This window comes from Tyto alba, unplaced genomic scaffold (genome assembly GCF_018691265.1).
Source record: "Tyto alba isolate M040663 unplaced genomic scaffold, T.alba_DEE_v4.0 Super-Scaffold_13, whole genome shotgun sequence".
Lineage (NCBI taxonomy): Eukaryota > Metazoa > Chordata > Aves > Strigiformes > Tytonidae > Tyto > Tyto alba.
Window position 1 is genome coordinate 11,642,987 of NW_024881275.1, and position 144,179 is coordinate 11,787,165.

Below are 144,179 nucleotides of genomic sequence, written 5' to 3' on the forward strand. Positions count from 1 at the left end.
TCCAAGTGGCACAGGGGGATGGGGATAGGGGTTGCAGCCAGTTCATCACCTGTCATCTCTGCTGCTCCTTCCTCCTCTGGGTGGAGGCCTCCTCACACTCTTCCCCTGCTCCAGTGTGGCATCCCTCCCATGGGAGATAGTCCTCCACAAACTTCTTCCAACATGAGTCTCTACCACAAGCTGCAGCTCTTCATGAACTGCCGCAGCATGGGTCCCTCCTGCAGGCTGCAGTCCTCCTAGAAAGAGACTGCTCCAGTGCGGGCTTCCCTCAGAGTCCTGGACTTCTTTGGGTGCAGCCACCTGCTCTGGTGTGGGCTCCATCAGTAACCTCCACAGGTGGCAGGGGCACAGTCTGCCCTCACACCACCACCTGCAGGGGAGTGTCTGCTCTGGCACACCTCCCTCACCTCTTTTTTTCTTCAGCTGACCTCAGTGTTTGCATAGGTATTTCCCCCCCTCTTCATTCTCTCAGGTTCCCCTTCTTAAATGTTATCACAGAGGTGCATCCACCATCGCTGATGGGCTCAGCCTTGGCCAGAGGTGGGTCTGACTTGGAGCCAGGGGAGCTTCCAGCAGCTTCTTACAGAAGCCACCTCTGTGACCCCTCCCCCCCCACCAAAACCCCACCACACACAAACCCAACACAACTGCATTCACCTTGGACCTGGCATGTTACCTCCTCTTTGCTTGATGCTCACCAGGCTGTTAGTAGGACCTGCTGCAGTCACCACTCTGCTCTGCTCACCTGCCTTGGGTGCCATGGGACTGCACCCTGCTGCTGAGGCCACAGCCTGCCTTGCCTCGTGGCTGCTCTCCTCTTACCTTCTTCTGGGAGAAGGCAAGCCTCCTCTTGCTGCTACCTGACTATCCCATGGAAAAGAGACTTGGCTTCCTAAGAGAATCCCACTTGTCCTTACAATTTGAACAGCATCTTCTGCCTCTGGAAGCCTTCCTTCATAAGAGTCCTTGAATGCTTCTCTGCTCTGCCACATCCAGTAACTTTAAATAGGTTTGTAAATGGTGGCAGTGTGTAACTCACCTCAGCATAATAAAAATGCAGTGAGAAACAATGGATAATTTTCATTGACCATTTCCGGGGCTGTTTTATGAATTAGACTGAGAACATGACACAATTTTAAATGCACCCTCAAAACAGGTTCCAGATTAGCAATGTATTACACACACACCCAGGATTCATACTGATTGGATCCTGGGAGAAGGGTAATGAAAAGGTCTAAGAATTAAATCTTTGCTGTCGTACTCAGTGGATGGATACTAGTAATGTTTTGGGGTTTTTTTTTTGTTGCTTTTTTTTTTTTTTTTTCTCTCACAGAGTGAAATGTATCTCAGAACAGCCAGACACAACAAGGAGGGTTTGGACCTTCTTATCAGCAATGAAAAACAGCTATCCAGGGAGGCAAAAAAGCAAGTCCTGATCTTACTCAGTGCCTGTATTCTGTCTCCTTCCCCTCTGCTCTGTGATTTAAAGGGCCGCCTCTGAGCTTAAACCTGGATTTGGAGTGACATTCTGAGTTTCTTCTGAACTGTCCAATGCCTGATATTTACTTTAAAACCAGATTTTATTTACCTCACCGGGGGTTGATATGTTCACAATTTTACATATCCTGGCAGTTCTATTTACTTGCACAAATTTTGCAGCATAATTTTACATCCCATGTTTGCTAGATCTTGCTTCAAAGTTTACTTTATGCTTTGATATCAACTTAAACGTTAGTATCAACAGGCACAGATAAAATATATTTCAATTTCTGCCATTCCTAAATATCACACATTAGCACTCTTTACATCCAAACTGCCAAAGCCTTTTACTGTTCTCACCTGATCTTTTGCCACCTTCTGTGACTTGGATCTTTGCAAAGTAACTATAGATAGTCACAGCCCTGGACTGAGTTAATGCAATGCACTCCACTTTAGGCTATAGATACCAGGTTAGCTACATTGTTTCCATCACTGATTATCTAGTTAGTTCATTATGTTAGCAATTCCACTAGAGAGAGAGACACAAATATTAACTTGTTCCCTTTTGTCAACAAATTCTGTTTAGGTTTATTGTGGTCTTATAATCATTCGGCATTGAATTCAAGAGATGAATCCTAACCTTGAATGGTAGCCAAGTCCTAAGTACAATAACATTTTCCCCATGTGAGGATATTTCAGACTCTGTAGTGAAGCTGCTGTAACTAAATTCCTTAGTAGTAACCTAATGTATGACTATTGCAATAGTACATATATCTTAACACATTCACACACTTACTAGCTGAACAGAAATTTGTCGAGTTTATCTGTCAGGAAAAAAACATGAATAAATAGCTGCTCTTGAACTGTGGCCACATAGTGATTTCAGTCTGAATTAAACTTAGCATTTTGTTAAACACAGCTTTTAGTAGCCTAGTAAAACAATATCTCCCTTTTCTTCACTGTCAGCAAAATTCTGCCAAGATTCTGCACCCAGTTTCTGCAATGCATCAGGCCCCTGTGTGAAAGACACAGAATGGTAAATTGCATGTCTACCTGTCACTTTGAGTGGCTCATTCAAAGGAATTGGTTTGCTCAGAGGAAGTGTCTTGTTCAGTTCCTCTCCAGAAGCAACAGCAGAGTCAAAGATGCAAGTTGTATTGCTGAGCCAGGGTGCAGTGGGCAGTCTCATGGAGAGTCCATACCCCACCAGGAGCTGCCAGCCATAGCAGTGCGTGGTAAGGCAGGCAGGGGTTGGACATGGAAACCTGTGGCTGCTCTCTCCAGACGTCTGTTCTGCCCCCCTACTGGAAATCGCTGTCCCCAGACCAGCTGGACTAACCCCAACAAAAAGGTGGAGGAGCAGGTTACTTTTTAAAATCTGGTTTGTGTAATGACCTTACAAGTAGTTGGGTCAGAACAGCTGAGAAGCTGGCAAGTTGCAGTAAAGTGTAAGGTTTAATTAGGACTGTTACTTCCTGAGCTATGGTTGCTAGTGAAGGCCTTCTGTTGTCATGTTGGAGCAAAGCTGAATGTCCCAGCTGAGGACAACCCTGGTAAGGAATCTCTGTTTTTTTGGTTTTCGGTTTTTTTTTTTTTTTTTTTTTTTTTTTTTTCCCCCAGGAAACTAAACAAATAAGTTCCCACTAGAAGTTGTATTGTATTGCATTCCCAGAAACATAGCACATCTGACTATGTACACATAACATTTTACAAAGAACTGAGAAGTTTTAACAGAAAAATTACATGAAAGACAACAATGTATCAAATTATTCTGAGTAAATAGGAGATAAATAAAATGGAGAATAGCATATTTTCCCATTAAATTCAAAGCAGTTTAGAAGACATTTTAGCTTCCAAATACTAATGACTTTTTTTTTAAAATAATTTTTAAAACCATATGGTAATGAGTTTGTTGCAATGAATTAGCACTCACACAGGAATTACTTGATATGCCTGGATGGCAAAAATAAGAAGCAATTGTAACAAAGATGTCTAAACTATTGATTTATTGCGATGGCAGTACAATTTGGAAGATAGTCATGAAAGCTGACAATTCACAGTACTCACATATATTGTTTAAAATGACTTAACAGTAGATGTTGGGGAAAAGATGAAAAGTCATATTTCTTTACTTGTTAACCTGGCAAGAAAAGAGCAAAGGTGGTTTTAAATTGTTCACTGAAAAGTTTGAACATAATCTTTCTCAAATTTCTTTCCCTGAGTTTCATAATAAGTATAATTTCTGTCTTATAGAATTGCAAACTAAAACACAGAATGGTAAGTAGTCATGCCAGATCAGACCCAGTGAAGAAATGCAGAGGTCTGAGATTGAGGGTTCTACATTCCCTCTTGGTATTGAATCAGTGTACACAGAATGTTGCATTCTGATTACAGCACATGGTAACAATATGACTTCAGGACTACATACTGATTTTGTGGCAAGCATTAAGAACTGACTGAATCAGAATGGAGAAAGTATTCTCAGTGTTGAGAATCTATTAAAAGTTTTTTTCTGTGGTAAACAGATTGGCTAAATTCCAAAACAGATTTGTACAACAGGTTTGACAGAACAAAACCTCAAAACATAAAACCAGACCAGGTTTGGTGTTTTGTTTTGTTTTGTTTTGTGGGTTTGTTTTGTTTTTAATATAATACAGGAAAGTATTAGTAATATGGACAATAGGAACATCAATAAGATATGAATGAGAATAATATGGTAGGTGTTAGTTTCTTTAAACCTGATATGAATAACCTCAAAGACAAGTAATTTTCAATAAAATGTTGCATTGCTGAAGACAAATAAACAATCTGTTTAGAATAGATCACACTGACTGATTTTGTCTGTCTTATCATATTTGTATGCTAAGTAGGCTAATTATTGTGCACCCAGGGCCTGATGCTGTAATTGGCTCTGCGCATACAGACCTCTGTTCTTGCTTGAAGTTCTACTGAATTAAATTACACCATATACCTCTTTAAAGTAAACGAGACCATCATTCAGTTTATATGTTCTTATAAAAGAAGCAGCTGAAACACAGCATTCAACCCAATCACACCTAGTTTATAGACAGTACAACTCCACCGACTTCCTGAAAGTTGCAAGAAACATGAATTTAACATGGATCAAGAAGAATGCAATTTAAAGAAATTGGAAAAGGAGAGAAAGAGACACACTGAATCAGGGAACCAAGGAGAGAATAAAAGAATGAGTAAAATAAGTGGACCAATTAAAAAGAAAAACAAACAAACAATCACACTAAAATTGCCACAGTGAAGGTAGGAATAAAATTCTTAGAGCCCAAGTTTGCTTGCTAGAAGTGTTTTCTCATGCATTGCCTTTATCTATCTCTCCTCCTTTCACTTATTCCCTCACAGGAAGGCAATGTTTACATTTTTCTTCCTTTCTGTAGTTCTCTGCATGTGTTAGCAAGCAGCTTGCAGGCCCTATCACAAAGGATTTATTTATTTTTCTATCATAACAATCTATCAAAATTTCTATTAGTTTTGTGAACTGTAGTTGAAAATTAATTTAAAAGCGTTCTTCAACAGCAGCACAGTCTAGATTATTGGTGAAACTCACTTATTCCTATTTTTATAGTATGCAGACCAATTACAGGAGAATCCTCATAGTATTTTTAAATTACATTATATATTTAGCTTCTAACAAGAAACATGTGTGTGAAAGGGTGAAACTGTAAGATATTTTTCACAATCTGGTCTCTAAAGAAAAGATCTTTCAAAGGATTAAAAATTAATTAATTTTATTTATATATATTAAAATATATAATTACTAACATATGTAATATATAATATATTGAAAATAATGAATATATTAGTATATTCTCATAGGTCTGTGTATATTAGAATATATTTATCATATATAATATATATTTTTATATATATTCTCCCCTCTTTTTATCATCAAAAATGATGCAAATGTAATTGATTTTGAGTCTGGTGAGTATTCATTTTTTTTCAAATGAATACTCACCAAAGTATTTCTAATCTTATCTCAGCTGTCAATATGCTTGGTGGCATTTTTTGATGATGGTGATTTGTCCTCATGGGGGAATAGAAAAGCAAACTTTTAAACACTCCTTTATGCTTAACAAAATCTACTGTTTTCAAAAACTTAATCTTGGAAATTGACCAATTAAATCAAACAATACACTCATAACCTCATTTTTTTCACAGGTGATGATAACCTTGAAACCAAAAACTGATCTAAAGTGGAAACCATATGAAACCACAACTTTCCCATAATCTCCACCTCGGTCTGCAACTTCTGCCAGATTGGAAAATTCAGGCTGAATTTAAAGGATGTATGAGGTTGTGCTATCAAACCACAAAAACTTAGAGTACACAGGGGAAATGAAATTTCCTTCTCTCTATTCGATGCTTTTCTTACCTCCTGCCCTAACAGTCCTAAACTAGAGATACAGCATACAGACACACTTTTTGACTTGGATTAGGGGACCAACCCGGTTGACACATTTCCTAGTTAAAAAAAAAAAGTATTTTTTTAAATGCAGATTAATTCTCCAGTACAGTGTATGGGCTGGCCACACTGGCAGCTGTGATAGCAAAGACAGACCAATATGGTACCATGTTTGGGAGAAAAAAAAAAGGAGAAAAAGGATGAGAGACAGCAGTGTCTTGCTCCTATAGACCTCATAACCTTCAGCTGAAAAAGTTTAATTCTATTTTTAGATAACAGGACTCTCAACTTACAGCCTTTGATCAAACCCAGTCCCCCATTTTGGTGTGTATGTTCCATGAACTCCAAAGCACTCATTTTCCTAGGCACTTCTTGATACAGACAGGAATGAGGCCAAGTACTTGAAGAACTTGCTGCCTACCAGCTTCTTCTTCAGTCATTCCACTTGCTCTCCCTATAGCAGGGCTCGAAAGACTTTCTGTCACATTCAATTAAAATACCCATTGGCAGGTGATAGGACACAGGTGATAGGTATCATGTCAGGAAGTGCTTGCAGTTCACTTGCCAAATATGTTTTAATTACTTGAAGGGAGACAGGATTGGAAATTATAATCCTCAAAAGCCTGTGTGCCAGGCCAAGCCTTGCACCAAGTGAACTCCAGGAGATGAAAATATATAACAAATCCCATTGCTTCCTGTAAAGGATGATTTCATGTACTGTGATTGTATTAGTCACAGAACAAATAAAAATACAAGCCTTTTCCCACTTTTGTCAAAGGTTTCACATTACAAGGGCACCAACCTGCAAATGACTTCTGAAAGCATATGGATTTGTCCCTCTTCTAATATTATCTGATCTTTCTACCTTTTAAGTTTTATTTTCAGGTGATTTTGTGCATCAGTCAAATAAGCAACTGTCACAATCTGCCACACTTAAAATGAAGACAGCTCTTGTACACATTAATCCTTCCTGTTCCAGGCAGGGGTTTAGCAGAGACCAGTGATACCTCTCCCTACCCACTTTCCCCCTCTTACACTCACATGCACATACTTCCCATCATTATCACACTTGTAACTTGCATATCTTGTGAAACACTGGCATCTCACGCTGAATTTTCAACTTGTTTGAACTGAAGCTGCCTCTTCTCCCGTGTTCTTACATGACTCATGTCAAGAGTGATACAAGAAACATCCATACCTCATATTTCTACAGAGACACAATACAAAACGACCTTTATCCCAAACACTGTGGCAGGTCTATATTTCCCCCCGAAGTCTGTCAGAGTCACAGGATGTAGATAATGCCAAAAATTGTCTTGGGACTCTCATCCATTTGATTGAGGCTACACATTTCTTTAATGCCACAGCCCAGAAAAGGAGTTAGTTCAGGGTGGTCCTTAAGGTCCGTACTACATGGGACACAAACTAGAGTAACATATTTCCTTCCAGTGTCATGGCACGCAGATGCCTCATCTGGTAGCTGCCTGGTCTCTCCACAGTACCTCCCACCCCTTGGGCTCCTACCTCTAGGAAACAGGATGCAGAAGCAACTCATTTGATCCTGAACACAGCCACCTCAGGTACATGTCTCTCCTCTGAAAGCCAAGGTGTCAGCCCTGGCCGGGGGGCCACACCACCCCCCCCGGCCGTGGCCGACGCCTCCACCCAGACAGAGCTGCTGAAGGCAGAGGCCGCGGCGCAGGCCTGGGGCTGCAGCGGGCGCCCGGACCCTTCTCCTGGGGCAGGGACGGGTGGCAGAGCTGCCTGCAGAAGCTGTGCCCGGGGGGAGGAACTCCTGCCACGGCTGGCTGGGCGGTGGGAGGTGGAGAGAAGGCTGCGTGGCATCAGGGAGGCTGAGGAGGAGTTGGGGAGATGGTTCCAGGTGCAGTCTGCAGTGGGGCCCCGTGGCCACATGGCCAAAAATTCCCCCACCGGCACACGCAGAAGGGAGCAGGGCCAGTAATGCAGAAGAATGGAAGCTTGTGGCATCAAGGACCTGCAGGTGGAAGAGACTTCCCCCAAAGCCTGAGGTGCCCTTGGATAACAGTTTCACCACTCTGCAGATTGAAGAGGAAAGAGTTGTCACATCAGGAGAGATGCTGAAGCTCAGTGAGGCAGCCCAATCTGCTCCCCACATAACAACCAGTGCAACTAAGGAAAGGCGATGGGTGATAATGGTGGGCGACTCTCTTCTGAGAGGTGCAGAGGCACCATCTGCCAACCTGGTGCACTCTCCAGAGAGGTGTTCTGGGTGCCGGGGGCTTGTGTCAGGGGTGTCATCGAGAGGCTGCTGAGCCTCGTACAGTCCACTGACTGTTATCTGCTGCTGTTGTTTCACAAGGTCACCAGTGATACAACCAGCAGCAGTCTGAGGAGTATCAAGGACTACAGAGCCCTGGGAGCAGTGGTGAGGCACTCTGGAGCACAGGTAGTTTTTTCAACCCTCCCATTCAAAGGGAAGGGGTTTGAAAGGACCAGCTGAATGTGGAAAATCAACAAATGGTTATGGACTGGTGCCACAGCCAGGGCTTCAGCTACTTAGACGACTGGCCTCGCTGGGGGTTGACAGAGGGATTCCAGCCAGAAAGTCAGCTTCATCAGGGACACCGTTTAAATGCCTCCATGCAAATGCACATAGCATGGGGAATGAACACCATGAGGAAGAGAGGTGCACGTGCCTGAACTTATTGGCATCACGGAGATGTGGTGGGATGGCTCCTATGACCGCAGTGTTGGGATGGAAGGATACAGGCTCTTTAGGAAGGACAGGCAGGGGGGGTGAGGAGGGAGGATCACCCGCTATGTCAGTGACCAGCCGGAGTGCATGGAGCTCTGCCTGGGGATGGAGGAGGAGCCAACACAGAACTTATGGGTGAGGATTAAAGGGAAGGCAGGGACAGGAGACATTATAGTGGGGGTCTGCTACAGGCTACCTGACCAGGAAGACGGAGCAGATGAGGCCCTCTATAGACAGGTAGGAGCAGACTCATGTTCACAAACCTGGTCCTCATGGGAGACATGGATTTGATGAATGGACCACTCGGTGGATAAGGAATTGGCTGGAGGGTTGTACTCAAATGTCAGATGTCCAAGTGGAGAGCAGTGCTAGGTGGTATTCCTCAGGGGGCTGTGCTGGGACAAACACTGTCTAACATTTCTGTTGGCAACACGAACTGTGAGATTGAGTGCACCCTCCTCAAGTTTGCTGACAACCCCAAGCTGAGTGTTGCGGTGACACGCTGGAGGGAAGGGATGCCATGCAGAGAGACCTGGACAGGCTGGAGAGGTGGGCCCGTGCCAACCTCATGGAGTTCAACAAGGCCAAGTGCAGGGTCCTGCCCATGGGTCGAGGCAATCCCAAGCACAAATCCAGGCTGGGTGAGGGGTGGATTGAGAGCAGCCCTGCAGAGAAGGACTTGGGGGTACTAATGGATGGAAAACTGACTGTGTGCCAGCAAAGTGCGCTCGCAGCCCAGAAAGCCAACCATGTCCTGGGCTGCATCAAGAGAAGCGTGGCCAGCAGGGCCAGGGAGGGGATTCTCCCCCTCTGTCTCATTGTCATGAGACCCCCCCCCTGCATTGCTATGCTCAGGTCTGGAGCCCCCAACAGCAGAAGGACACGGAACTGCTCGAGTGGGTCCAGAGGAGGCCACGAAGATGTTTGGGGGGGCTGGAGCTGCTCCCTGTGAGGACAGGCTGAGAGAGTTGGGGGGGTTCAGCCTGGAGAGGAGGAGGCTCCGGGGAGACCTTATAGCAGCCTTCCAGTGCTTAAAGGAGGCTAGCGGAAAAATGGGGGGAGACTCTTGATCAGGGAGTGTCGCGATAGGATGAGGGGTAATGGTTGCAGACTGAAAGAATGTAGATTGAGATTAGATGTAAAGATGAAATTCTTCCCTGTCTGGGTGGTGAGGCACTGGCAGAGGGTGCCCGGAGAAGCTGTGGCTGCCCCTCCCCCTGGAAGGGTTCCAGGCCAGGTGGGACGGGGCTGGGAGCAACCCGATTTAGTGGAAAGTGTCCCTGCCCGTGGCAGGCGGGTTGGGGCTAGATGATCTTTAAATTCCTCTCCAACTGAAACCACTCTGTGATTCTGTGTTAGTTACCAGCCAGGGCCGTGCATAACTCAAGCGTCCCATCCAGCTCCGCAGGCCTCACACAAACTTTTCTTGTCCTCTCCCCCTCTCTCCTTCCTGTGGCCCAGTGAATTTACACCTCCCATCACTGGCTGTAACATAACAAGACTTCGCTGTCCGCTGCGATGCGACTTTACAGGGGGCAAGCTACCAGCACCCAGCTCGGGGGAGGCCCACAGCGGTCTCGCCGGGGTCCTCCCAGGCCCGCTGCGGGGCGAGGGCCCACAGGGCGGGAGGGCGCCGAGGCACCTGAGGGACGGCGGGTGCCGGGGCCCCGCCGCCAGCCGCCGGCCCGCCCGCTGCTCCCCACGGCCACGTAACGGGCCGCAAGGGCGGGAGGAGGCGGACACCCACGCCCACACCCACACCCAGAGAAACCGCGGGACTGAGCCACCGGCGCCCCCCCTCAGGGCGCATGAAGGGGCGGGAGGTGGGAGACGTCCCGCTCCTCCGCGCTTCCCGCGGGCTCCCCGCCCCCGGCCGGCCCACCGCTCCCGCTGATTGGTCCAGGGGACGGTAAGTACCTGCCGCCGCTGCGGGGCCCGGGTCGCGGAGGTGGTTTATAACGGCGAGCGGCGGCGCTCTGAGGGCGCCGTCCTGAGAGCAGCGGACTGCCGTGCCCGGAGGTAGGCGGGCGGGGGCCGGGGCCGGGGCCGGGGCCGGGGGAGGTACCCACCGCCCCCGGCGGAGGGAGCAGGGCGAGGGGAAAGGTGGGTGTCGCGGAACCCTCGGGCTCGGGCTGGGGATATCGCCGCGGGCTGCTCCGCCGGGCACACTTGGAAGGAGGGAACCGGCAGCCGTTACTGGCCTGGACCTGAGGGACCCACTGGGAGCGTTCGCGGAGAACTCTGTGGTAACCGGGGCGGGCGGGTTTCTCTTTTTTTGGGGGGGTTCTTTTTCTCCTCATTTTTTGCGCTCCTTTTCTCTCGCGCATCCGCTCACCTCTCTCTCCCCTCTCCCCTTCAGTGGGGTTTGGGGGCGAATATTTCCACACCGATGCTGGTGGCAGACCCTCCTCTCCGGAGGGCTGTGATGTCAGCCGTCCAGCGCTGGGGTGGAAGCGGAGCGTGGGTCCCGGCTGCGGGTGGGGATGCTCTGGGCGCTGCACCGCGGGGCTGAGGCTACTCTCATGGAACAGCCGCGGCCCTGAGGGGTTTGGGGGGGGGGGGGGGGGGGGGGGCGGGCTCTTGCCCCTCGGATGCGGCCTGTCGGCAGGTTTTTAATCTTAGTATAGAGTTACCCTTTTTAATCTGTTGAAAATCTCTTTGACACGCTGCTTTCTCAACAGTGAGTGAGGGTCGTGGTGAGTTTTTGAAGGCTGCAGTTTCACGTGGAAACAGGTTTTGTACCTCAAGTCTGGCAGGTGGTTGTGGTAGAAAAAACGTGGGGGTGCTGCTGTTTGGCATGTCGCTGGTGCCTCATAGATCTGTGTATGTGGAAGTGAATTGACTGACTTCTATTCTGCAAGGTTAATCAATAATCAGAGTGATTATTCATGTAGTCTTAAATGTGTTTTTATAGACTGGACTGAAGGTCTTAAGTACATGGTACATTGTTGGTGATAAAATTTATACACTATGTGGTCCTCAGAAGATAAAATTATTTCTAGCAAGTTTGAAATATTGTGATCCTGTTGTTGGGATAGTATGATGTACACTGACTTTTGTCATACGTTTTGATAAAGTTTCTTAACTTGAAACTAAGTAATAAAACCAGGTTCATTATATGTACTGCCAACTTCTCTTACTACTTTTTAAGTGCAAACGTGATTGCTGGTACTGTTTCCTGTGCCTATTGCTATTCCAAAACCCAGATCCTGGGAAGTTTGACCATGGTGGGTCAACTATCCCAGGAAATTAACTATACCTAATGTTGGTAAAGTACTTTTTTTTTTTTTTTTTTTTCTTTTCACCATAACAATATGCATACATGAAAATGGAAATGATCACTAAAGACATTGCTTCTAACTTCATGCAAAGATGTAGATATTATTAATTTAAAGTGCGTCCTATATCTCTGTGACCTACAGAATCTTAGCTGTTCTTGAAATCAAGGAATTCTGAAACAGAAGACTTTTTTTCTTCCTGATGACTCAAAGCATTGTGGCCAAATTTCTGACTTCCTAATACTATTTTCTTTTTGATTAATCAACATTTATACAAGAGTGTTCTTGTTCATCTGCCTCCTTATAGAGACTCCCACTGCAACAGTGCTAAAAGGCATCAGAGATTTGTATTTGTAAGTTAAATTCAGCTACTTCAGTACTGGATTAAATCTTCAGGTTTAACAAGGCTTCTGAGTTCCAGAAGAAGATGCTTAAACTCTTAGAGACATCAACCATTTGCACATTATTATCTTTAAGTTTCTCACTCACGAGTCTTTTCTGGATTTATATTCTACATAGAGTAGAATTGCATAGCTTACTTTTTCCTGTAGTTTCTTCATCAATATCTGTTTTTAACCCACTTTGAGTTATGTGCTTGTGAAGAATACCTAATGTAAGCTTTGTATGACTGAAGTGATTCCTCCTTATGAGCTTGCTGTTCACTGAGCAAACTTCTTTACTGTTAATATCCAATATAATAAAAAATGGGAATTATTTGTCACAATTAGAAACATGAAAATAACAAAATACAAATCAGTCTCATAATTTCCATACCAGTTGTGAAATTACTGTTTACTTGATGTGGTCTATAGTTAAGAAATCAATCTGCTTAGGTACTCTGTGGAGGAAGATAAGCAGATAAGTATGCTGGGTCCTACCAGGGAGTATTTATGAAGTTTTCTGCCGAACTAATCTTGTGCTAGCTGAAGCACCTCTGGAGGTATTAAGAGATAAGCACAAGTGTGTTTAGGTCAACTTTCTTTTAAAGGATATCCTGATTAAACATAATATTTGTCAAAATGTGAGGATGAGAGTTAGTTATGTAATAAAAGTATGCCTACAGCGGTTCTTTCAAGGTACAGTTTTTAATTCTTTTATTTTTCACTTACTAACTGTTGCACAGAATTGCACTCTTGCCTTTGTTTTTTATTTTTTTTTTTTCTGATTTTGACCATTGTATATAATTTGTACTTTAAATTTCCTTTTGTGCTATACAGTCTTTATGGAAGACTACATCTGAGACTTTTTTTCACCTCCTTTCACCATGTGAAAATAGGGTCAATCTTTTCAGGTCTGTGGATGGTACTTTTACATTACAGTAAGAGGCAGCATTTTTGATACTGTGATGCAGAGAGAAAAGGGTAAAAAAAAAAAAAGTGTTTTGATTGTTCCTGTTGATACCACTCTTCCCTGCTCTTAGTGTTTCCCTGTTAGCTAAAGTTGTTCAAACTCAGGACTGTTGCCAGAAGTGCAGTACCATCCTCGGCAGCACATTTCTGCACCTCCTTCGTGGTGTAGCAATTGTTGTGTGTGAACTGCATAGTAAATTATTCTTCTGCCTTGCAGTTGTTAGTCACTGCAGGTGGAGCTGTGAAAACATGAGTGGGGAATTAGATGATTGTCTCTGCTCACTGCAGCCCTTAGATCAATTTAAATTCTCCAAGAAACCTGTGAAACCTGTGATTGGTCTTCCTGCGAAAACCAACAGAATGAATGTTCATATGATTTGGTTATCTAATTATCTTTGCAATCAACTTTCTTTATCACACTCTACTACAAGTAATTGAACTTGCTGCCATTCTTATTCATTAAAAGACATTGTGGCTTACCGTGGCATTTAAAGACAGGTAGAAGACAGGTCAGGCTTTCTCAGAAGTGAATACCAGAAGCAAAGCAATCAAAATAATGTTTGCCTACTTAGACTTGTGCAAGTGTGCATATTTCACACAAGTCTACAAGTGTATGGTGGAGTCGGTACTCCCTACTAGCATCTTACCATTTAAACAAAGCATTGCTATCTCTTGGGAGGTGGGTTGCATTAATAATGGGAATAAGGATGATTCGGAATCTTACCATGTCTTCTGGTTTGGGATCAGACCATGTGGAAAAATCAGGGACTGGTAACCCTTTTCTTGTCTTTAGGTAGCATGGTAGCTACATGTGCAGTGGCACATGAGAAGGATGTGAAATAACTTCTATATGTAATGAAGAGCAGGCCACTGCATATCTGTTCTACCGCACCTTGCAGTGATTTGGTTAAGAGTTATTGCACTGACTTTTCATTCTTACTAGGTAATTCCTAGAATGCAATAATTCGGAAAAGGCCATAGATGTCTTTGAAGGGAGGATTCAAAGCATATTTTTACACTCGTCCGTAGTGCAAGGTCTGCATTTGAGTGTGTAAACTATTCTTCAACTCTTTGAGATCAACTCCAATATCTTAAAGGTCTTTTCCAACCCAAATGATTCTATGTTTCTATATTCCCTCTGCCTTTTAACCATAACATTTTCTAGACTTGAAACATTTACAGTACTGTTTGGCAGTCAGCATTAAGAGCATGTTGCTACAGTGACCCCAAGAACCACTGCAAATTAAATGAATATAACACCTGAGTATTCTACTGACTTGTAACACTGCCAGGTGACTGAGTTTAATTCATAAATTACAAGTAATGCTTCTTGGATTTGTTAGGCCTTCTTTTTCTACCTAGAGTTCTTTGGCTTGATTAGGATTTTCTTTCTGGTTCCACTTCCATGGATTTTTTTGGTTGTTCATTTTCTCATTTTACTACCCACTATAGTGCATTCATTTCCTTACTTTTTCTTGGTTTGTCAGTTCTCCTGTTTCTGTTTTTCTAGGCTCTCATTTCTCTTTCTTGTTCCTTGTATACAGACAAGCTTTTTGTTCTGACCTTGTGGTACCAGGAAAACTACTCTAGCTTCATGTCTGTTCCTTCCCCTTTGTTTCAGTTACCTGTCCTTTCCCAAAACACAGTCTGAGGTATGTAGTAATTTTTTTGTAATATTATTCAGTGCACCGTACAAGACTGTGGTTGTGGCAGAAGCTGTAGTGCAAAACTTAGTCTGTGGAGAAAACTTCTTGAACTGAAAAGTGATCTGTTCATTTTTGTGTTTTTTTTTTTTTTTAATTTGGTTTCTGTCAGTGCTAGCAAACTTGTTTCTATATAATAGAAGTTGATAGAGGTATAGAAAAGCTTGATCTCCTTAGAAAACTGGTCAGTTTCAGATGAGTACAAGCTGCAGACATTCACAGTCTCTTGGGCTGTTTGGGTTTTTTAACTTATAAATGTTTTGGTTGGTTTGTTTTTTTCCCTCAGTCTTTCTCCTCCAGAAAATGATGTATTTATAGGGAAGGGGTACCAAAGTGTGAGTGAAAGTATGGGTGGCAAAACTACATATAGTCCAGTCTTATAGGTAAACTTAATGCATGAGCTAAAGTAGTGTTTAAAGGAGAAGTCAAAGAGTATAGGCATCATTTCCCGATAAGCAAATTAATCTCTCTAATTCTGTGCACTTTCAGATATATTTTTTTTTCCCCCAGATTAAAACCAGCTATCTGTTGCTTAAGAATCTTAGCTGTTTTAATTGTCATTAGTTTGGAAGTGCTATTTAACTCTGCCACTGAATAAGACTGTATTTATATAATTTAATTTTTTTCTGCACAATCCTGCTTTATCCACTACTACATGCCTTTCAATTTATTGAAATAGAGCTTGTGTATGTACAATGACTTTGTTTTCTAAAATAGAAAACAAATGTATGGAAATAAAATTAATTGCTCTAAAAATGTAAAAGTATCTTGAAAATAACTCTTCATTGCTAAGCCTTATCTGTAGGATCCCTTAACATACTCACTGTAGGGAAATTGGCTTACTAATGGCAATTTTTATCTTATCATCATGTAAAATAAGTCTCTAGTGTATGTGTATATATTTATAGGTGTTTATACACTAATGGGACCTCTGTGTAAATATAAAGATCGTTCAGTCTGTGCTGTGTTCCCCTGTTGCCTCTGCTCTCTGTTGCTTGATTTTGCTTTTATGGTTGCTCTCTGTAGGACTGAGGACTCGACAGTAACAACAGAAATACTGTCCTTGATGTAGAATCATCAAGGAACAAGATTATGTTTCATTAGGAACTTTTTATTTTTGTGAACTTTATTTTGGAGCCATAGGGTTAATATATTTGATATATGAAATTGACATTTTTAGTGTATATTTGTGACAAGCATGGCCTAGCATGCTGTGGACAATGTTCTCTTGGAAGAGCTCTTTATCATGGTACATGGTACTGCTGTTTCAGTGTGTACCTTAAAAGATAGGGAGAGGGACTCATAGAACATGACAAGAAAAAAGCCAGGTCTCAGCAGGATCCGGAGTTTTCAAAATATGAAATACAAAGACTAGATTAAAATTATGTTTTAGACTAGTGAGTGTAAATAACTTGATGTCTAACGAAAGCAATCTAATTTAAAACTAGACTGCTCAAAAGTAGTAATTAATTTAGTTAACAGTATTTTGAAAACACAGGATGAATGGATTTAAATATTAATGGAATTCAGGAGTTGTATTTGCTTCATAAGTTTTTTTTTCTCAGAATCATGTTTCTCCCATAGTTGGTTGTATATTTGTGAGCAAAAGGTTAGGGTTAAAAACTAAAGAAGTCATGCTTAACAGTAAAATTATTTAAGTGTTACTGTTAAACCACTTCACAGTATACTTTGATCAGGAAAAATTATTATTTTGTCAACTGACTTGTGAATTCTATTGAGAGCTGGAAGTAATGAAGACTATTAGAGGATATATTACTGTGAAGTAAAACTAAAGGAAAAACTTCATTTTGTGTGACTGGTGATATTTAGGAGATGGAATAAGAATGGAGAAGAGCTTGTCCATATACTGAAAAGATGGAGCATTCATTTAAACAAAAGATGTAGGCTTTCTAGATACAGGGGAGATTGTAAACCAAAATAGGGGCATATTAGTGCTGTGCTGTCTTCTGTTTCTCCAGTCAGTCTCAGATTACGACTTTGGCCTCATTTATATAATTAGTGTATTAATACTGAAGTTTTAATCTAAAGGATGATTTTTACAGTGGCTAGTTTATTACTAATTGTTCCAACAGATGAAGCAGAATTAGACTGAGGAACAGAGATTATTGCATGAGGAAGTGTCATGCAGTAAGAAACTGATAGGAAACTGCTAAGGAAGTAAGGAGGAAACAAAACACAGATGAGACACAAAGAACAAGAACTGTGGGTATCATAGGTGTGACCATATTTTTCCTGCATACAACTTTACTCTCCTAGAAAATATTAAGTAGTAATTGAATTTTCAGCTTGTGAATAGAAGTATTATACTCTGTTGATCTTGATGAAAGTATTTCATCTATTAGGACAAGAGCTTATTAAAGTAATTTGTGATGCACATCATCATGAAGACTTCTATTACTTTCCAACTACTTGGCTTCAAGTGTCTAATTCTTAGATCTTTAGTCCTAGAGTTATTTGATTGTTTGAGAACATGAATCTTCCCTTCAAAAAGTCAAAGAAGTCTGACTTTCATTGTTGTGGAGAAAAGCCTTAAATGTGAAATTGAAAATCAAATACTTGAAGTGCAAAAAATCCAAAACTTCACTCATGTTTGAGTGTCATGATTAAGTTAGAATGGGAATTTTAATTTTTTTTTTTTTTTTAGACAATTTGAAAGTCTCTGAAAATTTGTAAGTTAAAGTAGTTTAATGCTTTAAACTGAATGATTGGCCAGTTGAGAGACAGATCTTTTTTGGTAGCTTCCTATGAATCCATGATCATTCTTGGATGCATGGGAAGCAAGAATTTTCTTCTCAAAATATTATTTTCTTAAACTGTTACATATTTAGTTTAGAGTCTTGGTTTTTTTTATGATCACTGCCTATAGCTTCCTTCTGTTTCAGCTTACTGAAGTGGCAGCTTTTTCTTTGTGAAGTCAGTTTATTTTTTATATAAATACATGATTTTATTTCCCTATGCTTACCTCTACTTCATTTGAAATCTTTTTATTTTGATATCTATGGCATCGTACTTCACATTAAATCCTCATTTTGGAAGTAGGAGTTGTATCTCTATTGTGAACGTGGTTGGTGGAAGACGGAAGGAATGTAATAGGTGTTTATAGAGTTTATTGCAGAATTAGAAGGTAATGGAAATTTTTACTCTTCTTGTGTCATTTAACTTTTTTTTCGCAATCAGATTCTATAAAAATAAGGTATGCATTAGAAGAGTTCATTTATTTTTAACAACAGTTTTTCACTGGTATAGATTGGAATTGTCATATTTCAAACTGTGCCCTTTTTGGAACGGTAATTCATTTGTTGACATATAGAATCTTGTAGAAAAGTGTAGAAAACTTTAATTTATATGCAGGGAGAAAGGCGCTTAAAAATAATTATTTTCCCTTAAAATTGGGCCCCGCTTTTTGTTGTTCTAGCTATCTCATAATAAAAAGCTATGATCATATTCTTCCTGGTTGTTGACTAAGAAATAATAGTCCAGAAAGGTGACTAGCTATATTCTAGGAAAACAAACAATACGTATTTCAGATGATATATAAGTTTCTCAGAGACTATCCCATTTGTAATGAATTGAACTGTACTGAAGAACTTGTGACTAACAAGGAAGAGAGGAAGAAAATACTGCAGTTGAAAGTTGGGGAAAATAAAAGTAATTTTGTTTACATAGCCTTTTAATTTTTAAAAAGGCTGTTTTTATAGGATTAATTTGTTCTAGAAGTGATACTTTAACATAGTTTTGACAAATGGACATGTTCTAAAGAAACATTTCAGAGTACTAGACTTACCTTCCTGTTTATGACTATATGTGACTCTAAGACTTCAGAAACCTGGAGTTGTTGACTTTCAGATGTTTGCTATACCTCTTTGCTCTGAGTGCAGCATTGAACATACTTGAATTGCAGGACCATTAACATGTATTACTATCTGAAATTTCAAAATCATAGAACAGCTTAAGTAATTTCAAGACATCTGTTGCTGTAGTCTGAATCTGTGTAATATGCCTTATTTAATCAGGTAAATTGACCGTTGTAGATACAGAAGAATAATTTATTTCATTAACCTCTTGAATGCTACCCATTGTAAAGGCTCCTTACTGGACTGGTTACTTGGCATTACAAATTTTACCTATTTCTAAAGAAATGTCTGAAATCAAACTGATTTCCAAGGAACTGGTGTCTAATTCCTACTCAATAAATAAAGGAGAGAATAAACATGAACTAGCTGTAAGTTGCTCTGCTGCTCTTACCATACCTATCACCACTTAATAGTCCCATACAAATGCAGAATTATTCTTGTGAAATGAGAGGTGGGAAATCTTATGGTTTAAGAAAAATCAGTCTTAACATGTTAGGAAGACCTTAATGTGTTTGGAATGATGGGGTGAGTAAGGGAACAAAGGAGGGTGTTCCAGCCCTGGGCTGGTAGCTGTCCTTGTGTTGAATAATTCCACTTACCTACATTTACCACAAGTCTGAAGGAGGAATATTCACCACATAATTGGTACAGTCCTCCTGACACTCAAACAGAACTATGGTGCTGCTTTCTGAGTGTAGCTTTGTGCTGGAAGATGTACTTATCAGTGAAAGTTTAGGCTGCTGTGCTGATTTGTCCTGCATGCCTCTTCACCTTTGAGAGGCTCCACAGTGAACTGGTTTAATCAGCTCACTTGGATTAAGTAATTGTCTCATCTCGGACAGTTGTGCTGTGAAAACTGAAGCAGTAGTGATGGCATAAGAGCAGTGTAAGCTGGCATTCTTGCTGACAGAAGTGCCTGTCAATTGTCTGTAAAATGCAGGCAAAGAAGGATGTCAGGATAGCAAGTGTAGGCAGGATTTGGTTGCTCTGTCTGTTTCTGAGCTGGACTTAAACAGTGAATAACTAAGTAGTAGTCAACTGGAGACTTGTATACAGAGAGAAACTAGGGGCATGGTGGGACTCTCTAGACTCTGTAGAAAGATTCAGTAAGGATTTTGTAACACGCTACCTAGACTACACTAACTTGTGTGGACTTTTTCAGCCCACAAGGCCTTGCCAGCCCTTTTACCAGTGCAGTCTGTAGCAGATCTTTATCACCACATTAAATACTTCATGTTATAAATGATTTAAAAAATACCTTTCATCTCTGTCTGAGAAAGGAGATTGAACAAACAGGCTTCTTGAACTTTATTTCTTTATGGATTCTGTATGAATAGGGGTGGAAGGACACTGAAGCATATGTCATCTCCTTTACTAATGTAGAATATCGCCAACGTATGCACGTTATACTTAAACTTACATGAGAACTGTCATGGTGCCAATTTATCTCTGAATACTTCTAGAATATTTTAGCATTGAATTTGGTTTTGCTTTCAATCAATGACTGAGAAGGCTTATCAGTTACACTGATAGATAAATGATGAGATGCTCAAAAGCATCTTCATAGTGTTCTTGTACTTCAGAAATAATTTGGTCATTCACCTGCAAAAATGGTGGAGTTTCTAGCATCTCCCTTAGGCCACATCCTTCCAGTGGACATGTCATAATGAATAAATATGCTGCAATTGTATGAGTAAGTACATAACTTAGTATTGGTATCAAAAGTTATAAATTGGAATAGTGTTTCAGTCAAATCAAAATCTTATGGTTTTAAGAAACTAAGTTTTGTAATAGGGGTTCTAGACTTAGCATGACTGTGGCAGGCCAATTTTTCTATGATGTCTTGATTTAATGTTTTACTGTGTTTTTTTTGTTGTTGTTTTAAACGTAAGCACAGTTAAAGTATATTAGTTTAAAAATCCTCTTTGTATTAAACTGAAGATATGAAGACAGTTGTACATTTGTAATGATGATTGTTCCCTGTATTGAAAGAGGCTCAAAGCCTTACTAGTCTCTTATTAGACCAAGTAAAACAGTCAACTAGTCGAGCTTGGCATTTAAGAGCTTTTATTGTGTTTTGGCTGCTATGTTACCAGGTTAATGGCTGTCAGTGGAAAAGCAAAATCTAGGGAGCTGTTTTAGGAGATGGTGATAATGACGTACAGGCACGTGTCATGACTGAAGGCTATAATTTTGTGGTATAATTTTTCTGCTGTTGAAGCTGCTTTAGTCCCCTGTCCCGGTGCAGTTCATTTTGTGCTGCAATGAGCTACAGTTTCAATTGTGTGGATACAGGGCAGTTCTACTGAGACTTGTAATACAGATCACTGGTGATCTGAATTGTGTTTCTCTGTGTGTGTGTCTTTTTAACCTGGAATTGCTTCATTGGTTTACAGCTCAAGCCCACAAGCAATATTATTGCTGGGTGAAACTGTAGTAATGAGGTTGGCTAGAAAGGATGAATACTTCTTGAAAAGGTCACATGTATTTTCTTTTGGAATATGCTAGAACTTGTAAGAAAGCTGAATTATCTTTCAGGTTATGATTGATTTATATACTTTCGATATGATCTGTGATAGTAAGTTCTTGTCTTTGTAATTTGTTTCTAAGATCTGTCTGCTCATTAAGGTGTTCTGTTGTAAATCCTCAGTTAGTGGTTTCTGTGGTACCATCTAAGAATTTTGCTCAGAAATCAGTATAAAATTTATCAGTTGCATTTTTGTGTACCAAACTTACAAACTATCTAATGCTGTAAGTTGATGTAGTCAGTAAAAATTTAAGTTGAAAATAAATATTTTTTGTTGTAAATTATAGTATTCCATTTAATATGTATGTCTAACAGTTCATAATCCACAGATTTTTCTCATTTGTAGAATAATACCTCGACAACTTAAACTGATTTGTAAAAATCTTGCCATTACATATTTTCCTTACTTCTGCAAAAACTAAGTACATAGCTTGTCAAAATAGTAGATGGTGGTTTCTGTATTAAGATGTATATTTGAATCCTGAGTTGAATCAACTAAGAGGACTTTTGAAAACAGAAGCTGGAAAATTATTTTTTTTCTGAAAAAGTCTGTTGCAGTTGTTTTTTTAATATCAGTGCATATAAATTTAAATATGAATTAGTGAGAACACATGTTAAGTCCTTGAAATTAACTTATCTGTCAAGATGATAATAGATGTATTTGGGGCCAGGGTTTATAATGAAACCACAAAATAGCTACAAGTTTCCAAAAAAGGCACCTGCTGCCAGACTTGAATGTGCTAAATCTCCAAGTTTTTTCACAGACTTCTTAAAAAATGCAGACTTTTTTCTGTTGAATAAATGCTAAGTTAAACAAGCTAAAAGCCCCTACAACTGGAGTTACAGCAGTAGTGAGTTTTTTCTTCTCCCCTGTAAATAAAAGGAGGGATTGGCTTAATAAAAGTCCATCCTTAGTACTTTCTAACACTCACTAGCTGTGCATATTGTTGCTTTTGTTTAATTAGCAAGATACACATTTTACAATCAAAATATGCTCTTCGGGTGTTCAATACCTAAATGCTGACATACTCCAAGTACTTCTAGTAACAAAAAATTAATACTGATTTTGTATTAGTTACATTCCAGTATCCATCTAAATAGTGTGATATATGTTAGACATCTAGTAACCATTTCATTGACAAAGCTTAATTAATTGAAAATGTGACCATCCAAAGGAGCATAACTTGGGCTATATGACATATGGTGTAGTCCTTTGCTCAGCCGAATGGCTGCTTTTTACATTAGCCTGTATTTTTATTGCAAATGGATTTAATTGGTGGTAACTGAAAACTATTAGAATTGGAATTTATTTAAAATGTTTTTTACATTTTTTTATTTCTTAATGTAAAAATAATTTTGCAGTTTTTGCCACAATTAGATGTTGCATTTAAGTATACAGTAGCATCTTGAGACAGAAGGAAAAGTTGTGTTGTTGGCATTTTTTTCCTGAAAAATATGTTCACATCAGTGGTGGGTAAAGTGTATAGAAGGGGTGATCTTGGGAAGAATAAATTACAGGGATTGTTGTGCTTTTATATCAAGCCCTATCTTTGTAACAGCTTTTACTGGTAATTTTGTCTTTTATTTTTCAGTGCCAACTTGATGAGATTCTTCCTTCCGGTGTCAGTAACAACACTTTCACCATGAGCAATTCTACTCAACAAACAGGTATACATAAAAAAAAGATTTTAAAGATTATCACCGTTCTTCAACAGTGTGTGTTTTCTGTAAATGTATTACTTTTGTATTCTCTACTGCCACCGTGAGCAGCCTCACCAAGCTTTTTTGATCTGGTTCTCTACATATCTGCACAGATTGCTTTTTGGGGAGAAGGTGGGAAATTGGATAAAAATATGCAGGATAAGGAAAGTGGGTCTATTTAAGCAATGTGATGGCTCAGTGTGAAACCATGGCCACATAGTTCTTCAAACATGTTAAACAAATTCTGCCATACAAAGAAATTTATGCTCTGCCCCATTCCATGAGCCAAGAATCATGTAATGGTTTGGGTTGGAAGGGACCTTAAAGATTACCTAGTTCCAACCGCCCTCCGCCATAGGCAGGGACACCTTCCCCAGCCCAGGTTGCTCCCAGCCCCGTCCAACCTGGCCTTGAACCCTTCCAGGGAGGGGGCAGCCACAGCTGCTCTGGGCACCCTCTGCCAGTGCCTCACCACCTGCACAGGGAAGAACTTCTTCCTTATATTTAATCTAGATCTACCCTCTTTCAGTTTAAAACCATTACCCCTCCTCCTATCACTACACCCCCCGATAGAGTCCCTCCCCATCTTTTCTATAGTTCCCTTTAAGCACTGAGGGGCCACTATAAGGTCTCCCTGGAGCCTTCTCCTCTCCAGGCTGAATAACCCCAACTCTCTCAGCCTGTTCCCATAGGGGAGCTTCTCCAGCCCCCTTGATCATTTTAGTGGCCTCCTCTGGCCCCGCTCGAGCAGCTCCATGTCCTTCTGCTGTTGGGGGCCCCCGAGCTGGCCCCAGCACTGCAGGGGGGTCTCCCCAGAGCGGAGCAGAGGGGGAGAATCCCCTCCCTGGCCCTGCTGGCCACGCTTCTCTTGATGCAGCCCAGGACATGGTTGGCTTTCTGTGCTGCGAGCGCACATTGCTGGCACACAGTCAGTTTTCCATCCATTAGTACCCCCAAGTCCTTCTCTGCAGGGCTGCTCTCAATCCACCCCTCACCCAGCCTGGGTTTGTGCTTGGGATTGCCTCGACCCATGGGCAGGACCTTGCACTTGGCCTTGTTGAACTCCATGAGGTTGGCACGGGCCCACCTCTCCAGCCTGTCCAGGTCTCTCTGCATGGCATCCCTTCCCTCCAGTGTGTGGACCACACCACACACCTCAGTGTCGTCAGCAGACTTGCTGAGGGTGCACTTGATCCCACTGTTCATGTCGCCAATGAAGATGTTAAACAGTGCTGGTCCCAGTACTGACCCTTGAGGGATGCCATTCGTCACTGGTCTTCACTTGAACATGGAGCTGTTGACCACAATGCTTTGAGTGCAACCATCTAGCCAATTCCTTATCTATTGAATGGTCCATCCATCAAATCCATGTCTCTCCAATTTAGAGACAGGGATGTCATGTGGGACAGTGTCAAATGCTTTGCACAAGTCCATGTATATGACATCATTTGCTCTTCCCTTATCCATGAATGCTGTAACTGCATCGTAGATAGCCACCAGAGAAAGACACAGTAAGTGTATTTTGTTGTCTGTAGTTTTAGATCAGACAAAAGGTAGAAAGTGAGAGAAACATGGGACTGCTTCCTTTAGTTTATGTGGACTTGAAGCATTAATGGCTCATGGCTGCATAAGTTAACTTTAAGTAAATTGACTAACATGATAGACAATTCTGTTAGCAGTGGTTTCCAAATAGTTGATTTTATAATGGGGCAAGGGATGGACCTCTTGATAAACATCTAAGACTGACTTGCTGTATTTCCAATAGGGAGTAAGGGGAAGAAGAGTCTGAGGAGCTACCTTGAAAATTTTTCTTTTTAATTTCTTTGACTTGCATATGTCAGATTGTTCATATTTCTGCTAATCTAATCAATGTCATATCAAGAGGCTGCTTCTCAGCTTGAAACAGCATTAACTTATCACCAGTAATGTAACAGCTGAAATATGTCTCAGGCCTGTGTAGATGGTATTTTTGTGTGAAGGAACCACCTAGTAAGGAATATAAATTTTTATTGAGTTCAAGTGACTCTTATTAACTATGAGTGTAACCACTGATCCCTCATAGTGATGTCCAGGGTGTCTAATTGATATTAAATTTTAAAATAAGATAGACATGTTGTTCTCCTCATAAATCCAAAACCCCTCTAATTCTCATTGATAATTCTATACTTTATTTGGGGTTTATATGACCTATATTAAGATGCTTCTCTTTACCTAATACCACTGCTTCACCTGCATTGTTTTTTTCACCTGTTGGGTTGCATATCTAAACTGTTTTGGTTTTCTTGATCTGAGGTCACTCACTTGGGAAGTATATCTGTACCAATCATAAATCATGATTGTAACGAACTTCCCTTTGTAACACCAGGCCCCAAATTTCACTTTGCTCACGAGGCATCTCTTAGCTTTGTCTGAAAGCATTTTATGCTTTCACCCAATTGACTATAAAATTCAGAAGAGCTGATCACTTTGGGCATACTTTAAAGAATTGTTGAATCAATTTTGAAATTTAGATGCCAGAATAAAACACGATTATCACTCTGCATCAAAATTAGTATCAAACAATAGCTGGAAAAAGACGCATGGTTTAAAAAATGCTGAGGTCTTTGTACTTGGGATAAAAGGAGTGATAGCATTTATTGATGATTTAGTGACTTAGCTAAAGTTCCACAAAACTTAATATAATTACAACAGCAGAAAAAACACTTTAATAGCATATTTAGGTGAGGTGTTGGTCACTGTTCAGAAGCCAGATCAACTAGAGCTGATATGTTTGCTAATGGGTAGATAGTGAAGTAGGGGCTGCACACTGTATGTACACAGGCTGAAACTGTTCTGGTAAGCAATGACCTTTTTGGCTGAATGCCTGACCTGAAAACTCCTGTAACACTCAGTGAAGATGTAGAGAGAAAATGCTGTGCTTGCCACTTAGCTCCATCTTGTCATCTCTGATAATGATCCAGAATCCAGAATGTATTACTTCTGCAAGAGTCTCTCATCTTAAACAAAAAGCAAAATTCCTGTTAGGTTTTGGCAGGGGTGGGAGCCAAAAAGGCTGTCGTGGTTTGGGCCTGGTTGGCAACCAACCCCCACAGCTGGTCACCCTCCCTTCCCCCTCCCCACCTGGGAATGGGGGAGGGGATTAGAGGGGTGAAGGGAGACTCGCAGGCTGAGATAAGAACAGTTTAATAATGGCAATAAAATGAGAACAATGACGATCATAGGGGGGAAAACAAAAAGAAATATATAAACAGGCAATGTACAGCGTAATTGCTCCCCACCCGCTGAGCAATCCCCAGCCCGTTCCCGGCCAGCGACCCCGAGATACCAAGATCCCGCGATCGCAATCCCGGAAGCGAGCGAGAGAGAGAGAGAGCCCCTTCCCAACCACCCCTCCTCCATGTAGTGAGCATGTGTTCCATGATATGGAATATTTCACTGGCCAATTTGGGTCAGGTGCTATGGCCGTGCTCCCTCCCTGCTCCCTGTGCCCTTGCGCAGGGGCAGGACATGGGGAGTCGGAGAGTCCTTGGAGTCTCGGTAGCAGCTGAAAACATCAGTGTGCTATCAGCATTCTTCTCATACCAAACCCAAAGCTAAATCCAAAACACAGCACTCATCTAGGCCCTGAAAAGGAATATTCACTCTGTTTCAGCCCAAACCAGGATACCTCCTTTCTTTAGTCAACTTCAGTATAGTCAAGGACTTGTCTATTTTGAACCTGAAAAGTAGACTTAAAGAATAGGATGGATCATTAGGCTTTAACAGTAATATATCCTGTCATGGCTTGGTACTAATAGGCATTTAATACATATCTGTTTGTCTTAAAGCCACATCCCCAACAAGTGTGCCACATGTTAATTTTCCAGAATTCACATAGAGAACATGATGCTATTTAAACTTTTTGATGGAAAAATCAATGCGTAACAGACTTTTCTGTTTTGCAGGTGGGGGAGTTAGTTAAGTTGACTTATGAGTGTGCTGTAGTTGGGGCTTAGATCAGCTGATGTTGAGTTTTACAGTCTTCCACTAGCAAAAAACTCCCTCCGAAGATCCTTATACAGAATTACTTGTGTGAACTGCTTCTCAGACTTAAACTGTACTCAAAACCTGCAGCAACATTTGAAACTACTTACTACGCTTATAGATACTTTTTCCTAATCTTTTGTGATTCTCCTTGGAAGGCTGAATATAACACATGAGGTGTTAAGGCTATTTCTCTTGTGGGAGAAAAGCTGTGGCACATGAGTAAAAAAAAATACTGTTTCTTCCTCTAACTGAATATCACTTAAGTTAAACTTCAATACAATTTCCATGAAATATGCTGTCTTCTCTCAGTTTAGAATATTTTTTTCAACAAGTCTCATAAACCTCTAATTTGCTTTAGGAGAATCTCTTACTGGGATCTGTAGCTTGGCTAATGAATTCCATTTTTACTACTTTAAGTTATTACTCCACTGTGATAGCTTCTATAAAAATATGCCTATTCCAGATGTGATGTTCGGCATAAAAGTGCTCTCAAGGACTCAGAGTCATCTCCTTGAAATGCAATCAGTGGTCACTTACCTGTTACAGGATCCAAACAGGCATATGTTAAGAAAAAAAAATACAGTTTGCCAAAGTGGAAATCTTCAGAATCTGTATGGATTTCATGCCTTACCGCTGCCTATTCTTTTCAGAGACTTTTTAACACTTACAATCATGTGGGACAGCAGGCTTTCTTTAATTAAATTTAAAAACCTATTTGAGATACCAACTGAATCTAATTAAGAAACATACTATGTAGGAAGATAAGTTAGTAATAATAAAAGGTTACCTCCCAGTTGCTACTTGCCCATCATATGTGTAATTAACATTTTGTAAGTATGTTACAGGGGCATTTGGGAGGAACTTATTGCCCTCTCTGTCTGTAAGACTTAAAAAACAAAACAAACAAAACCAAAAACCCCAAACAAAACAAGAAAATAAGCAAACAAATCAACCTAAACCAAAACAAACACACTACATGCTCCCCTTGCAGTGGAGATTTGAAATAGCTGAAGGGATCTTAAACTATCCTTTGGCTATAAATGAATTGCCCTTTCTTAGGAATTGAAGAGCTATAGGTGCTGTCTCAGAACTGACATTGACTTAGTTTCTCTCATGTTTTGGTATCTATACTGTGCAATAAGTTTGTCTTGTTTGCTTGTCTGTCATTTTCCCTGAAACATATTAGGTAACCAGAATGAACCTAAGAAATCTAAAAGAGGAAGACCCGTTTCACGTGTCCTTCATATTCGTCAACTTCCAGATGAGGCTACTGAAGATGATGTCATTTCATTAGTCCGCCCTTTTGGCAAAGTAACCAACTTAGTGATGATGAAAGGAAAAAGTCAGGTATGTAATTTTCAATGTTTCAATTATAAGAGCAAGGCCAAAGGTGTGGTTCATGATATGACCCTTTTGGTATTGCATTTGGATGAAATAATTGCAACCGTGTCTAAATATTTAATTGATAGTTCAATATTTTCATATTGTCAAATGTGAAGGGATGTCCTGATATTTATTTTAAGTTTTTAATATACTTCTGGATTAAATAACAATCTAGTTGTTATTAATGTTATTAAACGTTAAATCCAACTTATATAAGAATACATAGATGGTAAAGAACATAGTCACTACTGATGTTGACATATGTCTTAAAATAACCTGCCTGCTTAAATAATCAACATGCATGTTAATTTTTTAGTGTGAAATAAATTTCTTATGTTTTTTTTTTTTAATCCTTTGTGATGTGATAGTGTAGTTCACATCATGAATAAACACTGAAATCGTAAAAACAATTAATTTAATTGAAAAACTGTTTAGAGCACTGAGCTGGGTTAATATAGTCATAGAAACACAGGACAGTTTGGATTGGAAGGGATCTTAAAGACCATCTAGTTCCCACCCCCTGCCCCGGGCAGGGCCCCCTTCCCCCAGCCCAGGGGGCTCCCAGCCCCGTCCAACCTGGCCTTGAACCCTTCCAGGGAGGGGGCACCCACAGCTGCTCTGGGCACCCTGGGCCAGTGCCTCACCCCCCGCACAGGGGAAAATTCCTTCCTTACATCTAATCTCAATCTACTCTCTTTCAGTTTAAAACCATTACCCCTCATCCTATTGCTACACTGCCTGATAAAAAGTCCCTCCCCATCTTTTCTATAGTTCCCTTTAAGCACTGAGGGGCCACTATAAGGTCTCCCTGGAGCCTTCTCCTCTCCAGGCTGAATAACCCCAACTCTCAGCTTGTCCTCACAGGGAGCTGCTCCAGCCCCCCCGATCATTTTAGTGGCCTTCTCTGGACCTGCTCAAGCAGGTCCATGTCCTTCTGCTGTTGGGGGCCCCCGAGCTGGCCCCAGCACTGCAGGGGGGTCTCCCCAGAGCGGAGCAGAGGGGGAGAATCCCCTCCCTGGCCCTGCTGGCCACGCTTCTCTTGATGCAGCCCAGGACATGGTTGGCTTTCTGGGCTGCCAGCACACATTGCTGGCACACAGTCAGTTTTCCATCCATTAGTACCCCCAAGTCCTTCTCTGCAGGGCTGCTCTCAATCCACCCCTCACCCAGCCTGGATTTGTGCTTGGGATTGCCTCGTTCCACGGGCAGGACCCTGCACTTGGCCTTGTTGAACTCCATGAGGTTGGCACGGGCCCACCTCTCCAGCCTGTCCAGGTCTCTCTGCATGGCATCCCTTCCCTCCAGTGTGTCACCGCAACACTCAGCTTGGGGTTGTCAGCAAACTTGAGGAGGGTGCACTCAATCTCACAGTTTGTGTTGCCAACAGAAATGTTAGACAGTGTTTGTTCCAGTAGCAAAGCTTTAGGAGTCACTCATCACTGCTCGCTGCTTGGACATCTGACATGGAGCTGTTGCCCATAAGTCTTGGAGTGTGACCATCCAGCCAATTCCTTATCCACCGAGTGGTCCATTCATCAAATCTGTGTCTCTCCAATTTAGAGACCGGCATGTCGTGAGGGACAGTGTCAAATGCTTTGCACAAACTGATAGATCTTTAATGTCCTGTTTCTACTTCTTCAATCAGTATCTGGGTCTGCTACCTAAGTCATAGTTCTTGGATTCAGGAATCTAATATATTCTTTAGTAGTGCAGTATTTTTAACAGCACTGCTTCCCATACGTCATACTTATTCCACCTCTTCTTTAATGACTTACTGTACTTACAATGTAAAACCTTTTAAGAAATCGCAGAAATTAAATCAAATATCCCCATAAACAAACATGCATAAATGCATTTTAATGCTGAGTAAATCTGTACTGTACATTCATATGATCTTTTTCTAGCAGGAGTTGAATTGGGAATCAGTAGTGCTTTGATGTTTTCTTCTCTCTTGTAAACAAAACAACACTCAAATTCTATGTATTTGTTCCAGGCACTTTTGGAAATGGCTACTGAAGAAGCTGCTACTAATATGGTGGACTCCTATGCTTCTGTTCCGCCTGTCCTCCACAGTCATCCTGTTTATTTTCAGTTTTCCAATTATACAGAACTTAAGTTTATCGATACACCTCATCAGATTGTAAGTATAATATTTCCATTTAACAGGATGGAATTGCACTGGTGGTGTACTCATTTCAGCTAGGATAGAGTTTATTTTCTTCATAGTAGCTTATGACGCTTATACAGGGTCAAGTTCTTTTCTGCTTCTCACACTGCCCTTTCAGTGTGAGTGCACAAGAAGTGGGGAAGGGACACAGCTGGGACAGCTGACCCCAGCTGAGCAAAAGGATATCCCATACCCTATGATGTTGTGCTCAGCAATGAAACCTTGGGGGAAAAGGAGGAAGATGGGTTGTTCGGAGTTATGGCATTTTTCTTCCCAAGTGACTGTTACATGCGATGAAGCCCTGATTTCCTGGAAATGGATAAACCCCTCCCTGCTGACTGGAGGTAACAAAGGAATTCCTTATTTTGCCTTGCTTGCACATGCAGCTTTAGCTTTACCTATTAAACTGTCTGTATCTCAACCAATGAGTTTTCTCACTTTTACCCTTCTGATTCTCTCTCCCATCCTGTTGGGGCAGAGAATTGGAAGTGACAAAGCAGCTCTGCAGGTTACCAGGGTTAAACCACAACATTAAAAAATGTAATGTCTGTAAAAAAAACAGACTACTTTCCACTATACCAATAGTAAAATTCTGATAGATGTTATTTCTGTTGTTATCTAAGCAGTAACTTCTTTCAGACAGAGATGTCTCAAAATCTGTAAAATTACTGTGGAGGAGCTCAAGAATGGTTCATCCTGATGAACAGGAAAGCAAGTGAATGTGGCAGGAGGACTGCTTGGATGAACAAGGTGCTCCTGACTGAACTCAAAAATAAGAGGCATAGAAAAGGCAGAATCATGGACAGGTGTCCCAGAAGGAATACAGAGCATTATCTAAACATGTAGGAATGTGGTTAGGAAAGTCAAAGACCACATGGAGTTGACTCTGGCAGGGAATGTGAACAGCAACAAAAACGGCTCCTCAAAGTGTATTGTCAGCAGAAGGAAGGTTTAGGGAATATGTGGTCCTGCTGTTGAATAGAGCAGGGGCCTATGTGACAAAGGACATAGAAAAGGCTGAAGCAGTGGATGGCTTCTCAGTCTTTAGTGGTTAAGACTTTCCCATGGGAATATCAAGCAACTGAGAATAGTGGGAAAGCCTTGATGAAGGGAGAAGAATCTCATTACGGAATAGTTAAACAAACTGGATAAACAAAAGTGTATGGTCCTAATTAGATGCACTTGTGAGTGCTGAGGAAGCTGGCTGATGTCATTGCAAGGCCACTTTTACAATCTTGGAAAGGTCATGGCAAGTGGAGGAGATTCCTCAGGACTGGAGAAAGCAAATCTCTCTCCTGTCTTAAAGGGCAAGAAAGAGGATCCAGGGAACCACTGGTTGATCAGCCCTACCTAAGTCCCTGTGAAGATGAGTAACTAATCCTGGAAACCACTTCCAAACATTCTAAGGACAAGAAGGTGGTTGGGAAAAGTCAGCATGGGTTTATGAAAAGGAGGTAACATGATGCCCGACCAATGTGATAGCCTTCTACAGTGAGATGGTTTGGTGGTTGAGACTTGACTTTGGTAAGACTTCTGTTTCCCATAACACCCCAATAGACAAACTGATTAAATACAGTCTAGATAAGTAGACTGTGAAGTGATCTGAAAGGCTAAAATGCTTGTGACCAGAGCCATGAAGTCCAGCTGGGGTACAGTCACTAGCGGAGTACGCTAGGGGTTGATACTGTGTCCAGTACTAATTAACATTTTCATTAATGTCATGGATGATGGGATGGAGAACATCCTCAGCAAGTTTGCTGACAACACAGGACTGGGAGGAGCAGTTGAAAATACAGGTGGTTGTGCTGCCATTCAGAGGGACCGTGAAAAGCTGGAGAAACAGACTGACAGGAGGTACCTCATTAAGTTCAATAAGAGGAAATGCCAATTCCTGCAAGTGAGGAGTAACCCCAGGAACCATTGTACACAGGTGTCAACCAGCTGGAAAGCAGTTTGGCAGAGAAGGATCTGGGAGTCTTGGTGGACAACACACATGCCCTTGCAGCTTTTTACTTTATCAGATATGGGTGCTATTGCAAGGGGTCTTATAACCTGCTTGTGTAAGATTTGTATTGTTGGTGCTGCTTCAAGGCCTTGCCAAACTCAAGAATAGCAAATGATCATTTTAAGGTGTTCAAGCTTATTCTTAATAGTGTTATCTTAAATCTAATATGGTTAAATATGGAAAATATTGGTATTTTCACTGATAAAACATCAGTATTATGTGCAACTTCATGCCAAACACCAGAATGAATTACTTCCTTGTATTTTTGAAGTACAAAAAGTTGATTTCTTAAGAATATGAATTGAACATTGCAGGTGACTCATTTAAATTCTAATTTCTAAACAAGGAAGTATTCTTTGCACAACAAGATCAAAGTATACAAACCATCATGTTGTAGTTGAAATCTGTGTGGATTTTTGGATTCCTGGATGAAGTACAGTTGACCTACCATTTAGATACACATATCTTATATAATTTATGTATCATGGTTGTGTTTTCTATAAGAATATTGCAAGTAGTGGTTGGTGCAAAAATCAGTGCTCATTTTTCATTTGTGCTGACACAGAAGTTACTGAAATCTTGACAGTTTGTCAATCTGGTGTTATTTATGTCTCTCCTCATCCAAGATTGGAGGATTGGTTTGTTATCTTCAAAACCAAATAAAATAACAAGATTTTTTTAAGATTGTGGTATATGTAACAGCCTTAGAAAAACTATTCTCATATTTGCGAATAAGATTCCTTGTATCCATTTCTCAGACTATTTTCAACTCATAGCATGACATTTACTTTCTCTTTCTACAGAAAGAACATTGTCTACTTTTTTTCACTTATGACTCTTACATTCGAGATATATTTAAATTTTACAGATCCCAGCAGAACGGCAAACGCTGTTACTGACCTAGTGTCTAGGCTCAGGCCTGAAGTAAAGATTGTTTTTCAGGGTTACATATTTCTGAAACTGGGTAACATCTTTACCATGTGCCATGTTTAGTCCATCTTCCAATTAAATAGTGTTACTGAGACATGACTCTAAGTCACAGCACTACATTTGGGATAGTGAGAGCACAGTGTTCTCAGTGGTTGTCTGAAGACATTTTTGAGGAAAGTCCATCAAAAGCAAATGTAGAGACTTCTAAAGTCCCAATGAGGCAGTCTAGGGAGTGAGATTTGAAGGTGTTTTTTTCAGTTGATAGCTTGGCTCAGAAAAAAGAACAGGGTATGCCCCTTTAAGCATATCCCCATTAAAACTTAGTTCTTGAAGAGAATGAAATCCTAATAAAGTAGAGCAAATAGTTTTTGGTACACTGACTGATTTTTAGTTTATTACAATACTGTCATACTGATTTGATGGAAAATATCTAGAATGATGAAATCTTACTGAAGCAAAGCAGAATTGTGTCTGTATGGCATTACAAAGCAGTAACAGTGACTAAAAAAGCCATTCTGTGAAGTACGATCTGATTTCATTTAGGGGAGGGACAAGGGGAGGAACAGGTATGATTTACCTATTAACGTAGGATTTGAATTGATAATCAGATAAAGGGAACACATTTTTTTAAGTTGCATTTAAAGTGCATTTTACATGCTTTTCTTTCTAAGAGAACTCTGTTTAGAGATGGGTAATTTGTATCTGCATAAGTTAATTGTGGTGTCTGCTGTGTCATGATTTCAGGAAGCCCAAGGTGCATTGCAAGCTGCGAATCCTAGGGAGTCTGGAAACCTGTCTGATACAGGTGCTCGTGGTGCTGAAGCTGCATGTGCTCCAATTTACGGTCCTGTTCTTCGAATCATGATTGACAATGTGTTCTACCCTGTTACTTTAGAAGTGTTGCATCAGGTAATAAGGATTGCTAAAAAAAAAAAAAGGTAGTTAAAATCTGTTCCAATGTTGCCATTGTAAAACCATTTTTTTTCCTAAAGTACCTTGGATCCTTAATCGTTTGATTGAGGACTGTCACTCTAAAATGATTTATTGCAATTTAGAGGTCTAGGCTTGACTCATTTTTTGCACAAAAAAAAAAGTGAAGAAAGCTTCTGAACTCAGCTTTTCATGTTGTCTTTCATTTCTTTTAGCTTCTTGGTTTCTGTGGAAGCAGCCACAGGTGTTATTTCTAATTTATGCCCACATGATTAACTAGTGAAATAGTGATTGTTGTAAACTTGTGGACTAATATTTTAGCATTCTTTCTTCTGAGTAACTTCTGTTGTTTGGATTATATTTTAGGGTTTTATATTCACTTTAATAATGTGATGCAATATACAAATACAGTTGCTTGGGCAAGTGTTTTTTAGAATTGTTCAACAACTGTTAGAATGCTGTTAGAAAGACTGGAATAATGGTGGGCTGTAGCTACAAAAGACATTACCATAGCTCTTGTTAGAGGTTGTGCTGTGCTGTTGAGAACTATAAGTTTAAAAATAATAACTTTATAAGACTATTTCTTTGTGCCTGAAAGGATTTGTTAATACTTTTTTCATATAGTGTAAAGGGTTTCATACTTGAAGCTTTTGTAATTACTATTAAATTAGTACAATAAAAACCACCCCTCAAGTATGAATTTCTTGAATTAATGAGATTTAAAATAATTGGGATGTTTTCACAAGAACCTGCAGTCTTGGACGAAGTTTTTTGCTGCTCTACTAGTATCTCAGAGTTGACTGTTACCAATGCTTTGTTTTTCCTCTTACCTCTTAATATTTCCTCTTTCTCTGTATCTCCCCCCACAATGATACTGATTAACTAGTATAGTAGTTGTCACTTTGATGTAGCAATTTGCCTGATCTAAACTTTTGTTTTTATCTGTTAGTATTATTCACTCATTATTAAGATCATGGAAATATTATCAATTGTTTAGGATTATTAGTGTGCTCAGAATAACCTGAGAACAAACTTCTGTGGTTATGGGAGCTGTACTAGTTTAAGGGTGCAAGAGCAATTCCTTGATCTAATCCTGTGTGGTTTTTTGTTTTGCTGCTTTTGGTTTTCACTAAGCAGGCAATGAAAGAGGAGATTCATGTTAATTTACTTTAATTTACGTTTACTTTGGTGCAGTAGAAATATATTTTTGATCTTTGAATTGCCCAATGACCCTCACTCAACTACTTCCCCAGTAGATCTAGAAAATTAAGCAATGTTTGAAAAGATTACTTACATGGAGTTCTTAACATCTCCTCTAATCAAAGCAGCACTTTATGCCTGATAGCTACAATGTAACATTACTTTGTAAGTGTAGTAAGGCTAATGCTAATGAAACTTTTCACTGGCAAGTATAGCATCATATGGAACATTAGGAGGCAAGCTGTCAGCCAAAGCTTTGACTGTATTTTGTAAGTTATAACTACTTGTCAAGAAGCTAACACTTTTTTTTTTTTCTTTTTACCACAGTTTACCTTAAAATATTTATTATAAGAAATAGAATATTCAGTGTTATCTTTGCAGAAATAAAATTGATATATATATAAGTGGGTTTTAGGTTTAAAACCACATATACATTGAATTTAATTATTTTAAAAGGCTCTATTTAGTCTTGTGGATAAACATGAAAAAGCATATGTTCAGAAGCTGTAATTAGGAATTTCTTAAGAGTAAGTGCTTTATGAGCAGGAAATCAATGGCTAATTTTAAATTGCTGTGAAAAAGATTTCTGTTCTGTCTTCTACCACAAAATGATGACTGCAGCATAAAAAGCTTGTGTCTGAGAGATTGAAAAGTGAGTGCAAAGGGTTAGGACAGTGTGTCTTGTATCCATGATTCTAGGCCTAATAGTCTGGCAAGAGATGTTTGTCTTTATCTCCAGCCTTTCTTTCCATTCTAGTCTTAATACTTGTGTGGAAAGTTCTGCTACCTTGACTTTGCATCAATTCTAACAATTTGTTCTAAAACCCTTAGTACTTCCCAAACTCACCTTTCTTCTTCCACTGTTAATTTGGACAGTTTTTCTGCACTTGCATATATGTCTTAGCCATACTTTTGTCCTCATTCTTTGTGGCTTTGCTTTTGTATAGACACCATCATGTAGTGTCCACACTCATTTTGAGTGTATATATATTTAATTTCAACCTTTTAATTTTTTTCTGTAATGCTTGCATTTACAATAAATCAAACACCATTCAGCTGTAAATCAGAGGGGTAGGTCTCAAACTAGGTCTTCGTCTTTCTTCTTTCCTTTTTTGTCTTCTAGTTTGGACAGTGGGTCTGTGTAATTAATTTGGAGTCACACGAACTCTTTAAGATGTAATTTTGGACACTAAATATAGCTTGAAATAGATATCTTGAATAGATACCTTGAAAGGCAGTTCCCATCTCAACTGGCTTGTGAAAGTCCATTTTTCAAACCTCAGCTTTGATTATCCACAATTTCTCTGGAGACATGGGACAAATGCCTGTTTGGGCTGCCCCCCCCGCTCTTAGTTGAACAGTCATTGCTAAATCTTTAAGGAAATTTTATCCATCTTCCTCATCTTCTGTAGCCTCTTCTTAATTTTTTTTTTTTAATTGAAATGGAATTCTGAGTTCACTCAATTTCTGTTTAGCTCGCACAAAAGAAATGAATTTTCAGAAATTTATATGAAGTATTAAATACTAGTTTGTAGTGTGCGTGAGTTATTCATTGTTTCTGAAAATCAATGTTTTTACCTTCTCAGATTTTCTCTAGATATGGAAATGTCTTGAAAATTGTCATGTTCACTAAGAACAATAATCTCCAAGTTTTGCTCCAGTATGATGATCCAGTTAATGCATTTCATGCCAAAATGGTAAGTGTAGAGTATTCAGCTTGATTCAGTTTGCTTTTTTTTTTTCTGTGTGGTTTTTTTGTTGTTGTTGTTGGGTTTGTTTTTTTTTTCTCCCAGGTAAATGGGGAACATTAGGGATGGCTTGGTCAATAACTTCATGACTTCTCATCATTCTAACACTCTTGCTGCACAGAAATAACTTTGACATCCCTCATTAATTGAAGATATCACTCTATCATCAACTGCAAGCATAAATATGTAGCATATACCCCAAGACCTGCATAATTCTACCAAAACAAAAATTAGAGCTGTCAGTAGTGATGAGCAATGGTAACTGTAGTTGACCAAAGAGACTCTTGCCTTTCAAACTAGATTGAATATTTTCAGTGAGGTTCAATACTAAGAGTAGTGTAGTTAAATGCCCAGAGATTATATGAATGCCACAACTTATTTGTTGAATTCAAGTGATCAATGTTTTCACCTTAAGCTTCTTAATTTGAAATTATCTGTATCCTGATTTTTCAAATGTGCATTCTCAGTAATGAAGAAAAGCTCACCTACCTTAGATGTATTTTCTGTGGTGGGCTAACCTTGTCTGGCTGTCAGATACCTACCGAGCTGCTCTCATTCCCCTTCCTCACAGAACAGGGGGAGAAAATGAGATAAAGAAGCTTGTGGGCTGAGATAAGAACAGGGAGATTGCTCACCATCACAGGTATAACAGACTTGACTCAGGGAAAATTGATTTAATTTATTCCCAATTAAAAATAGAGTTAGGATAGTAAGGAACAAAACCAAAAGTAAAAACATTTTCCCCACACCCTTATTCCTTCTTTCCAGGCTCAGCTTCACACCCAACCTTTCTACCTCCTCCTGATGAGCGACACAGAGGGATGGGGAATGGGGGTTGTAGTCAGTTTGTAACACCTGGTCTCTGCCACTCCTTCCTCCTCACAGTGTTCCCCTGCTCCAGCATGGGTCTTCCCCATGAGACAGTCCTCCACAAACTACTCCAATGTAGGTCATTCCCATGGGCTGCATGTGGGTATTTGCTCCACTGTGGACCTCCATGGACAGCAGGGGGACATCCTGCCTCACCGTGGTGGTCTCCAGGAGAATCTGTTCCAGCTCCTGTATCACCTCCTCCTCCCCTTCCTTCTCTGACCTTGGTGTCTGCAGTGTCGTTTCTCTCCCATTTTTCTCACCCCTCTCTCTCTCAGCTGTTTCCTAGGGCTTTTTACCCTTTCCTAAACATGTTATCACAGAGGTGCCACCAGAGTTCTGAATGGCTCTGCTTTGAGCAGCACTGGATCTGTTTTGGAGCTGGCTGGAACTCACTCTGTTCAGAATAGAGCAGCCCCTGGTCTCTTCCCACTGAGGTGTGGCAGCTCCCCCACTACCAAAACCTTCCTACTTAAACCCAATACATTTTTTTTTTTTTCAAAACAAGTTTGAGTTAGTTTGCTTATAATAGGTATTTTTTTTTCATTTCTAGAAAATATTGTTAATTTCCTCAGTGAGGAGTAATTTGATAATTAAATGTTGAGAGCTGAGACCCCAGAGATTTTTGCAGAAGAGACAGCAGTGTTACAAATCATCAGGTTATAACGCTTTAACTGTGAAGTGTAAAATAAAGACAGAAAATAAAATACTTCACTTACTTGAAACTAAGCCCGAGACACTTTGTATTTCTCTTTAACCTATGTGGTCACCTAAATATCAGTGATTAAATAAATCACTTTGAAAGTTCCATAGAAGGTACACAGAGAAATAGATTCTGGAAAGTATTAAGTGGTATTTAGCATTCAGTTTTTTCAAAGAATTACTGAAAAGCTAAATAGAACTTTTATTCCAAATCTTTATTGAAAGTGACTTCATTCTCTGCTTCAAAATTAAAGGTACAGAATATTTATCTATTGCTACTAGCACTTTAGTCCAGTAAATAAATTCACTATATGTTTTAGAGATTAAGTATATATTGGAAAGTAGTAAAGGTAGTTGGGATTTATCGTGGTTTACCTCCAGCCAGCAAGTAAGCACCACATGGCTGCTTGCTCACTCCTCCCTGCTCCCAGTGGAATGGGGAGGAGAACTGAAAAAAATGTAAAAGTTGTAGGTTGAGATAAGAATAGTTTAATAATTAAATAATAACAATAGTAATAATAATTATCATGAAAAGGAAGATGATAAAAAAGAGAGAGAGAAACTAAAACCCAAGAAAAGACAATGCAGTTGCTCACCACCGACTGCCTGATGCCTGAGCAGTAACCCACCCCCTCCTGGCCAACTCCCCACGGTTTATGTACTGAGCATGGTGTTCGGTGGTATGGAATATCTCTTTGGCTAGCTCAGGTCAGCTGTCCTGGCCATGCTCCCTCCCAGCTTCTTGTACATCAGGCAGAACATGGGAAACTGAAAAATCATTAGCTTAGGATCAGCACTACTTAGCAACAACTAAAGCATCGGTCTGGTGTCAAAATTATTCTCACACTAAATCCACTGTACCAGCTACTAGGAAGAAAATTAACTCTAACCCAGTCAAACCCAGGACAGACTATAGTCTGTTAGAATAGCATATTTTCTCAAAGAATAGTATCAATAATAAATTATACCTTATTAAAGACTTCACAGAAAATATAATTTCAGTCTAAATTATATTAAATAATTATACCAAACCAGTATCTTTTTAGTGTTTTTTTTCCACTTTCATCCATCATGATTTTTTCATGATGTATAGGCAGAAAGTACTACTTTAGTGATCTTTCTAAGCATAGCTGCTCTTAAAAAGATGGATTTTATAGAATCATTCAGGTTGGAAAAGACCCTTAAGATCATCTAGTCTGCCTGTTAACCTAGCATTGCCAAGTCCCACCACTAAACCATGTCCCTAAGTACCACATCAACATGTCTTTTAAATACCTGCAGGGATGGTGAACTCAACCAGTTCCCTGGGCAGCCTGTTCCAATGCTTGATAACCCCTTCTGTGAAGAAATTGTTCCTAATATCCAATCTAAACATCCTCTGGTACAACTTGAGGCTGCTTCCTCTTGTCCTATTGCTTGTTACTTGGAAAAAGAGACTGATACCCACCTTGCCACAACCTCCTTTCAGGTAGTTGTAGAGAGGGACAAGGTCTCCACAGAACCTCCTTTTCTCCAGGCTAACCAATCCCAGTTCCCTCAGCTGTTCCTCATAAGACTTGTGCTCCAGACCCTTCACCAGTTTATCTAAGGGACAATTCCATACAAGAAAAATCACCAAATTAGTATCACTAATAGCATCTGATGTTGTGTGTTGAGTGGGAGACAAGATTAGAAGCACATCTAGAAAGACAAGTCATGCTTAAAGCTATGTTTTATCCATTGGTACAAGGCAATATAGTACTCAATAATTAGGGGACTACAATATTGCTCTACACAGGATGCTTAGGTAAGGATAGTGGCAGTATAATTGTCTGCTTGGTGTTTAAAAGCAGCACCTTAAAAACAGAAGATGAATTTACAGTTTGTTACAATTACATGTTGAAAATAAACTTAGTGGTGACTGCCACTATGTTTCATCTCTGAAAACATAATTATTTTTTTTCAGTGTCTGGATGGCCACAGTATCTACAATGCATGCTGCACCCTACGTATTGATTTCTCCAGGTTAGCTAACCTTACAGTAAGGTACAACAATGAAAAAAGTAGAGATTTCACTCGCATTGACCTTCCTTCTGGCTACAGACGACGACACCTGCAGCCACAGCCATGTATAGCTCCTAATTTAGGTAAGAAACCTTCACTTTTATTGATAAATACACAATGACATCATTATGCTTTTTATGTTGCATTTATGCTCTGGCTTCATATCAGATTTGTAGAAGGGTAAATTTTGCATACATTTCTGTTTGTTAGGTACAGTAAATTTTGTATGGAAATCAGAAAGTCCTATTCAAGACAAATTAATATCTGAAACTGTAACTTGAGGAGTATTCTTGGGCAAATTCAAAATGTTGTCAAAAAGCTGTATTTGTGAAATTATATCATTGGTACAGGTAGTACAATAAATGTTGCACATCAGAATGGTCAATGGCAGTCATCCAAGATTTACACTAGTTGCCTAACACTGCTTGAAAATAAGTGTTTTAAGGGTGTTAGCTCTTATTTGTTGATATGGTAGGATAACTACATGCTGTAACAAAACCATAAGAAACTTAGAAATGTTTTGTAGTTACCTTCTAAAAGATAAAATTTTAGAAATTTTCTTGAATTTTAGAAGTCACTTCCATGATACAGAAGAAATAGTGTCCTAAAGCCACTAGAGAAGCTTTTTGGCATAAATAGTTCAGGGATGCTTATTTAATCAATTTTGATAATAATGCAAATCACCAAAGAGATTAATCTGATGATTTGGCAGAACTACTCAATGCAATTTGAGTGATTTTAGCTGTTGTTCTTTCTCTCTAATGACAATCATTAGCAATAATTCACAGCTTAACACTGTCTCAGTTGTTGAATAGATATCTAAGTGCTATCCAGTTGGTTAGAATAGTAGCAAGATCTGGGGGAGAAGTCCCTTTTTTCCTTTAGTTTTCTATGATAGTTAAGGCAGATACTGGGCTTGTTTTGGGTTCTTCTTTTTTGATAGTTGGCTTTGGTAGCTTAGATTAGGGTAAGAAAGTGAGGTGTAATCAGTACTTCCTTGATCGGTTTTGCTGGTTCCCTTAAAGGCAGGCCTTGGATCTTTACATAATGTACAATCATCTTGATTTTTTTTTTTGAAGATTTGCCATGGAAATATGCTGTTATAGATCTGACACATTCTAATTAGACTTGCACAATTTGAAATGTCAATGAAAGGGGAAAGTACAATTAAAGATAAACTTGCTTATAGGGTAGAGATAACATTATATGCATGCTTTTGGAGGATAATGCATGAATGCTTCTCCATTTCTTTCCTCCTTGCTCTTCCAAGCTTGTAACTGCTTGCAATGTCATCTTCAGTCTGAACACTTACCGTAATAGTCAGAACAGCAGAAGAGCTGGTGTAAAGAAGAATCTGATTTCTGTATCAAAATTTGTTTGTCACAGCGAAGCAGCTGCATAGATATTTTTTTTTTTCTGAAAAAAACAGGTATAGACTGGGAGAAGCATGTTTCTAACCTCCTGGTTAGTAGTAACAGCAAGCATATGTTGCCATAGGCATGCTCTGATAGTCCTTAGTTGCATGACATTAGGAAAAGACGTTGGGACACTTATCAGCACTTACACTTCCTATCTTATTACTTGTGCATGTAGTTTTGATGGAGAATTATAAGATAAAGCAGGTATTTATCACAACGATACATCTATTTTTTCTGTAGACTTGAAGTTGTCTTAATAGCAAAACTGAAATGCTCTTGAAACTTTATTCTTTTTTCCCCCCTTTTTTCTTTACTTTTTGGTGAAAAAGATACTGTGCTACATACAAGCAGATTTTGTGAATGTTATGCTTTTAAAGAGTTCCCTCATCCCGTGAGCATAAGCAGAGATATATGAATTAGCGTGCTTTGCAAGCTAGCTGCTAGCCGCGGAGCAAATTATTTTACACTTAAAAGATGCAACGAAGAATTCCAGATCTTTCTGCATTAGCTCTGTGTGATAATTTTTACATGCCTGATTTTGGTATTAGTGTGCAACATGCAGGTCTTATTTGGCAGAATCAAAGTGCTTTATCTAATTCCTCATTGATGTTTCCATTACCATTCTTGGATTGTGCATAAGCGATTAATACCTATATTGCCAGAACTTGTCAGTGTAATGCACTAGCGCATGTATTTTGAGAACACAATGACTTGCTTTGGTGTGATAAATGTACTCAGTTGTTTGTATGAAAGACCATTTGTTGCTACAGATAAGAGGAGGTGTAATGGGATGCAGTATTCATGAATACTTGATCTGTGGCATCTATTTCATTTGTTGTTTTTGTTATTCATAATGGATACTTTTTATGGTATTGTATCATCCCTGTCAATAACCAATAAATAACCAATGTAGTTATTTTAGTAAATGGTGGAGGTTTTAGTAGTAAAACAGACATATTGCCAAGCTTGCAGGATATATTTGCTGATTTTACATGCCCTATTTAAAAAACTCTAGTGTGCTAGCACATGAAAAAAATCCACAACTCAAGCTCATATCTAACTGCCTTTTAGAACACAAGTTTGTGTGCTGCCCTGAGTAGCATTTAACTCCACATGCTAATGTGAAAATCACTGAACTATCTTAAAGGATGGGACTTGCCATATGTTGATATTCCAAATCTGTTTAATGGTTGTAATTGCCAGGAGAACCATAACACTGGTTATTTATGAAGTAATTTATGAAGCTGGGAAAGTACATTTTCTTAAAAAGCAAAATATGTATACTTTTTGCATCTCAATAGCTAGTAAAATATGGAACCTCAGATTCATTGTAGTTTGTATTATTTAGCCCGTACTGGTTTTAGAAATATGTAGGAAATAGTTGTATCTCACCACTGCAAAACATCTTTTGGTATATTTCCTTCCAGAAAATTCCTAGAATGCATTTCCACTGTGTAAATAAAAATTGTTGAATATTGCACCACAGGTGTTTTGACTTTGACAGATAATAATCTATGCTGTACTTTCCTATTCAAACTTGTCCAAATTACATTTTGCCCTGACTTCATTTTAGAGAGGGACACTGAGGCTAATTGGAATATTTGCTTTCAAAACTGGACTAAAATTGTTTTTGTAAAACCTGAAGTCTTAGGTTTCAATAAGAGTTTTTAACATAAATCTCTTATAAAAGTTGTGATCATGAACAGATATCAGAATAGCAACACTGGAAGCTGACTCTCATTACTGAAATCTCTTCTGCTCTCTCTAGGGACCCAACATAGCCCCTTCCCATTTTATCAAGGGGCTACTGGGTTTACACCAGTTATGGGCTTTCCTCAGGCTTCTGGTAAGTTTCTGTTTTCTAAAATGTGGTGTTTACATTGGTGGCTAGTGGTGTATTTGAATACACTGGAATTCAGAGCAAGTTGTTTTCAAATGTAGTAGTCAGAACAAAATGTTCATTGGAGTCATATCAATTCTCTTCCTCATATTATTCAGTAAAATTACTTTCTGTATTAAAAAACATATGCTCATGTAGTTTATAATTCAATAAGTGCAGAAGCCAAATGCTATGATAAAGATCACCTGCAAGAGAAGAAACTAAGCATCTGTTTTTCTAAGAATTATAAGACTTAAATGACACTCAAAGCTAAAGCAGGAAGTCTCCTCTTTTCTGCTATAAAGTGAGAAATAATAGTCTTCTAGACTCAGTGATCTTTTCCTTTCTAGCACAGGATAAACTTTTGTGCTAAACTATTTTTATTCTTTCTTGAGCTGCAATTTATATCCCCTTTTGGGTCTGTTGGCTAGCTGAATATTTCTTCATCTCTGGAAGTGAGGTGCTTCTTGTGTTGTTGGTCAGATACTAGGAATAACTAAATTCCTTAAAAGCATTTTTAAATTGAATATTGATGTTTTTGCCAGATGTAACCTGCTTTTGTCTTCTAAACACAGGCACCACATCTCCAGTGTCTGGACAGATAGCTATTCCTTGTGATACTGGTGTTCGGGGAACTACTGTTTTACTAGTCAGCAACCTCAACACTGAAGTAAGTTTGGTGGAAGGGATGCAAGTACCAACTTGTCCCAACTGTCAGGATCCTTCTTGTGAAATTACATTAGCTGATGGAATAAGAGAGGAAATCTCTATGATGGTGATATAAAAACAGAATGGCTCTATTCTTTGAGACAGTTTGCAATATTGTTGGGGTTTAAAAACTGCACTCAGCAGTGAAATGCTTCCTAACACAATTTAGTTTAGGAAACATATTTTAGCAGTGTAGCTGGTAATTAGAGAAGAGTCTATGGTCAGACATGAGACATGTTTGAAGAAATAAGCAACACATATTATGTCTAAACTTACTGGCATCTCTCTTAATGACTCCTGTGTGTACTACTTTATCATGAGAGAAGCCAAAGAATTTTTCATTTGTTACAAAACATGAGGAGTTAGAGTAACAGGAGGGAAGAGAAAAGGATATAAAAGATGACAAATCAAGGACTTATCAAAACATTGATAGGATCTCTCTACTTAGAGGAAGATCCTAGATAGGATCTAGTCTAGTTAGAGGAAGAACACAGGTGGTGTACCTTTACTATTGAAATCACTGAAAAAACAATTTTAAAAGTTAATAAAAGCACTTGCTCATTTTTCATAGTACCACACAGATATTTTTTTTAATTTGCTGGCAGTAAAATTGCCAAGGACAACCTGAATAGTTATTTTTATAGCGGAAATGACAGACTGTTCTATAAGCTTACTCAAATATTACAGGTTGATCTGTGTGTAATTAAAGCAATGTAAATGACTTAAAATAAAAATCAAGCTTTACCAAGGCCATTACTTAAAAGACAATTCTACTTGACTGTTGATAAGCAATTTTATTACAGCAATGTAAAATTCTTGTTTGCTTTACACACTCATTAGATTCAATTGACCATAAAACTAATAAAATTAGGAGTTATTGGCAAAATGGAAGTTATTTTCCTATTACTGGGGCTTAAAAAAATCTGTTGACCAGTTCCTTTTAATCTTTAAATAATTGCTATGATACTGTTTTTGTACTAATAGCTGAGTTCCACAGTAAGCATCAAAAGAAACAGCTGCAGAATAGGGCTGTAAGACAAGTCAATTTTTCTTCTATTTGTCAATATGTCTTATCAGTTAATTTCTGATGATTGCTGTGGATGTGCTTTCTGCAGCTGATTATTCAAGATAATTCTCTGAGTCATAAAAGAGTGAGTTTTTTAAGAACAGGCATATGTGAAGCATAGGTCAAAGCTGTTTTTAGGACATTGCTACTTTACTTAATATCAATCATATTGAAGTTGTCATGTAGAACTTTGTGCTGCAGTGCATGATACAACATAAATGCCTTAATGCTCAAGTTCTTAAAAGGTAAAAAATAAGAATGCAAAACAACATTAATTGTTGGAAATACAAATTGTAAATACATTTTCTTGGCAACCGTGTAACACTTCTTCAGTAACGGTTGTCTGAGGCCTGTCACTACTTTTTCTGTGTAGGGAGAATCTGGTTGACCTTATTTCAATTTATAATTTTATAGTTTTAATTTGAACGTTACCTCGTGCCTTTTAAATTAGCTGGTTTTGTCTTCCAAGAAACACTTTTTTACTAGCAATATCACAATCTAACTTCATTAAGGCATTTCCTTTAATAAACTCTGTGCTGAATTAAAATATTTGGCCAGAAGGATAAACTCTAGAAGGACTTAAAATTTAAATGTATAGTAATTGTTCCTTAGTAATAAGTGCTGATGATAAAAGTGTATGGGCTTACACTTAGGCTACAGTATCTTCTGTTTTTAAATAATTTAGGTACACTTGGTACATTTTTCAAATGTGAGTTGAGAAAGAATAGGGCTGGAGAGTGAGTAGTGCTTCTGATGCCCAGGTATTTTTAGTACTCGTTACTGGCAAAACCTTTGCCTCAGTTGAATGAAATTTCACTGAATCATATAATGGTTTGGGTTGGAAGGGACCTTAAAGACCATCTAGTTCCAACCCCCCCTGCCCCGGGCAGGGCCCCCTTCCCCCAGCCCAGGGTGCTCCCAGCCCCGTCCAACCTGGCCTTGAACCCTTCCAGGGAGGGGGCACCCACAGCTGCTCTGGGCACCCTGGGCCAGCACCTCACCCCCCACACAGGGGAAAATTCCTTCCTTACATCTAATCTCAATCTACTCTCTTTCAGTTTAAAACCATTACCCCTCATCCTATTGCTACACTGCCTGATAAAAAGTCCCTCCCCATTTTTCCCCTAGCCCCCTCTAAGCCCTGGGAGGCCGCTCGAAGGGCTCCCCGGAGCCTTCTCTTCCCCAGGCTGAACCCCCCCAGCTCTCTCAGCCCGGCCCCCCAGGGGAGCTGCTCCAGCCCCCCCAGCATCTCCGTGGCCTCCTCTGGCCCCGCTCGAGCAGCTCCGTGTCCTTCTGCTGTTGGGGGCCCCCGAGCTGGCCCCAGCACTGCAGGGGGGTCTCCCCAGAGCGGAGCAGAGGGGGAGAATCCCCTCCCTGGCCCTGCTGCCCCCCCGCTCTGGCTGCAGCCCAGAACACGGGTGGGTTCTGGGCTGCGAGTGCACATTGCCGGCTCACGTCCAGCTTTTCATCCATTAGTACCCCCAAGTCCTTCTCTGCAGGGCTGCTCTCAATGCAAGAAAAATTATTTCTTTCAATATTTAGCTTTATGTTCACGGTTTCTAATTAAACACTATATTTAAATGCTAATTTTTATATGCTTCATATGTAAACAATTAAATGGTATGTGTATCAGTTTATCATGTCATGGTCGCGTACAGAGATGGGGACAATTGAAGACAAAGCAAACATGTTTTGAAGCTACTGTTTTTAGGTTTTTTAGTTGTTGTCTACTGTTTAGAAAATACAAAGGAGTTCTTGAATTCTCTTTCTGTTTCTAGTTTAGCAAATGTCTTTCATTTTTCAGGGAATGAACTGCTAGCTTAGAAAGAATAAGTTCAAATAATTATGCCACTTAAAATATTAATAACTTCTTTGGCATGACAGACTGGCTTGAGTGATGAAAATGCCTGAGATGAAGTGTTATCTTGTTAATATATATTTGCTATGCACATAAGTATTTAAACAATAATGCTATACACTCTAGTTATTGCAGGAATGGCTTTTGGAGAGACAGGTTCATGTATTAGTGTTCATTATCCCTTCCATTCTGTTTACCATGCACTGATGGAATAGATGTCTTTATTCATGGCTTTAAGAATAATATACTCATTTTATCATTTACACAGGCGATCACAACGTATGGACTTTTCATCCTGTTTGGTAAGATATGTTAAATATACCTTGAGAAACTACATTGTTAGCATTCTTTTTATTTATCTGACACATACTGGTTAATGCAAGATCTGTTCTGTCCTTGTTCAGAAAATGCATAAGACAATGCACTGGTTTTAAAATGACAAAAATTTGAGTCACTAGTTGTAGGCCACAGGTACCAAAAAAGACAAAACGGTTTCAATGTCAAAAGATTTTCAGTGTGTTGGATTTCTTTACTATAAAGATTGCATCAGAGGAAACGGTGTACAGAATTGGCACATACATGAGTTGCAGAGGACAATGTTGGCATAGTAATATTTTAATATGGCTCTGAGAGTAATTTAACACTGTTGCACTATTTAAAAGTTGAACATAAACATGGAGTAGTTACGACTTTAGATCCTGTTTTTTTTTTCCCTGATTTTTGACCCTCAGAAAATAATACTTCAAATAATAACTTTAAAGCTCTCCCTCATACTAGTATTCTAACCAACCTGTTTGAGGTGATTATTCTTTGTAACAGTTATGTTAGTCAAAAGACATAGACTTGCCCTTGTGCTGTTTGCAGTAATGGTCTGGACAGATTTCCTTTCTGGATTTCCACAGGACTGTATGGTGATGTGCATCGTGTGAAGATCATGTATACCAGGAAAGAAAATGCTTTGATTCAGATGGCAAATCGAAGGCAAGCTTGCCTAGGTACTGATTTTTAAGGCACAGTTACGATTCAAACTAGTATGAGCATAATATAGTTGAAGAATTTGCCATCTGTCCGTAACAAGCATAAACATATTAAGTCCACCATTGTGATGCTTTACTACATGCAAACTTTTCCTTGTATATACAGATAATGACCTGTTTGCATTCATGTAAACAAATTATTTTCCCACAGTGGTTTAAAAAAATAATCCCATGAATCTCAATCTAGTAAATGTTAGAATTAAAACATCATACCATTTTCCTGTAGTTTATCCTGTATCAAGCTATTAAAGAATAATCAACTGCTCTTCATTGAAGTGCTGTTTTGCATTTTAGTTTCATTTAGACTGGAAGTTATATTACATCCTTGTACTTATTTAAAGTATGTTATGACATAGCCCCCCTGGTACTCATGGAAGTTGCAGTTTTAATTTAGAATGTGAAATCTGACACCAAGTAGAAGACAATATTAGTTACCAAATAATCTTTTTTCTTCCCCCTCCCTTCATTCCTGTTCAAATTTTATTTCCACTGGTTAGCTATCAGATACTTGAATGGACAGATTCTGTATGGAAGGATCATCAGCACTACTTTTTCAAAATACCAGTCAGTTCGACTTCTTCATAGGGGACAAAGGGACTACGGTCTGACGAAGGACTACAGCAGAAGTCATCTATGTCGCTTCAAGAGGCGTGTCTCAAGGAACTTCCAAAGTGTTGTTCCTCCATCAGACACCCTGTATCTTTCTAACATCCCGTGAGTATCTACATCTGTGATCTTCTTGGAAAGATGTTTTTTAGGTTATGTTATTAAGTTATGAATTCTGACATAAGCTTTAAATTTCCTCAGCCTTCTAGTTTTCTGAGAATGTGAGTCATTCTGGTGTGTCATTAATAAGTGAATCCCTAACTGTCACTTTTTTATTGTTAGCAAAGAGGATAACTGATTGAATGCTCATCTTTGAGTTTAATACAGTTTACATTTTGCTTGAGAATGTGTTTCTGGTTTTCACATATTAAGTCCTGTGTTATAAATTTTTGCAGCAATTAAAGAGATGGTTTTTGAGATGATGTACTGGAGTTAATGACATCAAATTTATAATTGTCATCATTATTTAATGTAGATACAGCTTTTAATCATATAATCACTTTTTATAGAATAGTTTTTACAGAATTCAGCCCTCTTACATAGAGGGGAATTTGTTTTTAAAAAAATGTATTAAGAAGCATGTTTTTTAACACTGAAACAATCTTTTTTTTCCTATCTAGAATGTTGTCAATAATGTGTGGAGAGACAGCCAAACATAAGTTTTTACAGACTTCTTTTGTTTGGCAGCTATGCAGGGAGGGAAAAGGGAGAACTATGGAATTTTGTCCAAATAAGAAAAAAGACACTTTAAAATTGTTTTTTTCAGTAAAATAGAAAACTTCCAAAATTGAAAATATGTGAAGAACATTTACAGTAATTACAAGATGAAAGTTATTTTTGAAGGTATTGGTTAAGATATTAAGTAATTTTTATGCAATCTGAATTTAACTGAGGGAGGAATGGGTGAGGATGGAAAGAAGTAAAGTATATCTGAAATATTTTTGCAGCATACTGTGGTGATAAATCTTGGTGTCAAAGCCAAGATGTCTAGGTTAAAGTTTTGACGCAACTTGAGTTGGTGGAGATAGTTTTTGTTGTTCAAATTTAATTTAGAAGCCAGAATTGAGATTTTGATACTATTACAGAACTCTGTACTCTTTTACAAGTTGAGGGGTTTTTTTTGTTTTGTTTGTTTGAAATAGGCTTTCTACTACTGCTGCTGATCTGGAGAAACTTTTTTCAGATACAGGATCTACTGTGAAAGCCTTCAAATTCTTTCCGTAAGTTATCTTGTAAAACCGCTGAGCAAGCTTTCATCCTGGAAGAAGGTTAATTGTGTTTTATGGAAATTCCATGTGTGTATATCTATAGGCACAAGCTGTACAGCTATAACAATTTTTATAATTCTAATCTTAAAATGTTAAAAGGGATACTTGTTAGAATAATCAAATTAAAAATATTCAGCTGTTTAACAAATTCCACATGTGTTCAAAATAACATAAGTTTAAGGAAAGCAAATACTTTTTTAAAAAAATACAAGCTGTATGTAAAGCATCATGTAAAAGATGACAATGAATCTGCTCTAGCATTCAGTAAGGTTGCTCAACAGCACTATCTTAGCATGATCATACCTGCTATAATAATGCTGTATACGTGGACAATACAAATGTTTTTTTAGAGGTCTTCAAGCCTTATTTTGACCCTGTTTTTTGAAGTTCAGTGTAATGGAAGAAGGGCATGGCTGTAGGCCATTTATCTGCAAAAATCTATAAAGTTGTTATCTCTTCATTTTAAGAGATACATAATTAGTTCTGATTCTTTCACTGTAGAAGTGTTCAGTATGTGTAATGTGTCTGAAATAATACTTGTGTTACTTTCCTGTGACTAGGACAATGGGTATTTGGATTAATGATCGTTTTTATTTTACTTCAGGAGAGATTGCAGGATGGCTCTTATCCAGCTGGCCTCTGTGGAAGAAGCAATTCATGCTCTCATTAAGTGTCAATATCATGACTTTGGACAAAACCATCACCTCAGAATTTCCTTCTCAAAATGTAGAATCTGACTCTTCTGTTTACTTTCTTTTTAAGAATTTATCACAATTTCAGTAAAATGTTCAAATAGAAGCTGAAACAGCTGTGACCAACTCTATCAAAAGAAAAAGCTCATTCATACACAAATAATTAAGTGATGACCTTTTCTGATTTTTCTGCCAGTATATGATCAAATTTTAATAGAAAGATTCTTCTGTGAAATTGCCTTAGCAACAATATATATCATGAAATTTCCTACCTGAAATTATATTTTGAGGACATCCTCTTAGCTTTTGTTCAAAATCAGCCTTACAAAGCATTTTACAAAGAGTATTTCTAACAAAATGTTAAATCTACTTTGCACAGATGAAACACTAATTCGAATGTGAAATAGTGCCTGGGTTTCTTGAAAAAAAGCAAGCACAGACTCAGAGTGTCTTCTAAATAGTATTTATATTACCAGGGTGTGTGTTCATACCTTGGAAAATATTTACAAATAACTTCTAAAAAACCAAAAGGCTGTGCTGTTCATATGGTTTAAATTATTAGAGAAAAACCAGTGCCTTATTTCTGTGGAGAGATATTTGACAAATAAAAGGTATTTCATAAGGTTCTTCAAGATGTGGTATGAGAGACTTATCTTGACTTAACCATGGAGTTGAAGTTTGATGTCTTCTTACTCTGATGTTGTACTTCAGGCAAAATAAGACAAAAAAATATTAATGATTTAAAACAATTTTTTTACATTTCTTTCAAGAACAAAATGTTTACAACCTTACGGAAAATATTCAGGTCTATGATGGTTTGACAAATCCTTAAGAACCTATTTTTGCTAAAGTCCTCTAAGGGAAAAAAATTGTATGTCAAGAGGTTTTTGTGCCACTATAATGTCTAACGCTTAAATTACTGTGTATTTCCTTGACTTCTTAGTATGTGCCTTACTATGTGCTTATGGTACAACATCATAGGAGTTTTGTCTGAACTATCTTGAAAAATATGGTGTGGGTTTTATGAAAATTCTCTTATTTTGAAGTATCAGGGAAAACATTTCTGAAAATACTGTTTTCTTCATTGAGTAATACTGTGAGTTCTAGTCTCATGTGCTTTGGAATAGAGGTGGGAATAAGGTTTAACTCATTGTATAATTGTGTAGGAATTCTTTGAATTTTCTGGTTGCAATTGTCTAGTACCAGTACTTGGCTTAAAAAAATTTCAAACTCAGAAAAGTGCACTAAAAATAAACCAGCATATGAAAATCAAACAGCAAATTCACTCCAGTCTCCAGTCTTCATTTAACTTTTTGAGAGATATTTGCTCTATCAGAATATTCTCTTTTGGGTTCCTGCATATTTTTCTCTCAGTATTAAGTTTCAAATAATAATGAAGTATCACTCTTTCATTTTTAAGTGTGAAAAAATGTTCAGTACTGAATGTCCATTTGGAGAATGAGCTGAGATGCAGTTTGCTTTGGTGGTGTTTGGCTCCATCTTCTCTATACTGTGGCCTTAAGTCGTTAAAGATACGTTAATAATTTCTTTAATATAGGTTCTTAATTTTTGTTTAAATAATTTGTGAAGTACCTGTAATGTGCATAGTGTAACCTGAAACTTGTATTCTAGTAGTTATATCCTGAGTACAGGTACTGAAAATGGTTGAGCATAGAGGGTTCTGCCTGTGTATATGTCAAGTCTGTAAATCAGCTCTGGGTTACCTGTAGCTCCATTTTTTTTTTTTCTTGATGGATGCACACTTTGTTCGAACCAACAACCCAGCAGCTTAGTGCCTTTTCAAATGACCTGTGATTTCTTGTGTAATGGTAAAGCTTTTGCTTCTCTGAACATTAGAACAAATTTCTGAAACTTTCATTCATAAGTTGACTTGACTGTCTTGTCTTCTGGTCCTGTCAGTTGTATGGGTCTTGTGCACAGATGGATTGAGAGCCTTTTTATGCCTAATATATTCCACATATCTGAGGAGATTTGCCTACATATAACATTATCAGATTACAGATGGCAAACCTGTGTCTGTATGCTGAGAAAACTATTCACCTTTGTTAATAATACTGTCAGTGTGGCTTGTATGATCAAGTATCTTGCACTCCACTGATTCACGTCATCAGGAAAGCGATGAGTTCTTTTCCTATAAGGGAGAGGAATCTACTAGTTCACATCATATGCTGTTAGCTTATACTGCTGTTTTTCAAGAGAGAGGTCAGCTACTTAAAGCACCATTTTGCCTTTACCTTTTGCCTTGGAATGTTGACTAGAGCAAAACTACCTAATATAGTGCTGGTAACATTGTGCTGAAAGGATACTGGAGGATTGCACAGAATTTTTTTTCAAACTAACTTTATTCTTATGACTTCGGAAGGTTTGTTTCTATAAAAAAGACTGTTTCATAGAATCATAGAATGGATTGAGTTGGAAGGGACCTTAAATATCACCTAGTTCCTACCCCCCCTACCATGGGCAGGGCCCCCTTCCCCCAGCCCTGTCCAACCTGGCCTGGAACCCTTCCAGGGAGGGGGCACCCACAGCTGCTCTGGGCACCCTGGGCCAGCGCCTCACCCCCCGCACAGGGAAGTTCTTCCTTACATCTAATCTGAATCTACCCTCTTGCAGTTTAAAACTGTTACTCCTCATGCTGTCACAACATCCCCTTGATAAAGAGTCCCTCCCCATCTTTTCTATAGTTCCCTTTAAGCACTGAGGGGCCACTATAAGGTCTCCCTGGAGCCTTCTCCTCTCCAGGCTGAATAACCCCAACTCTCAGCTTGTCCTCACAGGGAGCTGCTCCAGCCCCCCCGATCATTTTAGTGGCCTCCTCTGGCCCCGCTCGAGCAGCTCCGTGTCCTTCTGCTGTTGGGGGCCCCCGAGCTGGCCCCAGCACTGCAGGGGGGTCTCCCCAGAGCGGAGCAGAGGGGCAGAATCCCCTCCCTGGCCCTGCTGGCCACACTTCTCTTGATGCAGCCCAGGACATGGTTGGCTTTCTGGGCTGCCAGCACACATTGCTGGCACACAGTCAGTTTTCCATCCATTAGTACCCCCAAGTCCTTCTCTGCAGGGCTGCTCTCAATCCACCCCTCACCCAGCCTGGATTTGTGCTTGGGATTGCCTCGATCCACGGGCAGGACCCTGCACTTGGCCTTGTTGAACTCCATGAGGTTGGCACGGGCCCACCTCTCCAGCCTGTCCAGGTCTCTCTGCATGGCATCCCTTCCCTCCAGCGTGTCACCGCAACACTCAGCTTGGGGTTGTCAGCAAACTTGAGGAGGGTGCACTCAATCTCACAGTTTGTGTTGCCAACAGAAATGTTAGACAGTGCTTGTCCCAGCACAGCCCCCTGAGGAATACCACCTAGCACTGCTCTCCACTTGGACATCTGACATTTGAGTACAACCCTCCAGCCAATTCCTTATCCACCGAGTGGTCCATTCATCAAATCCATGTCTCTCCAATTTAGAGACAGGGATGTCGTGTGGGACAGTGTCAAATGCTTTGCAGATGTCCAGGTAGATGACATCAGTTGCACTTCCCTTTTCCACCAACGCTGTAACTCCATCGTAGGAGGCCACCACATTTGTCAGGCACTGTTTGCCCTCAGTGGAGCCATGTTGGCTGTCACCAATCACCTCCTTGTTTTCCATGTGCCCTAGCACAGTTTTCAGGAGGATCCGCTCCATGATCTTGCCAGGCACAGAGGTGAGACTGTGTGGCCAGTAGTTCCCCAGGTCTTCCTTTTTTCCTTTTTAAATATGGGGGTTAATTTGCCACTTTTCCAGTCAGCGAGAACTCCACTGCACTGCCACGACTTCTCATGCTATGAAGGATAGTGGCTTAGCCACTTCAGCTGCCAGTTCCCTCAGGACCTGTGGATGCATCTCCTCAGGTCCCATGCAATGCTTTCTTGCCTTTCTTTTCAAAGCAAATCCTAATAGTTAGTAGTTGTGATTTTTTTTTTTTTTTTTTTTCAGGAAAGAAAGGGAAAATTCTGAGGTATTTAACTCCAGGATTTTATTGCAGAGGTAAGGGGGACAGGACCAAAAATGCACCAAATTTTATGTGCCTTTGGTTGATTCACATATAGGTTTTTTTCATATCTATTGCAGTCTTAAGTGTAATAAATACATTTTCCTCCTATAGAAGTGAATTACATCTTTTTCAATATAGATTTAATTATCCATCTGCACTTAACATTACAGTTTTTTTATTTTGTACTGCAATGTCCATCTAAGCAATAGCTTTTCATATCAGAAGTATTATAAGAGGACTAATGTACATCTTCAACAACAGTTGCGGTTCAGCAGAACCTAAACTTTTCCCAGAGCAGGGTAGAAATTCTCATTTTCAATAGTATGGGAATCTATTCTACAACTCTGAGCCAACACAGATGTTGAAGACTGCTTCATTCTTTGAAACAGGCATGAGAAACTTCAAGTCTTGGGGCCTTATCAATGAGAATTCTTTTGTCTTCTATTTTACCATGCTGTGCTGTTTTCTATGCCTTGAGATTCAAGTTTATGTAATTTGCAGAGATTTTAAAAAATGTAAATAGTAACTGAAAAAATGGTCTGCTTTCAGATTCCTGTTTCTCAGCTTTCTTGCTGATTTGCTTTTCTTTCATATTATTTTGCTTGTCCTTCTGTCTGTTACACAACACTAATTTAGACCCTTTTATTCTTGCATCCAAAATTCAGGACTGATGGTAAACAGGCAGTAGTCTAAAGCAATAGATAGAACTATGGGAGTGATGTGGTGAGTGCAGTGCTTCTTTCTGAGCTAAGGATTTGTCTTCCACTGAGACTAAGCCTTAGCAGATCTTGAAGTATCTGAAGTCTCATACACGTACTTAATGACTGCCTGTGTGTCTCCAGGCTATGACTAGACCACTGAGCAAATCTAGTGTAAACTACGCTATTACCAATCTCCGAATGTAGATGCTTCTGTAAGAAGAAAAATCTAATTCAGTTTAGACTGGATTGCAGCTTTCAGCAAAATGCTTATTCTCTCCAAAGGCTAGATATGTAGTCCCCAAGTGTAACTTTATTTTTGTTCTTGATACTTAAATATTTGATGAGCATTCTGGAGAAAATGCTAGCTTTTGGTGGCCAAAACCTGGCTTCTTTTTTTTTAGCCAAGTTTGTCTGAGGAGGAGTGGTAGGAGAGTGGAATTTCCCACCTGTTGTCTTCTCACCTTCCTCCTTAACCAAAAAATAAATCTAATCTCAAACTCTTGTCTGCTGTTGTTGTAGCCCCGTAATATAATCACAAGTAAATATTTTTCCCTAAGTATTTAATATAAGTGTCCATCTTGGAAAATTAAAAATCACTTTTAAGTAGCATAGATATAATTTTTTTGATACCAGATTTTGTTCTGTTACTTGCAAGCTGAAACAGAAAGGTCAGTGCCTGGTGAATTTGCCAACAGATAAGATCTTATATGGTTTGGATCAGTCCCAAAAGATTACTCTACAGCCCCGGGACTCACCCATTTACAGAGCTGGAAATAAGATAACGTATATTTTAAAAAGAATATAAAAATCCCCTCTTGCATTTTCTTAAGGGTACTTGGATATTTGCCCTTGAGTTCTTCAGAGTGTATCAGGTAAGTACCATCATATCTAAAAAAAATATATGAAGGTGGAAGGCATATAGTAGAATACATAGGTGACAGGAAGCATAGGAGGTAGAGGCAGAGGGAAAATGAGACTGCAGAGAAGTGAATCCTCCCAGAGACAATTTCCAAACCAATGCCTTTTCTGTTGGCCACAAATTCAGCTCAGGTGCTGCAAAAAAACGAGAGAAATTGTCCATTGACAATGAGGACAAACCCTTTTTGGGTAATGTAGGGTAGCAACATGAGTTGCCTGACTCCAAAATCACTCTTATAAGGAGAGTAATACTTAGTCTTTCGTGATATACTTTAGTGATCATTTCTACTCCTTAATATTTACTGCTTAGTCTGTCAGTTTATCAGAGTAATACTTCTAGGTCCTGTTTTTTATTTCCAGTCTGCTTCAAGTAGCAGGTAGTCAGTGTCCATCAGAGAGAATCTTGGCTTTTAATGCAAGAATAAAAATTATTTTGTTGAAATGAAAAGGCATAACCTTCTGTACTACATGCATTAAATCTACTGTGTAAAGTGTTTTTCCAGCTATGGTTTAACTGGTTCTTTTGTGTGTGCATATTACTTGCATGATGAAAGGTCTATGATAGTTTTTATTGAGAGTGTTGTGTGGTGTTTTTTTTCCCCTCCAGAGCCTATCTCTGTCTGAAAAGCCACATTATACCGTGCTTGGAAACTTTAAAAGAGGAGTGTCTGAAGGATATTGCATAATGCTGCAGGCTTGCAGCTCTGTGGTTGGATACAGCTTCTATTCCTACCCTGCTATGATGGTACCTAGCACACACACCTAGACAATGTGTTTGCAAACACTGTTTGGTGAGTATCACTGCCTGTAAAAATAAAAATGAAACTTTTTTAAAAAACATGATCTCAACACAAAAAATGACACAAGGTTATCTCAATCTAAAGAAATTAGGATAATTCTTCTGTTCAGCACTAAGAATTCTGATGATCTGGGAAGAATTGACTGTAGCTCCATAAACTATTTTAGTCATTGCAATGTGGGTGGGTGCTTGGATGGAGAGCTGTGGGTTCTTTTCTAATTAAAAACTTTCAGTTAAGAGTTGACAACAAATTGGAATTGTCAGGTTTAGTTCTTACCAAAGAACAGGCCAATGTCACTGGTTGGTATTTCAGCATTTCTAACCTCTTTTTTCCTTGCCTCCCCTTTTATTACAAATTCTCACCAATGGCCAAATTGCCCTAAAGCAGTATGAGATGTAATAGCAGTAATACAGTGCATTCAGCAAAAGGTCATTCCTGTATATGCAGAATTTGACTCATTTGCTCAACAGATTTGGAAATATCTTGTGAAATGTGCAACTAAGGTTCCTCATTTTACAAAGCTGTGAAAGTAGTTTTTCTGTTTAGGAGCATAGTAAGTTTCTGAAAAGGGTTTGCTGCCTAAGTACTCTCTTCTGTCACATCTATTAACTGAAAGTTATTTCTATACCTACCTTCATATATGAAGTTTGGTTGTGTTATGTACTATTTTCCTTTTTTTGTGTATGTTCTCAGTGTGACTGGATAACTTCAAATTCTCTCTTGTCGAGGCTTTAATTATCTTGTCAAAAGCGTAAAGGGTTCACACTGTTCCTGTATGTGTTTCAACAAGCCTATCCTCTTTCTCAGAACCTTCATCAGTCTATCAGATACTGAACTGGTTGAAGATTTCTATAGGAGTCCTTTCCCAATTGCTGAGTGCCTTCTGATTCAACAATAAATAACAATGCATTATGCTATTTGAGTTCTTGAGATTAAGCATCTTCCAGGATAAGATCTTTCAATGTTAATTAAACCACAGGATATAAAAGTGCTTCTGGATGCTAAGACTTGTTATGGCATATATGTCTTTTTCTCTCTTTCTGCTCTGGATTGGTAATGTTGGTTACACACTGCCTGTCACAAGATGCCCTGGGCTTATTCCCCCTTCAGGGCATGCTGTATATGCTTGTAAGATTCCCAAAGAACTTCTTGGAACTCTTTATGGAGCCTTTTATTCAGCACTTAGTGCAGGACTATGACTATTGCTTGTGTAAATTGTTTTTCTTTGAGGAAGGTGTTCAATTATTTTGTATCTTTAGCTGTTATACAAGCTGCTTATGCTGCAGAACTTAGATTCTCCCAACTTTGTTTTGGGAAGATTACACTTTTCACTTAGTTATTATTTTGATACATCAGATTCTAATCAAGGTCCTTGAAAAATATTTTCACAGTCATTTTTGTCTCACTCATCAGAAGGAAAATAGATAAGGAAGAAATTACTTGTGAAGGGTCTGACACAACCATAAGATGTTAGCAACAACAGCCTATCTTGCCTGGGATATCTCAGTCACTTACTGTCTCATGTAATCTAACAGGAAAATTGCTGATAACTTTGCAGATCAATTGCATAGAAACATTAGGCTTGATTAAGGTGCTGAACGCAAGCTGAGAAATTCTACTGACAAATCTTGACTTTTTCCCTTTCAAAGACTAGGATCCAATCTAAATAACCATACTGTTAAACTAAAATACATGTATCTTCTTACTTACTCTCTCTGTAATGGGACTGTACCTTCAGCCTCACTTTAAAATACACCCTGGTGGAAGGAAGTGTTAAATCACCTACCTGGATCTTAATGCTATGTTAATGCACAGTGTTATATTATTAAGACAGTTATAAATCGGGAAATGTAGCTGCATGTAGCTGCATAATGTCACAGATAAAATAGGTGTACTCCAAATGGGTATGAAATAAAAAACTACGTAATTTTAATTAGACAGTGAGTTGATGTAGTGCATAACAAGATAAAAATACTCAGCTTAATGTAAGAATAGACAGTCATTATTTAGTTCCCACATTATTTGAATCTCAAGTTCTTCTAGTGTATGGAATGTTCTCCAAGAAGACAAAAAGAGGATTAAATGTGTGAGTAGCTTATTAACTACTCATTAGAGATGAACAGTAGCCATATGTTACCCACCCATCAAGGTTTGTTGTGGGGAGAGAGAGGGCATTTTTATGTGTTTGTTGGTTTTCTATATATTTTTCTCAGTAAAGATTATATTTTTGTATGCACTTTTTTTTATGCCTACAGATTTGAAGACTATAACTGACAGTGCATTGTAAGACAAACTTTGATTTCTTGCTCAGATTAATCTATGGGTATTTTGTGGATTTAGACAAGTTTCATTTGTCTCTGTTTCCCTCTTCATAATACTGTCAAGTTTTGAGAGGAATATTGCACATGATCAAGAACAATTGCAATGCCTCTTCTGCAACTCCAAATTGTATTTTAATTACAAGGTCAGAAAAATAGTCTAGGAAAAGCAGTTACTGATGCACCATATGCTTATTGAATGCCTTGTCCAGTTTAATATGGGGGGGAATATTCTAGAATATAAGTTGGCCACAAATTCCTCAGGAAGATCAACTACAAGTTTAAAATATGCCGGATTTGATTCTGGGTCTTAAATATTTACTATAGGTCCAAGTGTTCACTTCATGCATAACTGTATTTAAAATCATAAATGTAGAAGGATCACTAAGTATAAGTGAATGTTGAACTGGTTTGAGTAAAAGTAGTATTTTTATTGTTCTGAGTTAAAAGCATTCTCAGAAATCTGGATTCCCAAAATTTGGAAAAGTTGCTGTTTGAAAAAGTCTGTGCTGGACAAATCTGACATTCGGAGACCATCAGAAAAGCATAGTTCATATGCACTATATTTCAATTTCGTGATAATGTGCAATGAAATTCTCAGGTTGCTGTTAAGGGGTGTTTTTTCTATACAAAGAGGAAAAAAAAACTATAAAGGTAGAGCAAGTTATTTCTACATTTCATGCTTTTCAAGATGTAGTTATTTTTCCTTAGGCACAAGACAAATTAATAATGCCTATGGATGTTTCTACATTTGTAATACACAGGTGTGTCTCGGTGTTTTCCTGCCAGCAGTGCTTTGTTTTTCAAACATTTCACCATAACATTGATCACAATTAAGCAATAGCTTAGGTTCAAATACATTTTCCCTGTTTCCTAGCTATTGTGACATTTCTCTGCCTAAAATTTCAGATTGAAGCAGGGATGGTTAAATTTTTAAAAAAGTTTAATTATGGAACTATATTAGTTTGGAATTTTTTAAATATTTGGAAATACTTTAATCATAGACAGTGCTTTTAATTAGAGCCAACAAATACTTGTATCAAATACTTGTGTTTTTATAGTTTGACAAGCAGGGTCCCAAAGCCAGTACATAAAAAAATGCATTTTCACACATAGACCCTTTATCAGGGATGTACAGTAATTTCCATTTTATAAATACACAAATGAGGGGAAAATTGACTAGTCTCCTCGTGTAAGTCTTTTTCTCCAAATTTTTAGGACCCTTTAGAATGTGAACATGTATCCCCAAAATATTTTATTTTACTTTTATAGAGAAGTTTCCATCATCTTTAAGCATATCTCTGGTCTCTAATTGCTATTTAGGTTCTGTTGTCTAACACATGCTCTGTTCGTGGTGGGAAGAAGCATGTAGTAGACAAAATCCCAGTAAATTTCAATGATCTTGTTATTTAGCTACTGCATTTTTGTGGTGCAATAACAAATGTTCGGTGCTAGACAGAATTCAACCTTTAATTACTGTGTCAAATGGTCTCTTATTGCCAATAAATTTCTGGATAGCAACGTTACTGATAGTCTTGAAAAGTCTAGTGGGAATATTGTAAACTATCAGAATATAAACAGGGCTGTCAGCTCTGCAATTTATATATATATATATATATATATACACATATATACAAAGAAAAGGTGACCTTTTATTTCCCTAGAAATGTCAATCTTACGTCGTTACTACAATTTATGACAAAATACAAATGTCATCACCCAGGGTCTCTTTCTCTTCTGATTGTCAGTAAATGTAGAAATAATAGCTATACCTAATAGAATTTTGAAAGACTGAAGAGCAGAGCTTGTGCTGTTTTTGTAACTAAACAAAATCACTTTGCATGCCAAACATGAATGCATAAGGTTATGAATCCAAAATCCAAATCATCCTGCTGGCTTTGTGTTCACAGAGTCTAAAAATACAGTAAGTTGGGGTGCTTTCTAATTGAGATAACAAAATTTCTTTAAACTGGATAAACAGCATGTGAGAGATGACTTGCTTACAAAACAACACATGGAGTGAACATGAAAGTATTTACTATGAAAGGTCTGGTTATTAGAGTCTTCCCCTCTTCTTTCCCACTACAAAGTCTTGATTGAAATATGAGACTGCCAGGTGACAAAATACAGTTCTCTGTAGGGAAAGAAGATGTGGGAAAGGAATCACCAGCTGCCTTGTCTGCAATGACCAGGAAATGATCCTTAACGTGGTGAGGAGGGCGTGCAGCGCACTTGCTATCCTGGGCTCCTGGAGAGCAGGCTTTGGCCTCCTGAGGGATCTGCATGACAGAGTACCATGGGATAAAGCCAAGGAAGGAAGAGGAGCTCAAGAAGGTTGGTTAATATTCAAGGATCACCTCTTCCAAGCTCAGGAGCGATGCATCTCAACAAAGAAGTAGTCAGCTAAGAACACCAAGAGGCCTGCGTGAATGAACAAGAAACTCCTGGACAAGCTCAGACACAAAAAGGAAGCCTACAGAGGGTGGAAGCAAGGACAGGGAGCCTGGGAGAAATGTGGAAAAACTGAGCAGCCAAGGGTCGGGTTGGGAAGGCCAAAGCCCTGATAGAATTAATTCTGGCCAGGGACATCAAGGACACCAGAAAAAGCTTTTACAGGTATGTCGGTGATAAAAGGAAGATTAGGGGAAATGTGGGCCCTCTCTGGAAGGAAGAAAGAGACTTCGTTGCCCGGGATATGGAGAAGACGGAGGTACTCGATGACTTTTTTGCCTCAGTCTTCGCTGGCAAGTGCTCCAGCCACAGTGCCCAAGATGCAGAAGGTAAAAGCAGGGACTGGGAGAAGGACGAACTGCCCAGTGTGGGAGAAGACCAGGTCCAAGGTCATCTAAGGAACCTGAAGGTGCACAAGTCCATGGGACCTGAGGAGATGCATCCACAGGTCCTGAGGGAACTGGCAGCTGAAGTGGCTAAGCCACTATCCTTCATAGCGTGAGAAGTCGTGGCAGTGCAGTGGAGTTCTCGCTGACTGGAAAAGTGGCAAATTAACCCCCATGTTTAAAAAGGAAAAAAGGAAGACCTGGGGAACTACTGGCCACGCAGTCTCACCTCTGTGCCTGGCAAGATCATGGAGTGGATCCTCCTAAAAACTGTGCTAGGGCACATGGAAAACAAGGAGGTGATTGGTGACAGCCAACATGGCTCCACTGAGGGCAAACAGTGCCTGACAAATGTGGTGGCCTCCTACGATGGAGTTACAGCGTTGGTGGAAAAGGGAAGTGCAACTGATGTCATCTACCTGGACATCTGCAAAGCATTTGACACTGTCCCACACGACATCCCTGTCTCTAAATTGGAGAGACATGGATTTGATGAATGGACCACTCGGTGGATAAGGAATTGGCTGGAGGGTTGTACTCAAATGTCAGATGTCCAAGTGGAGAGCAGTGCTAGGTGGTATTCCTCAGGGGGCTGTGCTGGGACAAGCACTGTCTAACATTTCTGTTGGCAACACAAACTGTGAGATTGAGTGCACCCTCCTCAAGTTTGCTGACAACCCCAAGCTGAGTGTTGCGGTGACACGCTGGAGGGAAGGGATGCCATGCAGAGAGACCTGGACAGGCTGGAGAGGTGGGCCCGTGCCAACCTCATGGAGTTCAACAAGGCCAAGTGCAGGGTCCTGCCCGTGGATCGAGGCAATCCCAAGCACAAATCCAGGCTGGGTGAGGGGTGGATTGAGAGCAGCCCTGCAGAGAAGGACTTGGGGGTACTAATGGATGGAAAACTGACTGTGTGCCAGCAATGTGTGCTGGCAGCCCAGAAAGCCAACCATGTCCTGGGCTGCATCAAGAGAAGTGTGGCCAGCAGGGCCAGGGAGGGGATTCTGCCCCTCTGCTCCGCTCTGGGGAGACCCCCCTGCAGTGCTGGGGCCAGCTCGGGGGCCCCCAACAGCAGAAGGACACGGAGCTGCTCGAGCGGGGCCAGAGGAGGCCACTAAAATGATCGGGGGGGCTGGAGCAGCTCCCCTATGGGAACAGGCTGAGAGAGTTGGGATTATTCAGCCTGGAGAGGAGAAGGCTCCAGGGAGACCTTAGAGCAGCCTTCCAGTGCTTAAAGGAGGCTAGGGGAAAAATGGGGAGGGACTTTTTATTGGGAGGTGTAGTGATAGGACGAGGGGTAACGGTTTTAAACTGAAAGAGGGCAGATGCAAGGAAGAAGTTCTTTACTCTGTGGGGGGTGAGGCGCTGGCCCAGGGTGCCCAGAGCAGCTGTGGCTGCCCCCTCCCTGGAAGGGTTCAAGGCCAGGTTGGACGGGGCTGGGAGCAACCTGGGCTGGGGGAAGGGGGCCCTGCCCATGGTAGGCGGGGTTGGAACTAGATGCTCCAAATGTTTCTAGTCAATATTTGGTTTTTCTTTCTAATAAGATGTGTGTATGGAATTTTTTATTTTCATAGATAATATATAATTTGCAAGTTGCCAGAATTCCTGAGTAATGATTATAGCATTTCTAGACTGATCTTGCCCCAAAATAATGAATAATGGTGAGAGGAAGATAGTACAGTCAATGAGATTTGTTTTTCTTACTGTACCTATCAAATAAATTACCATTATTTTTTGCCTTTTCTATAAGTTATTATGAAATTTTGTGTGGCTGCGATAGTAAGGCCAGCACCCATTTGGATGATCTTAGGGAGCCTGGCAGAGAAGGAAGCATTAAGCTTATTGCCCAGTTTTCTGTTCTAATTTTTATCAGGTGTTCTAAGGTCAGAAAAGAAAAAACGTCTGCTCACTTATTTGGAGTGAAGAAAATAACCACTTTTTTTTTTTTTTTTTTTTTTGTTAATAACTTATGAAGGGGTCCTGTTCCTTTTTTTTTTGTTTCTTTACTTTTCCTTTGTGACTCTGTCTCTCTCCTCTTAACTATTGCCTTCAGTTAGCATAGCTCTCAAAAGAATTACACAGCTTGCGTATAACAGCATGGAACAATCAGAAGCAATGACTAGTCAGCAGCCTTCTCACATGATATTCCAAGATCTAGCAACACTAGGACATTGCCCAATAAACTGATTGATGCTAAGTCCTGTTTTTTTAAAAATTGGGATAGATTATAGTGACATCAAAGATTCTATCAGAGTTTACATTGCATCATGTTACAACTCGGTTTTATGGTACTAAGCCACAACACAGTTATGTAGGAATATTATCCCAGTTTCACAACTAAGTGGGAGGGAGAAGTGAAGAGAGGCAGAAAGTGGTTATCTTATCAAAGGTCACAATGAGTTTGTGGCAAAGCTCAGTTTGGGCTCCTACTCCTATGCTAAACCCACAGATAGCAGCCCTTTTGCTCTGTAGAAGTGCTTTTCTGATTAGCAGCAACTGTCAGCCGGCTTTATCACCTACCATGCTCTTGCTACAAGATGTACAATGCACGCTCTGATATGTTTCATCCAAGGCCTATTCTCCAGAGAAATTGTACAGAGGCATTCAATATTTAGGGTTCAAATTCAGGTGTATCTCACTCTAATTATTTTGCAGAAATCCTGTTTCTTTTTTTCATCTTGACTTCATTTGTCTGGAGTTGAGACAGGGGCATAGGGGCACCCGAGAGTACAGATAGAAATGCTGCAAACAACTTGAGTGGTAATTTTTCCTTTGTAGCAAAATTCATTATAAGAGAATGCTTTTCTTCTGCATAATATTTACTGAACCATATTCACTAGAAGCTGAAGAGGGTCAGCCAATTTCTCAGTTATTTCTGCTTCAACAATTGCTGTTGCTTATTTTAGAAATTAAGTGGATAACCCAAAAAGCAGTTATTAATCTGATTCATTTTAAATAGTCAAAAGAGGCAGAATTCAGATGGAAGGAACCTTCCATCAAGTTGCAGTTACTCTTTTCGTTGCCAGTTGGAAAGAAGTGCTTGATAGCAGGCTGTTTGAGAATGCAAATGCATTATGAATAGCTGAGTGATCTGTTACCAAGAACAAATTACGTTAATTCACGCTGGCTGAAGATGTTTGCTGTGTTTTTAAAAATCTGTTTGCTGAAAGAGCCTTTAGTATCATTTTGTCTGTAATCTTTGCCAAATATCCTTACAAAAAGAATGTGATTTAGATGACATTGTGATGTTCACTGCCTGCAAAGGAGACAGAACAAATACAGACGGCTGAGGAGATGTTTTAATCCTGCTTGCCATTCTGATCTTCAATTATCTCCATTTAGACAGCTGCAAGGAAAAACTGTACAGGAAACTTCCAAGTGTCTCTGGACGAATTCAATTTGACCATCACAACTCCTTTTCGTATCACAAAGAAGAGAAATGGAAGCAAATACTGGTAAGAGAGGCCTTCTGGTAATGAGGTTTAATGCTATTAGGGACAAATGAGACATTGTAATTATGAACTAGGTCCTTTAAGTTTGCCAGTGAAAAGATTAAAAACCTTATCCTACCCATAACAGAAAATCTATGTGGATATTATCCTTTATTTTCATTTGACAAATTTTTGTATGAAATATACAGAATTTACCTAAGATGTAAAGATCAGCAGGTTGGGACACTGATCTGTCTTACCCTTATGAATCTTTAATTGTCTTTCTAAACAAATTGACTCAGGACTTTGGCAGATCACCTTGTAAAGTGATCTGTGACTCATTTCAGTGGCTGGTTCAAACCTGCGTCTAGATCATGAAGGCTGTTGAGAATCTGTTGTGAACTGAAAAAAGACTTAACAGTTTAATGAAAAGTTAAATGAACCTTGGATTACCATTTTCAGATTACAAAGAGAACAAAGTACCAGAACAGACTGCTTGGGAATGCTGTGAATTCTACATCACTACCACTATAAAGAGCATGTTAGGAAAGTATGACAGGAATCACTTATGTAGAGTCGATCTTGTCATCTCAGAGCAGAAAACCAGAATAGATGACCTCTCAACATCCTTTTGACACTTGTTTTGTATACTGTGCTTTGGATATAGATATGAAAACAACATATATGTAACTTAAAGTAGCCTTTGTGTATAGTTTATTTATTTGGTACTAAAGTATGTCTTAAACAGCAACTAGTTGGCTTGTTAAGACATACTAGACCAGAACAAAACAAGAAGGTTTGTGCCAGTCTAAGTCCTGTATTTTTCATCAACTGAAGGGTAATAGAAGCTGGTTAAAAATGTATACATGCTTAATCAGGCAGAACAGTAATTAAAAAACACTGGAACGGACTTGCTTACATAACTAAATCAATAAAGCTGATAGTTTTATGAAACTGTGTTTTGTTTCCATTGAAATCAGACACAGGTTTTTTGGTCTTTGTCATTATAACCACATACACAGCAGTAAAAGATCAGGTTATGTCACTTAAATGCAGTCATGATGGAGGACTTGACTGTGTTTGTATTCAAGGGCATTAATATAAAGCTAACACAGCACATGAGCAAAGCTTCAGGAAGCTCATTAGAGCATATTAAAGATGCCTAAATCTACCTTTGTGTTAGGCTTCTCCCATTCATCTCCTTAGCACTTCTCTATTGCAGTTGTGATAACCAGGCAACTGCATTTGTAGGTAAATACAACTTCATGCAGCTTTCTAAAATTCAGGCCCGTGGGCTTGAATGACAACCTCAAGCTTTAGGAGGATTACCATTCTTCAACAGCAGAAAACTCTTCAGGCAGCACTGCTGGTACTGATTAAAAATATAGTTTTGGGATTCACTTGTACAGTAGCGAAGGCATTACTTAATTTCAAGTACCAAGGGCTGGTGGTGTACAGTTACACAATTTTTATACGTTTGAAGGACTGATGTGCTAACTTCAAGCAAGCTTGCAGGTGGGTCCAGCAGAGCTGTTGAGTTCCCACTTGTGCACAGTGGGACACGGGCCGCTTCTACATGCAAGGACCAGATGCAAGGACCTGCTGCTGGCCACCTTTCCTCAACATCAACCAGGAGGTGCTACTCTGTCCCTGCAGGACCCCACCACGGGCAGGCAGGGGCTATCACAGCTGCTGCCTGCAACCAGGTGTAACTTTCCAGTCGCGTTCCCCCCTTTTCCAGAAATCGTAACTAGCACATCCCTCCAATTTCTTCCCCTGTCGCGGGTGAGGGCCGGCTGTTACAGCCAGCAGCAGCTCTTATCAGCTCTGGCACCCTGGCCGGGGCAGAGGCGTTGTCCTGGGGAAGGAAAGGGGTTGTGCCAGGGAACAGAGAGAAAAAAAAAAAAATAAAAAGGAAGAAGAGAGAGGGTTTTGCGGGTAAGGGCTCCTCGGCCGAGGGAGGAAAGGGGCCTCGCTGAGGGGAAAGCCGGGCGGCCCCGGAGGGCGCGGCGGCGGCGATAAGGGCCGCCCGCGGCTGTCCCGTCCCCCCACCCCCGCCTCGCCGGGGGGCAGGCGCTGGGGGCCGCGGGGCGCCCTCGGCCCGGGGGCCGCAGCCTTTCGCCCTCCCCTCGGCCTCCCCTCCCACCCTCCACCCCGCGGGGAGGATGCGGAGGCAAGCGCGGAGCGCGCAGCAGCACCCAGGGGCGCCCAGGCGACGGCGGGGAGATGAACCCGGGGGACGGCCGGGCCCTGGGGCCGCTGCTGCTGCTGCTGCTGGAGCTGCTGCAGTGCGAGGGGCGGCGGCGGGGTAAGTGCGGCCCGGCGGCCCGGCCCCGCTGCGCCGGCCGCGGGCGGCGGCGGGACCTCGGGCCGCGAGGGCGGCGCCGTTGGGCCGAGGCGGGGACGGGGCGCGGCGGGGCGAGGGGAGCGCCGGCGGGACGGCCGCGGCCTGGCCCCGGGCGCCCGCCCCGCCGGGACGGTGTGGGGCAGGCGCCGGTGGCGGGGCCGCCCCCAGGGCGCCGTGTTCCGCGCCGGCTGGGCCCTGGCCTCGCCGGCCGGGAGCTGAAACCGTGAGGTGACATCGGGGCTGGAGTGAAAAGCCCTGCGCTGCTAATGAGACGTAAGTCGTAAAGTCTCCAAGGTAGGGGCGGGGGGACGGACACGGACACGGACACGGACGACACGAACCGTTTTTTATCTGCCAGAGCAGCAATCTGAGGAGGGCACTCGCATGTCTTAGCAGGAATCACGAGAAAATTCTTACCGTGGCTGCTTTTAAATTTAGTTTTCTGATCCGTGTTGGCTGTCCCTGCACGCTGACAGTTCGTGTTTTCTGTTCTCACTGGGAGCGCACGCACACGCAAAAGTTTATAAAGGCATTGAGAGGTAGGAGTAGGAATCTTATGGTGCTTCCCAGCAGTCTTAAGGCACTCAGAAACGCACTGTGAGTAAAACTGAAACGCTCTGTGTGTGGAAGGGCAGTTTTATCACGCTGATAAAATTGCTGTGTAAGAAAAGCTGCCTTCTTCCAGTTACTGTTACGTATTTAGACACCATGTAAGGCAGACAAAATTTTGTCAAGGCTGCTGTATATGCAGTACGGTAAGAACCACATCATCCCTATCAATCCTAGCTGTTTTAGAAGAGTACAAAATTCCATACTGCTACATCCAGCATAATAAGACAATATCAGCTTGTGCGGTATTAATTACTTCTTCAAAAATGTAAAAAAGGGTGTAAGCATATACATGCTTTGTCCACATTCAGGCTGTCAATTCTGAGGTTTATCTTTTGGAAAGCCAGTGCATGTTTGAAGATAGCAAAATGAGCTTACAAAAAATGGCGAAAAATGCACATTATGCACTAGAAGTATGAATATAAGTAAGGGAGTAAGTTCATATGTTATTCTACTTTCATGTATATTTATAGCTGTATCGAATTACAGTAAACTAGTTTGTGTGTCATCTACTGCTAAACTACTAATATAAATTAATTTCTAGAATGACTCTACTGCAAGTCATTTTCCTCCTGGCAGCATTCTCAACATCATTTTTATGAATAGCACTTACGCCATATACACGTTGATGATATAAGATACAAATAGATTGATAAATGGTCCAAATGTCTATGTGTAAATAATAGAAACAAAATAACAGAATAAATGAGGAAGCAGAAATCATGACAAAAGGGAAAGAAAATTAATATGGAGAAAATATTAATATTGTTGTATGCAGCTATTTATTATATGTCTTATAAGCCCTACTAACTGGTGAAAAGCTGGTTTGCTTGTTGTCAGAGAACAGATGGATGGAGAAAACTCTTCAGTGTGGTTATTTTGTTTAATTCTTTCTGTTTATTTTTTTAATCTTTAGTCTCTGAATACTATGTGCATGGTTTTCCTGCAAGTTTGAAAATGAGATGGGAGGAGATAGGATTTATTTTATTATATGTGTTTTAATCTGGATTTTATCTCCACTTTAAATTCTGTGCCAGTTACCCAGAGCACCCTTATGGTTCTTTTGGTTCTTTTTTTTTTTTTTTTTAAGAAAAAGGTAATGATGTCTTTTTGTTCTTCAAGCAGTTGTGAACAGATCAGTTCCAGATGTCTGTGCGACTTGCCACATTCATGCTACATGTCATCAGATTGAAGGAAAAAGCGTCTGCATCTGTAACTATGGATTTGTAGGCAATGGAAGAACCCACTGTCAAGGTAGGTTGCCTGTTTATAAAATGACAAGAAACTGTATATTCCTAAAATGTTCTTTCTCGAATAATATTACTGAATTCTTCAAAACACTGTAAAAGCTTTGTAATTTCCCAGCAGAATTTTGAAAATGTAGAATATGTGTGGATTGGGTTTTCTTTGTTTTTTTTCCAGCAGCTAGTCATGGGCTGTACTTAACTTGTACTTGATGTAAATATAATTTTGTACTTAGTTGCTTAATTATTTTATTCCTGCTGTAAAGGAAGGATTTAAATTAATTTTGTCCTAGAAAATGTAGGGATTTATCAAATACCCACTTGTAAAATACAATGTATTGGAAGGGTTTATTGTAAGTTTTTTATCCTAGCTTCAGCAGAAAAAAATTAAATATGGTGAGCTTCATTTTATTATTCTTTTCAACGTATGTATTGTTGAACTGAAATATAGACAATAAAACTGACAATTAAAATGAGCAGATTTTTGCTGATTTTTCCAGTTATCTCAGATTTCTAAAAATTAATTTTGTAAGTTGAAGGTCTGTTCTTAATAACAGTATATACACGGAATTCTTAAGTGCAAATGTTTGTTACATGAGAAGTGTTGTTAGCATTGTTTTATTACCATAGTCCACAGTGTCTATTTAATACTATCTCATACATGACAAATCAATACGTGGATCAAAGGAGAACATCAGATGCTGTGTCTGAGTGTATAGAATAGCTTACTATGGGTTAAAGGAAAAGGTCCTCTAGCTCTGATCTCTTCCACTCCATCTCTTCCCCTTCCTTCACAAGCACTGGCACCCGCTGGGCCCTGCACAGAGTTCAGTTATCTCATTACTGTGGGAGAAGACAAACTGCATATTTTGCCATGTTAATTCTCTGCCAGTTGAGTGCGTTGGGTAAGATCAGCACCAGCTCCATCAGGTGCTGCAGCCGGTGCGTGCCGTAAGGAAGAGCAGAAGCGGAGACCAAGGCTCTCTGTTTTCAACAGCTCTTAGATCAGCTCAAGCTGTGTCATGAAACGTTACTCATAGTTTCATCCAGGGACAGCCCCTGTTGGTCTAAATACTGCAGCTTCCTAGCAGTGTTTACATCCCATATAACTGAGAAAAAAACAGTAAGGTGATGTCTGGTTACACAAGAGTGAGTGTGGAGCAGAGGGTACTTCCTTTTTCTTCATCTCTCTGATGTGTTTTAAATGTGCTAACAGATAAAGATGAATGCCAGATTGGAGCCAGCAAGATCTGTGGTAATCATACACTGTGTCATAATACACATGGAAGTTTTTACTGTGTTTGCCTTGATGGATACCGAGCCTCCAACAACAACAAGACATTTATTCCCAATGATGGCACGAACTGTACAGGTAGATGTCACAAAGAATCTTGAGCACCAGGAATCCAGAATTTAATTTTTTCTTGCACACATCTTTTCTTCCTGTCACTTCAGAACTTACTTTCTAAACCTATATCAGAGCATTTTCTGCTGTGGATGCAAACACGTATTTGTCATCTAGGTTCTAACAGCTGTCTTACAAATTGTTGCTTCACAGTCACATTCAAGCAATAATCTTTCCAGAAGAAGCAGCTAGATTAAAGAAAATAAGGTGATAGTTATCTTTCCCCCAGAATGTCATATTTGTGTTTAGTGTAGAGTATTAACCAGTTCCCTGCTACAGTAATGAACTGTTGTAACTGATGAAGATATTTGCAGATAGGGGATTTTTCTGAGAATGTGGTAGCAGGAGATAGTATAGGAAACTATTTCTCAGGTAAAACGATTTAAAAGACAGCTAGCTACAAAATAGAGTCTCCTCCTTCCAGATGATTGAACACCAGACAATAATAAGATCCTTTGTTTACCAGAAAAGCCATCAGAAACTATGTAGAACCCTCCATGGAATGCTGTATTTGTTTTAAACTTGGGTCCTACATTAACTAAAAAAAATACCCTATTACAAAGTGCATGTACTTTTCTCTGCATTTTTAGATATAGATGAGTGTCAAGAGTCTGGGCTGTGTGGTCACAATGCAAGGTGCGTGAATACTGAAGGAAGCTACAAGTGTTACTGCAATGATGGTTATAAATTAGAAAATGGAGAGCGTTCTTTTCATCCAGACGGGAACATAGTTTCGTGCAAAGGTGAGAGTCTTTGGATGCGGTTTTTGCTAGCAGATAAAATCACATCTTACATGATACAGCTGCACCTGCTCTGACCTGTGCCTTTAAGTCTGGAGAGAAGAAGCCCTCTCTGCGGACTTTGCCTGCTATATGATTTTTTTCTTCATGGGTTCAGTTTGTTCCAGTGATGTCTGGATGGTAGAGTCAACACCAGATATAATTTCTACAGGCTCTCAGCAATGATTCAAGTGTGCAGGGTCAGACGTGTTTAATAGTGCCATGAAGGTGATGTAGTTAGTTTCTGAATAGGAAGGAAGCGTGGTATAATCCACTTGCTTATATAATCACACTGCATGAAGGGAAAGGGAAGAGAAGATAAATCGCTGGTAGGAGAGGTCAAATGAATGAAACAAGCCCAAGGGAGCAGAATAATAAAATAATAGTTTAGCTATTTTTTACATACTGTGCCACCTGCATAAATAAACTGTTCTGTTTATCTTGCCATAACAACAAAAAAAATTTCTGTTTGAAACTGTTTCATCTTTCCTCTCTAGTGTAGGTTTTCACAGATGCAAAGTGGTAGCAGTGTAAGCTGTAGCTGTAGTATGTAATGAACCCCATCATCCCAGGTAGAAGGAACTGCCTCGATTATCAGCTCTTATTTCTGAATTATTACAAGAACCATCAGTAAAGCTCACTGTCTGTAGTTAATCCAGTTTATTCAACTGGAGTGCTCCGCTTCATTTTGCCAGAATTGCTGATAACCCTGCTTATCTCACCAACTTCCCCTTCCACATGCTGTGGTAAAGTAATGTGTCTGTACCGACTGTGTCATTTATGGAGCCAGACAAGGGAGCCCTGTCAAACAGCTGTGCTGAAGGAATGTAACTTTTGTATGTAGGCTGGCTCAGTGAGATGGAGGAATTGAGGGGCAAGCCGCTTCCTTTCAGCCCATCTGCGGCGCTTCATCTTTCCCATGCACAGGGAAATAAAGATGTGCATTGGGGCTTGAAATTTTCTTGTAGTGCTGAAGGATCATTCAGTCATTGCTGTACCGAGACTGGCACACATGAAGCACCATCACATTGCAGTGTCTCCTCTTTGGTGTTGTGAATGGCCCCAGATGTATGTTAGTAAAGATGCAGCTCAACGTCTGGATCACTGTGTTCTTCCAACTGTGGCCAGTACAACTCTTCAACTCTAGTTTTCTACCCTTTTGCTGACCCATCAGATTCATCAGATTGGGTGTATTTTGTGAGGTGACAATTCAGTTCAGCTCATTTTAAGGTCATTGTGTGTTGTCATTTTTGTACTGTCAGATCTTTTAACCCAATCTCTTTGCAGAAATTGGATGTGGTTCCCCTCCTGAAATGAAGGATGGCTACATTGTGGGGAACTACAGCTTGCTACCAGGAAGTACGGTTTATTATGAATGCAAAGAAGGGTTTTACAGCAATGAGGGAAATTTCTCATATTGCACTGCAAATGAAACTTGGGAACCTGCCACTTTAAGCTGTAAAGGTGAAAAGAATCTTAAATCTTTCTTAAATTCTTCATTAAGGGGTTTCATGCATGGGGAGGTGTGTTTGAAAGACTGTAGTCTGTTTCCTCAATCAGAATAAAAATTTTTCAAGATCTGGCTATTTGCAAAAAAAGAAGAAAAGGACAGGTTATAAAATTGTGCTACCTCTTCTTGTCAGTGTAATGACATTTTTGATGCTGGTCCTTGCGTTTTTACACAACCTGCAATGTGTCCTTCTGCCAGTGGACTAGAAAACAACTAGACTTCTGTAGCATTTCATTGGAAAGGCCACTGAGTTAGAAGGCATCAGTGACCTCTCATGGAAAGAGCAATTTTCTGACAGCTTGTGAAGTTTTTCCCAAAAGTTGATTGTAGGTGCAAAAGAGAGGCATCATACCACCCCTCATCTCTGAATAGCCTTTATGATTTTAAGAATATTTTTGCATGAGCAGATGTTTTCACATCTCTGAAGTATTAAGTCTCCTGTGAACAACTTTAAAACTTCATCTTGCTTTGGTGTTCTGTTTGTCCGTTCTGTTGAAATATTACTGCTTACAAGTGCAGGATTTTGTGTTCCTGTAAGTAGTTAGAAAGTCTGTATATTAGTTAAATAACACTTAAGTGATAGTTCACAGAATCTACACCAGGTATGACAGTTCCACAGGGGAGAACAATCATCCTGAAAACTATCACTTAGTGAGGGGAGTTCATTTTCTCAAAATACAGAAGCCCTCTTGGTTTACACTTGGTTTTTATTGTTATTGTTCAGTGATTGCCTTTTCATGTGATTTTTTTTTATTTCTACAGTCAAACAGTAGGTCAGGTCAGAGTTTCTGAGCACATCTCTCATGGTTAATTGAAATAAAACACATCAAACACCAAGAAACAGCCCATGAGTCTGAAATGACAGACTTATTTCCCCTTTGTATTGCAAGCTCTTTTCCTGGATTACAGTTAGGACTTCTCTTTTTATAAAACCAGCAAGTCTGGGTTTTTTTAATATATTAGTAAAGGCACCTTTAAATAATTCTTTAAACTCTGAGAGTTTCCCTGATAAGTCTTTATTGCTAATTTAAGAATTTCTTCTAGCCAGGTGTAATGTTTTCTTTTTCAGGAAAATCAATGTTTGTCTTTTGTCTTCCTTCCTATGGTAATTTAGGAGTTTATTTTATATAGTCACAATGAAACTGGCCATTGGAGGTAGGTCAAATTTGATAAGATGTGTGACCTAACTTCAGGCTTCTGTAAGTGGAGCAGATCCCCTTTTTTTTTTTTTATTTAAAGATAAGTATATGGATGTATGGATGTAATGTGTCTTTGAAGAGTATAGCTTCCCTTGAATATTAATGAAAGAATTGTCTTGAGATGAAAAGTCAGATAGTTTAGTGTGAAGATGTGATGTATGTGAAGAGGTGTAGTTAAACTGTTGAATGTGCATGTTGTATCATGCTAACACAAAAGCATTTTAGATGGTTACCTTCGAAAATGGACAATATATCAAACAAATTACTTTTTTGTGCTACTTGACTTTTTTGGTTTATGCATTTGTAAATGGCAACTCAGCAGGTTGGTGAATAGAGCAACTATTACAATGCATTTTGAACACCATGTAGACTCTTGCTTTAACAGGAAACTTTTGTATTGTATGTTGTAACCTTCTCTGGTTTTGCATTTCTCTGTTCCTTGTGCACTTTTAAAACTTTTGCTTCCTAAAGGCAGTTTCTGCTCATTTGCCTCCCTCTGGCTGTTACTCTCTGCAAATGTTCTAGAACCAGCTTGCCACTTGTAATCAGGTTTGTAAAAGCAGAAGAATCTTAAATATCAAAAAACCCGACAGGACATTTTCTGTATACTAGAAGCTAGGCTGAGTCACAGATTTAGCATGCCATTCTGAGAGAAAGGCAGAGAGAAGTAATTTTATTTAGAAGCAGCTCTGGAGTAGCTACAGCACTCTTAGCCATGGTGGGGATGTTGCAGAGGACACGAGGGAATGTTGAGTTGCCACAGAAGAGGGTTAATTGATAATGATGAAAGAAATACTCATGGGAATGCAGCCATTGTTACTTCTGCTGATTGACTAATAAGTTTGTCTTACTTTTTCTTTCGCTTCTTAGGTGTGGATTGTGGGGTTCCACCTCCTGTTTTAAATGCACATCCAGCATCTGTAAGTGGGACCACGTACAGAAGTGAAGTTACTTACCATTGTGTTCATGGTTACTTTATTGAAAGTGGCAGTCCGACTGTAGTCTGCAATGCCAAAGGACAGTGGGATGGTACTGATTTGGTGTGCAAAGGTAAATCAAATCTGCCTTCAGATCTATTTAGCATAGATCCTGTTTCAGCCACCATAATAAATAGTAGTCACCAGTTAGAGACATCCTCTCTGAACATTCAATTTGTACGGTCTTCTGGCATATCAAGTTCACTTACAAAACAAAAGCCATATATATCTATCATATTTTTATCTATGTTGCTAATGAAGTTGCAATAAATTGTTAAAAGTTAACATGCTAAGGACAAAATACCAATGCATGCCAGGCATTGGGATTACCATGAGATGAAAAATCAGTCTAAATTGCTAGCTCAGTATCTACTCTGTGGTTGAAGCCACTACTCACAATTTGAACCACTATTAACAGTTAGTGTCCCCTTAAAATTCATATATTTGTACAGTTGCAAACAATCATTGCTCAAGCATGCTATTGTTATTTGACGTGAATCATAAATCCCTTTTGATACTGTGGTTTGGGAGTATGTAGCTTAACAAGTTCCTTGATAAGAATAAACACAAAGGTACATTTTTAAAAAAGTATTTTTAAAAAAAGTATATTGCCCAACAAAATTTCTAGTGTATTTTTATTATTTTTATATTATTAATTAATGTGAACTTGGGATAAGTTAGCTGGATTACAGTCTTCCTTTTCCAACCTTTGATTTGTATACATAAACAGTCTTTAGTCTGTTTTTACACTGGCACAACTTCTTTTTTCTACTCACCGGATTATTAATATATTTTCAGCTTGAGCCGGTAGGATTGAGTCTTCTGTTCATTGCAATCAAATGTAGTAATTTTTTTGAATGTACAATGTGTATGTTACAATGACTCTCTCTTTTTAGAAGCTTCTTTAATATTCTTATTCTGGGTCACCGGTTTAAATAGAAGGTTTGCTATGTTACACCAGAAGGTACTTGTGCATTTCTGCCTTTCAATCCGATTACAGGATGGCCGTGGGCAGATAGCTGGAGTTAAGTAGCAGTAATTTTTGTATCTCATCGCATACTATCCTTCTATGAGTTAAGCATATTCTTTGCATGTGCGTTAGTTATTCTAAGGCTTGTTCTGCTGATTTATGATAGATATATACATTCATACACATTGAGATATGAAAAGGAAGGTAGTCATGATGGTGGATGTATTGCCCATTGTAATACATATGTTTAACTTTTCCTTTAAAGTTTGTACAGATCGTGATTCTATATACTTTTTTTTTAATTATGTTTTCCTTTTTTTGAGTAGGGTTTCAGAATCACTTAAGATTATTTATTAAACAGTTTTAAAAGCACTTGTTTTCTGTGTATAAACTTCAGTGAAGGTTATATTTTAATTCTTACATTGTTTACTTGTTATAAGTGAAGTGATGCATAATCTTTCATTGGGGTGGATTTGAAAGGGAATTTTAACCCTAAATAATATTCTCCCATTCATTTGATCTTCACTCTTTATTCTTTTTTGTTCCCTATTTTTTTTTTACGAAGCCCCTGAAAACAACCGAGCAAATGAATTAATTTATAAGTGCATTACCCCAGCTTTCTAATTATCTCTGAAGTGGTGTGAATACATCAGATTTAACCCCAGAAGTGTTCTTTCTGCTTGTCTGAAGTAGCTTCTTTTTTTCAAAGCTTGAATTAAATCCACTGACAAAGGAACGTAACCTTCTTGATGCTGTTCTTCCATGTCACTCTTTGGATCATGTGTTGTTTTTCAGATCTATTGTTACTAACGATAGGTAAGATGAAGGAATAAATAGCATGTGGGAGGATAAGAGAGTGTCATGGGAGGATAGATCCATTTGTAAAAATTTGCTTAGAGATCCTTGTTCTCCATTTCTAAGCAGGACACTTTTATTTAATGTTTCGTCTTGAACGATAAATGCCCCACTCTGCTAGAAAGTCTCCGTTCACAAAATTCTGGGTTCTAAAGGGCTGGCCTGACTTACAGAAATCATGGGAAAGTGAAAAATGTGAAGTGCTGCCTGCTGGGACAATTCATCTCTCTTCCTTAAATACTTTGATATGCCTTGCCTGTTTTAATTTTTGGGTTTTGTTATCCTGTTTTTTCTGTTGCAGAAATAGACTGTGGCAAACCTTTGCTGATTCCTCACACAGAAATGATCTGGGACAACTCTACAACTCTGTGGAGCAGAGTGTACTATCAGTGTAAAGAAGGATATTATTTTAATGGAGACAGGAATTTTTCAGAGTGCACAATAGATCAGTTGTGGGAGAATATTACATACATATGCAAAGGTAAATATTACTGTAGGAAGTTGCTGTGGGGTGTGCTATTTAAATAGCTTCTCATTCTTGTTCTGAAGGAGGATGGATGAAGGCAAGAAATCACATTCTCATTTACAATGTAGGGAATGTGCTGGTACTTTGGGATGGAAAGGTCATGGAAGAGAATGTTAACCATGCAACAGTTTCTAGTGGATGCCACAGATCTGTCTGTAGTTTTCTTGCTTTTTAGTTCAAACAGTAAGGGACTAATACAACTGGAGTTTTATCTCTGCACTGAGAACCTTCAGCATTAAAAGCCAGGGGAGGATCACCAGATGGGCAGAAGGCATTTAATGATATTTTGTTGTGGGCCTAATACTGTAAAGTGTACTGCAATGAAAGGAGGGTGAATGCAATTCAAAACTCCTTTTTTTTTTTTTTTTTTTCTTATTCTCTCATAATGTCCAAAGTAAAATTTGTTTCTGGTTGCCTTTGCAGCCTAGATCTAGTTGTCTGAATTTCAGTCCAGAAGGATTTTCTTAGAGAAGAATGACACCTGGGAAGGGAGATTTGTAATAAAAGTGTTGTACTGTGAGCTTGGAAACAAAATGTACTGACATTTTAATAATAGCAAAAAAATAGCAGATGTTTTGGACTATGTCTGTTGTGGTCCTTAGTGTTATTCTGTGTTCTTAGAAAGAGGTGTCACGAGATAGCTCTGTGACTGTCCATCTCTTGTTCTTAAGTAGAAGTGCTGTCTTTTGCAGATGATAATGTTGCTGTAGTTTCATAGCATCCACATGTTTTTCAAAAGGACTGGAAGTGTGTCTTTGACTGCTGCCAGTTCACAGACCAAAGAGTTGCCGCTTGATGCCTCTCTTGACTCACTTGAGGTCTTGAGCATCCACTGCGAATATAAAACATGTGACATCAAATAAAATGAGCATGCAGAAAAGCATTTCTCTCACTTTTTATACTGCCCTAATAGAAACAGAACTACTGTTGTTAAAAGTCATAATTCATACTTCATTTAGGCAATTTTCATAGCTGTACTTTCTGAATTGGTTTTGAAGCCAGCACTGTGTAGAGTAGCTATGTTAATCAGGTGTGTCAGTCTTTGTAATGCTTAGAGTTCTGTCTTGAGCACTCTGAAGCTTTGAAGGGCGTGAATCTGCAGACTGCTCTTGCAGCGTTACCATTGATTTCAGCAAGAGCTTTGCCAGATGCAAAATGTAGACTTCAGCTCTATTGTTGGATCAGAGGGTCAAAAAAAGTCAGAGTAGAGTGGTGAAGTAGAATGGGAAAAAACCTTAAAAAATTGCCTAACTAGTCCAGGCTTCTCATGAATAGGAGATTAGTACAAAGGTCTTCAGGTTCTTAACTTCCCCATTTTTCACACTCTTCGAGGGACCAAATGACTTTCAAATGAAATTAAATTTCTGTTTCAGTAATGTTGCCTTTCAGATGCGTATGGTCTTAAGGATGTGTGTAATTAATCAGTAAGTCCCATTAAAATGAGAGAAAATCATGTACCATTTCAAAATAACTTATGATAGAAGTCAGAAAACCATTTGTCTTTTCCTGTTACCTGAAAAACCTCATTAGAAATCAGGAAGTTAAGAATTGCCTCTGAGCATGTTCCCTTGGAAAATTATCACTTCTTCATTTCCTAGGCAGTGATTGCTATGGAATACCCTTTATTTGCATTGTCTGTTGGGGTATATAGTAAATGTGTGTTCATGTGTGTATATATAAGTACATTTAATAGTAGTGGGTATAAATACTAAAAAATTGCTTGACAAAGTTAATTTTACTGAGAGACGCTGATTGGATTAAGCCATCAGCAGTGCAATCTGGCAATAGTTAGCTGGATTACAGTCTTCCTTTTCCAACCTTTGATTTGTATACATAAACTCAAGAGACTAAAGTGCCAAGAGCACATCAGCAATTAATACGTGCTGTCCAGTATGCTCAATGTGTGAGTCTGGACGTCCTGTACAGTTTGTCCTGGAAGAACTTATTTTTCCTCTGCAGAGTGGAAATACATGGTTTCATTTATTTTCATTGTAGACATGGTATGATGTTATTCCAGGCATACATTGTATTGAGCTCTGGTGGAATTTCATGGTAAATCTGGGAAGTTTTTTTCAGAATGAAAACAATATCCTCTTGTGGACGTAGTGTTTCAGCTTGTTTCAGGTAAGGGCTTTGGCTATAAAGCATTACGGCATGCTGTAGTGGAATACCAGATAGTCTGAAACAAGGAGCTTGGTTTTCTCATTGTGAGTTTCAGAGGCAAAATTGTCAACCTGAACCTTTTTGATAGTAATATTTATCTTACTGAGAGAGAGATTGTTCTGGATGTGGGCTCAAAGTGGGACATAAGGTAACATAAGACTTACAGTTGTATTTTTTATTAAAGTGAAAAGTATAAAATGAAGCCTTCCCACTCATGTTTTTCTTTTTGAGTGGATTCCAGATATAAGGTGGTGGGTTTTTTGTAATTTATCATGGCTGTAAGAAGGTCAGAAAAAAGGTGATTTGTGCCTTAGATATCTGAGGTGCTTCTTCCTAAACCCGCACTGGCAAATGGCACAGTGTGCAATGCATAACATAAGCTGTTACGAAGTGTATGAGAAGTATCATTTTGAGAAAGGCAAGGAGAGGAACTGGAGGATGTCTGAAATGTAAAGTGTGTAAATGGGTTAGGTTGGTCTTTCATTGAACTTGGATACAAATGTGTGATAGTTAAAGGTCAGGAAGGACTAACATAGGTGATGAAGTAAAATCTTTTCCCCTTGCAGTATGTGTAGATTGTGTATGTGCATGCATGTACACATGCACACACAGAGAGCTTAACTTTTGAGAACTTACTTCTTGGGCATCTGGGGAAAGTTAAGGTGAATTATGGTAAATAGGGTGCTTACGGGGTTGCCTTACTCTTAATATTGTGTGCAGCTGTAAAACCTTTTCGGTACTTTTTCCAGTCTTCTTCACAGTTATGAAGGGGTCAACTCATGCACAAATGGGGCAGTGTCTGATGCAGTTTTCTGTGTTAATTGGACAATTGTTAGGGATGTTTTGGAGGGAAATAGTCGCTTTACCTACTGTAGCTCTCTTGTTCCTGTTTGCAGAGTCCTCCCTTCTACTATTCATTAAGCTTTTTCCAATTTCCCAGTCTCGAGTTCTAGAGATATCCTTGTCATTGAGAGCTTTTTGACAGTGTCTGATCTGTCTTTTCTGTAACAACTGGCTCCAGTCCCAGCTATAAGCACATAGACTGGGTTGGCTGCTGCTCATTATTCTGATCCTAGAAAACTCCTTCTCTATGTCTGTTTTCTTTGGAGATTGTTAGTGTTCAGTGTGTTTATCGTCTGTTGGTGTGGGTATTGTGTCTCAAGAAAGATAAACAGTTTGTCCAATTTCCTTTTCTTTATCCAAGGAAAAGAAAATACAAGTCTGCATTAAATAATAACTTCTCAGTATTGAAATATCTCCACTACTACTATTCACTATATTATTAGAAATGCATTTCTTAAAGTGTTTTTTTTTAAGTTAAGTGAAGAATTGTCATTGCAAGAGAAGCAACTGCTGCACATGGGTGGGAAAAGTCCATGGATATGTTAAAAGGCTAGAGGAGGGAGTGAATCTGACCTGCATGGAAAGCTAACGCAGATAGTTGGTAAAGCATTTAAAAACTCAGATAGTGGGAAATAGGTGTTGTATTCAAAAGGGAAAATTGTCCTCTGTGTCTCTTTAATGCTGAGTCTGACAGCACAGCAATCATACCGGTCAGTTGTGAGAGCCTGCAGAAGTAGTGTTAGGCAGTAAGGGCTGTCAGCAGATTGTAGGATTTGCGTGCATGGTGTATAGAGGAAAAGGTGACCTAGTCCCAGTGTATTGTGAACCTAGAACTCAAATAGGGAAAAAAGGATTCTTCACACCAGTACACATTCTGTCTGACCCTGAGGTTGGAGCTTCTGTGTCATAACCTTTTGTGTGCTTGCTCTTTTTTATGTAACCTCTTACTAAATGCAATGTGAACTGTCCATCTTTCACTGAAGGTTAATTTTCTGTTTCAAAATGCTTCATTTTTCTGTGTTGTGACACCTCATCCACAAATAGAGTTTAGCTGCATCTCTTGACCTCTCGAGATGTTTTTGAGAAATCCATGTGAAACGTATTATGGTAGTGTTAGTTGGTTTTGAGCCATTTCCAGAAAACGGAGGTTATAAACCAGCACTGAAAATCCTAATGGCTGAAGGGGATGGAGGATACTGGCTAAATACATACATAAGAGATCTGAAGGTCGAGAAGGAGGAACAGTTTGATGAATCACGTCAGAGAAGGCATAGTGTATTGTCCACACTGTGCACTTTGCAACATGCAGAAGAGGAAAAGAATACTTTCAGAATGCAAAAAAAAATGTGGAAAAAATCAAAAGTGAAACCTGAATCCAATCTGGAATAAACAGAGCAGGATCATTCTTCAGGTGTCATTTAACTGTAGACCTATAACAAAAATAATTTCCATGCAACTGAGATGGTCTTGTTACTCTCTTTTTAATACAGAATTGTTTTCCCTTTGCTTTCAGTTTCCCTTCTTCTATGCTTTGTCCTTATTCCAAATGACTCTTTTCCCCTCCAGTTAGAATTCTCTGGGATGTCAGTTTTTTACATCCTCACTTGTACATTAAGAGATGATACAGAAAGGCAGCAGGCATGTTTCAGTGATGGCAGCATCAGTAATTTCCACACTACAATTAATGGGTTAGCTGTCACTCTCCTAATTTTTATTCCCAGCCATATATAAATAATTCATGTCAACACGATCTTAATAGAAAAGATGTCACTCACATCTGTGGGCATTGGTTCAAAACCCATGGTTCTATAGGAATAAGAACCCCATCAAAAAATTAAGATAATTATAGTAATCAATGAAAAGGATCTGATTGGCCTGAATTTGTGTAAAAGCTTTATTTGATATGTTACATCCAAACATCTGGTGATCTGGTAATTTCTTTAATTGCTTGGAAAACCACAGGTGGATTCTGTATTATGGGAGGTGCTACTTCTTAGATCAAAGTGATGCAACCCAGTGATGATTAAACAAAAAAAGGTGTAGCTTTTTGCAGGTCTGTTTAGGCTTCTGTTTGTTTGTTTGAAACTGAGTTAATAATTACCTAATTTGTGATGGCAAATACCACTTTCTAGTCTCTGGAACCTCTTTCAGCTGGGGAGTAGATTGTATACATTTCTAATCCCAGCCCATCTAATCCCATCTAGTTGGACACGACTGATACATCTTCCTTTTGTAGGTATGCTCACAATTGCATCTCTTATGTTTTTGTCAATCTGGTTCAATACATGAATTACTCTGCTCCTGATTGTCTCTTGGTAATGTTTTTAGACCAAAAGAAGTAGTAATCTGTAGCTATCTGCTCCTTCCTGCATGACTGTCTTTGCCTACAGCTTTGCGGTTTCTTTGTGGATTTTCTCTGTGTAAAGTTCGGGGCTGAAGGTGAAAACCTGCTGAAATTTTGTAGTCCTAGTTAAACTGGAAGCATGTATGTTATTCAAAATGTGAAAAAGTCATAAAAACTTATACTACCCTAAAAGATATAAATACTGAAGGTATGTCTGTGTAAAATAAATTCCATATATACTTGTGAAAGCTCCTGTGCAAGAGGAGTTTGCCTGTATGCTATGGGACAGGTGCCTTGAAACAGTCTGAGCAGAAGTTCTCTTTGAAGTGTTGTTTGCTCTCACTTAATTTCTGTATCTGAACATATGTGTGGTGCACATTAGTAGGTAATGACATGTGCAGCATCATTCACAGTCTCCACAGAATTGAACAGGCAAAACATACCAAAAAGCTATATTGGGATTTTTTCTTTTCTCTAAATTGCATGTATGGGTGGGGATTGGTGGGATGAGTTCAATAAGTGAATTTGCATGTGTGGATGCTCTTTTTAGCTACTTGCAGAAGATGGAATGGCAGATTGGTGCTGGTTCTGTCTGCTCTCTGGTAAATACCATCTTTTCATGGAAGTTCAAAAATACTTCACCGATAAGATGTATCTCAAGATGAGGTCACATGTATCTCAAGCAGATAGTCAAGTGGTCTTTCAGTTGAGGACTAGTGGATTGTATAAGTGTAAGAAGTCATGACTGTTTAGACATGGAGTTGTCTGTGTTACTTTTTTTTTTTTTCTGAATCAGCAACTAATAAGACTGAGTACTAGGACCTGAACTCACAGAAACTGATGAACAGAATAGAGGTTGGTCCTCACAGCACGAGGTTAAGGCAGAAGAGCATGACAGCACAGGCATTTATGCACTGGCTGTAATTACTTGAAGATTTTCCTACGTGCTCAAGCACAGAGAGGCTCCCTTCTTCCCAGCAGAGCTTTTAAAAGTGAAATAAGAGGACTGAGACCTTCACTTATTGTTTTCCTTCCTAAAGTTAGTCTCTTTGCCTTTCCCAGCATGATTGCTTCCCTTCCAACACTCGCTAGTGCTGTTGAATCAGCTTGTTGTTCGCTTTTTATGTTTTTCCATTTGTGTTGTGTTTACCAGTACCTGTCCTTCCTGGCTGCTAACAGCCAGGTGCTATTTGCATCTCTCTACCCTATCACAGATTTGCCTTTTGGGATTCGAATGCTCTGGGATCTTTTTTCACTCTTCTGCTCTCATCTCCAGGCATGTGCATGTCATTTCTAGTACCCTTTCCCTTGGGATGGGAAGGAGATTGTGAGGGTAATTTGAGGGTCAGTGGAACAGCAGTGGCACCCAGTGGCCTCCTCCGTTAATTGCAAGTTGAAACTTCTAGTGCTGAAGTGTGGGGAAATCGAGGGTTTTTACTTCTCCCATCTCATTTGTGAGTCTGAGTGAAAGGTGTTGATCAAAATCAAATATGTTGAAGACCTGGATGCCGCTCTCTGCTAAGACTTTACACTGAGGGCGGGCATATAACTTCCCAAGCTCTGGAAGTCACTGGCACTGTTAGATTTACAGGAGAAATAATCTGTCAGGGAACCCGTTTGTGCTGTTATTGGATACTGTGTTTATGCTAGTGGTATTAATGTTAAACCAAGCACTTACTTTACATTTGGTTATCCAAACAGTACTTAATAAGAGTAAGGGAGGGAAAGCAGTCTCCTCAGAAAGCCCACGACTTTGTTGTGTTGTTCACTCTGTGCATGTTACAGCTCTCTGTCCTTGTTCACTCCTAGCTGTTTAGAGTTAGGCTGTCTCATAATTGCATGGTGGCCCTATCCTAAAAGTTCAGAAGGCATGATAGAAAAATTGATGTAGTTACAGAAAAAAGTGCTACTAGTTCTGCCTTCTTTCCAAGAAGGCCACTATGTAAGATTTCTTTCCTTACCTGAACACCTGGCATCCATTTTTTTGTGTTCGTTTCTTTATTTTGCTTTATTTTTTTTACTTAGTATTTTATAAACTCATGAATAAAGTGCCTGATTTTCTTACTGAGCACTCTTGAAGATTACAGGGCTTTTTTGCTTTCTTGTTATGTGTTTTACTTCAGATCTCATTGCTATGCAAACATTTTCCCTCTGGCTGTGCTCTAATGAGTCATTTTTGCCATCCGGTCTTAATAAAAATTTATCCGATTTAAAGAATACAACAACTGAACATACTCTTTTGCTCTGTGTTGGTACAGAAGTCTTAATACTGAAGAGTTTCTAGACATTACTGTGAAACATAGTAATAATAAGCAGCAATTAAATACAATCAATCATACAGCCATTTATAAGGAAATTTGTTTTAGAGGATACGCAGATTAATCTCTTTTTCTTCCTCTATAGAAGTGTTCAACAGCATTTCCATATTTAATGACAGTTTGGAGTGGGGGAATTAAAATCAGTTGGGAGATAAACTGATGTAGTGGGTGAGTTATCTGTTGAGTATGTGGCGAGGGAGATATCATTAGAAAACAGTTTTATGACAGTTTTAATAATCAAAAAAAAGGGAAGGAAAAAGAAAGTAAAGTGCTGCAAAATACATAAACAGTTATACTTTAATTCTCAGTAACTGCCTACATATGGGAATTTTAGAGACTATTGATGCATTAATTTATTTTGGTGACAGCTTCATGTCCAGGTCCTACAGGGGGGCCCATTGATATGGTAATGAAGTTTACATATGGAGGAAGAGTACCCTGAGCTATGCTTGCTTTTACAGCAGGGCATTAGACCAACTAATGTGTGAATATTTTTGAAGTATCTACCAAGGCTGCCCTATAAATCCCCTTAATTTTTTTTCAGCAGCTTTTCAGCTTAGAATCTGTTTGGGCTTGGATTTGTATGACCTTGGTAACGTAGTGAATGTAATAGAAAAATATGGTAGTAGGACAAAGGAATGACTGAAGTCTGGAAAAAGGAAAGAAACGGAGCAAATACTATCTAATCTGAGTTGTGTCTAGAAGGAGCTTTGATGTTAGCTCTGGGAGGATACTTGGTTGTCTTGTTATGTGAAGGCAACTGCTCTGTGTCTGGTGACAGCAGAGAGAGAACTGCCTAAAAAAAGAATGGATGAGTTGATCTTCCTGGCTGTGCTTTTTTCTCTGAGCCATAAGCCAGCTTTTAAAAGTGTGTAAATTAACACAGGTATGTTGAGGGATGTATCTGGTTGCTAGAACTGTCTCCTGACATGCTTAGTTTTGTGGGCTTCGTTCTTCTAATCTAGTGTTTGTTCTGAAAAGTGTTTTACTGCAGCTGGGTTATTTAATTTTATTTATTATAAAATAAGGAAAAATGTTGACACCTTTTAACAAGCAACCAAACAATTAATGAACGAAAACATTCATTCAGCTACAAATAAGTTATTTTCCAAGCTAACACAGAAGCTTTCTTGAAAAAGCTTTAATGCAGCTTGTTGTATTCAGAAGAGCAATATTTTCCAAGTTGGCTTATTGGTAGCCTCATTTTCTTACAGACAGCTCTCTTCAATCTGCTTGATTTTTTTATTTGCGGTTTAATGAGACTTCTAATCCATGAGATCCAATGGTCTACAAAGTCTTCAAGCTGATTTGTGAGTGGCTTATTCTTTAGAAGACAGACCACTGAATGTCATGAGACCCAGATGCTGACAGCCAAGTTCAAGGAGTATATAGAACGGGTGTTTATTTGCTGTTATTATTTGTTTATTGGAGCAATTGTTTATTGCTCTTCATTTTTGATGGTCCAATACTGTCATAAGCACACTTTAATGAAATACTTTGACCACAAATATCTATACACAGTGCAAGTGTAATGTATTAAGACTAGGAGGAATGTCCAAAGCAGAGCAAAATGTCTTTTCTCAGTGGCTCTGTTGCCTGGATTGGTCACCTGGTATGAAAGATTCTAGTCTTTATTACAGTAGATATTGATGATCCTTGTGGAAGGAGCAATACTGCTGTATATGCATGTTCTTATATTGAATTTATCAGCAGTCTGATAGAATTAATGAGCTTGTTCCTTTGCTGTCAGGAAACTGTAATGTAGTCTTAATGTCCTCTTCAGGATCTGTAAAGTCATTAGTATTAAAATTGTTCTACATTAAAATGTAAGCCTAGCACAGTTTTCATTAGTCCTGGTAGTTTACATAACCATAACGCTAGCTGTGTGTTTAAGGGCTTCATGGTCATTAGCTCAGAGCATGCTTCTTCAGTTAGCCTTGTATTTTAGTTTTAGGAGCTGACACAGTTAAGGGAAAAGTTACTACCTGACTTCTGCCAACTTTGTTTTATTTTTCCTGTTTGAAAAAAAAACCCCAAACAACAAAAAGGACAAAATAAACAACTGCTCCAAACATATTAAGGTTTGCATGAGAAGTAATAACTGTTTTCTTTCTGTTCATGTTTTTGCTCACAGAGGAGGAATTATTCAGTAATTTGTCCATATTCAATGAAACATGTGTAAAGTGGCAAAGGAAAACTGGAAGACTGGGAGTGCAGGAAACATACACAGTAAGTGGGGCAGTATTTGGGGTTGGGAGTAGCTTTGTCCTGGTTAATTCTGGTGAGTCAGCAGTGGAGATTTGTTCTGTGGGTTTTGTTTGTGGGTAATTTGTCTCGCTCTTCCCAGTGAACTGCCTAGAAACCTAAAGCTGTCTGGGTTAGGAAGCAAACAAATCCCTGTCCTAAAGCTACGTAAAAAACTCAAAAGCTGTTGGGGTCCCATTCCAGTAAATCACCTAAACATCTGCTTGAAACTATGAGAAGTGTTTCGGTACAAGTTTATGTTGTAGTGAAATTCTGTTGTAGAGCTCAAGGTCACATTGACACAGAAGACATTGCAAAGTTTGGGCTCTGTCCTGATATGTGATGCAAACATTTAAAGTAAACAGTGTATCACTTGCAGATACAGGATGCAACTTGTTTTACAAATGGAATGTATATTGATATACTGTGCCTTGCTCAAGAGATTGAACCATCGTATCTTTGAACATTTTTCCATTTTTCATGGAAATTGAAAGCAACCTTGGTAACTACTTTTTTTAGCATAAAAACATATAAACATGAAAGGTAAGATGTAAGTTACCAGAAGCAAATAGTTCAGTCAGTGCTATTGAAAGGCAAAACAACGTAAGAATTGACATGTTTTGAGAATTACAGCATCCCAAGAAAGATGGGTTTTTTTGAGCACATACAAACAGAGAAAAAAGAAAAAGGAGATTATTTAAGATCTACAGGGTGGATAGGTTAATGTGGAAAATATGTTTCAAGATTGGGTGATAATTTTGGAAAGCAACCTATCTTTTTCCTCCTGTGTTATAAAACAATGTTTTTTCAGTTTGAGTGCTTCTATTGAGCACTTCTGAGATGAAAAAAAACAAGTTCCCAATTACCCTAACAGTTCAAAACCCGTTCTTTTAATGTACTCAGTGGTAACTGACAAGCTGTGGATTTCTGGTGTAATGTGGTCTGTGCACATGATTTTGCCTGCATGAAATTATTGGCAAGACACATCAGAATAGTCAAAGCTGAGGATGATGTAGACATAGGGTGAATGCAGGAAAGTTTAGAATACAATCTGGACTGCCTTGAGCTCACCTACAATATTCTACAATAAGATTTGTCTATCCCTTCATCTCATACAAACAACAGGTTTCTTTTTCACTGAACTGGGATGATCTTAGGGAAGCTTATCTTTTATGGTTGTTCAGCATTCAGTCTTACTACTGCTTCTGTGTGGCAAGGGGGGAAAAAGACAGAAAGAAAAAGGAAGTAGCAAGCAGATGTACTTTCTATCTGTCTGCTGTAAACAAGAAAGAATGCTTACTTACACCTTACTATCTGTGCTGGAGGTGTTTGTAGTGTCCATGCTATAGATTCCTTCTATTTGTTGTAGAAATGTATGAAAAAATATTAATAATTTTAACACCCAAAAGAAATTAAAGAACTTATTAAGCCATCTTGTTGCACTAAAGCAGTTAGTCACAAGCCTGGTTTTTTTGACTGAGCTGATATTCTAAAACAGATGTAATCCTATGTTCTCAAGGCTGAATTGAACTAATATTCTGAATTTTGGAGAGCTGCAACCAATTGCACCACCATTTTTATTAATCCTTCAATAGTTTCACATACTAGGCCAAAGATGGGATGAGAAGAAGTTCTCAGAAGATGAGATATTTAACATCACTACAAGTGAAGATAATCCAAAGGTGTGTTTAGGTCTCAACTCTGGCAGTAACTACGTGGTGAATATTACTACCATCTCTTCCACAAACATCACTGTCTCAGTTACAGTTGCAGTTCAAACAAAGGGTAGGTTGTCATTTGTATTTTCTATGCATGTAGAAGAACTTACTGTCCTGCAGTTCACTGCTTTGAGACTAACAAACAGAACAACAGGCTGTGTCCTAGACTATGTGATTCTTTTTGCTGACTACACACATGTACCACCACCAGCATCTTCTTTCTGCAAGGCATTTTTCTTTCTGCTCACTGTGGCCATTGAATCTATGAGCAAACAGAGCCATGGCAGTAAGTGCCCTCCAGAAAGATTTGGCAAACTTGCTTCTTCAGGATTTGACTTCTGACTGAGGCAGGATTGGTGCAGTGGCATTCATGGCTACATGCCAGAATTTGTCTGTGGTTACAGTGCTTACTGGTTTCCATTGCTTGCCTTGAAAACTGATTTTCTGCCAGTGGGAGAATTCCCTGTTTCTGAGCTGTGTGATACTAATCTGAGTGATGTGAGCATTATAGATAATGTTCTCATGTTTAGCAGTGATGAGCAGTGTTCTGTTAGTCTTTCAGTAATTGTAGAGAAGACATGTTCTAACAGCAGGTTTCTGTAGAATTTTGGTTATGGAAACTTTAAGCTTGCCTTCTGACATACTGATGCTGATGAGACAGACCTTGAGAAATATCTTTGGAATCCAGAAAAATGCTTTTTCTCATGAGCTTTTTCCTAAAGGGCATCAATTGTGACAGATTGTTCTATGACAACTTTATTTCCATCAGAAGCTCTGAACCCCTGGATCTTTCTGTCATCATAACCTCCCTAGATCTGGACAAATAAATCCTATCTTGATTTCTTGAATAGTGTGCTTTGGTTTTTCCAAAAGCCATTTCTTCTGGTAAATGTTCATGCTTTATTTACTGTACTTTGTTCACTCAGAAAGAAATGAGATTCTACCTCCTTTTCAGAAGAAAATTAAAATAAAAACCTTTTTTAAAATTTTCATCTACTCATATTCAATTAAGTTGAAGAAGATGACATTTTTGGTAATAAGTTGTTCCCTTTTTTATTGTCTCTACAGTAAAGGAAGCTTTCAATAATGTATTAATTTTTAATGATACCTGCTTGAAATGGCGGAGAAATGTAAGGGGAACTGATGTGGAAGACAGATACTCAGTAAGTGACAATCTGTATTTTGAATCTAGGAAACAATTTGTATCAATCACCTACGTGAAAAAACCTGGAATTTTTCAAACACTCACTGCTAGCAATATTCCTCATTCTAATAATGTCTCTCATAAAAACCCAGGGAGTAAGTTTGAATAGCAGCCTTCATGGTACTTCTTTTTTTCCTTTTTTGCTCTTCGGTAGTCTTCTGTTTCTTGCTTATTTTTGACCCTGTTCTACTCTATTTTGCCTTCCCTATCTATACTTTCAACTTTGTCATGTTCAGGCCTCAGACAGCTCTGTTCCAATTCCACAGAGTCAGTCCATTCTTTCTTGTGATATGTGTTCAATCTTCCCTCATTCCAGCAGGGCATTTCTACATGAACTATCCCTGTCAGGACTCATGACCACCTGCTGTTTTCTGAAATCCCTGTGTGCTAAGAGGTGCTTAGAAGTAATCTAAAGGCATAGCATCTATTTAAAGGAAAATTAGCACATGATTAAAATACATTAAGCATTTAACAGAGGAATGATCAGGGGAGGCCTCAAGTTAATAACTTCACAGTAATTTGGGACATTGACAACAAAATAAGCATACAGAAAATCCAACTGAAACAAAAAAGCCTATGGGTCTGTAAATTTGTGTGGAAACAGCTGCCTGTAGGCAGATCCTGGAGGGTACTTGGCATTTTGACATAGGTCAAAATTACTTGATTTTGACTTGATCCTCGGGGTCAAACCAGACAGGTGTTCATGTGAGCTTACTTTTATAACTCATCACTTTGCATCATGAGAGTATACTGTGATGAAGTGCTCTATTACTGGAAGCCCGTATGTTAGCAGGAAATAAAGACTTGGGGGAAATTACAGTACTAATAGAAAAGAAGATAGACTAGGAGGAGGAGAAGTGAAAGAACTAGGACAATGTCAGAACTGATCAAGAGGGACTGCAATTCCTGTCAAATTTTGGAAGCACTTGAATTTAAATAGCTGTCAGTGCCAACATTTTTGGCATTCTGTATGCAGTGATGTGTTTCTCTGCTATTCCTTCTAATTTAGAGCATGACATGACTGAATGCAAGTGATATATTAAAACATTGCAATTTCCATGCCATGATTGTTTGGTTACAGTTTCGTGTGCAAGGCCAGCGTTGGTATCAGAAGGAGTTCTTTCATGAAATGACCTTCAACCTTACTACACACAAGCAGGCTCCAGAAGTTTGTTTTGATTTGCAGCCAGGCACCAATTACTCTGTTAATATTTCCATGATAGCTTTGAATTTTTCACTGCTCGTTTCCATGACAACACAAATCACAGGTAGGTCCTGCCATTTATTTTACGTATTTACAAAAGCACTTATTGGGTGCAAGAGGCTCAAGTGAAACAACACTGTTGATGTCAGCATTGTATGATGGGTTGTCAAAGTGCTCTTTCCATGCTCAAAATTGTTCATTGATGTTTGTTTTCACAGATCTCATAGGGTTGACAATCCAGCAACAGAAGGGGGAAGAAAAGGGGGGTGCAGTGTTTTGAAGTGTCATTTTGGCACAGCAGGGAAAAGCTAGTTTGGTGTGTTAGACACAGGATTGGTATCTATGGGAGCTGTAATAATTACCCTGTGTTATTGGAGGCTATGTCACTCTTTCAGTTAGCATAGCTGCACTTTATGTGGGTATTTGTGACAACAAATATCACTAAAGTCTGCAAGGATCCAAAGTACAGAGTGTCCTGCAATCACCTCAGACAGATACCTTCATCTCTAATTGGCAGAGTACAAAATATAAAAGGCCTTTGAGCAAATGTGGTTCTGTAGGGAGAGTCTTGGCTTCACTATTTAGCAACGTTGCTAAATGGCACTGAAATGCTGTGATAAGAAACTTCTGTCATTTTTTGTTTAGAATAGTTTTGCACCATCCCTATACTGTCAGACTTTCTGTAACAGGTTATTACTGTTACATTGTGAAGTGCAGTGTTTGGTGCTGGTATCATTCTTTCCATTGGGGCCACAGTCTGTAACTCTGTTCACCCACTAAATGGGACCAGTTCTCTTCTGACTGCTTATGAAGCACTGGGGATTTGTGGTGTTTTTTAAATTGATAGTATTACAGTATTTTTTGTAGTAAATCAAAGGTTTTTCATGAAAGGCAAAACATCTCTTGTTTCACAAAGGTAGTGTTTAGGATATACAATGACCTGTTCTGTTTTTTGTTTTTAAATTGAATTACAGTAATGATTTGATAATTTATTTTTCCTAGCTGTCACTCAAAGGTAGCGAACATGTGTTCATGAGTACATGTAGCTTTGTAAAAACTAATAAGCTGTCTCAAAATTTGATTCACTGAGGTAATTTTTGAATACATGCTCAGAGTAAAGGCATAGCACTTTCTTCTGTCATCCCATGGTATTTCCTAACTCTGCAGGATTGCATCAGGTTACTTAGCAGAGTTCTACAGAACACTTTGCAGCAGGTGCAGTGTCTGGCATGTTTTCCTCTTCACTGAGTTAGTGCTTAACAAATGCACATGTGTAGCCCCAGAAAAGTCTTCATGTAAAAGTTAGGTCATTTCCATTTTGAAAGAAGATCCTGCTACACAAGCATTACTTTTTTCAGTGAACCATAAAAGGTAAGTGTTGCTCTTTCATTAGGAATCTTCATCCAAACCTTGCCATGCAAACACTCCATATTGTGCTTTTTTTAATGGCAGCCAAAAAAAAAGGGTAGGTCCTGCAGTGTGAAAATTAAAAAGCCAACTGATCATGCTGCAAAGCTCACCAAATAATGAGATTTAAATAAGATGTTAAATTTGTTGCTGTTTCAACTTATCTAAGATGAAAAAGATACAGTTAAAATAATTCTTCTGGCAGTGTCCCTTTGACTTCTGTGCCTTACATTTCAGGGATTGCATTATCTGCACAAGCAATTTATATAAAAACTATTTCTATTTTAGAGTAGGCATATAATTTGCTTCCTCATTTGTAATCATGTATGTTGTTAAACCAGACAGTTGTATTTTCATTATAGGTAGAATAATCTCAATTTATCTGGCAGCTTAAGTCTGAAAAGTGGTTTTTGGCACTGGTGGTTTTCTGGCTAAATGGTACTGTATAAATTCAAAGTATGCCTTAAGCACAGAAGCTTGAATGAAGCTGACTTACAGAAGTGTTCTACTGTTAATGTACTGCAGGTGGCCTCATTGGTTGCTTAAGGTTTTATATGGCATCCTTTGACAAATGCACAGTCAGTTTGTCTGTTTATCCAGCTGGGGGCAAAACCAGATATATTTCCCTGACTTCCACACACATCCCACATTTTGAGAGTTCAGGAAATCTTAACTGTGGAGATTCAACTACTGTGAAGAGACATGTCCCAGAGGATTACACCAGACTTAATTTCCTGGCAAGGATGGTCATCTGTGTAAATTCTTGAAGATTTGCAGAATACAGTAAGCATATAAATGCTGGCAACAAGTTTGAGTCTTTTTTTGAGAAGATTTGTAAATGCAAGTTTAAAAAAGCTACTTCTATATCCCAAATATCCATATCTCCATATCTATATTTATATGTCTTGTGAATCAGAATATATCATATTCATAGTATTACTACAAAAAAAAAAAAAAAAAAAAAAAAAAAGGGGCAAGGACTTGGGACTTAAAATACTTAAAATCCTGCTTTTGTCCCTGGCAAGTGGCATCCTTTAAAAACAGTTATGTGCTGAGCACAAAGTTGGTTTTGCCCATCATCTTGTGAATGGTAAATATAGTCAAGCAAATGCTTCATGGATCATTGAAATTCTGCTCCTTTCATAACAGGCATTTTGCACACTTTTTTATGTCTTCTTAGCTTATTTTAGAGAAGATCTCAGCACCCATCTACTTGAGATAAGAAATCAAGTCAATTATGAAGAATGATTAGACAGTGATTATATTGTAGTTGTAAAAAGATGGTAACAAGATTGTCTTTTAAGCAAGAAGGGCATTGGTGTCTGTTTCCAAGGAATGAAAGGAGTGTCTTGTGGGTATACTTTCTTTCTGTTGGGATTATGCTAGTTACATGTGACTCTGTTCTTTTTCCTTTTTGAAGATCATTTATTAAGGCATACTCAGACAAGTCACTGTTCTTAAATCCATTATCCGTTTTCACATATCAATTTAAGAAGACTGAATTTTGTAACCATTTTCAAGTGTTTGTAAAACAGAATAATAGAGAAAGAGCTGATGCTTTTGCTTTTGCTTCTAATATCATAATTAAGAGTAACTTTTTCAGTTTAGTCACAATAAAATGCTACTGATATTTGAATACATTTGCAAGCTTTGCTTGGGGATAGAGTCTTTATGATGGATGGGACAAAATTGTGTCATTCGGAAGTTAATGAATGCCTCCTTATTTACAGTGTCTGGCTAGCTTTTTTTAGTTTAGCGCAGACCACTGTGACCTAAGACATACTGCTTATAAGACAAAGAATTTCTAGACACTAGAAATAGATCTTTTGTACTTGAACTATCAGATTACATTTCCTTCTTGTAAAATAATTCATACCAGATTCACTGATGATTTCTCATTACTTTTCCTCCTCTTGATTTTTTGCTTAGAATCAAGGTGTCTCTTGAGTTTCTTCCGTGCTTTCTGTTCATGTGTGCTGCCATTTCTAGCATATTTCTACATTGATTGTCCAGTGGGTTTGGGTAGGTTTGAACTAGAGCCTGTGTACCTCAGACAGTTGCAGTAGTTCCTGTGTTTCTCAGCTGCTATTCTTACTGTTTTAGTTCAGGATATACCTTCAGGCCACATATTCTTGCATGCGTATCCTCTCTCTCTTCACATGAACATGTGAGTCAGTAAGTAGACTCACAAGCAAGGAGTCTAGAAAGTGACTTGAATTAGAAGAATTAATTCCATCACATACTAAGTGTAATCTTCTAGAGGCCTGCACTTTTGTCTTGGTGTGTGAAAAACGTACTACCTTACAGATCAGGTTGTAAAGTCTAATTTGTTTGCCCACCCATGGATGTGTGCACACACACATAGAAGATACATCGCTGTTCTGCTTTGTCGTATGCTGGAAAAGATTTGCACTCATTCTTTCATCAAGGGACTTCTGGAGGGTCTGGAAAAGGAGGGGAAAACCAAATTACTTTCCAGTGAGGAAGTGGAAGACTGTTACAGATGTGGTGATCTGACAGCACATCATGTACCTCCAGAGAGACAGTCTGTTACCGTGTGCCGCTTCAGAGCACGAGTATTGCAAAGAAGGGACTTTCTGATTTATGTAATGGGGAAAGGGGAGTGATTAAAACCTGAATATGATTTTTTTTCTCTTTTTTTGTGTAGGGAGGAATTTAGCTGCCAGTCCTGTAAACACTTTTGTATGTGTGTTCACGCATGTATTTTGTATTTTTATGCAGAGACTATTCAAATGCATGATATTTAAGCCCACATGAACTCCCCTTCTCCGTTATTTTTCCGACCTCCTTCACAGCAAGAATTTTTTCATAAATATTTGTGAAGCCACGGTTGTTCTGATCACCTCTGTCACTCTGTTTACAAAGCACTTGATGTGGGTGGCACAGTCTAGCCCTCACATGCTGAACAAAATTCTTTGCTTTGTCAGTCTTTCCATCTGCGTCCACTGGAGGTTCTTTAGTGTAGTTTCAGGTCGTCCTTTGCAAATTTCCAGTGACGTATCTGCATCAACCTTTATGTGCTCCTCAACTAGTTAACGTGATTAGCATGAAGTAATATGAATGAAATGCAAAATGGAAAAAAACAATACAAGAATAGGGGGCAATGGGGAGGAAGATAGACTGTAAGCTCTTTTCAGCTATGAATCTATAGATGAAAAGGTCGTACACAGTTCCTGCTGGTATTTCCATGTTTAAGATACAGCCATAGAGTCATAGAACAGTTTGTGTTGGAAGGGACGTTTAAGGTCATCTAGTCCCACCTCCGCGCAGTGAGCAGGGATAGCTTCAACCAGATTGAGTTGCTCAGAGCCCCGTCCAACCTGGCCCTGAATGTTTCCAGGGATGGAGCATCTAGCACCTGTCCGGGCAACCTGTTCCAGGGTTTCACCACCCTCCTCATAACAAATTTCTTCCTTATATCTATGTAATCTACCTCTTAGTTTAAAATGATGACCCTTTGTCCTGTTGCTACAGGCCCCGCTAAGAGTCTGTCTCCATCTTTGCTGTAGGTCCCCTTTAAGCAGTGAAAGGCCTCAGTAAGGTCCCCCTGGAGCCTTCTCTTCTCCAGGCTGAACCCCCCCAGCTCTCTCAGCCCGGCCCCCCAGGGGAGCTGCTCCAGCCCCCCCAGCATCTCCGTGGCCTCCTCTGGCCCCGCTCGAGCAGCTCCGTGTCCTTCTGCTGTTGGGGGCCCCCGAGCTGGCCCCAGCACTGCAGGGGGGTCTCCCCAGAGCGGAGCAGAGGGGGACAATCCCCTCCCTGGCCCTGCTGCCCCCCCGCTCTGGCTGCAGCCCAGGACACGGGTGGGTTCTGGGCTGCGAGTGCACATTGCCGGCTCATGTCCAGCTTTTCATCCATCAGCAGCCCCAAGTCCCTCTCTGCAGGGCTGCCCTCAGTCCCTCCATCCCCAGACGGTACTGATGCCAGGGGTTGCCCCAGCCCCTGTGCAGGACCTTGCACTTGGCCTTGTTGAACCTCTTGAAGTTTCCGTGGGCCCACTCCTCGGGCTTGTCCGGGTCCCTCGGGATGGCATCCTGTCCCTCAGGCGTGTCGACCGCACCACTCAGCTTGGTGTCGTCAGGCTGGTGACTCCCATCTCAGCGGTTTACTCAAGCTAAGTTACTTGCAGTTACGCTTTCTGTTTTGCCAAGCCGCTGTCTTGCATGGGTTTTAACGTAACCTGTGTAATACAGAAAGGCTTACTGAAGCTGTTAAGAGTACATCTGAAAAACATGTCCTGTCCCCCCAACCCCCCTTTATGAGTAAGCAGGGAAACACTTTCTGTTCACACTCTGCCTTGCTCTAAAACCCAATGTTCACTCAGGAAGCTTTGCGATACGTTGTTTCTGAGCAGAGAGGAACAGAGACGGGATCTGACTCCTCAGCAGGGAAGGAGCAAAGCAGCTGGGCAGTGGTTGCAATTCCTGTGTCGCTAGATCAGACCAGCCTGCTTGCCTTCATGTCCTGCCCACCCCATTGCGGAGCAGTGCGCTGTGGTTTCTCCCTCCTGTAGCTTAGTCCCAGTTGTGCCTCTTGCTCCTCGCCCCAGCGTCACTGTGTGAGGAGCTCCAGGTTTTGTGGCTCTTGCTGTATGTCGATGGCAGTCCTGGTGCGTGCCTCCTTGGCGGTGTGAAAGCTGCAACCAGCAAGTTCTTCCCCAACCTGCCACGGCAAGGAATTAAGTTGATTTCCTTACTGCTTACTTTGGGTGGATGTTTCGCAGAAGGGAAAAGAGAAAAGGAAGGAAGCGGTGTATTTCCTCGTGCTGCTTAGGTGAAAAGGCACCTTGCTGAGTTTTCCCTGACCAAATTTTCGTCCTCTCCCACGGCCAGGGCCTGCGTCAGCGCCTTCAGCTTGGTGCATACGAACAGCTGCTCGTCCCCTGTGCCACAGGTCCCATCCAGCCAGCTCCAGGCCGTGCAAAGGAGAGCTGCAGAGCGGTGAGCACAGGCAGGGGACGTAGGAAGCGGCTGCAAGGCTGTTGCGAGGCTGGCTGCTCCCCTTGCAACTCCAGCACAGCGCTGCATCCCTCAGCCTGCCCAGGCGAGGTCCTGACATCAGCTGAGGAAGAGGGGTGGGAGCAATGGTGGCTGCTTGCAGGATCCCAGCACAGACCTCTTCAGCTGGGGTTGGGATGCCGTGACACCAGGTGCACGCTTGTGGCAACACCAAGAATGCCCCTAACCCAAACACCCTGAGCAAACAGCCCCCAGCTCCCCTTTTGCTGGCAGACCCTGCACACCTCTCACTGGCTGTGCAGAACAGCAGGGATGGAAACTCAGGTGTTTCGTAGGTTGTGTTTTGCGTGTTAGGCTTCTGTCCCTCAAGATGGCAAGGGAAAGGTGCCAGGGGAAGAACCAGAGGAGGTGGCAGCAGATGACAAGCCGTAGAAATGTTCAGGTAGAGATGAGCCAAGAGATACGGACCAAACTGGCTCCCATCAACGCATGGCAGCAAAATTAGATTAAAAAAATCAGGTGTAGGGTGAGCAGGAAGGCGATGACAAAGTAGCCAGGTGCCGGCTTTCCAGTGCTGTCCTGGGGCTGCTCTGCCCCGTGCCTCTCTGCCGTGGATCTGGGGTTTCCACCCGCTGGGCAGAACACTCTGCATTTTCCCTTTTCTTCTGTTTTGCGTCTGAATATGAAGAACCTGACCGAGTCTTACCCTGGCCTGTGCTTCTGTTAGTGTTTCCTATTGTCTCGGGGTGGTCGGCGGCCGGTGCAGTCTGGCTCTGGTCTCGCGCTGCTTTGCCCAGGCTTGCTGCAAGCCCCCTCCTCCCTGGGTCAGCCCGTGGGCTCTGCCCTGGGAAACCTCAGGGCATCCTCTGCCTGCTCCTCTGCCTCAGGGGCAAGGCAGGACCATAACGCAGTCTCAAAGTGCCCTGGAGAAGAACGAGCAAGATGCAGGCGGGCTTACCTTTAAGGAAGGTGCCTCTGGCAGCCTAAGCAGCGCTCGCAGGCTCCAGAGAGAGCTGTTTAAATTCGGGACACATCAGCAGTGATACGGTGGCAGCCGAACGCTCTGCAGCTCATCTGCCTTCATGTGCCAGGCCCAAGCTTTCCAGGCTTGCTGCAAGACAGGCCCTCGGCCTCGGTGCAGGGCTTGGGTCAGAGGAGGCACCCACGTGCTCAGCTGTGATCCTGGCCCCAACCCCACAGCCCGCCTTGCTGCCCCCTGAACATTCCCACCGTCGGACGCCTTCCCGCAGCTCCCTCACCAGAGAGCTGCCGGCAGAAGATCCGCGTGTGGCCGGGGGGGCTCTTAACCTCGAGGCGGGCTCTTGTCTCCAGCCGCCCTCCTTGGCCGCCCCGGGTTCCCTCCCCGCGGCTGGCTGCGCTCCGGGGCCTTGCTGCCGCAGAGCCGCGGCCGTGGCTGCGTGGTGCCAGCTTCCCTGGGGAACGCCTGGGAAGGCTCAGCAAGTCACCCCCTTGTTAGAGCAGCTGCTGAGGAGGTTCGAATTTATATCCTTCCTGTGACTTGAACAGTTCAGCAGTTCGTTTTGCTTCCCTTTCTTTCATTTTTTTCTGATAAGCACACGTATTCTCCCTGCTCGATACTACCAACTCTTCCTCTCGCGGGAGAGCTCATTAGCTGGCTGCCTGCTTGCAGACACCAAGTATGTAGCTAAGTACTGGGAGAGCTGGGTTTTAAAAGGCTCCCAGAAAATGCCCGTTTAAAGGCTTGCTCCTGAGAGGTGCTGCGTGGCTCCACCTCTGTGCAAGTTTAGGCTATCCTTAACCTCCTGGGACGCGACGCCCGTTAGCCCATGACCTTGTGCGCTCATGCACCCCGGATGGTACGCACCGATCAACACACCACAGGGCAGGCAGGGCCACCTCCTGTGGGCGAAGGACGCGTACCCGTGCAATCCCTTTCCCTGAAACAAGCCAGGCCAGCAGGGTGGCTGCAGCTGATGCTGCCTGGTCACTCCTCCGCCAAGCCGTAACGCTGCCCTGGCTCTGCCTGCCCGTGGCAAGCCCTGACCTCAGGTGGAGAGCAGGTATTTCGGTATCCTGGGCACATGAGCATCCGTGTGAAGGTGTGGGCCCACCTTCAGTTTTGCAGCGGTAGGTGGAAGGTTGGTGTGTTACAGGCACGGGGGTCAGCCTTGGATTGGGAACGGGTCCAGCAGTGGCTGCTGTCGCCATGATTTAGGCTGTTTTGGCCTTGGATGGATAAATAAATGCTCTTTGCAGTTGCAGCGCTGCCTGCAGGTGCTCCCATGCGTTTGGGCTGGTGACTGAGGAGTTAAACTAGGCTGAAGAAGAACGGGATTTGGTAGGGGATAGGGCACTGAGGCTGCCCCGGGATTTCCCGGGGACACAGAGCTTACTTCTCGCCACGGACCCAAAGAGGCTCTGTTGTGCCTCGCCTCACGAGAGCCGCGCGCGAACGGTTTGTCTTTGCACAGCTCAGAAGAACAGCACCTTTGCCAAGACCACACAGTATTAGTGCAACGGGATTTCCAAGGAAAGTCCTCGCGGAGCTGATTCGTGTTGCTGAAGGGCCAAGAGAGCAAACGGAGTGGCTGGCGGGTGCTCAGGGGGAAACCAGCTGCGTGAAACGGCGGCGCCTGCAGGATGCTTCTGCTGTGGCTTGTCTCCCTACATCAAGAGGTTTCTCCATCCTTACGGTCAGAGCGCGGGAGATCCTGCAGCTCTAGAATGAGCCTCCCGTTTGTCTTGCCCGTGACGTTACCCGGGAATTTCCACCCCTTGTCAGCCTCACGGCAGCCCCTGGGGCTTTGCCGGGGAAGGAGCCCGCAAAGCTGTTCTCAGAGCTCTTCCCTGGCCGGCATCCTTATTTCTCCTTGAGGCCCAGATGTGGTCTGCAGCTTGAATGGATACCGTTCCAGACCCTTGCTCTGACCCAGAAAGCGTGAGGGCGCACGAGTTGGCTTCACGTCTGTGGTGTGGCTGTGACTTGCACTAACTTGTGGGCGTGCTGGCAGGTCTCTTGGCGGCGTGTCGAAGACTGAGAGGTCCCGGTCAAGACCCCCTAAACGCGTCTCTCTGCTTTCATCTTTCCTTCCTTCGCTGGGACCGTTTTGCTTCAAAGGCAAAAAATGGCCCGGGGAGTCTTTTCCCGAGGAGAGAGGGCTTTTTGTAAAGCAGAGTTCAGTCTCGCGGGGCGCAGGAGGCAAAGCACAGCCGAGCTGCGCCTGGCTGGTGGCACGGCACCGGCCACTAGGTCCCTTCCCATTTTCACTGTCTGCCTCACTGAGTTCATACCATCCCAGTGATGAGCGGGATGGTGTGACATTCAGCCACAGATCAGGAGAACAAAGGCTGCAGTCAGCAGAGGGAATCACATGAGTGGGATTTCCAGAGAGGACCAGTCTTTAAAATAGATTTACATGATCGTTTTCTGTAGATGTGTTCTTGATTTATTCATCCTCATTCCTTCCCTCCCTTTATTAATAATGTTTTGCTCTAAGTTTAAAATCTCTTCTCAGTCTTTGCTAAAGCAATTATTCTGTAATAAATACATTAAACCTATTTACTCTTCAGAGAAGTATTAAAAAATTTCTTTTATCAATATCTCTACTTTACTTTTTTTCTTTTTTTTTTTTTTTTTATTTTTCAGCAGTGTTTTTTACTGGCATGTTTAAAAATTTGTTAAAAAACATTTTGGATGATTGTCCACAAAAAAGCAATAAAATATACCTTTTTTGCAGGAAATTAAGATAATGCAAATCTGCTATGTCAGCAAAGGGTTGTTGCAGCTAGTACTTGGCCTTAAGAGGAATCTTTGTTTTGAATTCCCAAACTTGGGAAGTGTGGCTCAGAGCCATCTGGTTTTGAGCTTCATGTTACAATTCCATTACTATTTTTAAGGTTTTACCATTAGCGCAAACTGATTAAGGGAAGCTGCAAGGAGGGCTGTGCTGGCACGTATCAAAGGCTTTTTAATAAGGTACAAATCACTTAGTTTAACAGATTTTGTGTGTATCTATATATAGGGTGGGACAGAAATGGATTTGTGCGTTAATTTTTGATGTGCCTGTATAGAGGAAACAGTCTTTCTTGCCTGCATTATGTTCCGAGAGGTAAGTAGCACAGTGTTGCCCCAGTTACAGCTTCAGAGCTGTACAGTAGGTCGGCTGACAGGAAAGGCAGTATGTATTCCTGTTACCACTACAGGAGAATGTCATGAAGTGCCCACGTTCCTGTTTTGCAGCAGTTTGCCTGTGAAGTCCTCAGACTGCAGCAGTAAAAAACACTGGCAAAGAACAGGGCTTTAAAACAAGAAGTAAACAGGTCATTTCCAGGATTAAAGAAAGAAATGTAGCTGTTCCTTTGTGAAATGCTTCATAATATCTAATAGTGAACTGTTTCCCACCATGCTAGCTTTGTCTGAGGAGCGTGATTACCATTTAACACCAAGCAGGCTTTTGCTCCAGGGTTGGGATGTGTGCTGTTGCAATTCCTGGCGTGCACTTCTTTCCCGTAGCCTGCCTTCACGTTCAGTAGGCTGAGCAGTGGATTCCTATTGTAGAAAATGAGCCTGTATGTGAAATATCCAGGCGTTAGTAACATAGCAGTGCTATGACAAGGAAGTGCTGAGAGTGGGACTATCTCTGGATATACTTGCACTTCTTGCTGTGTTCTTTGTTTTCATGATGCTGCTACAGATATGTTAGTCTGTTCTTCTGGTGAAGAGTTAAAAAACACCAAAAACCTTTAACAAAGTCAAGGCTCTAACAGCATGTGAACAGAGTGGAAGATCTTGCTTTCTTCTCACAGCCCACCTGGTGCAAGTCCTGATCTCTCTATAGCATTCACCCATTCCCTCCACCTATTCTAGATGGTGATAAGTCAGTATTTTTTCCATGTGAATTTTTAAATCTGGAAATTATGACCTCACTGCAGAATTTTTTTTTTTTTTTTTAATGTTAAATTTCTGGAAAGGTACTTCTTTTATTAAAAGTTTGTAATGGCCAAATACTGCATATGGAATAACTCCTTCAGAGTTTCCTTTTTGGTCACTGAAGCAAAATTTAAATCCATTCCTTTAATTAATTTATTATTATTATTATTACTACTAGTACTACTACTGCTACTGCTGCTACTATTTTGCATGGTTGCAAGTTGTTCACTTTTCTTATTGGAAAAGACAGATTGTCTTCAGTGTGCTTGGTGTTTGTAGGAATTAGCATTTCTTACCAGCAACTAAAAATGGCAAAAGACTCCCAAGCTTTAATAACCACTGTGTGTTTTTTCAGATTTTGTTCTCTTCTGCCCACTTAATAAGGCTGTCAGTTCTGGATGGTTGTTTATTTTCATGTTTTGCATTTTTCCTGTCAAATTATAGAAAATGAAAAAATGTAATTGTTACAGTCTTAGCAGTCTTTTTGTCCCCCTGCTCTTCCGTGCACTGCTTATCTGGAAAAAAGATGCAAAACTGTTGCATGAAATGCTCATTCTGGCTGGCATTAAAGAAGAAATTCCCAAGTTTTTCTTGGAAATTGGGAATTTCTCAAGAGAAATTGATAATAGTGTCTTCTGGTGGTATTGGATGCCAAAGAAAAGGTAAACAGGAGAAATGTACCAGATATATTTTATCTCTGACAGATATATTTTCCTGTCACTTTGTCCACTGGCAATGTCTGCACTGAGGAACCATTGAAGTTAAGGGTGGGTTTACAGCTCTAAAGTTCTGTTTACTTAGGTTTGCAAAGTGCTAAGGACATAAAGGCTGGCTGTCAAATATTATTTGTTCATTTATTTTGTTCAGATAGAAATACTGTCTATACATTTTACAATTTGGAAAGACTCTCTGAAGTAAAGACCATTTCGTGTTCTTGCAGGAAGCCATGCAATACACTTCCTTAACTCAGAAAACCATCTGAAAGGATTTCTGCCCTGTCTCTGGTAGAGGGAAGCCACTGTAGAACATTAAGTCTTAGCTAGATACAAATCTTACTCACATTTCAATCCTAAACATTCATAGCTGATTTCTTCACTGGTAGTTCACTCATCACCTGGTTTTGAAGGTGACCTGGTAAAAGGAACTACAAGAGCAATTAATTTGTCTAGGTGAGCTTTCAGGAGGTTCTCTTGAGGATGATTTTTGCCAAGGGCGAGGTATGTTTGTATGGCCTATTTATTTTGGGCATACTGGGCTTAAGTTATTAATTTCCCATATTTTATTTATTTAAAGCAGAGACCACACAGGCTTTCAAATTTCTTTTTCATAGGCTACAAAGACAAGTTTTTGGTTCTCTCATATAAGACAATTTCTCCTTTATTTGGGTCCTTCTTGTAATCATCCTCTGCACTGGTTCCACTTAGCTCTGTTGGACTGTTGATTGGAACTTCAGACACTCTGAAGTGGTCACACCTGTGCCTTCTATACTTCTGGTGGTACTACTCTAGTGTTATGGAAACCTGTTTCTTAGGATTTTTAGAGCATCCTTTTCCTTTTTATTCCTATTGTTATTGTAACTAACACACATTCTGAGGCGTACTAATATGCTCTTCCTACTACTTAGAATATATAGCAAAAAATTCTTGTTAGTAGCCCCAAGTGTATCACGTTATGCTTTATACTGGTGAATTTCATCCAGTTTCTTCAAAACAACATCTGTAAAGGTGATTCAATTCTTCTTGGGTAATGTCTCCATACTACTTTTGGTTTACAGTAGTATTGAGCAGTCAAGTTCATCTGTATGCACCTGGATTTTGCACCACGATGCTTAACAAAATGTGAGACTTACTACTTATTTTGTATAGTCTTGGAGGAACTCCTCTGTTAACCTTCCTGCACCCCAGTACTTCTGCTTCCAAGATGCTCTATTTTGCTAGCTCCCCATTTATCAGTTATTTACCCATTTTACAGTTTTTCTACCAAACCTCATTTTCTCCTGCTGAATTAATGATTTTCTATATGTCAACATACATGTACAGCTGTCTGTATTCCAGCTATTTGAAAAATACATGCATCTCAAGAAGATTTTGCCTGATGTGACTTAACTTCATCAAATCTGCACTGGTTTTCTTTTGTTTGTCTCCATGACATTGGTTATTCCTGCTAACAGCGCTCTGAAGAGCACTGGTTTTCTGTATATAAGCACTGCATTGTTACTCTTTAGTCAGGTACCACATCATCAGCCTGACAGACCAGTTTTCAAACAGTCTAGCCATACCTGTAAATACCCGTGCTAGTTCTTTCAGACTTCTGGGGTAAACAGTTTCCATGCTTCACACTCTGCCCCCTCAGTTGTGCACACTGAAGCTCTCTTCATTTTTGCTTCCAGGATGATAGTGGTAGTTTCTGTCATCATAGCACCAGTCTCTGTCAGTGTGCAGCTATCATCGTTGCCACTGAAATTAGAGGCAGAAGCGTTTGTTCAGTTTTGGTCTTGATGCGAATTCCCACTAATCCAAATCAGAGCTCCATACCCATATTGAAATTCAATTTAAGGAGCTGGATATTGCTAGCTGACTGTGAGCAGTAGCTAAGGAAGTTGCCTTCTTGTAAGTGTTTTTGGCACTATTAGGTTCTTTTTTATTTGTAACATTTTATTTCTTGTAGTGGGCTGTGTGCCTGGAGTGTCATCTTTTTCTTCTCCTTGACCATTTCAGTTAGTCTAATAAATATTACTGCTTCTTGCAACAAATCCTTCCTGTCTCATTTCTCTGTAGTCTGTTGTCATTTTTGAGCATCTCTGTTTTTCCCAGATAGCGGATATACTCCAATACAAGGGTTTGAGTTGGGGCTGCCATGCTATCATGCACATATTTGCTCTGTGTTTTTCCTGACCCAGACTATTTATGTTGCCTGCAGACTTTAGCTGTCGGGGGTTTGAGGCTATGTTAACAGAGGAAGTTTCTGGGAAAAAAATAGTTAGGAACGCTCATGCCTGAAGTATTTTTAAAACCTCTGTGAAGTACTGGTATTTGTTTACTTTTTAGATCCCCCTTTTCCAGATGTAGAATTTGTTGCAGTAAAAGGTTCTACACCCTTGCTCAGATTCCGGAAAGCAGAAGATCGAAATGGACCGATCAGGTTTGTCTCTGTGCACTTTTCACCCTTCCAAAAAACATTCTGCAGATTTATGTTACTTACATATTGGAACTTTTGTGAGGGGTTAGATTATTTTTGTTAGCAATGGGAGAAAACTTAAACTGTAACTCCCAGTTTCTCCTCCTTCAGCAGAGTAATATTTGGCTTCAGACCCTTCCCTGCTTTCTGGAACAAGATGCTAGTTTTGATAACTGAGTTTTCACTTTTTTTTCTTGTTTTGTTTTGTTTTGTTTTGTTTTGTTTTTTCCCACAGTGAAGTCACAGTAGGTTTTTATTGATGGATCCAAGCACAGCTCTACCCATGTGATTTTTCTTTTCCAACTGATTCATGCAGCCAGTATATTGTTTTTTTCTAGGAACCAGAGGAAATGGTGAACGATGTCTATTTATGCATACTCTGAAGCAGTGTTTTCATATTAGTGTATTACTACCAAAATATATTTCTAGAGAAAGAGGATTTACACTTTACTAAGTGCTGTTTGTGATAGAAGACAAGGTAATTGTAACTCAACACTACAGTAAGAGAGAAAATACCCGAAAGCTAATAATGTTTTGGGATATGACTAGTGTAACAGCCCTAATAATTAGTCTTCTTATGGTCGGATACTATAGACTAAATATTGTTTAGAGAGGTCTGAAGACAGATTTGAGTAATTTTTTACAAATGGTATCTGTCCTCTCCTTTAAACAGAAAAAGTATTGTTTCTGGGCAATAATGAATTATTTTCAGAGGCCAGTGATGTATTGCTTCATAGGTACACTTACATGTTAGATGAGAAGGTCAAGAGATAGTCTGCAATAACTCACTTTGATGCTCTTCTGAACATGAATAACAGGTAAAGGTAATGTGTATGTGATGAGAAGAACCAGCTGTAAGCTCTGCATGCAGTGCTCTTGGTTTAAAATGCAGTGAAACACACGCACAGAGAAATATTTTGGTAGAAGTGTTTGTGTTGGACATTGATAACAAAAGGCAGTTAAGAGGCTACAAATGGAAAAGACTGTGAAGTAATGAATGCCTGATGCTTAGTACATTGGAGTGAGGGCTAATGTTTACTTTTTTTGTTTCATTCTAGTCTTTATCAAGTGATTGTGCTTCCTCTGGGTTTGCAAAGCACTTTTATTTGTGACTCCTTTGCTGCTGCAACTTTCTTCAATAACATGACTGCTGTTAAAGGATATGTGGCAGCTGAGTTTCAGGCGAAGGATGTTGCTGATAACATGTCAATTGCTCTTGGAGACAGACATTACTACGGGAAGTTTTACAATGCTCCTTTAAAGCTGGGAGAAGAGTATTGTGTTTTTCTGAGAATAATAAGTGAGTGGAATAAGGTAATGGATGTTTTAAAACCTTTTCTTTACACCCGTTGAATGAAATGTTGCTGGGGAAAAAAGAGCAAAATGCTATCTTTGTGTTAATTTTTTTATGATGATCTGTTAGTTGACAAATTGAATCTGAAGCTCTTTAACTCCTGCAATTCCTTACAGATGTTTATGTCATTGTAATGTTAGAGCAACTCTGGATTCCAAAACACAAACAATGGAAAAAACTAAAAATAAAGGGCCATCACTGCCCTCGTAATTGAGGGTGTCTTTATTAGGCCAGAATTTAGTGAAAAATATTAGTATGAGAATCTGAAAGTTACTCCTTAGCAATGAAAAATTCACCCACTTTAATTTTTAATTGAATGTTCTATAGCAAAATATTATGGTTCTCCAAATGACAAGGAAAAATGTATTTTATCATGTGTTTTATCATTTTATCATGCTACCTTTCTTGTAGCAATGAATGTCAACTTCAGCTCCCCTGGGAATGTCTTGTGGAAAAAAAGATATAATACTAGTATTAATTTTTTGCAATTTTAACGTAAATATGTATTTTAATTAGAAACAAAAAATTTCTAAAAGGTACATCTCAGCTGTTCTGTGCTCCAGTGTCTTGCCTCCCATAATGCCATTATGCCACTAGTTCTCCAGTCATTATCTATCTCAGGAGTCAACAGCTTGTAATTTTTTCAGAATATAAGTCTCAGCAGTAGGAAGGTTTTCCTCACATGGGCCAGGTGATAGGCTTTTTATGTGCATACAGTTCCTGAATATCAATGTAAAAACACAAGAAAGCAACTCATACTAAGAAGAAAACACCTAAACAGCGCCTCACCCTGACACCTAAAAATATTAAAATAAGAGTTTTAGAGCTTTGTGTATACAGCATGAAGCAAGGAGGCATGCAAAAATTGATTTGTGAGTCACCTATACATAATTCTCTACAGTTTTGGAAGCTTACACCCAAATCTCAGTAAGTTAAAACAGGCTCTGCCCTTCTAAGTTACGTTATTCTTTCTCTTTCATATAGATTATTTCCTGATGTTTCATCTCTAGCGTTGCCAGATGTATTTTCTAGGACACTGATTTAATGGAATATTATTACCGTTATTTGTAGAAGTCACTCTTTGCTTCCTTCCTTTTAGAAAACATCAGCTCTTTAATATACAGTTTCCAATGTGGCTTTTGTTACTTGATGAAGTACGCAAAGCTACATACAACATTTGTAAATCATTATTAGGATTGCAAATACCAAACAGCTTTGGTTCCCAGCTCTGCTTTTTTGAAATGGAATTTACTGTGGTGCAGAAGTACTGGTTTATCTCCAATTCTCATGCCCTTATATATTGTGCAACAGTTGGTATTAAGAAGTTCAGGAAATTCAGAATTATAGATTGAGGGTTCGTGGATTTTGAGAATTTCTGAAAATCTGATTACTTAAGTAACTAAATTTGGATTCAAGAGTTAATATTAAAAAGTCTGCTTTTGAAAAATTCTGTTCTGTAGTTGTCCCTCAACTATTAATACATGTGAAATCAGCACTTCTGTAGTGTATTTTACTTGTGAACACATTTCCATTATAATACAGACACGGTAGAAATACATGTCATAGACTCCTAACTAATGTTCTCATTACTGTACTTTTATGTTCTGGCATCCTCCAGAGTCCCTTCTGGCTCTAGACACCTTCATGCTGAGAATTGTACAATTTGAATCATACGTACTGCAAAATCATGGCTCGGTTGTAACTTTTTATTGCCATTATTTCTCAATATACCTGACACATTTTATTTGCAGTAAGGGTAGGAAAATAATTTCAGATAAAGTGGTGTGAACACAGTTAAGACAAGTAAACTGCTCCGTTTTACTGAGTCCACATTCATTTATCCCTTGATCAGATTTGGATGTCCCAAGAAAGGTGTCTGTGGTACAGTTTTTACTTTCCGTTTATTTTTCAAGGTGGAGGATTTAAAACACATACTTAATTTGTGCAGGATGTCCACATCTGTTAAAAGGCTCGTCAGATAATCTGTGAAGGTCATTAGGAATGTACAAGGAAATCAGTTAGGAAGTCGGAGATAATGGAAATTACCATTTTTCATATTTGAGAATTTGGCAATTAGAATATAGAGATGATGGAGACCAAGGGAGAATTTGGGAAGAAATGAGAATTTACTGCCATTATTATGAAAACTTTACTTAAATGGAAGAAATTGTCCACCTTTGGAAGTGTCCTTCTCCATGAGGGATGCTGCTAATTAAATAGCTCAAACCCATCTGGTACCAATTTTAATCTCCAGTGAATACTTTATGGATTCCATGCTGTGCAGAGCATCGAGGCTTATAGCGAAGGGCAAGAACTGAAAAAGGTGTTTGAAGCTTAACCTTATTTGAGATTAATTTCTTTAGCATAGCTTTTGTTCAGTGTCAGCATCAGCTTCTTTGTATCAAACAGTTTGTGCATGTAACAGAAGTAAGAGCATGACTGGGAAAGGTGAAGATGACACACAGTCTTTTCAGCAAAAAAGGTATGAGCTTTTTGGAAGATTGGAATCAGAATGACCCCTACTGTGAGAAAAGTCTGTTAAAATTAGCGTAATAAAAAATCATCTGAGAAAAGTGTATATGCATGGCAAAATGTTTTCTCCAGAACTCTCTAAAATGTGCAGCTGTGGAAGGAGTCTCTATTTCCAGTTTAGCTGCCTGTGAATATTCAGGTTGAAATACGGACTTTGAGATCCGTGACTACTCCAGTATTTGGAGGAGCAATTTCACTGACAACTTTCTGGAAAGATGCTAATTCATCAGAGGAACAAATTTATAATTTGATTTAGTATAAAATGCAGATCAGTGAACTTTGCTACTCAGATTCCTGGGAGCTCTGTAACTTTTCTGATAGGCAGGAGATGACCGATGTCCTTCAAACTAGAGAATGTAACATAGGGAGTTATTTCAAGATGAGGGCACTCACACCAGTGCCTCTAGAATCTGGCATTTGATTGAGTTTCAAATCCACCCCTTGTTCTTTATTCCCCCTCTCCTAAAAGGATTTTCGTCAGTGTTTTGTCTTTTTTAAATAACCAGAAAATTCCTTATAAAAAATTAGTTTAAGAAACACTGAGATTCCACAATTCAGCATGCAGACACACAAAGGTAAGATTAAGCATAAAAATGTACCTTTGTCCTTTTGTGAAAATGCTTCAAAATGTAGCCTTCAGTATCATAGAAACATACTGTTATCCAGAGCAATATAATATTCATTTTGCCAAAATATGAAAAATATATTTGTATGTATTCTGTGAAAGTCATTTAGCGGGAAATTACATATAGAAGCACTACAGAAATAGACTTCACAGTAACTACACAATAGACAACAGGGTTTAGAATAGAACTTCTTGTGTATGTATGAGTGTGAAGTGCTGGGGGGAAAAAGCTCTGCAGGGATGAAAGCTTACTGTAAAAAACCCAAACTTGTTAAACAAGTCTGCAGAAGCAGACCCCTGATAAACATTTATTCAACTACTGTAAACATTAGCCGCTATAAATATTCTATAAAAATTGGTAAAAATCACCAAGCAAGTTATTATAACTGAAGAAAACCTACAGGTAGTATTTGAAAAACGTGCCATTAAGTACCATATTTTAACATACATATTCTGCATGGGGATAGAGTTAATACAGCATATTCAGTCTTATCTTAGCATTTCATAAATAATGAATACTTAACCAAGCAGCTTCAAAGATCCTTCAGTGTTATTTTGTGCCTAGGTTGTAGCAAGAAAGGAAGAGTGATGATCTAAAAGACTATAGCCAGCCTTTTATCAAAGCTCTATCTCTTATCTTATCTTTATAGTTTATACTCCGTTCAGATAACCTACAGGCTGCTACCAGAGGACTAACAAACTTCATTCCCAATAGTAATAAAATACATTATGTTGTGGATGGCTGCTCTTGCAGAGGGTGTTAGTGGTAATAAATTCCTCTCATGAGAAACAGTGATTTTTGTTTTCATTTTCAGGTGAGAACACAGTCCTGTGTTGTTTGGGCACAAATTAAAAGTAAGTAAATTTACCCTTCAATAAGAAAACAGAAGTTGACATGGCTTTGCTTGGCAGCATAAACGAACAATTGCTGTTTCTGTTTCTTCATTTGTCATTAATGGTCAGTTGACTTTGAGGATTGGAAAGGTTAGAGGCAGAACATTTTCCTTGCACTTCCGTATTCCATTCTAATGAATTCAGTAATCCATTCTAAAATGGATTGCCTGGTTTCTCCCTTGTTTTCATCATGACTCTTTCTATGCATCACATCCAAATCGTTACAGCAATTTTTATACACAGAGGATTTGAAGCACAGAAGATGTGAAATTTTAGAAGCCTGTTTTAATATAGTTCTATATTGGCTTAAAGATTTAAAAAGCAAGAAACACAACCATTTTCTAGCTTTTAGGAGCCACATTATTTTGGTATGTTCAGGTGGTCCTTGGAGAATTAAGTCCTTTTATGAACTTCGGAAAATAAAAGACATCATGCAAAAATGAAAAATATGGCTAAATTGGTACTTGTAAGTACAGTTTCTTAAAACCATAATGGCATAACTTTAAAAGCCAGTGAATTCTCACCATGGTTTTATCTTTGTATTACTTTTTGACTATAAAATGTTTCCGGTGAATGACTCTACCTCAGAGGAGTTTGGAATTCACTAGAGATCATGTTTCCCTCCTTTCCACCATGGTAGAAAGCACTCTCTTCAGCCATTTCATCATGTTTCAGCAAAAAGCAAACATTTGCCTCTCCTGACAAAATGGCACCACCGGAGTCCCCTACAAAGTCTAAATTCTACTTTTGAGTTGAAAGGGTCATGAATTTGAGTTAGGAAATGCAATGACGCTGGAGAGTGAGAGAGTACTTTGAAGTGATAATAAATCATGTGGTGCATGGGGTGCTTGAGGTACGTCTCCTCCACTGTTCACAAAACCCATGTCTGACTTGCTATTACTGATCTTCTGGTGACAACTGAATGTTTATTTCTACGTTGCCTTTAGTTGTTTACTGTCGTGACCTAGTTAATTTACTGCCAAACTTAGAATATAATTTTGTCAGCTTGTGGTTGTGGAGGCTTGGTTAAGATCAAGGATTCCCTAGGTTTGAGGTCTTTATTGCTAGAGTTCTGTAGGCAAGAGCTGTAAAATAACTCTGGAAAGACAGAAAACTGTCCTCTTCTGAATTTCTCATTTATCAGCTTATAGAGCATCATCAGAGGTAGAACAGGTCAGGTCTTTGGCTTTCTATTGTAAATCCATTTGCCCTTATTTTGAACAGACTTCTAACCAAACAGTGTCCTTAGCCTAATGTACTTCCACAGCTGGAGAGGCTGAGAGTATTTTTGTCTCACCAAATCCTTTGGGGAGTATATCTTAATTCAGCTTGTGTGGAAGGCAAATCTACAAACTAAATCTAAATCAAATGGGCCTGTTTCAGATGCTGTCTTGACAAAGCTACATGTTGTATGATAAATCATTGTCATAAAAAGTGGTAGAAAGCCGTTCAAGGCTGTCACAAGTAAGTAAAAGGAATTTGGAGGGTTTTTTACCAAATATACTCTACAATGTGTAGGGAAGAGAGTTCTGTCATTTTTATGGTGGGCTGACATCTGCTTTAGAGGTGCATAAGTTGCTTACGGAAACTGCTGTTACAGTGATATAAGGACAGATACTATTTTTACCAAAACTGAACATGCATGTAGGTTGAATGGATTTTCCTTCTCAGAGTCCCTGTCTGGAATTCTTTATTTTGCCAGACCCACAGTGAGTTTACAGGTGGGAGGTGCTGCACAGATAATACCTTTGCTTCACTGTGCAGTGTTCGGCACAGATAGTAGACTGGTCAGGTTCTCCTTATGGCTCTGTATGATTTTTTGTGCTTAAGATCAATTGTTGAGGGTATTTTGGGTGGATGCCCAGCTGTTTATTGCCTGTACATTCAGGTGAGCCAAAAAAGAGTTCAGTTAAAATAACAGAAATGCTTTTCTGATGTTGAGGCACTTGGATTCTCATCATGGACATACACAGTAATTTCACTGAATAAGTGCCATTTTGGCAAGAATTTAAAGTTTTGCTGAAACATTAAGTATTCATGCTTGCAAGATTTAATAGCAAGTAGAGTTGTGGAAACTTCCAGTAATAAGATCCAGCAAGATCCATCCTTAGATGGTCTTGAACCTGATCTTCTCCTACAGTCCTTCTTCTTCCTTCTCTCAGTCCCTGCCTTTACCTTCTACATCTTGATCAGTGTGGCTGGAGCCCTTGCTGGTGAAGACTGAGGCAAAAAAGGATAGAGGTGGCTGGAGGGGATTGAGTTTCTATTTTCTCAAGTCACCTTCACCAGTACTTCTTAGGAATTCTGGTTTTGACAGCAACTAACTGTAAGCCTTCTGTTGTCTCCCTAAGTGGCTTCTGGTATTATGGGCTTGAGTAAGGCTGTCATTATCAGACTTATTTCTATTCTGTCACTTGGGGACAAAAAAAAACAGTGGGGAAGAGAAACATGCACAGATCATAAAGATTTTAAAGAATATGGATTGAGCCATTTAATAAAGCGCTAGGATTTTCTGGCACCAGAGAAGCACCTTGACTTATTATTTAGACTGAAATTGCCAGTGATGAGAGACAAAAATGTTCGACATTGAGTATCTGAATTTAAAAAACAGAAAAAAGAAAGTGAGGGATGGAGAAGTATAATAATTTTTGAGAAATACACCATTTAATCTTACTTCCTCAGCTGGATGTTAACTACTAGACAGCTCCATTACTACTTGACCAAGCAGTAAGTCCAGCATCTGAGTTTTGTTAGAGTACTTTAGCTTTGAGCAGACTCAGTTGGTCAGTCACCAAACTGAAGCTACATTATTTGGTAATTGTTCATTTGAATTGTCTGATATTTCCTTTCAGATTTATCACCCACTCTGCAATACATGACTGCTGTTGGAGTAGGGTCAGTTGCTGCTGTCTGCCTTCTACTGTTCCTGTCATTCTCAGCAGCACGGTATGTATTGTTATTGATTCCAGTTTTGTACTACTCCTACACAAGGCTTACATATTTTTCTTTTCAGATAGTTTTTCTTGCCAACCTGCTTGGTTTAGGCCTCTTGGTTAGTTAGAAACTGTTATCAGGGGGTCCTTTAGTGGCAACTAATGCTCTCCATTGCTTGGACTGATGCTCTCTGTATCTTTGCAGTCACTGACAAAACATCTGAAAATAGGGGCTTGTCTTAATAAAGAAAGGACTGAGACAGTGAGTTGCACCAGGAATTTAGTTCATAGGTGTTTTGATTTAATGGTAGCTAAATAAATGAAGTTTATATGGTGTGCTACTCTTAAGAGTGAAGTCATACCAACAGAAGCATCAAAGTGTTTCTTATGTAAGGAGCCAATTTCTGGTCTTCCCAACTGTATTCAGAAGGCCTAAAAGGATTGTTTTTCAGAAGCAATTGATTTTTAACTAAAGGCCACAATAAAAACATTAGAAATTTTTAAGAAATTGATTTATTTCTGTTTTGTGATCCTTCGTGCAAAGGCAGTATCTTTATAACTGTCTTACTTTCAAAGGCAAAACAAATATGTATCTTTAAGTAACTATGAATGTCTATGTATGTGTAAAATCTTCTGAATAAAAACCACATATTTTCCATATTTGTTGTTGTTTTAATATGTTTATCTCCAAGAATAGTCTTGGAGATAATAGTCTGTCTTATGTCCATTGAAAGGTCAGGAGCCTGCAGTTTGCGAGTTGTGAAGTATAGAGCGTTGATGGGTTAAGCTGCTTATTTGTCATTCATAAATAGAAGGAACTAGTTTTACACAGGACTAGAGGAAGTAGGATTATTTGGATTATTTGTAGTTGTCTAAATTTCAAATCAGTTCTTACAATCTAAATTCCAAAATAAAGGTTCTACTGTGTCTTTCTTTAAGTAATTAAAGAAAGATCTCAGGATTCCCTTGGCAATAGGATGCGGTGGTAAACTTGAGCTTGAAGTCTTACTTGGTTTTGTTTTTTTTTTGAAAAACATTGTCAGAGTCAGCTTTGACATTTGAGGCAGAAAGGGCTGTAACTGTCTCAGTGTCTAAAGTAGCACTGCTGGCAGAGGGCTTATTGCAAGAGAAAGGACATCTATGGGCTCTCATGGTGTGAAAGGCTCCTCAGATATTTCAGTTTCTCTGGTGAAAATGTGACAGAGGAATACAAATACTTTTTAAAACTATGTTAAATCAATCACAGTGATAGGAGAGCTATTTAAGATAATAGTTGGTACTAGAGGAATCATGTATGAGTATGAAACAGTTGTGAATTGAGTGTAGAGAAGACTAGGTCCTGAACTTCCATTTCAGTCTTCCTTTAAAAGAAGTTAAAGCAAAGAAAACCCAGGTGACATCCTTAGGGAGCTGAGTACATTGAGTACATTTAACAGACTGATGCTGTAATGTGATGTAACACTGGGGGCCAGGACTTGATAATTCAACAAGTATCTTTTAGGCCCTTGATCCCATGTACAGAGAAATTCTTTAATCCTTTATTCTGTTTTAGAGAGCGTCAGACAGAATCCTTGGCAGAAATTAAAGCTGCCCCATCCCAGTAGGAGGCAGAGGAAGAAAAACCCAGATGTCAGTTGTAAGACTCTTCACAGTACTCACAAGAACTAGCTGTAATGTTCATAAATAACAAATATTCTTTTAGTTTTAAATAAGCATCAGTTTAATGCATTTCTGAGTAAGAATGTAATTTGAAAAAACATCTGAAGTCATCCTTCTGCCCTGTCCAGTTGTAAAGCCATGGTCCTGTGTTAGGCACTGTACTGCAAGAAAGATGTGGCCCATCAGGAGAAAGAGACAATGGAATTCAACAAGAGGGACATGAGATCTATCTAGTACAACTGCAAGTAGGGTAATCTACTAGTAGTTTGCTTAGTCTGGCAGAGAAGAGACTGCCAAGAATCATGATATACAAATATACAAGAAGCCATTACGGAAAGACCAACTTCTTCCTGCCCATAGTGCCCATGGTAACATGTACCATGCATGCACAGTATCTGTGTGTGCTTCTGAACAATAGGAGAGGGAGGCATGGGAACATATTGCTGTGACTGCTGTGAAACCGTGGCTTCTGGGTGGCCTGCAAGAGCAGGGTAAACGAACATTTGTCAGGAATGACAGAGATACAGCTGATTTTACCATGGTGTCAGTTGAATAGTCATGGGTTATTTCTTGGGGTACCTGTAAACTTTCCTGTTCTGCAGCTTCTGTCACAAAGAACCACTCTATTCAAGTGCCTACCATCTTGCCACATGTCTCCTGCCTCAGGGATTAAATCACCGCAGTGGGACAGGTTGTGAATTCCCACTAGCATGGTTGCTGACAGCAGTTTTAACTGTTCCTGAGTGAGTAAAAATCTGACACTCGGATTCACAAAGCATATAGCATGACTGCTGATGTCCTCAGATATTATTAATTCTTCTAATTTAAAAAATGCATTAGTTTATGGTTGTTATTATTAAGGTGCCTTGTTACACCTTCACCTTGCTTCATTGCTCCTTATCCTTTGCTTCCTTTTATATGTGATGCCCATTCAGATGCATAAGGATAATACCAAAACTTCAGCTTTCTGAAGATCTGCATTGGTCATGGGTGTTGTTGATGCCAGGGTTAACATAGGTCAGGTAGTCATCAGACCTTACGGGAAGGCTTTCTACCCATCTCACACTGGCTGTAATACTCAGAATTTATACCAGCACCTTAGGTCTTCAAAAAACTTTAGAAACTCTGACATTTAGCCCATCAGTATGAGTGATACAAGTTCTCTGTCAGGTCCCTGCTTGAGTCTTGACTGGGTTTTAAGTATTCTTTTTAACTGGAATTCTTTATCTTTCTCCAGCTCTTTTCTCCACAGCACAGTGCACCCCCCACCTGCTGCTTCAGCCTGCGAGGCTGTACATTTATCTGCTACAATGGATGTGACACAAACAGGGATTACATCATCATTCCTAGAGACTGAAAATGTCTCTCTTCTCTGATGTGTTATCCCCTGAAATCAGCACAGGGAAAATGCACGCTTCTTACCAAAGCCAGCATCTGTCGGGTATGGACGTATCTGGAAGGCACATATGTACTAATAGCATGGGCAGTTGGAATGTGTTTGTTACTGGAAGTGAGATGTTTATTGTCTCCCCTTGTTTCCAGATGGTGTGGTATATAAAGGAGAACCTTCTCTCACAAACAGGTTTGTGTCAGACACATTAGCATGCATCCTGTATGTTGGCCACAGGCTTTCAGCTATTCCAGCCACGTGAATGCCTGATAATGACTGTCTGTATTGTGCTTTATTACATGAATAATACCCTGATCCAGCTGAGACTGTCTGAGGATCAAGTGCTACTTTAGATACCTTAGGACACATAAAGTGGCCCATTATGAGAGAAAATACAGATCAACCCTTGTATCAGATAAAGTGCCTATTATATGACCAGGTATAAAGGTAGAAGACCTTCATCAGTCACTTGTGGGTAATGGTACTTCAGTAACAAGTACAGACTTGCTAGCTATGGAATTGTCACATTTAAATAGTGTCAGCAACAGATGTGTTCCAGACATACTGCAATCATTGCTTATAGCAATTAGCAATAGTTGCAAATAATATACCAATCTATAAAACTGTAGTTTGCCAAAAAGGTGATTAGCTTTAGTGGCATGTGAAACTAATTTAAATAAGGAGCTACCTGTGTTAAGTGCATTTTGTTAATTTCTGTTCTATAGTTACGGCTGAATAAAGCCATTACATCACTGTCTGGTTAATGAGCTGGTGTGTGACATCTGGTTAGAGTCACTTAATAAAGTACACTTAACCAATTTCTTATGGCATAATCCCGATTAATATTTTTTCGTTCTGTAAGAAAGAATCAAGTGCCTTTGATTACTTCCACTTGTGTTCAGAAGTTGCTTTGGATATAATAGCAAAATCATTCTGTTAACTGCTGAAATAAAGAAACAAGAGTTTGGTTTTTACTCAGTTTTGTCATTTTTTCCAAGTTGTGTTTTGTGTTTTACCACTTTGAATATATGATACCCAGTTTTGGAATTCTAAATGTTTCTGATTCTGCTGACTATAATTTTAGACTCTCTCTCTCTAGGTTGTGTAATTCCCTTTTGTGGTGTTTAAAAAGTGTATTCTAAAGTGTAACATCATAAAGTGTAGACTTCATAGTTGATAGCAGAGAGAAATTAAATCAAAATTACATGAAAGAGTGTTTAACTGCTGCATCTAACTGGGGGTGCTTTTTTAACATCTGGACAGATATAAATTCAGTTAACCAGCATTTCCACTGCTTACTAAATCTGCCCTTCAGGTAAGTAAGTTTTCTGTAGTCAGTATCTGAGTAAGAACACCTTTGACTGCATTAGTGATTAAGAGTTGGTAACATTTTCCTTCGCTGATTTAGAAAGAACAACTTAACTGTTCACACTGGGTTACTGTTGCTTAATTTTTCACTTTCTCTTGCGGAATTCATTCTCACACATTCTGTTCATAATTCCCTTTCTCGATGGAATAGGTTGCCAAGGTTTGGCATAGCAGTACAAACTGCACCACTTCATTCCGTTTCATTCTCCTGCTGCACTTTTTCTGTGAGAGAGTTCGTGAGCAGCTGCTCCTGAGTAAGGGAGAGCTGGGAAGAGAGGAAGTGGTTTAAAGAGACAGACATGCCATCGTCTGTGAAAGAAAACTGATTTCATCTTTTCCTCAGACCAGCAGTGTTCCAGTATGTTATGCAGGACTAGGAACATAAAGTCCATCTTGTCAGTAGGTGTAGTTGGAAAGTTGGAGGTCTTCATGTAACCTTCAACAAGTAATATTTTTTCTGTGTGCCTCTTCTTTACCTAGCTTGTCTTTTCATAATGTAAAGTTTTTAAAGCAAGGATTTTTCTTACCAAACATCTACACTTCTGCTGGGTCTTACATAGTGTATCTAATGATTCATTTGGACATCTTTGCACAGCAGACTGCTGCAGCATATCAATGCCCAGAAATGGACCAACAAGGGAGAAGCGATGAGGCAGGACTCCCTGCCATCTTAAGTTCCCCAAAACAGCTACAGTCCCGCAAGTTTCCCTTTGCCTCCTTTGTCACTCTTGGCAGATCTACCTCTGGCTGTGAGCCTGTCTTCATCTGTCATGTACTTATCTTTCTTCCATCTACATCTGTTTCAGTTTAGTGTGGGAAGCATAGAGACATAATTTAGCCTTGCCCTCCTCAGATAATGGTGCAGATGTTAACAGTTCATTTGTTAGAGCCTCTCTCTTTCAAAAACACTCCTCTATTGCTCCCAAGCTTTCCAATTATATTTTTTAAATCATTTTTTAGGGAAAGTAAAAAGGTTTAAACAGTAGGAAATGAAGAAGTAGCTAGAACAGAAGGTTCTTAAAAGTTCTACTCAGAACAACTATTAGAGGACTGGACAAAAAGAACAACATGAAATTATAGTGGCTGTACTTACTCTTGTCTGTTACAGAAACAAGCTTGTATAGTGAAAATAATCTGGTTTAAGAGCACTGCTGATGGAGACCAGTTCTCTGACATTTCATTAGAAGGGAATATGCCATTATGCTAGAAGGGTTTCACTGCAAATATGACCTATTAGACTTCTGATCAGATAACTGATTTACAAAAATACTTCTTGAGAGAAGGTAGTCCTAGCAGATGCCACTTTGAATGGGGCTTTGGAGTTAGAAGCGTGTACTTCCACTGCTCAGATTTATAATCCTTACACTCAAGTTTATGGAATGATCTAGCACTTCTGTATTTTATAAATAGGGTCCTGCCAAACTAATTGCAACACTGACATAATCACACCCTCGTGGTTCAAGGAATTCTAGAGACATTTCTAATGAACCTTCGCTGCTGTTCCTTCAATTAACACTGAAAATCTCCTTTTTCTTCCAATGTTTTTTGCTCTGCTTCCTCAGATACGTGTTTCACACCCAGGCCAAGTAAGGTAAAGCCAACTGAAGCTGCTCGGCTTTTACTGCTGATTTGTGCCCGTTCATGGTACTATGTTGAGATATGCTATACTGAGAAACTTTGGTTTAGATACATACCAATGTCTGCATTATCTCCAAAATGTCTTCATTTCTAGAGGAAACAGGAAATCGTTAGCCCTGAATAAACAATTCTGTGTAAGCTTAAGTTAAGCTATTTTTTAACTTTTATTCTGTAATAGATCACATGCAGGTTACTGTAAAAAATCCAGCATTTATGTGTGCAATTTTGATCGTGTGTCAAATGAAAAACCTTTTATTGTAACATACACTTTCTGCTACATTTCACTGTTTGGTCCTTCAAGCATTTGGTGAGATTTCTTTGTTCTGGGCATGATAGAGACAGCCAGAAGCCACGCAGGCTTGTCTGTCTGTTTCAGCATTTTTTATAATCTCAATGAATTTTAGGCAGAAGGCCAGATATGTGGGCCAATACACTCCTTGTTTCTATGTGTGGTCTCAGATTTAACTGTTCTCTGTCATCATTCCTGTTTCCCAGGTCTTCCTCTATTTTGCTGGGCTATTTCATACTCAGCAAAGTTCAGGCAGAGTCCAGCGTGAGCTGGCAGATCCATGATCTCTAGCTCAGATCAAAGTCTTTCTATTCCTAGTTGACAGCATTGCTAGGAAGTTATGGAAGTCTCTGAAAAAACTAACTGTTCCATTGCTTTCAGGGACAGAGCTGGTGCCTTCAGATTGCATTCTGAGGACACTGAAATTAGTTGGTGATCTCAGTGCTGAGCTGTAGTGGAAAGGAACAAGTGTCGGTGTTGGAAAGGCACCTCCCCAGCTGCAGTTCCTGGCATCAGGAGAAGTGACTCGACAGCACAGACACTTGTTCCTTATGGCTCTGACGGAGGTGAGGTCCGAGGAAGCAGAAAGCAATGACAGCATTTGTGGTACAGCTATTATGGAGCTATTTCCTTTTTAAAGTTATCAAAAATGGCACCTTCAGGGTCACAAAAAAAGAGGGCACTTGCTCTGAAGTTCTGTTTTTCCTCCTCCACTGCTTCTGCAAATGTTTGTGTGTATTTTTTTCAGAAATACTGATTTTGTTCCTGCAGTCTCACAGCTGAATAAGGAAGAGTGAACTTTTATTGCTCTTTTCCCACCTTGAGGCAGCACAATTGATGTATTTCAGTTGTACTTTATGTTTTATCTTCCCTGGTTACCTTCTTGGATCACCACATTGTGAAAAACTGTATACTTTATATATGTATAATATATATGTGTCTGTATATATATGTAGTTTGTTCTGTTTCTTCCATTTCACTTAGGAAGTATCTGCAGATATAGTCAGAATTTCACAGCAAGGGTGGGGAAGCTCAGTTTCTGCCCCCAGGAGTATAAAAGATATTAATAAACTGGGAAGCAACAGAGAAAGAATTATAGAAATAAGGTCAGCTCTTAATAGAAGGTAATTTCCAAAGGCCCAGATTTTCCTGAGCAGCTTTTAGCCTGGAATGTTTTAACTTTAATTTGATGACAGTTCATATAAGTCTCCCCTGCAGCCATCATGGAAGAAGTGAAAAGAGAGCAAAATGGATTGGAGTAGTCTGAGGAAGATGTTTTAAGCTAATGGGCACAAATCAGCTGTGCTAATGCATTGGATAAAGCGTAACATAACAAGAACACAGAGGTGGTATAAGGCAGTTCTCAGCTTTCCTTTTTAGTTGTGTAAAATGACCTACTCAGTTTGGCTCTTGGCTAAGGAAGGTGTTAGGAACTTCCATTTTGTTTTGCATTCCTGTGAACCCTGACCCATTCTAGGTATTTTATTTCCATGTGTACAATTGGCCAGTCCTTTCCTATAAACTGGAATATTCATTCAGGCACAAAAAAACAGAGCCAGGTGAATGTGGAATGCCAGACGAGTAGCAATTGTAAATATCTGCTGAGAGGCAAGGAAATAGTGCTTCAACAGCAGTTCTGCATTTTTGTGGTATGCCAGTCTCTTACTGGCAAATGAATAAAATTATTATTTTGTGATTATGCAGCATGTTTCAGAATGGTGATTTGAGTGTTATCTGGCTAAATGAAACCTAACCCTTTCCAGTTTTGTTAAATACTACCTTACTCCCTTTATTCTTCATGGCTTTAATCCGCCAGATGCTAATTTTTATTACAATAGAACAGGCCCAAAATTGGGCATACATCCAGATATACTGAGGAATTCAACTTTCTGCACCAGATTTTAATTAAATTCCCTTGAAATTATGGAATTATCAAGGTTTTCACTGTGTTCCACTTAACATTGTTCTTTCTAAATTTAATGCAATTATATATATTTACAAGAGTTTAGAATCTGCTCTTATGTTTTAACTCAAGATGGAAAGAGGATACCAGAGAGACAATTACATTATGCATTTTTGCAAGGAGATTGAAAGCAGTAGCTGTAAGAATATTTCCGAGGATGGCCACAGCAGTATCCAAAGGCTCTTCAGCAGTACTACTATTTATCCACTCTTTGTCTACACAGGGGGTCAGTGTGAAGCAAGGTAGATGGGAATTTCCAGCTGCACATTGCCTTTGCAATTTCATCCCTTTTTTTTTTTTCCTTCTGAGAAGATTTTTCTGTTGGACAGACCAACAGCATTTGAGATGAAATAGGATTATTTGAGTTAATTTAGGATCCTGTTGATCTGTTCTGCTTTCTGCTGGGACTCCTGGGAGTTTGTTTTTACATCCCACATCCTGATAATTACCACAGCAGGACTGATTCATATTTTCAAAAAGACCAGACTGAACACACTTTCATGTAATGGCTTTGGGCATTTTGCAATGAAAAGCCATGCCATCTCTGACAATGTATAACAAGTATTTCTTATCTGATAATAAGCCTTAATGTAAGCACCAGTTCTGGCTTTGCCCAGGTTTATTCTCCAAAACAAAAGGTAGACTTCATGCATTGACACCAGTGCCAGCAATAGATGCCCACAGCCTGGAGAGACGTCACAGGGCAGCGGAAGAGCACCTGAAGAGCAGCACAGAGGGATTCCAGCCAGAAAGTCAGCTTCCTCAGGGACACCGTTTAAATGCCTCCATGCAAATGCACATAGCATGGGGAATGAACACCATGAGGAAGAGAGGTGCACGTGCCTGAACTTATTGGCATCACGGAGATGTGGTGGGATGGCTCCTATGACCGCAGTGTTGGGATGGAAGGATACAGGCTCTTTAGGAAGGACAGGCAGGGGGGGTGAGGAGGGAGGGTCACCCGTTATGTCAGTGACCAGCCGGAGTGCATGGAGCTCTGCCTGGGGATGGAGGAGGAGCCAACACAGAACTTATGGGTGAGGATTAAAGGGAAGGCAGGGACAGGAGACATTATAGTGGGGGTCTGCTACAGGCTACCTGACCAGGAAGACGGAGCAGATGAGGCCCTCTATAGACAGGTAGGAGCAGACTCATGTTCACAAACCTGGTCCTCATGGGAGACTTCGACCACCCACATATCTCTTGAAAGGACAACACAGCAGGGCATAAGCAATCTAGGAGGATCCTGGAACTTTCTTCTCCATGTGATACAGGAACCAATGAAGAGACGTGCTACCCTGGACTTTGTTCTCACCAAGAAAGTGGGGCTGGTGGGGGCTGTGAAGCTCAAGGGCAGCCTTGGCTGGAGTAACCATGAAATAGTGGAGTTCAAGATCCTTAAAGTAGTGAGGAGGGCGTGCAGCGCACTTGCTACCCTGGGCTCCTGGAGAGCAGGCTTTGGCCTCCTGAGGGATCTGCATGACAGAGTACCATGGGATAAAGCCAAGGAAGGAAGAGGAGCTCAAGAAGGTTGGTTAATATTCAAGGATCACCTCTTCCAAGCTCAGGAGCGATGCATCTCAACAAAGAAGTAGTCAGCTAAGAACACCAAGAGGCCTGCGTGAATGAACAAGAAACTCCTGGACAAGCTCAGACACAAAAAGGAAGCCTACAGAGGGTGGAAGCAAGGACAGGGAGCCTGGGAGAAATGTGGAAAAACTGAGCAGCCAAGGGTCGGGTTGGGAAGGCCAAAGCCCTGATAGAATTAATTCTGGCCAGGGACATCAAGGACACCAGAAAAAGCTTTTACAGGTATGTTGGTGATAAAAGGAAGATTAGGGGAAATGTGGGCCCTCTCTGGAAGGAAGAAAGAGACTTCGTTGCCCGGGATATGGAGAAGACGGAGGTACTCGATGACTTTTTTGCCTCAGTCTTCGCTGGCAAGTGCTCCAGCCACAGTGCCCAAGATGCAGAAGGTAAAAGCAGGGACTGGGAGAAGGACGAACTGCCCAGTGTGGGAGAAGACCAGGTCCAAGGTCATCTAAGGAACCTGAAGGTGCACAAGTCCATGGGACCTGAGGAGATGCATCCACAGGTCCTGAGGGAACTGGCAGCTGAAGTGGCTAAGCCACTATCCTTCATAGCGTGAGAAGTCGTGGCAGTGCAGTGGAGTTCTCGCTGACTGGAAAAGTGGCAAATTAACCCCCATGTTTAAAAAGGAAAAAAGGAAGACCTGGGGAACTACTGGCCACGCAGTCTCACCTCTGTGCCTGGCAAGATCATGGAGCGGATCCTCCTGAAAACTGTGCTAGGGCACATGGAAAACAAGGAGGTGACTGGTGACAGCCAACATGGCTCCACTGAGGGCAAACAGTGCCTGACAAATGTGGTGGCCTCCTACGATGGAGTTAGAGCGTTGGTGGAAAAGGGTACTAATGGATGGAAAACTGATTGTGAGCCAGCACCATGCGCTCGCAGCCCAGAACCCACCCGTGCCCTGGGCTGCAGCCAGAGCGGGGGGGCAGCAGGGCCAGGGAGGGGATTCTCCCCCTCTGCTCCGCTCTGGGGAGACCCCCCTGCAGTGCTGGGGCCAGCTCGGGGGCCCCCAACAGCAGAAGGACACGGAGCTGCTTGAGCGGGGCCAGAGGAGGCCATGAGGATAATCAGGGGGCTTGAGCAGCTCCCTTATGGGGACAGGCTGAGAGAGTTTTGGTTGTTCATCCTGGAGAAGGCTCCAGGGAGACTTTAGAGCAGCCTTCTAGTAGTTCAAGGGGAGCTACAGGAAAGATGATGAGGGACTCTTTATCAGGGGATGTTGTGACAGCATGAGGGGTAACAGTTTTAAACTACAAGAGGGTAGATTCAGATTAGATGTAAGGAAGAAGTTCTTCCCTGTGCGGGGGGTGAGGCGCTGGCCCAGGGTGCCCAGAGCAGCTGTGGGTGCCCCCTCCCTGGAAGGGTTCAAGGCCAGGTTGGACGGGGCTGGGAGCAACCTGGGCTGGGGGAAGGGGGCCCTGCATCCAGAACAGCTCCAGGCAGCTCAGGAATTTTAACTTTCAAGCATGTAGGAACCCAGTTAGATGTGCATGAGCATTTGTCTAACCCCCAGAAGAACTACTAGCACCTAAATGCCTTAGAGAATGTCTTGCAGATAAAAAGCCCAACAGAGCAGCCCAGGCTGAAGGCTTGCCTTTGGATGTGAAGATTAAAGCTCAGGTGAGCACAGATGTGGAAGGGGTACTATGAGGTTCTGAAGGGATACCTTCCTCTCTTCAGCTGTTCCCTTCCATGGGGAACACTGTGAAAAAAAAGGTAGTTTCAAATCACTGGAATTTCATAAAATTTGTATCTGACAAAATGTCTGTTTATTTATTTCAGCAGCCTTTCTGTAAAATTGTTTTCCTCCATAGGAAAAGGAGTATTTTTGTTACAAAATTATCACTATGCTTGACAAACAAATCTGAAGCGCGTAGAAGCCCTTGGGTATATAACTACCAACAGCCATTTAAAAACTGGGAAGAGTAACATTAGTGTGAAACTCAGCAATATCAGATTTTCATCATCTACATTTCTCACTTATGTCAGCACTTGGATAAATCAAAATCACAGTCTCAGCAAGTCCCTACATGGTGGGAGCAAGGCCACGCTATAGGTCAGTAGTGTCAAAGCAGGAGCTGTTTTTTCAGTTCACAGGCATCTCTCAACCAAACCAAACCAAACCAAACCAAACCAAACCAAACCAAACCAAACCAAACCAAACCAAACCAAACCAAACCAAACCAAACCAAACCAAACCAAACCAAACCAAACCAAACCAAAACCCAAACTAAACCAAACCAAAACCAAATTTCAACTTACAATGGTTTAAAACATTTTTTTATTAAAAAATGTGAATTGTGACTGGGGAGAGGGGCTATAGCGCCAGACACAAAATGGGCTAGGGGTGGTGGAAGTCCAAAGGGGAACACAACAAGACAGTGGTCCCACAAGCATCAGAGGCTGCAGCTGCTCTTCCCGTGCCATGTAGCACAGACTGGACCATGCAGCTCATGTGCAGCTCCTGCCCAAGTTCAGATCATGGCTCTTTATACCTGCAGAGTGCCAGAACACAAGCACTGGCTGTATGCTTGGGTATAAAAATGGTACAAACACACTACTTGTTAAGAAAAAGAAAAAAGAAAAACAAAAGCAGCAGAAAGCTTTTGTTTCCTTAAAAGGATTGCAGAGAGTTTAGCACAGAAAGCATTGGAACATGATTTGCTGGGTGGATGGGGATGCGCTTTCTACAGTTACTATGAAAGTGTCCAGGATTACAGTATTCAGGGAATTCTGCAAGGGGAGACATTCTAGTTGAAGCTCCTGCTCCCAACAGGACAAAGAGGTATGACTTTTGATGGGTGCCTCAACAACCAGGTTAGGAAGGTGTCTACTGGTGCCTGCTTCCCCCTGAGCTTTGCAAAATTTAAGTCAGGGGCAAACCTTTCATGTATCTGGGAGGGAAAAAAAAAAATCCCAATGTTTTAAGGGGAAACTATGATCTGACCTCTAACCCAAAGGCTGCTTCAGCTGTCCCCACTCCTCCCACTGCACCATTTTTTCTCTGTAGGTTAAGGTTTTTCTGGGGAAATACAGTTTCTCCCGTTCCCTGCACAAGCACCCCCAGACTGACCATGATGTTGCAATCCCTACACACATGTTGCTGACTTGCAAATGACCTTTCTGGCTACCCCCTCAAATTGACAACTGAACACAGCTGGCTATATGGACTGCAACAAAGACGGAAATTGCAAAAAACAGCACAAAAAGCAGAAGCAGTGCATTCATCTCTTCCCAGATTCTGTCTGCTTTATTTTCTTTTATCTGTTGTGCAAGTCATCCCCCTCTTTACTCATGTTCTTGTGATAGAGTTTCTTTTCCCTGGCCTCTCTCCAAAGATTCCTTCAGTGATAATTGTCCTTTCTCCTAGAAAATGTCAGTATTTTCCACCAGTGACTTCTCTGCTGACCAAAAAGATGACTGTGAGACAAAGCTTAGCTTAGTTTTGCAATTATCAGTGAGGTGTTTCTCATAAAGCAGGAGAAAGGAAAAATTAAAGTTTCACTAAATTTGGCTGCATTAACTGTCTTTAACTCCTCCTCGGGCCCCAAGGAGTTTCAGACATTTGTCATGCAGTAGCCACAGCACTCGATCGCACTGTATGCTCGAAGCCTAAGGCCCTGCTGGTAGATGCTTCTGATATTTCTAGTCCCTGCATCTGTTAGCTGGTACCACACACTAGCAGACAAAGAGTATCAGAGAGAGAAGATAACTCCACTGAAGCCTCACAGCAAGTACTGTCCTGTTCTGTCTTCCACTACCCTTTTGGGAATTGTGGAAACCAAGGTACTGTGCGTTTAGCTGGTATCCAATTTAAAGCAACAGAAACTGCAAAGACCATATCACAGCTGAAGGGAACTGCACAGGTAACGCTGCCTGCTGTTGACATACATTTACAGAATGCAGACGGGTTGCTCTGCTCATAGTTTCTTTCTGTGAGTAAGCTAACAGATTTGGTAGAGGCCTATGACCTCCTCTTCTTGCCCAGAACCAATATCAGGCACACAGCTACAAAGTACACAGTATTTTAGTATTTTTTTCATAGATATAATACCCCTCTGTGTAACATTCACACCAATCATATTTTCACCAGACAGTTAAAAAATAAACAAAGCATGAATTCCTACAACATGGAATATTGGTTTTTTTCCACCTATTCTCTAAATGTATTGCTCTAATCATAAGCACAAAGGTGGCTAAAACTCCATGTGAAATACCCCTATATGAGCAAACACCTTATATAACCTTCTCATTCACCAAAGTGATGTAAAACCAATCTGTATCATGCTACTTGATCACAGAGAGGTACATGTGGCAGAACCACTGCCTAAGCCATAAAAGACAGTTATGAGAAGAGAAAGTGATAGCATCATATAAATCAGCACTTATGATACAAACTGACAGTCAAGCTACAATACTGCTAGTTTTATGATTTTACCAATTCACTCTGTGGCAGCCCCTACAGCCCCTAACTTCCCTATTCCTCTTGCTTTCTTATGGTAGTGTTTTGAGTTCTTAAGGAAGAAGATGTTGTATAAAGAACAGATAATGAAGGCAGGAATAGATTGACAGATGGGAGTAAGATGATTATCTGTATTCAGAACCAGAGATAAGGTTCTTTATCCCAGTGGGATGCCCTCTAAGATAATTAACCCCAGGTAAGCTGCAGAGGAAGCATTAGAAAAGGAGTTGTACAAAGGGAAGAGCAAGTATTGGGTACTGAGAAGATTTTTTCCCAAGTACAAAGGAAAAGCAGTACTTTAAGAACAAATAAAGAAGTGAATACAGCAATGCCTAAAAATGAAGTTTGTCCATACCATCTAATTTAGAAAAAAAAAAAAAAAAAAGGCAAAATTGGGTGATTTGATAATGGTTTTTAAACAAACCTCCATATTTGGTTTAAAAAACCCCTGACACGATATGGTTTTTATCAATATTTTTCAAATGGATGAATACACAAATGATTCAAAGGGGTTCCAGTGCCTCAATCACACAGAGGAGCATAAGTGAACGTGCAAACCCTGGCCACAGACACGTATCCAAGTCCCATGTCAAAACCACTAGGCTTCTCCTTTTGCTACAGGTACATGCCCCATGTTTACCTTCCAGGCAAAACTTACCATCACTGTCTTGTTGAAAACATTAATTTACTTCAGCAACATCTTAAGATCCTGTTTACCTTATTCTTTTCCTTCTTAATCAAGTTTTCTGATTTTTTTCAAGGGAAGTGAGGAGGGCATGTTACAGAATTTTCAAGAGAAATCTGAATAAGGTAAGGAGACAAAGACTCTCCCTGAGCCAGTCACGGCACTTTTAGAAACTGCAGTTTCAAAATAACAGCAGAGCCTCAATCTTCTCTCAGAAGGAGACCTATCTGGACAGCAATACTCAGTCTTAACATGAACACTTTTTCTTAAAAAACTCAACAATTACACAAAAGAACTCCTCTAATGGGTGTCAGGCCGCTTCCTCTTTATTTAGTTGGGTGTCTAATTCTAACTGTGGCAATGCTTTCCTACTGATATGAAAGTTGCTGTCTGCAGGGTAGCCTTTGGCAGTCTGAAATTGGAGTGAACAGAGAAGTTCTGTCATTTGCTCCACATTTCATTTGCTGATACCTTGATTAAAGATCTATTGGTGAGATTATCTCAAAAGCAATTATCTGACAATTCTTTCTGCCAAACACACTACCAAGATTAGGAGCCTTGAGTACTGGTCTTGAGTCATAGAGAGTCTGTTAAGAGTACCATGGAGAAATGCAACGGCTAGCTAAGCAGTGGATCCTGTGATTCTGAAAAATACATTCTTGAATGTGATGGAAAGCACCTAAGAGCCTGCAGGGAACCATGATAAAGGCAGATCCAATGACTGGCAGAAGAGGAAGCGATTGTTTTGCAAAATTCCAACAGCAAAAGAGGTGATTCCTTTTGGGATGGTGTTCCCAAGCAGTTTGGGACAGTTTGCCTCTTCACTGTGTTTTTTATGTATGAACTCTCCCTAGGATTTTTTCTTAGATCAGTCATTTATCATGAAGAATCAGCGAAGTTTTACTGGTGTCATATTGCAAGATAAGGACTGAAGTGATATTAAGTTAACAGGCAATTTTTCATTTCTCTCTGATTTTCCTGCTGCTGGACAGAAAGTTCCACATTTAAAGTGTATCCATACAGCACTTCTGCCTTGATGTGAAATCTAAGAGGAACAGTGCAAAAGACAAAATGCCACAAGAAGAGCATTTGAAATCCTCATGTCTACCTCAGGCTGCAAGATTTCTTAAATACTATGTATTTCCTAGGGTTTTAACATTTTTTGTTTGTTTGTTTGTTTTGTTTTGTTTTGTTTTGTTTTGTTTTGTTTTGTTTTGTTTTGTTTTGTTTTGTTTTTCCAGTAGAAAAGAGGCATCACTCCTTTCTGCCTACAAAGAGGAAAAAAATGAAATCATATGCTCCCACAGGATGTTGACTCCACTGGGAAAAAGACAAAGGGAACTAAGTGTGACTTATAATGTAGGAGAAAATGAATACAAGATAAGAAGGTAACAAAGTGAAAGTCAAAAACAGTCTGTTTGCTTAAGGATGTCAAAGACAAGAAGAGAAAGATTAATATTGGTTTTGAAAGCTGCTTGTTTACTTGGAAAAACAAGGACTGATTATAGTGGTTTGCACTCTGAGATGGCTGGAAAGAAACCTGCTGCTTCTGCAGTTTCAAGACTCCTATCTGTAGCCTGCGATTTCCCAGCAGCCAGTAGCCAGATTTCTACAGCTGTGAGAAAGGCTAAGACTGAAGTGGAGACTTCACCCAGATTACTGATTTCTCCTTAAAAAGCAGCAAATTTTTGCTAGAGACAAGCAACAGTAGAAGTAGCATATATACTGCAAAACCAGTAAGTTCCAGCTAACGCACACAAGGACCTATAACCAGCAGCCTCTAATACAGAGCCTTAGAGACAAAGGTACCTGCAGACTCAACACAGTTCTTGCAGAGAACATAAATGTGGTGTGAGGAGAAGGTTTTTAGAGGCCACCTTTAAAATCCCACTGTAAAAGTCTGAGACTCAAAGGCTTTTGTTAACTGAATGAATCTAATCATTACCTTGCTTCACATTTAAAATCTACTCAGCTCAGTTCATTACAGCATACCTGCATAAACCTATCTGCTTCTTCCCTTCATATGAACATCAAGATTTGGCTTGTAAACCTTCTTCTACACACTGCATATTCACTGGATATTGTTTGTGCTGTGTCCCTCTTTCCCAGAACACTAGAGCACTGGGAAAACATCTTCCTTGAGGAAGCCTGAGTCTGCCTGTCATCTCCTTCTTCTGCTTAGATGTCATCATTCTGGACCAGCAGCTATCGGATAAGATCTACTTAGGGTAAGCTTGCACTTGCATCGATTTTTTTCTCTTCAGTTCATAGAGATGAGTTTACAGAATGTCACTGCTCTTTTCTAGTGAAAAATGCTTTTATGATTCTCTATGACAGCTGCCTTCAGTTCCACGGATTTTCCAATGCTCATATCAGGTTCTAAGAACTAACAGACTGCAAATGAGTATTGAAAACAAAAAACACTGCTCTATAATTGTTTAAATTCATCTGCAGAAAACACCCTGCAAGCATGCTGAAAGAGTTTAGATTACAAGCAAGTCTGTGAAACACTAGGCTCAGCCAAGCCTGGTTATCTTGGATTTGTATCTTGTGATTGACTTGAATTCTAACAGAACTTGAGAATTGCTCTGAAATGAGCTCAGCTCTTAGCAGGTGCATGAGACTAATCACATACTAAGCAGTAAAAGATTTTCATTGCTGTTTGCATGCAAGACACAGAGAGTAATGACTGTGCAATGGATTCTTCTATATTGCATGTTTCCTAAAGCACGGACAGAACATTTGTAACACCGCTTACGTGTGCAGTGGATTCTCTGGTGTCTGTCAAGAATAGAGGCTGGATTCTAGTCCTTCTCAACTGCCTGGTTTCACCAAACTCACAAATGATGATGTGAATCCTGTTGCTCTTGAATATGCCTACAGACAAAGACATTAATATGGGGAAATGGAGAGAGCTTGTAACAGGCTCATTTCTTTAGAAAACAGTAGAACTGTGAAACAGCTACAGTAAGTAATGCAGACGGTACATTCAATACAAATTAATTTGGACAAACTGATCCCAAGCACACAAATGAGGGCAGCAGGGGACAGCCAAGGGGGAGGTGCTGATCTCTTCTCTCTGGTGACCAGCAACAGGACACAAGGAAAGGGAATGAAGCTGCATCAGGGGAAGTTCAGACTGGACATTAGGAAAAGATTCTCCATTGAGAGGGTGGTCAGTCACTGGAACAGAGTCCTCAGGAAAGTGGCCACAGCACCAAGCCTGTCGGAGTTCAAGGAGTGTCTGGACAAAGCTCTTAGTCATATGGTTTAGTTTTAGGCAGTCCTGTGAGGAGCAGCGAGTTGGGCTCAATGATCCTTATGGGTCCCTTCCTACTTGAGACATCCTATGATTCTAAATCTTGACTCACATGCCATTCACAGTAAAGCATACCTTAACAATGCAAAGGGATATAGAAGTCAAGTTCAGGGTAAGTGCTCCAGGTACTAAGAAACTGGAGAGATAAGATTTTCAAAAGGGACTGGAAATCTTAAGAAATAAAAAAAAAAAAAAAAAAAAAAAAAAAGCACCTGATAGCCAGAGAAGATAGGGCCAGTGTTGTGAAATAATGTCTCTTTTAGATATCGCCATTTCCATGCAATGTACCGGAGCATTTCAAACAGTTTTCACCAGGCCATTATTCATATGGAGAAGCATATTTTGACTGCAGAGAATTTACAAACACAGAAAGAGCATTTTAGGAGATGATTAAACACAGGAAGGAATTATACAATACTGTAGGAAGACTTATGAGGAAAATATTTGGGAAAGGAAATTCCAGGTACCAGATAAAAAGCCTGCAGGCAAACATATTTCACTATCATTCTGAATTACTATCATCTGCTGGGACATGTTTATGGATAAATGCAAACTAGAGTGACATCTAAATGGAATTAAATAGGATCACTTCTCATATTAAGCTAGTATTCTTGCTTGCTGATACTCTACCAAGTATTCTGAGTTCATCACTCCTGTGTTTACAAAATCATTGTCATTTAAGCCTTACTTTGTCACTCTAAATGCAATCTCATTTTGTAGAATCATAGAATGGTTGGGGTTGGAAGGGACCTTAAAGAGCATCTAGTCCCAACCTCCCCTGCGATGCACAGGAGAGGAAAGGGCAATAACTGAGCTGCCCTTACTGTGGGGTGTGGATGAGAAAAAAGTGGTTCTGATGAGAAACAGCACAGTGGCATCAGTGTGCCTGTGCTGGAGCCCCACAGGGCTGTGGAGAAGTCCCCTAACCCACTACCAGTAAAGGTGAACATGACAGTAGCTGGAGAGGCACTGCTGGACTGGAGTCACACTCCAGTAACACTCTCCCTAGGAAGTGGAGGAAGCTGAAAAGCTGAACCAAGTGAATTAAGAGTGCAGGTTTCACCAGCATTGAACTGTGGGATGCAAGGAAGTGCTTGAGGAATATTTGTTTAATGGGTGTTTGCGCTGGCAGATGAGTAATCCTTTACAGCCACCAGCACTGAGAGAATGGGTGTTTGCCAGTCTTTGTGAGCTGCATATATAAATATACATTTGTATATATATTGATGCTTCATTTCCTTGCCTCAGTTAAAAGGATTTCCCATTACACAAACAAGCTTTCAACTGTATAAAATTACTTTAAACCCCTAAAGTCATCTAAATTGTAGGAAAAGAAGGGGCAGTTTGGCTTCCTCCATCGGTGTTTTTACCAGCACATCATATCACCACAGCCCTAAGAACACAGCTGTGCTGCCAAAATCCCGCTGGGGGAGCTGGATGCATGCCTGCAGTGCTGCCACCGAGATGCAGTTGCAGCTGGGAGAGCTCCAGGTTCCAATATGCCTCCAGGTCATTTTCAGATGAACAGATCTGATGTCCTTTGATGTAGATTTCTCAGGAAGGTGGGAGATACTTCACGTTTTGTTCTGCCCTCAGGTTTGTCAAGGGGAAACTTTGTGTCTTGCCAGAAAATCCCTGAAGGTGCCCCTGCAAATTCAAAGCCTGCCTCGTGTTTGGTACAACACTTGCTGAGAAACATGAGTCCTTTCCACTCCAGCTTGCCATGGCACAGCTTTTCTTTGATCACTTCTGGACCACTTTGCCATCTTTGCTTTTCTCAAATGCTAAAATTCTCAATGGTATTTAGAAACAAGAGAAAGTTTTACAGGAACTGAAAACAACATTAACTGGAACAGCTCCTGCACCCAACCCAGAAAATTAAAGGCCTAGAAACTTCTGGCATTCCAAGGATGACTTATTACTTACTCTCCGGTTGGAAGGGTCAAGCAAACAATGAACAGTCCAAAGTGTGTGTGCCAAAGAACATCCATAAAAAGAGCAATTCCATTTAGCTCCATTGCAACGATGCCCAAACCACAGAAATGTTTGCTTAGGAATGATTTTTTTAAAAATTCATTTCTTGATTATTAGCCTTCCAGTGTCCCTTTAATATGCATAAATCTACATGGAGAAGGGATGAATGGTGGATACAATCACAGACCGGTATACTGCACTAACTTTGCATATAATGTATTTATATGGTTTCCTCAGCCAAGCGTTTGATTCCATAGCACCTGTAGTTTATTTTTCATTGCAACACCTCTATATGATGTGGAACTGCACTTTAATAATGCTCTCTTACTAGAGGGAGGATAGTAGTGTGAATACAGAGTGCATAGTTGCTGAGCTATTTTAGCCACTGTCTTACAAGTAACCTCTAAAAAAGGTGAACTAGAGAGGACAGGTATTGTTAAAGCACATAGTAGAAAGGTGTACTTGTGCATCCTATTCAAGCAGGGTAGTCACTGTAGAACTGTTCTGTAAGTCTTCAGCTTTCACCTCCTTAGCGTGTTACACCCCCACTGTCTCCATTCCCCCCCTGTGCAATATGGGTGATCATGACTGTTGTTCTGCTGACCCCCCGGTAGGGTTAGGGTATTCCCATATATGTAGTTTTTTCACAGAGTAAATACTACCTTGGGAATATTAGCATCATCTTTATTGTTTCAGTGTTGCAGCTCTGGCAACAATACAAGCAGTCTGATGACCCTACTGGCTGCAATGGATGATCTCTAAAATTGGAAGGAGGCTTGAGGTATGGTACATGTCAAAACTGTCAAAAGCAGCACTGCAGACCCTCTGAATTTGGATATGCAGGTTCACCACATAGGCACATGTTTTGCCACTTAGAAACACAGAGCTATCATTGAATTTTCTGCATCCAGAAAAGAGAATATTTTCTAGGAAAACACTATTAGTTGCCGCAAGCTATGTGGTGCAGATATTAAGACTCCAGAAGCTTTTATTCTAAGACAGACCCTTGCCCAGGTCCCATCACCAGAAACTGTGCTTTTCCCTTGAAAGGTGCTGCCCCAGTGAAAGCTCAGGTCCAAAAAATGCATTCCAGCAGACTCATAGGACAGTCTTACACTTTCTTCACATGGTAAGAATGCTTGGAAATACTTGTGAAGGCCAGTAGAGCCTGAATATCAAGTCAACTTTGCTGCAAAGTACCTCTTGCTGGAAGAGGGTTGGTTCTTCCATGTGAACCTCACATCTCATACTTCGTGTCCCTGCCCCCTTCAGCTGTTCCCCCTGAACTGTCATGGACCAGGCACATTGTTATGATTTGGTCTGACAGAAACAGTTTTCCAGCAAATATGCATATGTGTTCCTGTTCCAAGCTGTTTTGAAGCCATATGAAGCTGAATTCCCATTCTCGCTTACACTGCCATTAATTTTGTACCAGCACCATTAAATCTTCCATAAAATTAAAATACACTACATTCGAGATTTCAAATCTGCATTTTTTTTTTTAAATTCTTATGATAAATTTGATTTAATTTTGTTTACAAAATACCACCAGGTGAGCATATCTGTCAGGTCTGCAGACAGCCTGACTGCTTAATCCTGAGTATGGGTGAGAAAGGGTTTAGCTAAAGACATCAGGAATGGAGGAGGCTTGGTCTGGTTCAAACTGCAGCCAGTTTTACTACAGCAAAACCACTAGGAGCACACTTGTATTTTCATCAGTTCATTCATCATCATAGAGAAGTTACTAACATTTTTCAGTAACCTGAAAACAAAACCCAGCATGGGTTTGGTTTGTTTGGGTTTTTTTGTGACATTTTCTTAGAGCTTAGCCCACATTCAGTTGTATCTGGCAACAGAACTGGTCCTCTCTGGAAATCCCACTCATGTGATTCCCTCTGCTGACTGCAGCCTTTGTTCTCCTGATCTGTGGCTGAATGTCACACCATCCCGCTCATCACTGGGACGGTATGAACTCAGTGAGGCAGACAGTGAAAATGGGAAGGGACCTAGTGGCCGGTGCCGTGCCACCAGCCAGGTGCAGCTCGGCTGTGCATTGCCTCCTGCGCCCCGCGAGACTGAACTCTGCTTTACAAAAAGCCCTCTCTCCTCGGGAAAAGACTCCCCGGGCCATTTTTTGCCTTTGAAGCAAAACGGTCCCAGCGAAGGAAGGAAAGATGAAAGCAGAGAGACGCGTTTAGGGGGTCTTGACCGGGACCTCTCAGTCTTCGACACGCCGCCAAGAGACCTGCCAGCACGCCCACAAGTTAGTGCAAGTCACAGCCACACCACAGACGTGAAGCCAACTCGTGCGCCCTCACGCTTTCTGGGTCAGAGCAAGGGTCTGGAACGGTATCCATTCAAGCTGCAGACCACATCTGGGCCTCAAGGAGAAATAAGGATGCCGGCCAGGGAAGAGCTCTGAGAACAGCTTTGCGGGCTCCTTCCCCGGCAAAGCCCCAGGGGCTGCCGTGAGGCTGACAAGGGGTGGAGACTCCCGGGTAATGTCACGGGCAAGACAAACGGGAGGCTCATTCTAGAGCTGCAGGATCTCCCGCGCTCTGACCGTAAGGATGGAGAAACCTCTTGATGTAGGGAGACAAGCCACAGCAGAAGCATCCTGCAGGCGCCGCCGTTTCACGCAGCTGGTTTCCCCCTGAGCACCCGCCAGCCACTCCGTTTGCTCTCTCGGCCCTTCAGCAACACGAATCAGCTCCGCGAGGACTTTCCTTGGAAATCCCGTTGCACTAATACTGTGTGGTCTTGGCAAAGGTGCTGTTCTTCTGAGCTGTGCAAAGACAAACCGTTCGCGCGCGGCTCTCGTGAGGCGAGGCACAACAGAGCCTCTTTGGGTCCGTGGCGAGAAGTAAGCTCTGTGTCCCCGGGAAATCCCGGGGCAGCCTCAGTGCCCTATCCCCTACCAAATCCCGTTCTTCTTCAGCCTAGTTTAACTCCTCAGTCACCAGCCCAAACGCATGGGAGCACCTGCAGGCAGCGCTGCAACTGCAAAGAGCATTTATTTATCCATCCAAGGCCAAAACAGCCTAAATCATGGCGACAGCAGCCACTGCTGGACCCGTTCCCAATCCAAGGCTGACCCCCGTGCCTGTAACACACCAACCTTCCACCTACCGCTGCAAAACTGAAGGTGGGCCCACACCTTCACACGGATGCTCATGTGCCCAGGATACTGAAATACCTGCTCTCCACCTGAGGTCAGGGCTTGCCACGGGCAGGCAGAGCCAGGGCAGCGTTACGGCTTGGCGGAGGAGTGACCAGGCAGCATCAGCTGCAGCCACCCTGCTGGCCTGGCTTGTTTCAGGGAAAGGGATTGCACGGGTACGCGTCCTTCGCCCACAGGAGGTGGCCCTGCCTGCCCTGTGGTGTGTTGATCGGTGCGTACCATCCGGGGTGCATGAGCGCACAAGGTCATGGGCTAACGGGCGTCGCGTCCCAGGAGGTTAAGGATAGCCTAAACTTGCACAGAGGTGGAGCCACGCAGCACCTCTCAGGAGCAAGCCTTTAAACGGGCATTTTCTGGGAGCCTTTTAAAACCCAGCTCTCCCAGTACTTAGCTACATACTTGGTGTCTGCAAGCAGGCAGCCAGCTAATGAGCTCTCCCGCGAGAGGAAGAGTTGGTAGTATCGAGCAGGGAGAATACGTGTGCTTATCAGAAAAAAATGAAAGAAAGGGAAGCAAAACGAACTGCTGAACTGTTCAAGTCACAGGAAGGATATAAATTCGAACCTCCTCAGCAGCTGCTCTAACAAGGGGGTGACTTGCTGAGCCTTCCCAGGCGTTCCCCAGGGAAGCTGGCACCACGCAGCCACGGCCGCGGCTCTGCGGCAGCAAGGCCCCGGAGCGCAGCCAGCCGCGGGGAGGGAACCCGGGGCGGCCAAGGAGGGCGGCTGGAGACAAGAGCCCGCCTCGAGGTTAAGAGCCCCCCCGGCCACACGCGGATCTTCTGCCGGCAGCTCTCTGGTGAGGGAGCTGCGGGAAGGCGTCCGACGGTGGGAATGTTCAGGGGGCAGCAAGGCGGGCTGTGGGGTTGGGGCCAGGATCACAGCTGAGCACGTGGGTGCCTCCTCTGACCCAAGCCCTGCACCGAGGCCGAGGGCCTGTCTTGCAGCAAGCCTGGAAAGCTTGGGCCTGGCACATGAAGGCAGATGAGCTGGAGAGCGTTCGGCTGCCACCGTATCACTGCTGATGTGTCCCGAATTTAAACAGCTCTCTCTGGAGCCTGCGAGCGCTGCTTAGGCTGCCAGAGGCACCTTCCTTAAAGGTAAGCCCGCCTGCATCTTGCTCGTTCTTCTCCAGAGCACTTTGAGACTGCGTTATGGTCCTGCCTTGCCCCTGAGGCAGAGGAGCAGGCAGAGGATGCCCTGAGGTTTCCCAGGGCAGAGCCCACGGGCTGACCCAGGGAGGAGGGGACTTGCAGCAAGCCTGGGCAAAGCAGCGCGAGACCAGAGCCAGACTGCACCGGCCGCCGACCACCCCGAGACAATAGGAAACACTAACAGAAGCACAGGCCAGGGTAAGACTCGGTCAGGTTCTTCATATTCAGACGCAAAACAGAAGAAAAGGGAAAATGCAGAGTGTTCTGCCCAGCGGGTGGAAACCCCAGATCCACGGCAGAGAGGCACGGGGCAGAGCAGCCCCAGGACAGCACTGGAAAGCCGGCACCTGGCTACTTTGTCATCGCCTTCCTGCTCACCCTACACCTGATTTTTTTAATCTAATTTTGCTGCCATGCGTTGATGGGAGCCGGTTTGGTCCGTATCTCTTGGCTCATCTCTACCTGAACATTTCTACGGCTTGTCATCTGCTGCCACCTCCTCTGGTTCTTCCCCTGGCACCTTTCCCTTGCCATCTTGAGGGACAGAAGCCTAACACGCAAAACACAACCTACGAAACACCTGAGTTTCCATCCCTGCTGTTCTGCACAGCCAGTGAGAGGTGTGCAGGGTCTGCCAGCAAAAGGGGAGCTGGGGGCTGTTTGCTCAGGGTGTTTGGGTTAGGGGCATTCTTGGTGTTGCCACAAGCGTGCACCTGGTGTCACGGCATCCCAACCCCAGCTGAAGAGGTCTGTGCTGGGATCCTGCAAGCAGCCACCATTGCTCCCACCCCTCTTCCTCAGCTGATGTCAGGACCTCGCCTGGGCAGGCTGAGGGATGCAGCGCTGTGCTGGAGTTGCAAGGGGAGCAGCCAGCCTCGCAACAGCCTTGCAGCCGCTTCCTACGTCCCCTGCCTGTGCTCACCGCTCTGCAGCTCTCCTTTGCACGGCCTGGAGCTGGCTGGATGGGACCTGTGGCACAGGGGACGAGCAGCTGTTCGTATGCACCAAGCTGAAGGCGCTGACGCAGGCCCTGGCCGTGGGAGAGGACGAAAATTTGGTCAGGGAAAACTCAGCAAGGTGCCTTTTCACCTAAGCAGCACGAGGAAATACACCACTTCCTTCCTTTTCTCTTTTCCCTTCTGCGAAACATCCACCCAAAGTAAGCAGTAAGGAAATCAACTTAATTCCTTGCCGTGGCAGGTTGGGGAAGAACTTGCTGGTTGCAGCTTTCACACCACCAAGGAGGCACGCACCAGGACTGCCATCGACATACAGCAAGAGCCACAAAACCTGGAGCTCCTCACACAGTGACGCTGGGGCGAGGAGCAAGAGGCACAACTGGGACTAAGCTACAGGAGGGAGAAACCACAGCGCACTGCTCCGCAATGGGGTGGGCAGGACATGAAGGCAAGCAGGCTGGTCTGATCTAGCGACACAGGAATTGCAACCACTGCCCAGCTGCTTTGCTCCTTCCCTGCTGAGGAGTCAGATCCCGTCTCTGTTCCTCTCTGCTCAGAAACAACATATCTCAAAGCTTCCTGAGTGAACATTGGGTTTTAGAGCAAGGCAGAGTGTGAACAGAAAGTGTTTCCCTGCTTACTCACAAAGGGGGGTTGGGGGGACAGGACATGTTTTTCAGATGTACTCTTAACAGCTTCAGTAAGCCTTTCTGTATTACACAGGTTACGTTAAAACCCATGCAAGACAGCGGCTTGGCAAAACAGAAAGCGTAACTGCAAGTAACTTAGCTTGAGTAAACCGCTGAGATGGGAGTCACCAGCCTGACGACACCAAGCTGAGTGGTGCGGTCGACACGCCTGAGGGACAGGATGCCATCCCGAGGGACCCGGACAAGCCCGAGGAGTGGGCCCATGGAAACTTCAAGAGGTTCAACAAGGCCAAGTGCAAGGCCCTGCACAGGGGCTGGGGCAACCCCTGGCATCAGTACCGTCTGGGGATGGAGGGACTGAGGGCAGCCCTGCAGAGAGGGACTTGGGGCTGCTGATGGATGAAAAGCTGGACGTGAGCCGGCAATGTGCACTCGCAGCCCAGAACCCACCCGTGTCCTGGGCTGCAGCCAGAGCTGGGGGGCAGCAGGGCCAGGGAGGGGATTCTGCCCCTCTGCTCCGCTCTGGGGAGACCCCCCTGCAGTGCTGGGGCCAGCTCGGGGGCCCCCAACAGCAGAAGGACACGGAGCTGCTCGAGCGGGGCCAGAGGAGGCCACGGAGATGCTGGGGGGGCTGGAGCAGCTCCCCTGGGGGGCCGGGCTGAGAGAGCTGGGGGGGTTCAGCCTGGAGAAGAGAAGGCTCCAGGGGGACCTTACTGAGGCCTTTCACTGCTTAAAGGGGACCTACAGCAAAGATGGAGACAGACTCTTAGCGGGGCCTGTAGCAACAGGACAAAGGGTCATCATTTTAAACTAAGAGGTAGATTACATAGATATAAGGAAGAAATTTGTTATGAGGAGGGTGGTGAAACCCTGGAACAGGTTGCCCGGACAGGTGCTAGATGCTCCATCCCTGGAAACATTCAGGGCCAGGTTGGACGGGGCTCTGAGCAACTCAATCTGGTTGAAGCTATCCCTGCTCACTGTGTGGAGGTGGGACTAGATGACCTTAAACGTCCCTTCCAACACAAACTGTTCTATGACTCTATGGCTGTATCTTAAACATGGAAATACCAGCAGGAACTGTGTACGACCTTTTCATCTATAGATTCATAGCTGAAAAGAGCTTACAGTCTATCTTCCTCCCCATTGCCCCCTATTCTTGTATTGTTTTTTTCCATTTTGCATTTCATTCATATTACTTCATGCTAATCACGTTAACTAGTTGAGGAGCACATAAAGGTTGATGCAGATACGTCACTGGAAATTTGCAAAGGACGACCTGAAACTACACTAAAGAACCTCCAGTGGACGCAGATGGAAAGACTGACAAAGCAAAGAATTTTGTTCAGCATGTGAGGGCTAGACTGTGCCACCCACATCAAGTGCTTTGTAAACAGAGTGACAGAGGTGATCAGAACAACCGTGGCTTCACAAATATTTATGAAAAAATTCTTGCTGTGAAGGAGGTCGGAAAAATAACGGAGAAGGGGAGTTCATGTGGGCTTAAATATCATGCATTTGAATAGTCTCTGCATAAAAATACAAAATACATGCGTGAACACACATACAAAAGTGTTTACAGGACTGGCAGCTAAATTCCTCCCTACACAAAAAAAGAGAAAAAAAATCATATTCAGGTTTTAATCACTCCCCTTTCCCCATTACATAAATCAGAAAGTCCCTTCTTTGCAATACTCGTGCTCTGAAGCGGCACACGGTAACAGACTGTCTCTCTGGAGGTACATGATGTGCTGTCAGATCACCACATCTGTAACAGTCTTCCACTTCCTCACTGGAAAGTAATTTGGTTTTCCCCTCCTTTTCCAGACCCTCCAGAAGTCCCTTGATGAAAGAATGAGTGCAAATCTTTTCCAGCATACGACAAAGCAGAACAGCGATGTATCTTCTATGTGTGTGTGCACACATCCATGGGTGGGCAAACAAATTAGACT

General features: G+C 40.7%; 2 protein-coding genes and 1 long non-coding RNA gene across 7 annotated transcripts; 2 read left to right on the plus strand and 1 right to left on the minus strand.

Moving 5' to 3' along the window:
* Positions 1-3,358: 3,358 nt before the first annotated feature.
* LOC116961563 lies at positions 3,359-4,255 on the minus strand. Its single transcript, XR_004407047.2, has 2 exons — positions 3,464-4,255; positions 3,359-3,432 (listed from the first exon to the last, which is right to left on the minus strand). It is a non-coding gene; the product is annotated as an uncharacterized LOC116961563 (long non-coding RNA).
* Positions 4,256-10,607: 6,352 nt separating this feature from the next.
* Positions 10,608-52,908, plus strand: PTBP3 (polypyrimidine tract binding protein 3). The gene is made up of 14 exons (XM_032993007.2): positions 10,608-10,673; positions 22,979-23,054; positions 28,300-28,460; positions 30,490-30,636; positions 34,343-34,507; positions 37,315-37,425; positions 40,994-41,174; positions 44,278-44,355; positions 44,964-45,058; positions 48,289-48,322; positions 48,923-49,015; positions 49,555-49,771; positions 50,806-50,883; positions 51,536-52,908. Exons 2-14 carry the CDS (start codon positions 23,030-23,032, stop codon positions 51,666-51,668), a joined length of 1,518 nt encoding a protein of 505 aa, XP_032848898.2. The 5' UTR covers positions 10,608-10,673; positions 22,979-23,029; the 3' UTR covers positions 51,669-52,908.
* A 15,712-nt stretch (positions 52,909-68,620) lies between these two features.
* SUSD1 (sushi domain containing 1) lies at positions 68,621-119,964 on the plus strand. 5 transcript variants are annotated; one of them, XM_042787979.1, is made up of 17 exons: positions 68,621-68,980; positions 70,754-70,882; positions 72,089-72,244; positions 72,868-73,020; positions 74,344-74,520; positions 76,636-76,815; positions 78,869-79,048; positions 88,896-88,990; positions 90,601-90,790; positions 91,792-91,886; positions 93,009-93,195; positions 107,474-107,567; positions 108,662-108,917; positions 112,930-112,969; positions 115,861-115,954; positions 117,494-117,577; positions 118,838-118,927. In XM_042787979.1, exons 1-16 carry the CDS (start codon positions 68,899-68,901, stop codon positions 117,543-117,545), a joined length of 2,160 nt encoding a protein of 719 aa, XP_042643913.1. In that variant the 5' UTR covers positions 68,621-68,898; the 3' UTR covers positions 117,546-117,577; positions 118,838-118,927. The 5 variants fall into 5 exon arrangements, with proteins under 5 accessions (XP_042643913.1, XP_042643911.1, XP_042643915.1 ...); XM_042787977.1 differs by lacking the exon at positions 117,494-117,577 and having other exon boundaries at positions 118,838-119,964; XM_042787978.1 differs by lacking the exons at positions 68,621-68,980; positions 117,494-117,577 and adding an exon at positions 69,261-69,292 and having other exon boundaries at positions 118,838-119,964.
* The last annotated feature ends 24,215 nt before the right edge of the window (positions 119,965-144,179 follow it).

Excerpts from the sequence above, each read along its gene's own strand:
- PTBP3 (XM_032993007.2), top strand. The coding sequence starts at position 23,030 with ATGAGCAATTCTACTCAACAAACAG. Across the intron at positions 34,508-37,314 it reads CTTTAGAAGTGTTGCATCAG|ATTTTCTCTAGATATGGAAA; the intron begins GTAATAAGGATT and ends TTACCTTCTCAG. Across the intron at positions 49,772-50,805 it reads CTGTATCTTTCTAACATCCC|GCTTTCTACTACTGCTGCTG; the intron begins GTGAGTATCTAC and ends TGTTTGAAATAG.
- SUSD1 (XM_042787977.1), top strand. The coding sequence starts at position 68,899 with ATGAACCCGGGGGACGGCCGGGCCCTGGGGCCGCTGCTGCTGCTGCTG. Across the intron at positions 74,521-76,635 it reads TGCCACTTTAAGCTGTAAAG|GTGTGGATTGTGGGGTTCCA; the intron begins GTGAAAAGAATC and ends TTCGCTTCTTAG. Across the intron at positions 88,991-90,600 it reads GAGTGCAGGAAACATACACA|TTTCACATACTAGGCCAAAG; the intron begins GTAAGTGGGGCA and ends ATCCTTCAATAG.